We start from the raw sequence: 144,179 nt of genomic DNA, 5'->3' as shown, positions 1-144,179 counted from the left end.
GGACTGTTGCTGAAGCTGAAGCTCCAATACTTTGGCCACCTGACGTGAAGAGCTGACTCATTGGAAAAGACCCTGATGCTGGGAAAGATTGGGTACAAGAGGAGAAGGGGTCAACAGAGGATAAGATGGTTAGATAGTATCACTGACTCAATGGACATGAGTTTGAGCAAACTCTGGGAGATGGTGAAGGACAGGGAAGCCTGGCACATGCAGTTCATCGGGTTACAGAGAGTCAGACTTGACTTAGCGACTGAACAGCAACAACAAAGACAGAGGCAAATAGCTTGTGTCATTTCAAAAGGGACAGCAGCCTCAACTCAGCTTCAAGGAGCCCAGTGAGAAAACAGGTCTATAATTTCCAGATCTTCTGGTCTGGTTAAAAGAAGAAATAAATCTTAATGTTTATATGGAATTTCTCAATTTTTAAAAGTCCTCAGTTTAATAAAATGGCAAAACATGGGTCTGCAGCTTTCTTGGGGATCTTTGCAAACACGTGGTGATGAGTGGAAAGCCAGGGAAGCTCAGAGAAGAAAGAAGAGGGTTGGGGGGAGCCTGCCTCCTGGGCCTGTCGGATGGACCCTCTTACTAGCAGGAGGGTGGGTCCATACCTCCCTCTGGGTGGAGGGCAGGATGCAGAGGCATATCTTCTGAGCACACTCCTATAGCCCAGGGACTGGCTCTGACTTCGTCTGCTTGTCCTCTTAGCAGCTATTCCCTAGAGGAATTGTGGGGACAATGAGAGAAGAGTCTCTTTTATTCATTTTTTTTTTTTTAACAAAACAGTATGGAATTGTCTAAGTGATTGGAGGCAAAATTTTCTAACATTTGGAGAGTATAAAATAAAAAGTAAGAACTCTCTTCCCATTTCTCCCCTCTCCTCTATTTCCGTTTCTAAGAGGTAATCACTGTTAAATTTTTTGACTGTTATTCCAGAAATTTTCTGAGCATATAAAAACCACATATGTGATTTATTTCTTTTTTTTCCCCAGGAGATAGAGGAAGGATGATTGGCCTTTGGATAGAAGGCACAGTCCCAACTCTGTGCCTTTTTGTCTGTAGTGTTTCCTGTGTGGAAGGCCTTTCTCTTCCTCTTCCTCTCCTGGCATAGATGCCTTGAACGGCAGCACAGTACAGAAAAACACAGAATCTCAGTCAGACTTTCTGGTTCCACAGTCTGGCTCTCTTGTTTACTAGTTCTGACTCTAGCTGGGCTTTCTGACTCTAGCTGACTCTTACTCGGGCTTTCCATGCCATGATTTTCCAATCTATTACAAGGGCCTTAGGGACTTCCCTGGTGGTCCAGTGGTTGAGACTTTGCCTTCCAGTGCAGTCAATCCCTGATTGGGTCGCTAGGATCCCACATACCTTGTGGTCAAAAAACCCAAACGTAAAACAGAAGCAGTATTGTAACAAATTCAATAAAGACTTTAAAAATGGGCCACATTTAAAAAAAAACCTTTAAGAAAAGGCATTAAAACCAGAATCTGTCTCAAAAGTTTGTTATGAGAAATAAATATGTTGAAGGCCACGCGGCAGGATTTGGCAACAAACAAGTAGTGGCACTGTGGTAGAGAATCTGCCTGCCAATGCTGGAGACACAAGAGACTCAGGTTCGATCCCTGGGTTGGAAAGATCCCCTGAAGGAGGAAATGGTTACCCACTCCAGTATTCTTGCCTGGAGAATTCCATGGACAGAGGAGCCTGGTGGGCTACAATTCATGGTGTCACAAAGGGTCAGACATGACTGAGCGCACACACACACACACACACACACACACAAGTAATATATAGGTGTTTACTATTACCATTGTTCTCAAAGGCCTAACATTTTTTTTTTCCTTTCTATTAGGAAATCTTCCTCAATCATCCTTAATTCCTGCTCCTGTCTCCTCCTCCAACTTACCTCTTTTAGTGATGATGATGCTGCCGAATTTGCCACCTTATTATATTGCCTCACATTGTCTCAGCATGGGTCACATGTGCCTGTGCATTGCTGACCTGCCTGGTGCAGTCACCATGCCTCTCACTTCTCTGTGTCTCTGCAGAGGCACCCCCATGAACAGAGGTAGGCAAGGATACAGGTGCGAGGGTCTCCAGGTCTGTGTCCTGCTCTGCCAGATGTTGCAGAGGTCAGCGAGAAGTCAGGGAGCTTGGGACCCAGCTGCCGATGCCTTGAGCTGCTCTTTATATTCACCAGAAGGTGCCTTGCCAAAATTTAGAGCAAACGGTTTTAGAAACTCTCTGCTATCATCAGGGCCCTAAGGGCGGTGATGCTCCGGCACTTCTCCTCTCCCCAGGGAGCCTCTGAGATCATCTCTGTAAAACTTTAATGCCTGGAAGTCAATTAGAGTGGAGAATTCTCCTGTAATCAAAAGAGGCAGTGCTTTTATTGGAAAGGTGCAAACAAGAGGGGAAGGATGGCAGCTGTGTGAGGCTCTGTAGAGCTAATAGCTTGGGCTGAGAAAGTTATTTCAGCAGAGTCAGACAGTATCTACCAGACATGAAGGCAAAAGGAGGGGCTCTGGTTGGGCCGAGAGGGAAACAGGCTAGGCCTTCAGAGGTGGCCTCCATGATTATCCTTAGAGTACGCCGAAGCATTCCTAGAGCAGATTCCCAGCTTCGCTTTCCTGGGTCGTCCAGCAGATCCATGAATTACTCTCCATCTCTCACTTGAGAGAGGAGGAATGGAACTAAAGAGAGGTTAACATGACACTGGCGTTAATACCCCCGCCTCTCTACTTTTAGAAAGCAGACCTCACTGGAGTGAGGAGTATGGATGAGGAGGCAGGGGAGCTCTGTTCTCTCTAAGCACATTCCCTGAAAGTGGCACCTTCTCAGTGCCTGCTAAGAGAATTCTGAAAAGCTGTTAGAGGAAATCATGTGAAATTAATGACTTAAATATCACTGGACAGATGCACGAGTTGTATGTGTCTATTCCATTTACTGCTACATAGCAGATCACCCCAAAACTGTCTTCCAAATACCATTTTATTATGTTCACAGGGCCTGTGGGTCAGGAATTCAGGCAGGGCAACACTGAGGATGCCTTGTCTGTTCCATGATGTCTGGGGCCTCAGCTGGGAAGACATGTAGTAGGGAGTCACTTTACAGCTGGAGGCTAGAGTCTTCTGAGGGTTCAAGTGGCTGGACATCCAGGATTGCTCATCACATATCCTTTAGCTGATGCTGGCTGTCAGGTGGGAACTCAGCTGGGGCTGTAGACCAGTGCACCACATGTGTCTTCTCTGGCATGACAGTCTTAGGGTATTTGATACTCCTCTATGGAGGCTGGCTTTCCCCAGAATGAACCTCCCAGGAGAACCAGGCAGATCTTTTATTTTTTATATTTGTTTTTCTGGGGGGGAAATCCAAATTTTATTTATTTGACTGTGGTGGGTCTTAGTTGTGGCCTGTGAAATCTTTAGTTGCAGCATTCAAACTCTTGGTTGGAGCAAGTGGGATCTAGTTCCCTGACTAGGGATCAAACCCAGGCCCCCTGCATTGGGAGCACAGAGTCTTAGCCACTGGACCGACAGCGAAGTCCCCAGGCAGACCTCTGAAGACCTAATATCTCTTCCACTCCAGTCTGTTGGTCAAAGCAGTCACAAGGGAAGGAACACAGGCCCTACCTCCTACTAGTGGTGAAGAATATGTAGCTGTTGTTTTTGAAAACCATAATATTGTCTTATTCCTTTATGTCCTCGTTACTTTATGACTCCATGAATCCCTAATGACATAGGAGTTGTTCGTGAAGTCAGCAGGTGCTAGCATCCTGCCTTGGCTTTGCCACTAACTAGCTGCGTGACCTTGGAAAAGTTATCTCACCCATCCAAATTTGTTTTCTCATTGATAAAGATATTTATTATAAAATAAATGTTTAGATATCTTTTGTCACTTGTAAAATATCTTTTTAAAATTTTTGATTGAAGTATAGTTGATTTCTGAGGTTGTGTTAACTTCTGCTGTACAGCAAAGTGATTCAGTTATACACAGATATACATTCTGTATATTCTTTTCCATTACGGTTTATCTCAGGACATTAAATATAGATCCCTGTGCTATATAATAGGACCTTGTTGTTTATCCATTCTATATGCAATAATCGGCATCTTTTTATTCACTAAGTCGCATTGGTTCCAACTCTTTGTGACCCCCTGTGCTGCAGCACACCAGGCTTCCCTGTCCTTCACTATCTCCCAGACTTTGCTCGAACTCATGTCCATTGAGTCAATGATCTACTAACTCCCCAAACTCCCAGTTCATCCCTCCCTCAACCCTTCCCTTGGCAACCACAAGTCTGTTCTCTATGTTTGTGAGTCTGTTTCTGTTTAGGAGATAGATTTGTTTGTGCTGTATTTTAGATTTCACATGTAAGTGATATCATATGGTATTTTTTTTTTAATCTTTCTGACTTCCTTCACTTAGTATAGTAATCTGTAGGTCCATTCGTCATGCTGCAAATGGCATTATTTCATTATCTTTTGTGACTGAATAATATCCATTGTGTATATATATACACCACATCTTCTTTATCCATTCATCTGTCAATGGACAGTTAGATTGTTTCCATGTCTTGGCTATTGTGAATAGTGCTGCTATGAACAAAGGGGTGTGTGTATCTTTTTGTATAAAATATCTTTAAAATGTGGCTGTCCTATACAGCTCTGTACAGGATTATGATAAGGGATTGAAGTATTGCCAAGATGCATGCAGAACTCTTGTGTGTGGCGGAAACTTGGTGACCACAGAGAGAAAAATGGGGAAAGGCTTTGAGAACGATGGTGAGAGATGGAGTAGGGGTAAGCTAAGGTGAGAGGAGTATGTGAGGATAACCCAAGACAGGAAAAGACTGGAAGGTGATTTAAAAGGTCAGGCATGAGCTGTAAGGATACCACTGCTGCCCAAAACAGGAAGAGAACTGTACAGAGGAGGCATAGGATAGGCCAGAAACATTGAGGATGGAGACCAGGACATATGCCTGGATGGGGGTGAGTGGTTATGGTGGGAAGATCAAGTTTCCTGGGCTCAGAGAGTAAGAGATAGAGACAGTAGGATGAGGAAGGAAGAATATTGTTCCTTTGGGGTCCTATGTGGCTCTGCTCAGGGCTGGAGGGGACATGTAGGGAGACTGGCTGCATAAATGTCAATGGCAGGCATTGGGGCTGTACACTCAGGGGAAGTAACAGGCAGGCAGGGCTGGCTTCACGTGTGTGCGATCTGTTCAGTCACACTGGAACCTTCATCTAGAAGGGATCATGCTTGGTTTAATGCTCTGCTGTCACCGTTTTGAAATTCAGATATAAACGCTTCCCTTTTAACATTTATTCCCTTGTTCTCACCATTGAGGTACCATATTGGAGCTAGGGTTCTTAGGTTGCAAGCAGCAGGAACCAACTTTTCCCTATTAAAAATAGCAGTTATGGGGACTTCCCTGGTGGTGCAGTGGATAAGAATCCATCTGCCAATGCATGGAATGTGGGTTTGATCTCCGGTCCAGGAAAATTCCACATGCCATGGAGCAACTAAGCCCATGCACCAGAACTACTAAAGCTGGTGCTCTAGAGCCCACAAGCCGCAACCACTAACTCATGTGCCATAACTACTGAAGCTCACATGCCTGCAGCCTGTGCTCCACAATAAGAGAAGCCTCTGCAATGAGAAGCCTGTGCACCACATTGAAGAATAGCCCCTGCTCACTGCAACTAGAGAAAGTTCATAAATAGCAAGGAAGACCTAGCATAGCCTCCAAATAAATATATAAATTTTAAAAATAGCAGTTATGGGAAGATGGAAGTTGAGGGGAGGTTCGTTTGATTGAAGACGATGTTGAAGAGCCAGGAAGACGCAGATAACAGCGGCTCTGAATATACTGGTCTCCAGCTGGATGTAGCACCTGTCCCAGTGGAGGGACCTCAGTTGAAGAAAGAGTAGACCCGACTTGGAGAGTGTGGTCTGAGAGAAATCTTATTGAAAAGGACCTCATAGAGCAATACCACTCTGTGATTCCTCCTATGGCCTGAGAGTTGAGAAAGGATCACAGGCAAAGGTAAAGAGGGAGAGCTTGGAGAAGGATAACTGGTATATAAGCCTTTCCAAAGTAATTAGACAAAAAATAATAAAAAATTTGATGAACAGGACTTCATTTTACCCAATTCTCTTGGGAACAAATCAATGAACCAATCATTATCTTCACCAGAGGCCCATTTAGAAAGAGAATATTTGAAAAAGCACATAGAACTGAAAGACTTGTAATGTGGAATTTTATCTCTAAATAATTTCTGTCTAACTTTCTGGTGGGTAAAATACAATACAAGCTTAGCTTAAGCGGAAAGAGTTTTGTTTAGTTTTTTTAGTTCTACCAGTTTATTGCTACCAACTCATCTCCCTCCACCCTCATGCGTACATGCATGCTCAGTTATGTAACCTTATGGACTGCAGACCTCCAGGCTCCTCTGTCCATGGACTTTTCCAGGCAAGAATACTGGAATGGGTTGCCATTTCCTTCTCCAGGTTTTGTTTTTTAAATAGAGATAGATTGTTCTTTCCTGAAAACAGTGGTGAGTCATGATGGCCAAAGGGCTAGATCACAGAGTCCTTAGTAACCCAAAGGGCTTCTTACTCTGCTTCTCACAATCCCCCAGAGAGGTAGGCACTATTTTTAACTTACAGGTGAGGAAACTGAGGCACAGAGAGGTTAAGTAATTACCTTGTCTTGCTCCTGGGATGGGTGGGTCCTCGTTTATCCTGGCACCATCCCTCGTGGTTTCAGAATCTCCTTGTTCATGTTTCCATTACTTCCTTTCTCCATTCAAGTGAGACGCAAGCCCCTGGCCCAGGGAGGGCAGGCTGCAGGGGCCCAGTGTCCACTGAAACTCTATGTCACAGGGCACAATGACCTTCCTGAACACAGTGACCATTCATGAACAATGGCCATCCCCAATGTTCCTGCTTCTCAGAAGTCCTGAACTGAGGGAGCCCAGCATCCTGGACCCTTTGCTTAAGACCTAAATATTGATGAATGCCCTGACCACTCTGGGCCGGATGACATGGATCAAAGAACAGCAGCTCTCAAGGTTGAGGAGAAATCACTGACACCATCTAATCCAGGGGCCACAGATCCACATGCTACAAGAGCCACTCGGGTACCACAAACAAAAGAAGTGGGACAAAAGGAGCTACAGCAATCAGAGAAGAAAAAGAAAGAAAAGGAATCCAGATTGATAAGGAAGAAGTAAAACTCTCGCTATTTGCAGATGTCATGATACTGTATGTAGAAAATCCTAAAGATGCTACCAGAAAATTGCTATAACTCATCAGTGAATTTAGTAAAGTTGCAGGATACAAAATCAGTACACAGAAATCACTTGCATTCCTATATACTAACAATGAAAAATCAGAAATTAAGGTGTCAATCCCATTTACCATTGCAACAGAAAGAATAAAATACCTAGGAATAAACCTATCTAAGAAGACAAGGCAATGCCAAAGAATGTTCAAACTACCACACAATTACACTCATCTCACACGCTAGCAAAGTAATGCTAAAAATTCTTCAAGCCAGGCTTCAACAGTACGTGAACTGTGAACTTCCAGATGTTCAAGCTGGATTTAGAAAAGGCAGAGGACCAGAGATCAAATTGCCAACATACCCTGGATCATCGAAAAAGCAAGAGAGTTCCAGAAAAACATCTATTTCTGCTTTATTGACTGTGCCAAAGCCTTTGACTGTGTGGATCACAACAAACTGGAATATTCTGAAGGAGATGGGAATACCAGACCACCTGACCTGCCTCTTGAGAAACCTGTATGCAGGTCAGGAAGCAACAGTTAGAACTGGACATGGAACAACAGACTGATTCCAAATAGGAAAAGGAGTACGTCAAGGCTGTATATTGTCACCCTGCTTATTTAACTTATATGCAGAGTACATCATGAGAAATGCTGGGCTGGATGAAACACAAGCTGGAATCAAGATTGCTGGGAGAAATATCAATTAATCTCAGATACAAAGATGACACCACCCTTGTGGCAGAAAGTGAAGAACTAAAGGGCCTCCTCTTGATGACAGTGAAAGAGGACAGTGAAGTTGGCTTAAAACTCAACATTCAGAAAACTAAAATCATGGCATCTGGTCCCATCACTTCACGGCAGATAGAAGGGGAAACAATGGAAACAGTGACAGACTTTATTTTTTGGGGCTTCAAAATCACTGCAAATGGTGACTGCAGCCATGAAATTAAAAGACACTTGTTCCTTGGAAGAAAAGCTATGACCAACCTAGACAGCATATTAAAAAGCAGAGACATTACTTTACTGACAAAGGTCCATCTAGTCAAAGCTATGTTTTTTCCATTAGTAATGTATGGATGTGACAGCTGGGCTGTAAAGAAAGCTGAACGCCTAAGAATTTATGCTTTTGATCTGTGGTGTTGGAGAAGATTCTTGAGAGTCCCTTGGACTGCAAGGCAATCCAAGCTGTCCATCCTAAAGGAAATCAGTCCTGAATATTCATTGGAAGGACTGATGCTGAAGCTGAAACTCCAACACTCTGGCCACCTGATGTGAAGAAGTGACTCATTTGAAAAGACCCTGATGCTGGGAAAGACTGAAGAGAGGAGGAGAAGGGGATGACAGAGGATGAGATGGTTGGATGGCATCACTGATATGATGGACATGAGTTTGAGTAAGCTCCAGGAGCTGGTGATGGACAGGGAAGCCTGGTGTGCTGCAGTCCATGGGGTTGCAAAGAGTCGGACATGACTGAGTGACCGAACTGAACTGAATTGAAGAAGACAGAAGACCTATATACAGAAAACTATAAGACACTGATGAAAGAAATCAAAGATGACTTAAACAGTTGGAGGGATATTCCATGCTCCTGGGTCAGAAGAATCAATGTTGTGAAAATGACTATTCTACCAAAAGCAATCTACAAATTCAGTGCAATCCCTATCAAATTACCAATGGCATTTTCCACAGAACTAGAACAAAAAAGCCCACAATTTGTATGGAAACAAAAAGCCTTCAAATAGTCAAAGCAACCTTGAGAAAGAAGAATGGAGCTGGAGGACTCGACTTACCTAATTTCAGACTATGCCACAAAGCTACAGTCATTAAGGTAGTATGGTACTGGCACAAAAACAGAAGGATAGACCAATGGAACAAGATAGAAAACCCAGAGATAAATCCATGCACCTATGGGCACCTTATCTTTGACAAAGGAGGCAAGAATATACAATGGGAAAAAGATGGTCTCTTCAATAAGAGGTGCTGGAAGAACTGGACAACTATATGTAAAAGAATGAAATTAGAACACTTCCTAACACCATACACAAAGATAAGCTTGAAATGGATTAAAGACCTAAATGTAAGACCAGAAACTATAAAACTTTTAGAAGAAAACAGAGGCAGAACACTGTATGACATAAATCATAGCAAGATCCTTTATGACCCACCTCCTAGAATAATGGAAATAAAAACAAAAATAAGTGGGCCGTAATTAAACTTAAAAGCTTTTGCACAGCAAAGGAAACAAGGTGAAAACACAACCTTCAGAATGGGAGAAAATAATATCAAATGAAACAACTGACAAAAGGATTAATTTTCAAAATATACAGGCAGCTCAATACCAGAAAACAAACAACCCAATCAAAAAGTGGGCAGAATACCTAAACACACTTTTCTCTAAAGAAGACGTATGGATGGCTAATAAACACATGAAGAGGTGCTCAATGCTTGTTACCTAAAATATGTCATTGTGTAGCATGACACATTTTAGATAACCACATAATACCACAGTATTTCTGCTGATTCCCTTGATAAATGAAACCTTTCTTTAAGTTTGTTCCAGTAGAACAATCCACAAGTTTCTTTCATCTGCCTTTAGGTTCACATAGGAGTAGCAGCTTTGAATCAGCTCCCCACCCCTTTTGTTAACTCCCTTGGAGTATTACACATACTCAGACTTTTCCCTTTAAGTCAGGGGCTCACCTACTGTTTACCCGGGACCATTAAACCATTAAGAAAAATGATGCTTCGTGGGCCAGGACACTTTATGCACTTTGTTGAGAGTGAAGCTAATTTCCTTTTGCTCTGTGGAAAATGTTGTTTACACTTATTAAAAGTTCCAGGAATTCTGCACCCTGAACTGATCCAGGTGTGATCCCAACAGAACAGGCGACAGGACTACCATTTCCCCATGAGCCCTTGACTTTGGGGCCCTAATAACTCTAAACAGGGCCTGGTGTTGGCCTCAGTCTCTATTTTTTTTATTATGCTTCTTCTCGTGACTCTGAGTTAATGCCACCTCACTTTTCCTGTCAGATTCATCCCCCTCACTTGAACGTCTGAGGTTGAATGGGGCCACTTCTCCGTCCCTCCTGGGTTTTGAACTGGAATTCTCCCTGCAGATTGCCCTGTTCCCTCCTTCTTTTTCTTGGCACTGCCACTGTGGCACTTGACCTCAAAAAGTCCAAGTCAGGTGACCTGCTGCCTTTTCCAGAGGCCACAGATGAAGAGGGCAGAAGCCAAACTGAAGACCAACCTCTAAGGACACAGCCACAGGGCTAAGCGCAGGAGGCACTGGCTCCCCCTGGTTTCCAACGTTACTGCTTTTTCAGTCCTTCTCAGCTGACAGAGCTCTACTTCCTGTTGGAGCCAACTTCAAGCCATTTTCCAGGTCTATTTTTCTGAACTGCTTCTTGGAAATGTAATTAAAGTGCAAGGGGAGATGATTGCACTGTTCACATTTGCCATCAGGTCAGGAAGTGACATTCCTGGATAATAAGAATTTCCATAATAGATGGAAAGTCCAATCTCAGAGAAACCTTGAGGTTGATGAAATTAGGGTTTTTCCAAATGAGGAAGATAAGAAGCCACATAAAATGAACTGTAACCTTGGAAACTGTGACGTACGAAAACAGATGTAGGCAGAAGGATGGAAGTCCACAGAGAGGGTAAACAAAGACTTGGCAACAAACCATTTCAAGGTTGTTCAGCTGCAGCCAAGAGTAAGGCACTGTGTCTGACATTCTGGCGTATCTCACCCTGGGTTCTAGGCAAACCAGCTGTTCACTGCATCAGAAATGTCAGGCTTTATATAGGTTTTGGTTATAAAGAAAATGTTTGCAATTACCTGATCCCCTTTGGTTCACTTCCACCCCCTAGTGAGTAAAGTTCTGGTTATTAGTTTGGCTTCCCTGAAATCCTGATGTTGGGAAGAGACTGCCTGGGATAGTGTTCTTGACTATTTTGTTAAATAGATGAGCTATTTCTGATCCACTGAAGCTGAGGACAAGGTTCTGGGTTTGACTTGACTCATCCATGAGCGCCTTCCTGCTAGACACAGCCACCTACTGGAAACTTGAAAAATCTCCCAAGTCCCTTTTTCCTTCAGAGACACTTGAAGCCTCTCACATGTTTCTCCTGGTTCTTTTGCCTTTCTTATGGTATTCAATTTGTGGTCTCCATACTGCGTACTTTGAGAGGGAAGTGACCTACCTGGGCTCCTGTGTAGTAGCTGTCACTCCTGACCTGCTAATGACTGAGATCACTGTACACAGTTGCTTGCACTGATTCTGGGTATTTTGTGGTACTACTCACCCATTAACTTCCTTTCCTGGAAAGATGTTTTAAAAACCACTTTGCTTCTGGAAGTAGGCTACTGACATGCTGCAGGCCTGGTTCAAATCTCAGAGTGACCACAGTATAGCTTTCTTGTTAAGGGAAGAGGCTGAATGATGAGGTTAGGGCCAGGCTGAGGAGGATCTGAAATGTTTGCTGGGGACTTCTTGAAGAATTTTGTAGGGAATTGGGAGATTTTGGCTTTCTCAGCTAAAAAGCAACCTGCCCATATATGAATTTTTGATGGTGTAGAGACTGACTAGAGAAGACAAGGGCTGGAGGGATCTATTGTGATGGTCCAAATGCCAGAGGATGAGAGCAGGGCTAGCAATGGAGATGGAGAAACAAAGTTAGAAGAGATTTTGGAGGAACACTATGCAGAATTGGCAAAGAGGTGTCTTATGAAGGGTGAAGATTAAAGGATTCATGGAAGTCCATTTAAAACTTTATTAGGTATATAGTTATTTTTGTGTGTTGAAGTCCATGCCTGCCATGGTCTCTTGTGAATGACATGGCAGAGGTTTGCAGAAAATGGACATGGAAATAGCAGTGCCTGGAGGACTATAAGGTTCCGAAAGCTCTGATTCTCAAAAGTTGTGAGCCATATGCCCTGCTGCGCCTCTGTGGTCCCAGGAAGCAGTTCTGACCTCACTGGAGAAAGCTTGCAGTGTCTCCCATGCCTCATTATCAAACTGGAAACAGAAGTTAAATGAGGAAAAGTTACACCACAAGAAATTGCAGGACTTTACTACTTTATATCTCAGAAATCCCAGAATCATTCATTCACTCATTCATTCATCCACTCATTTACTCAACAAATACCATTGAGTGCCTACAGTGTAACAAACACCATTCTGAAAATTCACTGGTGAGCAAAACCAGGAATGGTCATAGCTGTGGTGGGATTTATGGAATCCAGAGGAAAAGACAGATGTTAATCTATCCTTTAAATGAATGGAAAACTGCCCTTGGAATAAGTGCTAAGGGGAGACTCATGGTACTCTAAGGCCTGAGAGTGGGAGAATCTGGCCCAATCAGGGAAGTCTATGAAGTAAGGAAATTTCTTGAACTGATATTTGAAAGGCTGGAAGGAGCTTAGGTGAGCTGAGAGGCTGAGGAAGAGGGTCTGGGGGGATCAGAGAGGACAGCATGTGCAAATACCTTGTGGCCACAGGAGGCATTGAGAGCACTAAGGACAGAAAGAAAGCTGTTGTGGCCAGAGTGGAAGGGCAAGGGGAAGAAAGAAGGAGCAGGCTGCTGAAATGCGGAGGGCCAGACCGTTCTGGGTCTGTGAGCTACAGTAAGAGGCTTGTTTTTATAACGTTGCTTATCATGTTTAAAGTCTAATCACATCACGTTGTCTTTGCTGTATTGCTTTAAAGATTACTTTCTATTTATGGTAAGTATTATCAATTTTTAATGTGTAAAGATTTTTAAAATATATATATTTAAAATTAAAAATTGACTTGATTTAAATAAAAATAGTAATAGTCATACAGGTGGTAGGCAAAAATGGCAAGAATTGCAAACATGGAGTGGAATCAACTCTCATGGAAGGAGTGTGGATGCTGATCACAAGTCTAGTTATCATCCATCACCATACAGTTCACCCCATTTATTCATTATACTTCTTCCTCTCAGTTTAGTTCAGTAGCTCAGGTATGTCTGACTCTTGGTACGCCATGGACTGCAGCACACCAGGCTTTCTTGCCCATCACCAACTCCCAGAGCTTACTCAAACTCATATCCATCACATCGGTGATGCCATCCAACTATCTCATCCTCTGTTGTCCCCTTCTTCTCCCGCCTTCAATCTTTTCCAGCATCAGGGTCTTTTCAAATGAGTCAGTTCTTTGCATCAGGCGGCCAAAGTATTGGAGTTTCAGCTTCAGCATCAGTCCTTCCAATGAATATTCAGGACCGATTTCCTTTAGGATGGACTGGTTGGATCTCCTTGCAGTCCAAGGAACGCTCAAGAGTCTTCTCCAACACCACAGTTCAAAAGCATCAATTCTTTGGCACTCAGCTTTCTTTATAGTCCAACTGTCACATCCATACATGACTACTGGAAAAACCATAGCCTTGGCTAGATGGACCTTTGTTGGCAAAGTAATGTCTCTGCTTTTTAATATGCTGTCTAGGTTGGTCATAACTTTCCTTCCAAGGAGCAGGCGTCTTTTAATTTCATGGCTGTAATCACCATCTGCAGTGATTTGGAGCCCCCCAAAATAAAGTCAGCCACTATTTCCCCATCTATTTGCCATGAAGTGATGGGACCAGATGCCATGATCTTAGTTTTCTGAATGTTGAGCTTTAAGCCAACTTCACTTGTCCTCTTTCACTTTCATCAAGAGGCCCTTTAGTTCTTTACTTTCTGCCACAAGGGTGGTGTCATCTTTGTATCTGAGATTAACTGATATTTCTCCCAGCAATCTTGATTCCAGCTTGTGCTTCATCCAGCCCAGCGTTTCTCATGATGTACTCTGCATATAAGTTAAATAAGCAGGGTGACAATATACAGCCTTGACATACTCCTTTTCCTATTTGGAATCAGTCTGTTGTTCCATGTCCAGTTCTAACTGTTGCTTCTTGACCTGCATACAGGTTTCTCAGGAGGCAGGTCAGGTGGTCTAGTATTCCCATCTCCTTCAGAATTTACCACAGTTTATTGTGATCCACACAGTCAAAGGCTTTGGCATAGTCAATAAAGCAGAAATAGATGTTTTTCTGGCACTCTCTTGCTTTTTTGATGATCCAGCGGATGTTGGCAATTTGATCTCTGGTTCCTCTGCCTTTTCTAAAACCAGCTTGAACATCTGGAAGTTCACGGTTCACCTATTGCTGGCTGAAGCCTGGCTTGGAGAATTTTGAGCATCACTTTACTAGCGTGTGAGGTGAGTGCAATTGTGCGGTAGTTTGACCATTCTTTGGCGTTGCCTTTCTTTGGGATTGGAATGAAAAGTGACCTTTTCCAGTCCCATGGCCACTGCTGAGTTTTCCAAATTTGCTGGCATATAGAGTGCAGCACTTTTGCAGCATCATCTTTTAGGATTTGAAATAGCTCAGCTGGAATTCCATCAGCTGCACTAGCTTTGTTTGTAGTGATGCTTCCTAAGGCCCACTTGACTTCATCTTCCAGGATGTCTGGCTCTAGGTGAGTGATCACACCATCGTGATTATCTGGGTCATGAAGATCTTTTTTGTACAGTTCTGTGTGTGTTCTTAGATACCCATTTAATTGGACTTACATTAGGCTTTCTTAATCTGTCCTCCATGTTTCCTAACCTCTCTTACTTATTTTGCATCATTTTGTGTTCTTTTGCTGCATTTTGGTTTAAGTTCTTTATATTTATCTTCCAGCTTTAAAATTTTCTCTGCCTATGTGTCTAATCTGCTGTTTAACTTGCATACTGCATTTCTACTTGCAGTTGCTAAATATTTTAATTTGTAGACATTCTATTTTGTTCATTTAAAAGTTTGCCAAGGTCATTCTTTACAGTCTCTTGTTTCCTGACATTTTTTTCCCTATTGGTTCTTAAATTTCCTGTCTGATAATTCTGCTACCTAAAATCTTTGTGTTGTCCATTGCTTTGTCTGGGTCTCACTGATAGTGACTTACTTCTTTTGATGTTTGTGATTTTGATTGTGAACTGCTAATTTCTGTTAAGACTTTATTTGTGGGAATTGCTTAAGACCTGGATCAGAGTGAAACTTCTCCAGAAAGGATTTGTGTTGTTTTTGCTAGCCTCTTTCAAGAGGCAGTTTTATTTCTTGTTCACCTTACTTTGTGGGTGTAGCTCTTTGGTGCTTCAGTTTAACACAGTGGACTCCTCTTTTTAAATATCCCACTTTAGAGACCTCTAGACTGTGTGTCCTGCTCCACACTCTGTGCAGCCATGTAAAAGGCAGCATAATTATGGCCTTGAGGGTGTGGCAAAGGTCCTTTAAATAAAGGTCATTCCAACATTCTCTTTCATCCAGGGGTTTCTGTTTTCTCTTTATTTCTAGCATCCTCAGAGCTTTTAAATATTTTAATTTTTCATCTTTTAATATTTTATCTAGTATTTTAATTGTTTCAGTTGCAAAATTATATAGGATATTTACCTCTCCATGTCATTCCAGAGTCCTCTTCAAGCTTCACATTTTCTTTATATAAAAACCATTATATATATACACACACACATATATATACACATATATATATATATACACACATATATATATTTTTAGAACTTACTCCTGACTTCAAATAGAACCTGTGAGCCTCTAATTAACAGGCTTGTGAAAAAGTTTTTTCTCTTGAGATTATATTTATTTACATAAAAGTTTCATGGAAAGGAGTATAACAACTAACTTTTTCTTGTGATAAAACTGAAGGATGAGAATAGTGTTTAAACGTAAACTTAAATATAAATTTAAATTAGGAGAAAGAACATGGTCTTCAAGCTTACACCTGTGCTATGTCTTACAATTCCTTTTATTTCTGTAACATAGAACTATCTTTTGTTCACCCTGATAGCTCAGCTGGTAAAGAATCCGCCTGCAATGCAGGAGACCTGGGTTCTATTCCTGGGTTGGGAAGATCCCCTGGAGAAAGGCATGGCACTCCAGTATTCTTGCCTAGGGAGTCCCTGTGGGCAGAGGAGCCTGGGGGGCTGCAGTCCATGGGGTCGCAAAAAATCGGACATGACTGAGTGACTAAGCACAGCGTAGTGTTTGTTAAATTGTCTTATAGACGTAAATTTCCACATTTGAGCATTGTCTGCCATATCATGTAACTATAACTCTCTAGGCCTTGCTAGTCATTGTCATATAGCATTACTTGTGAAATTCTGTTCTATGGCAGATCTGTATGTTTCTAAATTTCTTTCTTTGATTTTGGTGTTATCAGATTTACATTGTCTGCCTCTTCTCCCTTTCTCTATGCAATTATTAATTTATTCCCAGACTCTAACACATTCTTTGTCTTAAGTGTTAGAAACTTTTTTTTTTTTTTTGGTCTATGCAGCCCACAATGAGTTCAGTATGCTTGTATCTGCACTCTCAACTGAGTGAAGGTAGAAGCTATGTCTTACTCATTTCTGGGTCTAAGTGCTTTATAATTTCATGGGAACTCAGGAAGGTAATGAATAGAACTCAGGAATATAATGAATAGAAACATAAGAAAAAAAGATTCAAACTCCAGGTTCTTGAATAGGAATTAAATCTGCTATTGAGGCCACCGGGCTTTCTTCAGGGTGTGAGATGTCTGAGTGGGACCCAGCAGGGGCAGGGTTAGTGTTCAGAGCCCAGGGCATCATCCGGTGATTTCCTGTCACTCAGCCCAGCCCTCTGGCTCTCTTTCTTAGCCACCTGGCTGCCAACGGCCTGAGCCAAAGGAGCCTCAGAGTGTGGGTAATGGGACCCGGCCACCGAGGGATGCTGGGGAGGGAGGTTGGCCCAGTCATCTCTGCATGTCATCTCTGCATGATGGCTCTATGGTCCTGGGGAAGCTACAAGCTGGAGACTACTCCCACCTCCCCTCCCCATCCCAAGGCCCAGCATTTTGTTTCCTCCAATTAACTGTGCATAACAACAAGGAGTGAAACCAAGTGATTTAAGTAATAATTTATCATATTCAGTTCACCATTAACAGCCATCTAGTGTTTCCTTTGCCCTTTTAAGTGAGTCTTTGTTCTGATGCTCAGCTCTTTAGTGTATTCCATAAGCTTTTAGTGCATGCTTTCCCTCCCTCCCTCCCGCTCTCCCTCCCTCCTCCTGCCTTCCATGAGCTCTGAAGCACCAGTGTCTTTCTGGAAGCAGCTGAGCCACCTGCCTTCTAGCATCCTTGTCCCATTTAATAGGGAACTTGAGTGTTAATATGTGAGCACGAACTCCAGGCTGGGTGCTGAGAGATGCAAGGGAAAAGGAAACAGTCATTGCCCTGGACTGGCTTTCAGCCTAACTGGGGTGGGCTGAGGCTCATCCAACATGAAGTGGTCAGAGGAGGGGACAGAATTTGTCAGTGTCAGCCAAGTAAGGCCTTGCTATAAGGACAGCTCCCTGGAGGAAAGGACTGAAACCAGTTCTGAATGTTGGTGTGGATTTGGGGAGAAAGTAGAGGAGAGGGCAGTTCACACAGGGGCTAAAGGTGTGCACAGGTGTGGATTTGGGCAAAAACTGGTGTGAGGGCAGGTGAGGTGAGGTCAGGGGGGTGAACCTTAACCAGCCTATTGCTTGGTCTTTTGTCTGTCTGCTTGCTAGTTGGTCTCATCTATGAAATCACCTGGTCTGTGAGCCTCTTTTTCTTAATGCTGTGGTTTCTGGGGTGTAGAGAGTCCCTTACAGAAGAAATCAGACAGTGGCCTCAGTGAAATCTTAGGTTTTCTTGGTCTATTTATTTTCATGGCTGTACTCTGTTGTGCTGTGTTTGTGTATATGAATGAGCGAGTATGTTGAAGAATGAACACTTTGGCTCTCAGGGACTCTGATGAGACACTTGTGTTTCTGGACTTGGGGCTGGGGTGGTAATAACAGACTTGGGGCAGCGGGGGCCATAGCTTTGAGTCACTGAGGCTGTGAGACCCTAGGTCCCTGACAGAGGCCCTGAGAGCAGATCTGTCCCTACCTGAGGTCTGTTGGGCTCCCTGATGGTGGAAGATGGGACTAAGGATGGGATGCCTGGACCTTTGGAGGGTCTGAGGGAGCACCCTCCTCTCGAGCAAGGCCCCAGGGCTCTGGGGGCATGTTGTGGGTCCCATGGTCCGGGAGTGCCCAGCCCAGTGCTCTAACCCCTTCTCAGAAGGAATCAGTATATTGGGCGACGAATCTTACTGGCCTCCCAAGGAGCCAAAGTGCTAACAGGTTTGACTGCCCAGGGCACTGATCATCCTGGAGGGAGAAGATGTAGGCACCCCATGGTCTAACTGTCTAGGCATCTAGGAACCTCTCCTCACATGCTCACTTCAAAGTGTCTCCAGACTAAAATGTCTTAAAAATGAGACCTCAGGGGGAAAAGAAAATTCCCTAAGATTTCATTTTAATTTATGAAATTGAGAGCAAGAAAAATAAGACAATTTTGTCTTTAATTCCAAATGATGGCAACCTAATGAGGTGGAGACATACTTCTTTACTAAAATGTCTTCTGGGGATAGCATATTATTTGTTTAAAAAAATAATCAGAGAAATTGCTTGAGATGGAGGGTGACACCCCAAGGGCATGCACATAAAAAAAGAGGGGGGCATCTTTGAAACTGTTATGCTCAAGGCATCAAAAAGAAATTTGCCTCATTCCTGAGAGGTAAGATGGTAGGAAGTTTAGTTGAATAGAAAGAATTGAGGGTCCAGTGGAGTTGGGGAAAGCCAACAGAGATCCTTCAGGGCCAGAAGTGAGGGGCAGTAGGATTGGATACAAATCACAGAGAGGTACATGTAGGCAGCTAACATCTGTGGTACAATAAAAGAACATGTTCTTTTAATGGTAACAGATGGCCACAGGGTCAAGCATGCCTGGGGATTTTGGTTGGGCCACTTTATACAGAGGTAGCCAGTGAGCTTCTGTGCTTGGGATTTTAGAAAGAGAATGGAGTCTCATCGAGGTTAGATTTTGACATGAAAACAGTTAACCCAAGGCTACGTGGTAAACTGAGGAGGAAGGTCTTCCTACCTCTCCTGTGACAGTCATTTCTGTTTCTGAATTTAAACCTCAGTGGATATATATATTGTGAATTCATTTCCAGATGCCTTTAAATTTGCTCTAGAAATACCAACATCCACTTTATGCCTAGTCAGGAAAAAGCAGAAGAAAAAAAAAACTGAAATGTCATCTCAGGGATACTGAACTACACAGCCCCTGGACCACCTTCAGCCTTCCACAGACTTGGGGAGGGGTTGCGGGGTGGGGGAGGGAAGGGTGGATGGTGAGGGAGAGGGTTGGGAAGGCAGCTTCATAGTTAGGTCAGCTGTGTTTCTTCCTGTCACTACAGCTCAGTTCCTTTCCTTTGCATTCCCCAAGGAGTGACTGTGCAGATATCTGATGCCATGCAGGCCATTGAGCTTTTGTTCAAAGCCTAGACCTGTTCTTCCCTTTTATAAGCTTGGTGGCACTGTCACTTTAAGACTTTTCCTAGCCGTTTTTCTTCCCTTCCTCCCTAACCAGACCATACTGAGAAGAGTGAAGCCAGGGTAAATTGAGAAAATATTTGAAACCTATTAAGTGTGGCTACAAGTTCATTGCAATTCTTAAGTTAATTATATCCTTTTTGACTTCCAGCCAGTCCCTTCACTGGGCTTCTATATAGACTTGGCCACCTATCCCAGCCTCAGCCTGGCAGCATGCCTATCTGCCTGCCTTGTTCCTTTCTTCCTTCCTTCCCACCACCTCTTCCCCCTCCCTCCTGCACAATTAAGTCAGCAGTCCTCAGTAGCTACTACCTCCTGGGGCTTAAATGTAATTGGGAGTGTGGTGAGTATAAAGAATTTGAAGTGCGTGTGTATTTGTGTCCATGTGAGGGGCAGAAACGTGGTATACAGTAGAAGATCACGTATGTAAACACTGCCTCTTACCTCAGCCACAAACATTTATTTTAGCTTGTACCCTGCAACGTGTTATCCCCAATCATTTAAATTTCATGGGTTCCTGTACAGTAGGTGTTATCACTGTATATCCAGGTGTTTATGGATGAAGCAGCTGAGGCTCAGAGAAATTTTACCAAGAAATTGATCACATAATTATTATAAGGATTTGATTTAGATCGTACATGAATGATCTAGTGGTTTTCCCTAGTTTCTTCAGTTTAAGCCTGGATTTTTCAATAAGGAGCTCATGATCTGAGCCACAGTCAGCCCAGTTCTTTTTTTGTTGTTGTTGTTGACTGTGTAGACCTTCTCCATCTTTGGCTGCAAATAACATAATCAATCACATGCAAAGAGATAGAGGAAAACAGCAAAATGGGAAAGACCACAGATCTCTTCAAGATAATTGGAGATATCAAGGGAACATTTCATGCAAGGATGGACACAATAAAGGACAATAATGGTAAGGACCTAAAAGAAGCAGAAGAGTTTAAGAAGAGGTGGCAAGAATACATAGAAGAACTATACAAAAAAGGTTTTAATGACCCGGATAACCACGATGGTGTGGTCACTCACCTAGAGCTGGACATCCTGGAGTGTGAAGTCAAGTGGGCCTTTGGGAGCATTGCTATGAACAAAGGTAGTGGAAGTAATGGAATTCCAGCTGAGCTTTTTAAAATCCTAAAAGATGATGCTGTTAAAGTGCTGCACTCAATATGTCAGCAAATTTGGAAAACTCAGCAGTGGCCACAGGACTGGAAAAAGTTAGTTCTCATTCTAATCCCAAAGAAGGGCAATGCCAAGGAATGTTCCACCTACCATATGGTTGCACTCATTTCACACGCTAGCAAGGTTATGCTCAGAATCCTTCAAGCTGGGCTTCAGAACCGTGGGTACCGAGAACTTCCAGATGTACAGGCTGGGTTTAGAAGAGGCAGAGGAACCAGAGATCAAATTGCCAGCATTCGTTGGATCGTGGAGAAAGCAAGGGAATTCCAGAAAAAACTTCTTCTGCTTCACTGACTGGACAAAAGCTTTTGTGTGGCTGAAAGCAAACTGTGGAAATTTCTTAAAGAAAAGGGAGCACCAAACCTCCTTACTTGTCTCTTGAGAAGTCTGTGTGAGGGTCAAGAAAGAAGCAGCAGGTAGAAACCAGACATGGAACAACTGACTGGTTCCAAATTGGGAAAGGAGTATGACAAGGCTGTATATTGTCACTCTGCTTATGTAACTTCAATGCTGAGTACATCATGTGAAATGCTGGGCTGGATGAAGCACAACCTGGAATCAGGATTGCCAGGAGAAATATCAACAACTTCAGATATGCAGATGATACCACTTTTAATGGCAGAAAGTGAAGAGGAACTAAAGAGCCTCTTGATGAGGGTGAAAGAGGAGAGTGAAAAGCTGGCTTAAAACTCAGCATTAAAAAAACTAAGATCATGGTATCCAGTCCCATCACTTCATGGAAATAGAAGGGGAATAAGTGGAAGGAGTGACAGTTTTTTATTTTCTTGGGCTCCAAAATCACTGTGGACAGTTACTACAGCCTTGAAATTAAAAGATGTGTGCTCTTTGGAAGGAAAACTGTGACAAACCTAGACAGCATTTTAAAAAGCAGAGATATCACTTTGCTGACAAAGGTCCATGTGTTCAAAGGTACGGTTTTTCCTGTAGTCATGTACAGATGTGAAAGCTGGACTCAGAAGGCTGAGTGCAGAAGAACTGATGCTTTTAAATCATGGTGCTGGAGAAGACTCTTGAGAGTCCCTTAGACAGCAAGAGGATCAAATCAGCCAGTCCTAAAGGAAATCAACTCAATATTCATTGGAAGGACTGATGCTGAAGCTGAAGCTGCAATACTCTGGCCACCTGATGTGAAGAGCTGACTCATTGGAAAAGACCCCAATGCTTGGAAAAATTGAAGGCCAAAAGATAAGGGGACAGCAGAGGATGAGATGGTTAGATAGCATCACTGAATCAATGGACATGAATTTGAGCAAACTGCAAGAGATAGTGGAGGACAGAGGAGCCTGGTGTGCTGCAGTTCATGGGGTTGCAAAAGGATAGATTTGATTTAGTTATTGAACAACAACATTTTCTGTCAAGTCAGCTAGGACCAGAGAAAGCCAGTGTTCAGTAAGATTGGAGAGCAAAGAGCCTGGGGAACAGCAACAGAACCAAGAGATGAGGAGAAGCAGAACCTCCTAAATATCCTGCAGGTCTTCGGTCTTTGGTTCTATTCCATGAGAATCAGTACTTCTCTTCCCTTGGATTCTGTATGACATTCCCATTCCTTACCAATAAAATCTCTTTCTTTTTTGCTTATACAATATACTAGGGTTAGGATTTCCTTACTTTCAGCCAAAATAATCTTCAATAATGCATATCAGAAAATGGAAGCAGTGAGCTAAGTGCTAAATATAGGTACAAGAAGTGAATAATAGGAGTTAGAGGATGGAGCAGTTTTTGCTGTTGTGTTGCAGCAGATCTCATGAGCTGGACATTGAAGCCTTGCTCACAGCCTACATGTGTGTAACCATTTGGCAAACCATGTGGAGGTGACAGAATACACAGGAACCATCTCTTGGCAAGTTTTCAAGCCTCGCATATGCTCTCGGTACCCCTGCTACAGTCCCTCGGACTACCTCCAGTTTCAGCTGATGCGTGTGGACAGCTCCTGTGCTCTGAGAGCATCCCACCTCCGTGGTCTGTCCTGCTTCTTTTGGCTCTTCTGTCTCGGGGGTTTGCCACAGGAGCCCTGTCAGCCCATGAGCAAGCATAACCCAGAGACGAGGTCAGAGAGAAATTAACCTCAACGGAGACTGGAGGATCTACTTCCAAGATGGCTTACTCTCATGGCCGATAAGTTGGTGCTGGTTATTGGCAAGACATCTCAGTTCCTTCCCACGTGGAGTCTCCACAGGGCTGATTGAGTGTCTTCACAGCATGGTGGCTGTTGGCTCCCTCCAGAGGGGCAATCCAAGAGAACAGGGGGAAGCCACATTGCCTTTTGTGATTGAGACTCAGAAATTACACACTGTCACTTCTGCAATATCATGTTGGTTATACCTGTTCAATTTGGGATAGGACCACGTAAGAACATGAATATCAGAGGTAAGGGTCACTGAGGCCATTTTGGAGGCTGATTATCATAATGTCCCTGTGATCAACCCTCAGCCACTAAGGGATATAAGCCAGAGGACAAATGCGCAGCTTCATAATTCTCAAACAAATTCTGCATTTCCTCAGAAACTCCGGAGAGAGGCTGAGCCTCCAATCTGCCTTATCAGCTGAAGTGTACACCCTTTATTGGCTTTTCCTCCTTCTTAGCCTTCCATTTCTTTTTCCCTCATGCCTCTTTCCTGTGATCCACCTCCCAAACAAACTCTTTCACTGAAGGCCTTGTCTAATGCTTTTGGAGGAACTAAAAGAAACTAAAACACAAAGGTACTATCTAAAGTAATCTTGAAATGGTGTGGAGCCAATCACAAAGGTGATGTACTGTGCTATTGGAATGTTGATGACTAATCATGTAGAGGCAGCTCACAGAGGGATGGCATGGTCATGAAAACTTCATGAAAGCAGCAGGAATTGAGAAATGAAGGGACTGGGGAAAGGGGCAAGAAGAGAGGCAAGAGGAGGGCGGCTTTAGCAATACTCTGGGTGAGGCCGGGAGCACAGAAGAGGGGTGTGGCTGGAGCAGGAGTTGCCAGTGCACGAGGTGGTCTCCCAGGAAGGGGCAGGGGCAGACTGTTCATGGGGAGGCCACTGTGACAGGCCAGTGAGAGGTTAGAAGGGCTTTACCCCTGGAAATGAAGGCTAGAAGGGAAGAGCAAGATCGTACAGGGCCAGACACATCAGAGCCAGATAGATAGGACCAAGGAGCCTGTATTGGGTTTCGGAAAGGACTGTGAGGTTAGTAGTTCTTTTATTCATTTGCAAATAATTATTAAGCACCTATTAAATATATACAGTTATAAGAATCTGGCCATAACAGTGAATAAGATCATGAAACTATGTCCTCAACAAGCATGTTTTCTGTAGGGATGTATCTGGGAATCACCCTTAGGACCTTCAAGGCAAGTACATCCTTGGAAATGGATTCTGGACTTCCTCAGACGTGTGTCCCCAGAATTAGTCACAAGCAATTCTCCTTGGTTTGCTCATTTTAAGTTTCCCCACAAAATATTCTGTTCCCTTTGACTGCTCTCACCTTCTGCTGTGGTGGATATCACACTTTCAGCATCACTCATGTACATGGATATCTTATTGTCAGTTAGATAGCAGTGGTGCATGTTAGGGAAACAAAGGACTTGGTGGTTATACATAAAATAATCAGAAGCATAAGACAGTGCCAAAGCTGTGCCTTTGGCTAGTACAAGTTCCTGTTCAAGTTTGGCAATATTGAAGTAGTGTTCAAGGCCATGCAAAGCATCCCTTCATCTCAGCCTCCCCCTCAGCTATCCCCATGGAACCACTTGAGATTCTCTACACAGTCTTGTCCTTCCAGGATGGTGTGACCTGGCTTATGCTTTTCCCAAAAAGCCCATCCTTACTTTCGCTACATATTGAGTTCTTACTCATTTTCTGAGCTTCTGTTCAAATCCCACCTCTTCTTGGAAGCCTTCCCAGAATGAGTTGCTCTCTGTTCTATGCTTTGAAGGCCTTTGTTTGCATCTTGCTTGTTGACCCTTGTTGTTCCCTTTCTTGTTTTGTAGTTCTTTGGACACATTTCTTTCTCATAAAGAGACTGCAGACTGCTCAAGGGCCCACATCTCATTATAGTATTAACAAGTACTCTGAAATAGTGGAGGTTCAATGTCATCTTTGCAAAATCAGCAGATGGGAGGCATGGTTGCTGCTAAAGCAGATGTACCATACTTGACCACTGATGCTGAAGCAGATCACCTTATCAGATGGTGGGACTGAAACTGGCAAGGTCTTGCTGCCTACTAGCACTTGAGGGAGGTGACGGTGCTATATGGTTCAAGGTATGCAAATGTGAGCTCCTGCATTGGCATTTCATGTTACAAGGAAGTGTGGGGTCTCAACCACTGGACCATCAGGGAAGTCCCTCTGCTCAATTTTTCAAATGCATGTTTGTCTTCCCTAAGTTCCCCACAGGGAAGGTGAGTCTGGGGGAAGTCCTGAATGCAAGCCCCATGCTGCTTGGGCAGCCTGTGTTTGTGTAGTACTCTTAGTCAATTAAGTCCTTACCCCTGGAATAATTTTCACTTCCTTGAAGATAGAGCTAGAAAGATTCTTTGAAACTTCAGAGTGGGAAGTCTGAATCTGACTTAATAGCTTAGGAAAATAATATTTGCAAAGAGTTTATATTAAAAAGGCCAGGGCCTCTTAAGATAATGGATTTAAAGGCCTGCTTTACCTCTTCAAACGCACACATTTCTATCCATGTAAAAAATGCTCATTAACTCTGAGTGCTTCTCTTATTCTTTGATCTTCTCTTACTCTGAGAGTCACCCTAAAATCGGAGAAGGGTTTAAAATGGTCATATACACTGTGCCAGGCCTGGTGCTAATCTCATCCCACATGTGCAATTTCATCCTCTCCATGGGGCCTAGGTGTTGAGGCAGTAGGGGGAGAAAAACAACCAGGCCTGTTCTCTCTTAAATTAAGATACTTATATCTAATGTTTGCAAAGTGTTTTCACAGATACAATCACATTTGCTTCCTAAGGCTAAGAAGATTCGGAAGATTATCCCATTTTATAGGGAGAAAATAAGGACTCAGAGCAACTGAGTGATCTGTCCAATATCACACAGCTTTGAATAGTAGAGTCTAGTTCTTCTGACTAGAATTCAGTGTCCCTTCTGGCAGGACGAAAAATCTGCCTGTGATTCCAATCCAACATTCCTTTAAACAACTGCTTCCTACCTCCTGCTTCCTTATAAACACTCATATTGTGTCCTTAACCTCATTGGCTGTCAGCTGGCCTCTGTAAGGTAACAATGGCTGAAAATAGCTTAATGTATGACACTGCCCAGCAGGATTTCGTTTTCCCCCAAGAATTAACAAAACAGAAGCCAACATGGGAGAGTTTGAGTTTGGTGCCAGGTCCATTGTGGAGTTGCTTTGTTGGCCAAGGGGTCTTCTTGGTGTCTCTTATGATAAATACATAAGCAAGCATGTATTTTCACAGTTCTGAACCCCAGTGTTGATGGCACAAGAGAAGATAAAGTTGGAGGAGCTGAATGGGTGCCCTGTGAACAGTTTCACATTGTGAACCTTGGTAGGTTCTGGGGGATGAGACCTTATGGCCCCAAGTTAGTTGACCTGCAAGCTAAGCTGCATGCAAAAACAGCATGGCTTTTCAGATAGAGTTTTCTGTATTTGCTCACCCACTTGGATGAGGCCAAAGAAAAAAAAACAACCTGTTTCTTTATTGATGATGCTTTCTGCAGAGTTAGATTAAGCACTGATTAAAGGCAGATGCTTCCAAAGTATAAATGTAAGTATCATTTCAGTCACTTCTCCGGTTACAGGGTTTCCTACACGATTCTTTAAAATCACTTTGGCTCACTTCCCATTTGCCTTCTTTTATGCTCTCCACCCAGCTTTGGAGCCGCCCCTCCCAGAAGGGCTTCAACTGCCAGGAGCAGGAGCTTGGACTCTGTGAGAGACTTGTTCTGTGGAGAGCTTCAAGAGGTACCACGGGAGCTGCTGCCTGGAACTACCTTACCAGGAGGAAGGTAAGTCTTCTGGGCTGGAAGCAGCCCTGTTCTTCTGTCCTTTCAAGGCTGGACCTACCACTATGGAACTTGCTGTTTTTTTCATCAGGGTCTTTTGTAACATTTTCCTGCTCAAATCAGAGGCAGAGACCAGGTGCCAGGATACATGGCTTAGGCAATAGGGCCCATCAGGTGATTCTCCTCCTTTCAAATGCTCAGAGAGGGCATGGGGATAGGAGATGGTCAGCTGGCTGGCCTGATAGGTGCTTGCAACCCTGGACTTTGGGTCAGAAACGGGCTTTTCTAGAAACGATGTGTTCAAGTCTTGGTCTCCCTCTGAGGCTATGGTGCAAATCCTCCAAACACTTTCTGAATTCCCTGTGGCCAGTTAACTTAATCAGAAATTGATATACATGAGGGTGTTTTTGTTTTTTTTAGAAAAGCTAGCACCTAGCTTGGGATTGGCTTTGGACGGAGATCAAATTGTGTTAAAGTCTGTACATATTCGCTTTCTTCCTGATTTTCTTATGGGATCTATGAAGGAGGAAGAGTATGTATATATTCTTATAACCCACCTTAATGAATATGACTTATGCATCACCAAAGTTGGAACTTGTTATGGGGACCACCACCCAAAATGGATGAAAGGGCATCCTGTAGAGTATAGTCACCATTGGACTCTCTGGCTTGGGTGAGTGGGAGGGTGTCATGGTGGGACCCGTGGGATGCCTGTGGGAGTGACATGTGAATGGTTGCAGTGAGGCTGATGTTCAGGAAAGAACGTCACACACAGTGAGGGTGCCATCCACCCAGCCCAGCCCAGCTGGAAGCTGTGTGGCTTTTTCCTCCTGACTTCCTTCTGTCACCTTCTTGGAATGTCTTAGCTTAAGTATGACAAAGTGGGCGGGTAGGTGGAATTGCATGAATTGAGATTCTCTAGCACTTACGGGATCATAGGCAAGTATTTCCATTTCTCTAAGCCCTGTTTTCTTTTGTAAAATGTGGATAATGTAATAATATCTACCCTGTAGCTTTCTTGGGAAATTATGAGGGATAATCCATTTAAAGTGTTGACAGTGCTTAGCCCATGGCTCAGACTCTTATTAACCTCAGGGTGGACCTTTGGCATTTTAGATTGTGTGGACCAGATCCATGCCAAAAGGTTCTGGTTGTACAGCTGCAATCCTTTCGTGACTTCCTGTCACTGGTTGCGGAAGAGTGTGAGGGTCGAGCTCCTAGAGAAAACTAGCGAGAAACACTAGTCAAAGGAAGATGTAAGGTTAAAATCTCTGTCTCTTAAAGAGAGGGATTCAGCTTAATTCCAGATGAATATTTCCTTTCAGAAATCCCCCAAGGATAATATTTATCTCATTAGATCGCTCTGAGGATTAAATGAGATAATAATTTTGCCTGGAACAAGATAGACATCATTAAATGACATCTATCCTTGGGAAAATGTTTGAAATGTCATGTTAATTGAAAAATTCACAGGGTGAAACGGCATGTGTATCGCAATGAGTGCTATGTAAATATATCTACAAGAAGACTACAGAAGAAAAATCCCCCAAAATATTAAAACTTGCATGTGGTCAGTAGCTTTGGTTTGTGAGTGATCATTTCCTTGTTTTCTAAATTTTATTTAATGGATGACTCTAGCAGCCCAAGCCCTGGCAGGAAACAGATGGCACATTCAAACTAGGCATTTTGAGGATGTTTTATTGAAGAGACGTTTTATAAAAGTTCAGGCAGAGTTACAGTAACAGAAACAAGTTAGAGTGCTCTTCTCAGGTGTGTTGAGAGTGGGGTGACGTTATATTCCACATCTGAAGGGGAAGGGGAATGTGCTATAGAACCAGAAGTGAAGCTGTGGATAGAACCAGAAGGGAAGCTGACAGGAACTGTGCCACATGCCGCCATCAGGGAGAGAGTTGGGAAAGAAATCCCTGACCCCATTCTCCACTGTTCTCTGGATCTCTTGCCGGTGCCTCCCATTGGCCAAGCTCAACCAGAAGTCAGAGCTCAAGGGACCCCAGTGAGGGGGTCCATATAGATCAGCTCATGGGCATTGAGTAGGGTGGGAAAGGATGGGGAGAGACCTGTAGAGCAAACTAAGATGGCCAGCACAGTAAGATTATGTAGCTGTTGTAATTATAGGTGATATCATAAACAAGAAAGAAAAGCCTTTGCTAGTACCTGTGGTGCTATCACACCATACTCTTCTGACTTCTAGCCTTCGTAACCGCGCCCTCCTCTGGGCTCCCGAGGCCCCTGCTGCTTCCTCTGGTACAGCAGCACTCGTTGGTGGCTTCATCCTTCGCGCTTGACTCACTTGATTCCCCACACCATTGTGAGGCCCTGGAGGCTTGTAAGACCCAGCACATGAGTGAACGAACGATTGGAATTCAGACCTAAATAACTCTATAAAGCTACAGATTTGAATTGAGGTCTGGAGCTACTTAACAGAGAGTGGATTCCTGATGAATTTAGTGTCTCTGCTTAAGGAAGTGAGGCCTTAGCCTGCCTTCCTAGGTGAGTGTTTGTTTTCTATTTGGTGGGAGTGGGCCCGTGAGCCTGTTGAGCCCAGAACAGGCCCTCAGAGGCCCTGACAAACGGCTCCCCTCACTGGCCAGTCTAGCCTGTCACCTGATGGGAGTCTAGCAGAGCATTCTCACGGGCCTCCCAGTCTCCAGGATTGCCCTGTGTCAAACCGTAATTCACATGGTCTCCTGGTTTAGGACTGTAAATTGAGATTAAGCTTGCTTCCTTTCTGACTCTAGGAGATTTAGAGCCTGTCTTTATACCTGATACTTTGACTCTCTATTTTGAATTAGAGAATGTTTTGAGCCCTTGAAGGATTTTTACAATCATTTTTCAATCCTATGAAAGTCACATACATGTATATAGCTCAAATAGCTCCGGAGGAGGAAATGTTGGGAAGGATAGAACATGAAAATTAAAATGTTTTCACCTTAACCTATATATCTAGTCTACTTTTAACCATTTCAGTTTTTCAGTCTTCTGGTCATTGTCTCACTTAACTCTAAATAATTCTCTTATATTTCTATTTCTTGATTTATCAAGTTTAAGTAAAAATTATTGAATTGTGCCTATGTGTGATGAAGGATCTAACTCCTTACAGTAATCCTTCTGCCTTTCTCATGATTTCTTCCAGTTTTTGTCCCCTATATTTCTAATTTGGTTTTGCACTTAATTACCTGTGTAATTTTGAGGGATAGACTTGTACTGCTTGATGTGTTGACCTTCCATAGAATGTCTTCGTCCTCTTAAGTGTTTAGGATGAGGAAATTGGTGCCTCTGAGCTTCCCTTCATCTTTTCTCTCCAACTTCAGCTTGCAACAGTATTTTATAACATTTATAAAATTTTGAAGTCTATCCTGTAATTATAATTAATTTTATTTATGTATCAGTTGATTGTTAAAAATAAAAAACTAATATATAACCTTCATGATATAATGATTTTTGTAGCAACTAGTCTCTAAAACCAAGTACTGTATTTGGACCCTTAAAGAAGAGGGTGGACTGTGATATCACTGACCTGCTGCTGCATGACGGAGAATGTTCTAAGTGTCAGGTCACATGGACTCTCTTTTTTTCCCTATCCTTATCATCTGTTGGCTGCTCAGATCATTTAGTTGGCCTCATGTGTAAAACATGACTTCTTGAAGAACATTTTATTTTCATGAAATTTCTAATTATCTTTCTTTTCTTACTTATTAATAAGCCAGTTTCTTAATCATATATTTTTGTTAGAATTTACTTTATTCCTGAAGACTTTTTCTTATGGTGCTCTGATTTCTAATTCTCGCTGGATAAAGACCATTGAGGTGCAGATATCCTGGAATAGTTTTATTGCACTCCTGGTTTGGGTACAGTATATCTTGGAGCCCATGCATCCTCCATTTCTTGATTCTCTTTTTGTTGTTTGGGAGCATATACTCAATTTTTTTGGTAACGAATTATTTAATGTTAGAAAAATTTGCCTCCACACTTGAGTATTAATGAGGCTTATGAAAGAATTGCACTTAGCTAATTTAATTCTTTGTGGGCTTCCCTGGTGGCTCAGATGGTAAAGAATCTGCCTGTAATTCAGGAGAACTGGGTTTGATCCCTGGGTCAGGAAGATCCTCTGGAGAAGGAAATGACAACCCACTCCAGTATTATTGCCTGGAAAATCCCGTGGACAGAGGAGCCTGGAGGGCTGCAGTCCACAGGTTCACAAAGAATTGAACACTACTAAGCAACTAACACACACACAAATTAATTCTTTAACAAATTTTCCATGCAATGAAATTATTTTCTGTACAGAAATTTTCAGAATTAAATATTTTTGTATTTGAATATTTCCAAATTTTATCATTTATGATTTGTGCCATATTGATTTTATTAATTCATTACCTTAATTATTTTGCATGTGCAACTTCTGTTTCCACAGTCCAGTTTTCCTGAGTCTACTTCTGTTGAAGAGTATTTGATTCTTCCATTAATTTTTTTCAGTTAATAAGAAAATTTTACTGCATGTGGTTTTATTTTATCAGATTTGAGTTGATAATTTTTATATTCTTTTTTCCTGGATCAATTTTTGTGATTTTCAGTGTTACGTTTTTTTTTTCTTCTTTAGACAGTTTATTTTAATTGATGTTATTTAAAAGAAGATGCATGAGACAAGTGCTCCGGCCTGGTGCACTGGGAAGACCCAGAGGAATCAGGTGGAGAGGGAGGTGGGAGGGGGGATCGGGATGGGGAATACGTGTAAATCTATGGCTGATTCATATCAATGTATGACAAAACCCACTGAAAAAAAAAATAAAAAAAAAATAAAAACAGCTTTATTGAAGCATAAAAAAAAAAAAGAAGAAGAATGCCAAAATAATTGTGGCTTAAGATTTGAATCTAAAACTTGTTTTGAACAGCTCTTGAATACATGTCATTATATCCAGGTTATTACCCAAAGCTCATGAGAAATTCTTGGAGAAGGAAATGGCAACCCACTCCAGTATTCTTGCCTAGAGAATCCCGTGGACAGAGGAGCCTGGTGGTCTGCTGTCCATAGGGTCGCACAGAGTCAGACACGACTGAAGCGACTTAGCAGCAGCAGCGGCATGAGAAATTTTCCTCTATAGATGCAAATGCTAATTTATACCTATTTATTATTGTTGGTCAGAAAATTCTTCTGATTACGTTTTCCCTAATGGTTTCATACTCCCCCCAACCCACCACTGTGTTACCTTTAAGATGTAGTTTTTTAGTTATTACATCATCTGTAATAAATTTTGATGCGTGCGGTTTCAGGGGGTTGTCAGTTTCGTTTGTGTTACTTATTTTTATTAAGTCTCTTTTCCTCAAGAACCCAGGCAAGATACCTCAGGGTCAGAACAGCAGGGGCAGAGTGTCCATTTTCTTTTTTAATAGTCTCATTTTTACGTCAAGAGCCCTCCACTGTATTTCTTGCTGCAACTTAGCATAAAGTCTAGTTTTTGCCATCAAGTGTCTTACCTGGCTCATCCATTTTATAGGGTCAGCTAACATTCATATGCTATTTATGGCAAAGGACTTTATGCTTGTCTTAAATGTCTTTTATGAGCTCTAGAGCCAAATTCAGTAGAGTATCATTATATGCTTACTTCATTTATATAAATTCAACTATACACGTTTATGAGAGAGAAGTGAGGGGAGAAATAGAAGGGGAGAGGAATGGAGGGAAGGAGAGAGGAGAGAGAGTAATTTAAATAGTGTAGCCAGTTCCATCATCTGGGCACATCTATTAGGAGCTTGACCCTGAATGAGTGGAGGACAGAATCCACTGAATCTATGGTCCCAGGTTTGGTTTCTGTTGACATACAGCTCACACCTTGTGAATATTACATTACCCTTAGTGTGTTTAAAGACACATCTATGTTGCCTTTTTTATGACTCTTAAACACAATCCAGCTACTTTCTTCACTGAAGAAAGAGTGACTGGTTCTGGCACTGGAAGAAAACTGGCAGTACTGAATTTGTTGACAAATGAATTGAGATGTCTCTTCAATATGGTACCTCCCTAAGGGATTTTCAAGGGAAATTTTGACCATGTTTTTAGGTTCTTTTTTTTTTTTTTTTTGTGCTGTTTTCAGAACCTAACGTGTATAAGCTATGATTTCTTTGTATTGAAGTGCTTCTTGATTCTCTCTGCTTGCAGGTCGCATCGGTAGCTTCAACTCCATGTGTTTTATTTTTTTATTTTTTTAGTTCTACCAGTTTATTGCTACCAACCCATCTCCCTCCACCCTCGTGCACACACGATCAGTCATGTAACCCCATGGACTGCAGCCCACCAGGCTCCTCTGTCCATGGACTTTTCCAGACAAGAATACTGGAGTGGGTTGCCATTTCCTTCTCCAACTCCATGTGTTTTAAACTGAATCTGTTCACCCATAGCTTTCTTCTTCCCTAGTGCCCTCTATGTGAATGAGTGGCACTGTTGACCCACTTGCTCAAGCCAGGAGCCTTGGCTCCTTCCTGTCCCTCAATCCAGCTGTTTCTTAAATGACTCTCAAATCCATCTACTCCATTAGGTCATCCTCAGTGGTTTTGACCCATCACAGCAGTTTCTAAGCTCACTTCTCTCTTCTAGCCTTCTCAACTCCTTCATCCCCTTATTCCAAATCTATCCATTCTCACCAGTAGGAGGGATATTAAAAAATGATAGTGTTACTCCTCTGTAATAATAATAACTCAAATGTTAGCACTTCCCCACTACCCTCAGGGTGAAGTTCATGATCTTTACTAAGTATTATAGGCCCCCACATGCTCTCTGATGCTGACTGACCATCATGCTCCACAAAAATCTCCATTCTGGGCAGACAAGACCTGTTGATGGATAATGTTCTTTTTCAATCAAGTGTCTTTGTTCATGGTCTTTCCTCTCCCTGCAACACTCTGATGTCCCTTATTTTCTCCTCTGATACTTGCATCTCCTTCAGGTCTCAACTAAGACATTAAAGCTTTGGTAACCCATCCCTGATTCTGCAAAGCTGCTTAGTTACTCATCCTCTATTTCTTTCCTAGAGTAGCATTTGTCTTACTCTGGTATAATTTCATGTCTTTTATCTGTCTTCTCCACTATAGCAGGGCAGCATAACTGTAGTGCCTGGAGGAGCAACGGGGTTTTTTTTCACTATTAGTACCTAGCACTGTGCCTGTTCCAGGCACTGAACACATGGTTGTTGAATGAAGACACCAGTGCTATGTTGATTCCCCATTGTAATTCCCTGGAGGGGTGTGAGAATTAGTCCTAGATTGTCATTCAGTAAAGTAGAAAGGAAGAGAATGCTTGATATGGAGAATAAATGCTTTCAACTGGAACACTATTTTTTTTTTTTTTTCCCTGAGTCTAGTTTTAAGCCCAAAGCTGTGGAGAAAGTCCTTGTAGAAAGTGCTATCAGGGATAAGGGCTGGGAGAGCTATTATCCCATGATAGAGTGACCCTATTGGCTTTGGCAAGCCCTTTTTGCTTTCTTGAAGTCTTGCTTCTGCCTGGTCTGGATCTCAGAAGTAAAGGAGCTGGCATAGGGTCATAGATGATAGTATAAATGTTCATGCCCGTGTTTATGGCTCTTTTGTTTCCATCCCATCACATTTTAAGAACTTTGCTGACCAAAGGTGAAGAAAGACTCATGAACTTATAGTTTTGATTTTACAACCCCCAGTTATGGCCCATTTGATTCCCTATTCCTTCCTCTCCTGTTCACATTGTGACCACTTGTCTACCATTAGTAGGTCCTATTTCAGTAGTTCAGCTGGTTTAGTCTTCTTGTCTTGCTTGGTGCTCAGTTTTACAGACTGAGTTTCTTCTGCTCATTGGTCTTTAACTCAGGTTCCCACCTGTTCCCAGGTCCTTCAGGAATGATGTTCTGCTTTGGTCTCACCTATGCCCCAAATTCTTGCTATATCTACAATTATGGTCAACTTTTCTGAATTTACCCACAGCTAATGGGCTCCCAGGTCCCCCCATCTCAGTCTCAACTCTGTAGACTCCATGGTTCTATCCATGGAAAGTGGAATCTCAGGGCAGAAATTAGAGTATAATTTCTACCTCCCAGATCTCTCTGAGAATCTGTTTACTGTTTGTCTCTGTCCCGAGGGTGAAGATGGATGACAGGTGCTACCCAGTGATCTTTCCAGATGGGAGGAATTTCCGCCCCTTCACTCCTGATACTTTGGCTGCAATCAAGAAGCGGATCGCCATCCAAAAGGAGAAAAAGAAGTCCAAGGACCAGAAAGCAGCAGAACCCAAGCCTCGACCTCAACTCGACCTAAAGGTTTCCAGAAAGTTGCCCATGCTTTATGGTGACATTCCCCGTGACCTGATAGCAAAGCCCCTAGAAGACTTGGACCCATTCTACAGCAATCATGAGGTATCTCTGTGGGGAGATGGGAGTGTTCTAACCACAAAGTATAACTGGCATTGCAAGGATCTCCAAATACTGATCTTGGGCTATAAAGGAGCAAGACCCCACTTCTCCTTTGCTATCACCCTGTCTTTGATTTCATAGTCCTAAGAATGGCTTTCAGTACTAATTTTCTCTCTATAATAATGCATATCTTGGAGAAGATAAGGACTAGAAGCAGTAGAAGGGTAAAATGGTGTCAGGAAAGAGAACTGGACTAGCAGTCAGAAAGGTTGAGTACAGACCATTTCAAGTGCTTGAATTTATAAGTTTGGGTAAATCATTTCACTAATTATCATTTTTCTAATCAGTAAAATGAGAACAATGCCTGCTTTCCCTTTATTATAGTGTAGACATGTGATGGAGGCACTTTATAAACTGTAAAGCATTATGCTGATATGAAGGATTAATACCACTGTCCATGAATGTCTGTTTCAGCAACTAGAGTTTACCCTGAGAAACTTTATCCAGTAGGCTTTTTAGGTTATTAAATGCGATTTATGAAGGTCAAAGCCCCAAACCAACACTTGACACATAAGAGGAGTTCAATAAATAAAGTTTAAGAATATTGTAATCAAGTGGGCACATGCAGATTATATGTAAACTCCTCGCCAATACATGATAGTCTTGCTGTTTTGTCAAGCTAGATGTAGGGAAATTTTAATAAAAGTTTCTCAAAGAGGTTCCTGAATGCGGAAGTGTGAGCTTAGGCTCTTCTGATGGCTGGTTGAAAACCCAGGGCAGTGAGGAAAGTCCTCTATAAGCCATCCCCTTTCAGGAAAGACTCAGAAGACTTTGCCATCATCATTTCACTACGTGATTCAGCAGAGAATGGAAAACCTACTTTACCAGACTCAAGACAGGGAGGAAGGAAGCTGAGGAGTTTGGGGGCAAGTCCTGGAAAATATGGCATGCTGAGGGCATCCTTTGTGCGCACCTGTGAGAAACTGACTTCTCCAAAGGAAGATTGCCTTGTTTGTATGTCCTTGAACTGAACAGACTTGGGATTACCAGGCCGAATGATGACTGTGTGATGGAGGAAAGTGGGGTATGAGTGGGAAGAACAAGAAACGAGAAAGGAGATGAAGGGACAAAAACACTTCAATATCTCTCCTTCTCCTAGTGCCCCAGGATTCCAGGGGCTTCTTAGAAGCAGAGTCATTGGAGATAAGTTAACTCCAGGAGGCCTCCTTCTGCCTCAAGGCTGGGTAGGGGACCCAGGAGGTAGGCAGCAGCTTGGTGTGTTATGGAGTGCCCTGGGAGGACAGACGCTGTTCTAGCTGGGGTGGATGTTCTAGGACTATCTCTTCTAAATCTGGGTCCTCCCTTTAAATCAGGAGACTTAGTATTGTTCAGAGCTCTTACACTCACAACCTCACATGCCAGTGCTTTCAGCACTCCTGTGAGCTATGGGTGGTGTCATTAGCACTTCATCTTACAGATGAGGAAACAAAGCCTTGATGGGGAAGTGGTTTACACCGGGTCAAGCAGCCAGTTAGTGGTGGAGCTGGGACTCCAACCCAAGGGTTCTTTCTGTAGTCACAGGTCACTTCTTATCTTTCAAAGCTTCCATTTTTGAAAGAGAAAAGGGTGGAGATGTGTCAGCAAGCAGACAGGAAATACCTATATTTTAAATCATTAAAACCTTGGCAAGTGTAGTTAAATACACCATTAGTTGAAATATTTAAAGCAGTCAGAGGAGGCATTAATAAAATATCAAGATCAAAGGGCACAGAAATAGAGCCACATCATGCCACCTATTAATCTGGGTGACCCACCTCAGGGAAAGGTTTACTCTCTGCCCTAAAATCATCTTTCTGTCCAAAGGAAGTACACGGAATCCCCAAAGTGAGTCTTAGACTCCTGGGCTCATAGCTTTCAAGGAATCCTGTAGCCCATTTCATTTTGTTATGGAGGAAACAGAAAACGTACTACTAGTCCACATTTTCCCTGCTGCCAGATGACCAGCAGACCAATAAGTTCCACAACTCAGTGAAGGAAGTTGATGCTTGGCAGTGGCTGAAGTTCTGGTACCTCAACCAAGGTGGCAGCTAACCCACTGTCTCTGTGCCTGGATGACAAGACCTGTCTTCCCTGTCTGAGAACATGCTGAATTACATGTGAAGGAGTACTTTCCGCAAGTCTGAAAAGAGCAGTGACATGGGAGACAGGAATAACCCTAGTTCTATGAAGACTTTTATAACTAGCAGCTTTGGGAACCCATAAGGGGACAGCAGATGACTGTTATATGGAAAGGGGATGGTTTGAAGGTTGATGTTAGAAGCCTGTGAGTCATTGGTTTTGTCCAGAGGCAGCTGCATGCCCAGAGCCCAGGAAGAGATGCAAGGAGGAAGCAGGTGTTTTTCAGCAGGGCCCAACTGGACACTTTGGGTGAGAAGTGCACCATTTGGTGGGTCTTTCCTGGATTTGGCATCCCTGGTTATACCCACGACAAGGCAGCAGAGACTCCAGTGAATGTTCAGTTCTACTTCCATCTCTTCAAGTTCTCTTCTAATTCTCATCTCCATCAATAGTACAATACAAAGGGTTTTATTTGACCCAGTTATTACTCTTTATCTCTTTTTTCTTTGTTTTCAGGGTCCATGCACTTCATTTCTGTGGCCTCCAGAGTATGTCACTGTGTGAAAGGTCCATAACTTAACAGTTATTTTAGGCATGAGGACTGACTTTCAACAGATCAGAGTCTTGGGGCTCTGAGAGAGACCCAAGCCACATGGGTGGGGGTTATCTATTGGCTTCCAAAGTGACAGTGTAAGCTGCTGAGAAAGTACCTCTGGCTTCAGAAGGTAACTCTCCAATCAGAAGCTGCTGTCTTAATATGATAAGCCATACCTCAACCTATGGTTCCACCGAATTTTCTCTAAGATGAACTCATGATAAATATTGTTTTGTCACTGCATGTAATTGCTGTTATGTGGTTTTTTGCTTTTTTTTTTTTTGGCAGACATTTATGGTATTGAACAAAAAGAGAACAATCTACCGCTTCAGTGCCAAACGTGCCTTGTTCATTTTGGGGCCTTTCAATTCAGTCAGAAGTTTGGCCATTAGAATCTCAGTCCATTCATATCCTTTTGTTGCTTCTTTTACTAAGTCCAGGTCATGGGAAGCGTGTACAGACTGTAGGGGTTCATGTGTCTGTTGACTGGAAACAACCCACTCTTTCAACAAATACTGGCTGAGTGGCCCCACTGCATGGCAGGCAGGGCTGTGCTGGGGCTGGCCCCTGTCTGGGACCCCGAGGCCTCGGAGGAGACAGGAGGCTCAACTGGGTTTTGGAGGCCTCAAGAGTGGCCTCCTGAAGAAAGGAACATCTAAGCTGAGATCCAAGTAAAGGTTGTAAACTGGCAACCTCTGCACCGCGTTTAGCTGATAAATGAGTTGTGGCAGAACTACGGTGTTTAAAGCTTTTTTGGAAACACTTTCTAGTGTTAAAAGTCCAGATTTACAGGGGATGAGAAGAAACCTGGCAGTTTCAGATGGGAGGTGGGGGAGATGTGAAAAAGACAGGTGTGGGTTGGTAGACATAATGAAGTACTCAGGAAAACGGGAAAGAATATCTATTTAAGTTGGGTTCCCTAGAAGCAGAGTCTGAGATGGGATTCTTAATTAAGTGATTTAGTGGAGAAGTGCTGTCTGGAAAAGGAAAAAGGGAAACATCATGAAGCAAAAGAAGGAGCCAAACAAGGACAGGGCCTTAGTTGAGCCCACATCAGGCATCAGCCTGAGCCCACAGGGATCGTCAGAGCATGGATTGTATCACAGAGCTGCTCCACCTGAAAGCCAGAGGGTGAGGTTTTGCAAGTCTGTGGGTCAGATGTGTGGCAAGGGCATGTAGCCTTGCAGGGTGAGAGGCTGCCATTCGAGGACAGTTCTTTAAGAAAGGGGGCGGCTGTGGGTTGTTCCAGTCAACATTCACAAAAGACAGATGCTTCTGCAGAAAAGGGGCCCTGCAGGGACCCCTGCAGCCTCTACTACAGTAACTAAATGACACGGGCCATCCTGCAGTGTACCTGCCTTAACAGCCCCGCTCACGTTGTTCAGCATGTTCATCATCTGTACTGTCATCACCAACTGCGTGTTCATGGCCTTAGCTCATCAGAAGAGCAGCATTAACAAGAAGGTTGACAATGCTGAGTAAGTATTTTTCCTGCACACATTTATCCTATGTTTTTAAGCAAATAGACCTTAAAGAATCATGATTACATCAGAGTTTGGCTATGGAGAGAAGAAAAAGTCACCCACAGTCCCAAACCCCCAACACCAATGCTGGCAGAATCAGTTTCATTTGGAAACTTTCTCAGAATAGAGTCTTTACAAGCTGGACATCCATGACCCTGACTGGATACCCTAACTATGGTTGAATTGACAGTGACACACCCAAGTGGGCCTGATTTGCCTGGAGGGTTGAAGTGTCCCTATCATGGAGAACTTGAGCGCTGCCTGCTGGTGGGCATGGTTCTACTTCAACGCAGATGTCATTTTGGTCTGTGTGTCCCACCATTGGCCAGGCTTCTGCTAGAAAAGAGAGAATGGTAGGGTGAGAGGTGGAAGGCCAGATGGCTAGACAGAGATTGCAGTGAGAGGTGGCTGTCTCATTTGTTTGAGATCTGGATGAAGACTTGCAGAATCCCACACATCTGCAATTACAGCCTTTTTTAAAAAAAGACCCATAATTTTTATAAATTATGCCTGAGTTTAAAAGATGGCATCTCAGGGCACACAGTAATTACTCTTCTGTGTTTATTGGTCACCTGAAAGGTGAGCAGTTTAGGAAAAAGCTGAAGCGGGAAGTAGCTCTTTCCCAAGGCAGCCTCATGAACATTTCTGCTCTTGTAATTAGCTGCTTTAGGATTTTTCAAGTTCCCAAGACCTTAGTTCTTTAGCTTTGAAGGCTAACAGTGACTGGATATTCTACCAGAAAAAGTCCACTTCTTTTAATCTGAACCAGCAGATTGTTCAAATGAATTGTTTCTGTCCCAGATGTGGGGCCAGTATGTGTGTGTGTACACAGCAACCAAGCACTTTTTATTGGAATTATAAGAGAAATAGGGTATTATCTTTTGGAGGAGGAGGAAGGGGAAGAAGGGAAATAAATTAGGAGACAGAACATGGTGAAGGACTAAAGGAATAAAATGGATATAGTTTTTTTTTTAAATTGTGATAAAATACACATTACCACAAATTTGCTATTTTAATCACTTTTAGGTGTACAGATCTGTGGTATTAAGTACATTTGCACAGTTGTGCAACTATTACCACTCTCTGTCTCCACAGCTATTTTTCATCTTGCAAAACTGAAACTGTACTCGTTAAATAATAACTCCTCATTCTGCCTTCCCCTCCAGTCCCCTGTTAATCACCATTATACTTCATGTCTCTATGTATTTGATACTCTAGGTATTTCATATAAAGGAATCATTTAACCTTTGTCTTCTTAAACTAGTTCATCTCCCTTAGTATATGACTTCAGGGTTCATCCATATTATTGCATGTGACAGGATTTCTTTCCTTTTCAAGACTCAGTGATATTTTATAATATGTATGTACCACATTTTATTAATTTGTTCATCTGTCAGTGAACATTTGGGTTGCTTCTACCTCTTGGCTATTGTGAATACTGCTGCTATTAACACGGGTATGCAAGTATCTCTTCAAGACTCTGCTTTCAGTTATTTTGTATATTTACCTAGAAGTGGGATTGCCAAATCATTATGGTAATTCTATTTTTAATCTTTTGAAGGTTCTTCATGCTAAATATTTTCCATGGTGGTTTCACTGTTTTATAATCCCACCACTAGTGCACAAGAATTTTAATCTTGCCACATCCTCACCCACTTTCTATTTTTTTTTAAAAAGTAGCTATTCTAATGAGTATGAGTGATATCTCATTGTGGTTTTGATTTGCATTGCTCTGATGATTAGTGATATTGAACATCTTTTCATAGGCTGGTAGGCAATTGGTATATAATCTTGGAAGAAATGTTCATTCAAGTCATTTGGCCATTTTAAAGTTGGATTATTTAATTTTTTTGTTGTTGAATTTGTAGGAGTTCTTTATATATTCCAAATATTAACCTCTCATCAGATATATGATTTGCAAATATTACCTTCTAGGACTCTTATAGTTTCAGGTCTTACATTTAGTTTTAATCCACTTTGAGTTAATTTTTGTACGTATTGTAAAGGTCCAACTTCATACTTTTAAATGTGGATATCTAGCTTTCCCAATACCATTTGTTGAAAAGACTGTCCATGTTGGCTGAAACTTTTCTCAAGAAAATGGCTATGAAGCTAGTGATTTAAAAGCTGCTTTGCAACTTTATCCATGGGCCTGTTTATCAGAAATCCCAAATATCAGAACTTGCTTGAGGACCTTACCTTTCTGAACCCTGATTTGCTAAAACCGTAATGTTAAATGTCACATTAAAATGGGATCAAACCTCATGAAGGTCAGATCAGATAGAAGGATTCTCTGTGTTTCACATCGCTTATCATATTTCTTCTTCTGGATGATTTGCTTTGTAGGTATGTCTTCACTGGGATTTATTTATTTGAAGCATTAGTTAAAATATTGGCAAGAGGTTTTATTCTGGATGAGTTTTCTTTCCTGCGAGATCCATGGAACTGGCTGGACTCCATTGTCATTGCAACAGCGTAAGAATGTTAAGATTTTTGCTGAAGAGACTAGGGGTGGGAGAGAAGCCCTTTGGCTTCCATCCGGGTTCTGTGTGGATCCACATGAGTGGCTGAGTACAGCCAAGTAAAGCCTAGGGCTCTTAAGTGAGGTGTTGGTTGGCACTGAACTGCACATGTAGCCAGCTGGCCAGAGGACTTCACACACACAAATCCACTTCATCCTTTCTGTCTCTTTCTTTTCCCCAACCAGGGACTGAATCCAGGCTATGGCAGTGAGAGTGCTGAGTCCTAACCACTGGTCTGCCAGGGAATTCCCCACAAATCCATTTCTGGTCAAACACTCGTGGTCTTACTTTTTCAGCCATTTACTCACCAAACACTGACCTGTTATGGGGCCAGGCTCTGTGGGCCCAGGGTTGTGATAATGAAAAAAATATCATGCATGGTTCTCACTCTGTTGAAGTTCACAGTTCAGAGGGGAAGAGAAGCATTTGTGAATGTGCTTAGTCGCTTAGTCGTGTCCGACTCTTTGCAACCCCATCGACTATAGTAGCCCGCCAGGCTCCTTTGTCCATGGGATTCTCCAGGCAAGAATACTGGAGTGGGTAGCCTTTCCCTTCTTTGGGGGATCTTCCTGACCCAGGGATCAAACCCAGGTCTCCTGCTTTGCAGGCAGATTCTTTATCATCTGAGCCACCAGGGAAGCCCAGTGAAGCATTTAATGACCATTAAAACCTGCTACAGTTAGTGCTGGCATAGGATGCTATGCATGATTATGGTCTTCAGAAGATGGAGGAGGAACAAAGGGGTCTAGAACATCTTTGTCTCCTGAAAGGTCAAGGAGTTTCTGTCATGTTTCCTTCTAGAAGTGTTATTATTTTGGCTCTTGTGTCTAAGTTTATGGTCCATTTTGAGTTAGTTGTTGTATATAGCATGAGTGAGGACTGAAGTTGTTTCTGAAGGAGAGGACATCAATTTGGCATCTGAATGATGAGCAAAATAAAAAGCAAGAAAAACAATGGCCCGTTGCCAGCACAGTAATAATAAACCCAAACCTTATTTAATTGGTGCCAGCCATTGTCTTAAACACTTTGCATATATTTTTGTTTAATATTCACAAAAGCCATTTGAGGTAAGTACTAGTAATTTCAGAGTTTTACATTTCAAGGTCAATAGTCAGATGTTATTGAGAGGTGGTGTAGTGCAATGGTGAGGAATATGGGCTCTGGAGCCAGACCGCCTAGGTTCCTTCTGGACTTGGCCACATGGTTGAGACCTTAGGAAAGTGTACTGGGGCCTGGAACTTGGTAGCAAGTCAATAAATGTTTAAGTTTATTTCTGTTATCCATGAATGTGGCCACAACTGCAATGACTATTTCAAGGAATCCCGAACTATGTCCAAATATAAAGATCAGCTGAGAATAGTCTCCTGCGCAATCTATGGTCCCTGGGTCCACAGCAATAGAGAGTGACATTGCCAGGTCCTGAGATGATCGTGGGGCTGGAAGGGGAGGCAGCAGATTTCATGCTGGTGGACAGAACCCAGGCTGTAATTACTTGTGACTTTTGTAGAGATGTGTAGGACAGATACATGACTGAGCAAGCCTGGACTTCCCTGTGCTTTGTCTTATAGATTTGTATCATTTTCTCCATATATCAATGACAGCAGCCTCAGTCTGTCATCCCTGCGTACCTTCCGAGTATTCAGAGCTTTGAAAGCAATTTCAGTAATTTCAGGTAAGTCACTCTAACTTTCAACATTGACTCTTAGCAGAAGAGAATAGTTAAAATTTCTTAATATGTCATGTAAGCCACAAACTAACAGACAATGCTTTTTATTCATTTATTTGATCATTCAGCAAACACGTATTGAGCCCCTGATATGCACTGTGCTACCTGCCTGGGATATATCAGTGAGCAGACAGACAAAGGTCCCTGCCTTCATGGAGTTTACATTCTAGGTGGGGGATTGGGAGATGGACTTGAGCGACAACTATAATAAATAAGTAAATTATATGGCATGCTTTTTCATGGACAAATGAGATGGAAAAGTAGGTAACATGATGGCTCTTGGAAGTCATGGGGTTCAAGGAAGCAGGTTGCAGTTTTCAGTGGGGTGGTCAGTATAGGTGTCAATTGGAAAGGTGAGATGTGAGCAGATGTGAAGTTGGTGAGGAAGTTTCACAAGCAGACATATGGGAAAGAGTATCCAGAGCCTAGGGAGCAGCCATTCCACAGACCAAGGAATATGAAAGATGTGGATGGGGCTGGAGCAGACAGAGTGAGGGATTAGGTGGGGGAGGAAGGACCACAGAGGTGAAGGGGAAGCACCTAAGTCCCAGGAAGTCTTGGGCTTTCCTCTGAGAGAAATGGGAGCCATGCAAGGGCTTTGAGCAGAGGAGTCCCATGACCTGAGTCAGGCTGTAGAAGGATTACTCTGGCTGTTGTGTGGGAACAGAACTCTGGGGAGCAAAGGTAGAAGCAGGAAGACCAAGCAGGTGGCATGTTGGTTACCATGAATGCATGCTGCTCAGATCCCTTGCTGCAGGGAGTGCAGTTGATGAATGGTCCCAGCTTCCCCCTCTCTGGATTCACCACTGCATTCATGTTCATGCCAAGATCATGCTTTCCCTGCATCTGGGGAGCATTAGTGCAGGCCCACCCCTAAAAGGTATGGGACTTCTTTAAGGGAGACTTTGGCTCAGGGGCTTCTCAGCAACCAGGGTGAGACTATCTCCCATATGTACTGCAGTCTGAAGCCCTTCCTATCTATCCTGCTTTCTTCCTGCTCTCCTTTTCCAGATGTCAGCCCTGGGTCACAGTCTGAGGCTCTCTCCGCCCTCCACTCTTTCCCTTCAGACTATTCCTCATAGGCATTTACCCCGCAAATCTCCTGTAATCTGGTCTCAGAGTGTCTACTTCTCGGAGGGCCCAAACTGACACATGGGGCCACTGCCCAAATCCAAGCAAGAAACAGTGGTGCCCTCAGATCAGGCAGCAGAAGAGGAGTAGGTGAATGGTGGTCAGATTCTGTATAAATTTAAAGATAGAAACAACAGGACTTTCTTACAGGTTGATTGTGTACATGATGTGGGCAAAAGAGGGGTCAGGGATGAGTCAAGTTTTTTGTCTGAGTGACTGGAAAGATGGAGTCATCTCTGAATGAGAAAAGGAAGACTGTGAGAGAAGCAGGCCTTGGGGGTCAGATTGGGGTTAGCTTCAGACAGATTCTGTTTGAGCTGGCTATGAGACATCCAAGTCAGAGTTATCAAGTAGGCAATTAGAAATACAAGCTGAAGTTCAGGGCTGCAGATATCATTTCGGAGATTATAAGACTATAGATGACACTTAGAACCATGGAATCTGATGAGGTTACAAAGAAAATGAGCATAGATGGAAAGTAGAAGAGGACACAGGACTGAGACCCACGAGGCACTGAGACCCTAAAGGGGAGGGGTGAGAGGAAAAACCGGCTGAGGAGATGAGTAGGAGCCACCAGTGAAGTAGGAAGGAGAGAAAAGGGGGTCTCCTGGAAGCCAGATAAGCTCTGTGGTCAGGATGAAGCCCAGCGTGGGTTGTAACTATGCATTCCAGTTTATCAAAAACGAGGTGATTGTGGCACAGTCTTTTCTTCTCCTTCCCCTGTCCTCTACAAAAAAAAGTATTAAAAGTTATTCCCTCTCTGGACTCCTTCCCTCCTTCTCTTCTTCTAGTCTCTTTTATCAGAACTCCGGGCGATTGCATCTTTTTCATACAGAGGTAGTGGACTGTTTTTGGAAACTCCAGAAAAACAACTGCGGAGTGATAAAGAAACGGACAGAGGGTGCTTTACGTAGAACTTGTCTCTCTTCCTTTTTTCTCTTCCTCTCTTGCAAGGTGGACCTTGGTTTCCCAGGTGGATTTGGGGGTTCCTGCTTGAGCTGAGCCCCTCATATTTCATGTGGATAAAATATAAATATACGTTCAGGCAGTCACTTAGCAACTTTTGTGTTTCCTTCTTCATCTCTGAGCAGGTAAACACACTCTCCATTTTGCCTCATGAACCACGTGAGATCCCTGGATACTTTTTGTTTTTTAATTTAAATTGTTTAAATTGGAAGATAATTACTTTACAATATTGTGATGGTTTTTGCCATAGGTGAACAAGAATTGGCCAAAGGTATACATGTCTCCCTCCATTCTGAACCCCTCTCCCACACCCCTCCCCACCCCATCTCTCCAGTTTGTCCCAGAGCACTGGCTTTGTGTGCCCCACTTCATGCACTGAACTCGCGCTGGTCATCTATTTTACATATGGTGCGTGCATGCTCAGTCATTTCTGACTCTTTGCGACCCCCTGGGCCATAGCCCGCTGTGCTTCTCTGTCCATGGGATTTTCCAGGCAAGAATACTGGAGTGGATTGCCATTCCCTTCTCCGGGAATCTTCCTGATCCAGGGATTGAACCCGTGTTCTCTGGTGTCTCCTGCACTGGCAGGCAGATTCTTTACCACTGAGCCATGATGGTAACTTTACATATGGTAATGTATATGTTTCAATACTGTTCTCTCAAATCATCCCACCCTACCTTCTTCCACTGAGTCCAGTGCTTTTTTTGGAATGAAGAGTATAAGATACAATCTTTTGTGGGGCTATGTAAAAATAATTCTGGAATCACAACTACCTTTCATCCGAATCATCTTGCTATGGGGAAGACACAAGCCTCTTGTTATAGATAAAAAATCAAGCATAGATGAGGTTAGAGTATTTTCATGTTTGGTGCCCCGGACCATGCAGGGAAAGCATGATCTTGGCATGAACATGAGTGCAGTGGTGAAGCCAGTGAATGTCCCAGCTTGGCCTAAAGTCTCCTCCTCATGTGGCATCACCCTTGGTGGGAAGGTCATCGCGGTGGGCTTGGCCTCCCATCAGTTGCTGCTTTGTGCTCTCAAGTCTCCCATTCATGGTTTACGCTGATCAGCTGTAGCTTGGTCACTCAGTGTCATCCCAGACACTATAGATGTCATCTGCCAATTTCTTTCTCCAGAGAGCAGAACCTATTGAGAGCAGAGCCTGTGACTCCGTGTTGTACTGGGACTGACTTGTTCTCATTTCCCAGCAGACTGTGCACATCTGTTTCCAGCTGTGTGTCCAGGGATGTCATGTTGGTAGCTTGAAAGCAGCTGCAGGAGAGGGGTGTATGGAGGGAGAAGAGGGGTCTATACTCCGGAATTTAGCAAACCGGGACCTTTGTAAATGCTGTAGAGGAGGACTTTCCCTGTGTCCTCCCCTCTCTGCAGAAAGCTGATTTTTAAACAGTTGTTGGCATACTACACGACTATATTGTTTTTATTTTGTAACTTTGGCAGTCAAACACTGTATCATAGACCTTGAGGGTGCTTGGTAAATATTTCTTGAATGAATTAAAAAAAAGCCCTGATTATAAGTAGTAATCTGAGTTTTTTCTCCTAAGACATCTTCACTATTGGGGTCCAGACAGAGCTTCCTCTTCCAGCTTTCTGTGCAACGCCACCCCCCCACCCTGCAATTTAGCCGTATCTCAGGGCACCTTCTTTATGTTACCGTAGGTAGTAGCTACCACATGTTAAATACAGCGTCAGTTCCTCACTTTGGCCTTAATGTTGCCTGTGACCCCCAGTCAGGGAGTGACTGCACAGCCGTCATCAAGTTATGTCTTATGTCTCTGCGGCAAGTTTCTGCTCAGAGTTTTCTCAGTTGCCCTGCAGAGCAACCCTGTGGCATCTATAGGGCGGGATAAAGAGGCCAAGTCCTAGACCAGTGGATGGCTCTGATGGCAAATAGCTTCTAAGGCGCAGAGTGGGAACTAGAACTTTCACCTTCAGAATCCCAGGTCAGGCCAGTTTCCAATGCCAGCCCACAATCAGACAACTTTCGAAGCCTTACTGTTCCTTGCCTGTGTCTTAAGTGTGTGTGTGAGTGGGGGTCTTCTCCCTACACCTGTTTTCTTCCTCAGGTTTGAAGGTCATTGTTGGGGCCTTGCTGCACTCTGTGAAGAAGCTTGTCGATGTGATGATCTTGACTCTCTTTTGCCTCAGCATCTTCGCCTTGGTAGGTCAGCAGCTCTTCAGGGGAAATCTGAGATTCAAATGTGTCAGTAATTCCTGTGAAAAGGATAACTATCAAGGTAAACACCCCACCGTTCACGTCTTAGTTTGTGCATGGTTACTTTTTATTTATCCTCACTCATACTATCTATCTGTCTGTGTTATGAGTGTCTTAGGAGCATTGGATAACTTGTTCCTTTAGGATTCTCATGTAGGCAGGTGAATTTCTTAGAGAACTGCCTCCTTCTCTGGGTTTTCATGGAGAAGGAAAAGCCTGAAGTTGCACATCTATAAGAGTGGTGTCAGTTTTCATATCTGCCCGCTTCCTTGTCACATTTTACAGATGTCTTCAGAGTGCCTGGCTTTGGTCAAAGGGGACCAGCAACTTCCCACTACTTGCCTCCCTCTACCCAAGTATTTTCTTCAGTGATATTGCTCCTTTTATGTTGCACCCTCTCCACTCTGAGGCCAACCCTATATCAATTTCACGTGTCCTGAATTTCATGTGGCCATACTTTCTCCATGTCTCTCTTGGTTTTTGAGCTTCTCATGGCTGACCCTGTGTCCAGCTTCTCCCAAGCGTGGTCTCTGGTTCAGTTCTATGTACTGAGAAGCAAAGTGGCTATCATGTCACTGCTTCCTCCTCTTATTTCTCCTTCCTCCTCCTTCTCCCTCTTCTTTTCTTGCATCATCCTGAGGGCTTAGGCTCTAGTTTCTCTCTGGATCATTTCACTGAGATCACTTTGATCACCTTGATCACTTTGGAAGATTCTGGACCATCTTTTTCTAGCATAATTTGGCATATTTGCTATTCTGTTTCCTTTCAGTGTTATTTTTTTCAGCCTGAATTTATAATTCTTTCCCCCTCAGACTATTGCTTTAAAAAGGAAGAGTCCAATGAATTCAAAATGTGTGGCACATGGATGGGCAACAGGTAAGATGTTTATATTCTTCATTCTATCTATTTGAAGTGATGTGGCAAACAGTCTTCATCTAATGACTTATGTAAACAGTGGTGATAGTTCTCAAACACTACTGATTATTTCAAGTGTCTAAACAAATTTTGACATGCATTATTAAATTAAAAATTAATTCCCAATGTTTAGAACTGTACTCTCCCCCAAATTATGTTGAATTTGTATCTGATAAGAAACCTATTGAAAACATAGTGATATTTCAACTTTATGGAGTAGATATTCAAGACTATCAAAGGTCAGAAAGGGTGTTGTGACTGGAAGCTCCATTTAGACCTATTTCCTGATCAATGACATGGCCCTGACACAAGACATCTCAGCATACATCTTCTGTTTGTTGATCTGTGACCACCACTGCCTCTGACTGCCCACCCTGTTGTACGTTTGTTCATACACATTCACCTCAACAGCTGGTAGCCCTCTGGGGATATCCTTCCTCATTCTAGGTAGTCCTCTCTGAGTTAAGAGATTCAGTGAAGATTTACTGAGTGTCTTTCTTTTTGATGTTGTTATTTTCCTTTGGTTGCCTTGGATCTTTGTTGCTGTGCATGGGCTTTCTGTAGTTGTGGTTTGCAAGGGCTGTTGCCTGTCTGTGGTGTGCGGGCTCCTCAGTGCAGTGACTTCTCTTGCTGCAGAGCCCAGGCCCCAGCAGTTGCACACTCGGGCTCCGTGGGTGCGCTGTGCGCTCTGGGATGCACAGCCTCCAGCAGCTGTAGCGCGGGGATCTCATCGGCTGTGCTCCTGGGCTGTGGAGTGTGGGCTCAGTAGTTGTGGCGCATGGGCTTTAGTTGCCCCTCAGCATGTGGGATCTTTCCAGACCAGAGATTGAACCCATGTTCCCTGCATTGGCAGGCTATTCTTATCTCCTCACCACCAGGGAGGTCTGAGTGTATTTCAAATTAAGATAATATGCTAGGCACTCTGATGAAATAGACTACATTCGTTTCTCAATAATAAATATGTATCAAGGGCCAACAGCATGCCAAACTCTGTCTTAGGTCCTAGGAATCCAAGTACATATAAACGAGTGCTGCCCTCTTGAAACTGACATCTTTCAGGGAAGAGAGATGTACAGCAAATTCTTGAAAGTGTGATGTGTGTAAATACAGAGAGAAATAACAGAGATGTAACCCTGTCTGTAAAATTAGGGAAGTCTTGTAGTGCTCACAGGTTCTGATTGGGTCAGACTTACTAGGCATGTTAGACTTTAATCTGATACAAGGTTTATTGAGCTCTCTAGAATGATCCTCAAGAGGACATACATGCCCATAGTTCATTTTTAGTATATAAAATGCAACAGATTTCTGAATCTTGATTCCTAACATTTTACTGAGTTCATTTATTAGTTCTAAACAGTTTTCTTGATGGAGGCTTTAATTTTCTATCTGTAGTATCATATTATTTGCAAATAGTGACAGTTTTACTTCTTCCCTTCCAATTTGAATATCTGTTTATGTGGCTGTGCTGGATCTTAGTTGTGTCACACAGGATCTTCCATCTTTTTAAAAAAATTATTACTTATTTTTAATTGGAGTATAATTACTTTCTAGTGTTGTATTGGTTTCTGCCATACATCAGCATGAATCAGTCACAGATATACATACGTTTCCTTTCTCTTGAACCTCCCTCCCACTTCCCACCCCATCCCACCCCTCTAGGTTATCACAGAGCACCAGGCTGAGCTCCATGTGTCATACAGAGAATTCCCACTAGCTATCTGTTTTCCATGTGGTGATGTATATGTTTCAGCGTTACTCTCATTTAGTCCTACCCACTCCTTCCCCCACTGTGTCCACTATGTTCTCTATGTCTGTGTCTCTATTCCTGCCCTACAAATAGGTTCATCAGTACCATTTTTCTAGATTCCATATAGATGCATTATATATGATATTTGCATTTCTCTTTCTGACTTACTTTACTCCCTATAACAAGCTCTAGTTTCATCCATCTCATTAGAACTGATTCAAATCCACTCCTTTTTATGGCTGAGTAATATTCCATTGTATATGTGTACCACAGCTTCTTTATCTGTTCATATGTCAGTAGACATCTAGGTTGCTTTCATGTCCTGGCTATGTAAATAGTGAACACTGGGGTACATGTGTTTTTTAGAATGGTTTCCAGTAGGATAGCTGGGTCATATGATACTTTTATTCCTAGTTTTTTAAGAAATCTCTGTACTGTTCTCCATAGTGGCTGTTACCAATTTACATTCCTACCAACAGTGCAAGAGGGTTCTCTTTTCTTTACATCCTCTGCAGCACTGTTTATAGATTTTTTGATGATGGCCATTTTGACTGGTGTGAGGTAATACTGCACTGCAGTTTTGATTTGCATTTCTCTCATAATAAGTGATGTTGAGCATTTTTCATGTGTTTATTAGCCATCTGTATGTCTTCTTTGGAGAAATGTCTGTTTAGATCTTCTGCCCATTTTTGATTGGGTTGTTTGTTTTTCTGATACTGAGCTTCCTGAGCTGCTTGTTTATTTTGGAGATTGATCCTTTGTCAGTTGCTTCACTTGCAATTATTTTCTCCCATTCTGAGTGTTGTCTTCTCATCTTGGGCTTCCCTGGTAGCTCAGATGGTAAAGGCTGCACGAGACCTGGGTTTGATCCTTGGTTTGGAAGATCCCCTGGAGAAGGAAATGGCTACCCACTCCAATATTCTTGCCTAGAGAATTCCATGGACAAAGGAGCCTGGTGGGCTACAGTCCATGGGTTTGCAGAGTCAGACACAATTGAGCAACTAATGCTATGGTCTTTGCTGTGCAAAAGCTTTCATGTTTAATTAGGGGTCTTCCGTCTTTGTTGTGGCATGTGAATTCTTGATTGTGGCACATGGGATCTACTTCCCTGACCAGGGACTAAACCTGGGTCCCCTGCATTGGGAATGTAGAGTCTTAGCCACTGGACCACCAGGAAAGTCCCTTTTCTTCCAATTTGGATGGCTTTCATTTCTTTTTTTTTGGCTGATTGCTATGGCTAGGACTTCCAATATCAAGTTAATAGAAGTGGTGAGAGTGGGCATCCACCTTATTCCTGAGATTAAGCAAACATGTGTATGTCCTTGTGAGCAGAGTCTCAGTTTGTTATAGCCCTCCTGTAAATCCCACTAGTTTTCAAATCAGCTAAGGGAACTTTTTATCCTAGTGTTAGACCCTAGGGCTGGCCTGCCCAGGATGTAATTCGAACCCTTTACCCCCCAGGAAGGATCTCTGAGCCTCTGATATCCCTTTCTTCTGTGCCCCTTCCTATGGGTGTGAGTCCCAACCTAATTGCTTCCACTCCTTTCCTACCTGACTCTGTATGGATCTTTCTTTACACTCTTATATCCAGTTTACTGCTAGTGTCCAGTTTGTTTTCATTGAGAATTGCTCCACATGTAGACCTATTTTTGATGTATTCACTGGGGGAGGTGAGCTCAGCATCCTTCTCCTCTGCCATCTTGATCTCCTCCCAGTAAAAGCACCATATTTAGAGATATGGACCTGAAAGAGCTAAAAGTTGTTGAATTTGGGGTGTATAAATGAAAGTTGAAGAATGCTGGAGTGGTTTTCATTACAAGCCTTGTGGTGCCATGTGAGTGTTTAAAACCACAGCATGTGTTACTCTGGTAAGAATACTATATTTCAGACTAAAAAAATACATACTCTTAGTGTATTTGATAAATGCACTCAATGTTGTGTGTTTTGGTGATGTGGGCAAGACCCATATGCAAAATATCTACTGTTTTTAAAGTAAAACCCAAATGTTTGTAATAATAGGGGACTGATAGCAATTGTAATCTAAATATTCAGCATTAGCAAAGCATTTATAAAAATCCCAGAAATGTAAGACACACAAAAAATGAGACATTTCCTTGTATGCTGATATGGAAAGAACTCCAGTCAGTATCATTCCATGAAAAAAGCAAAGTGCAAGAAAGTGTTCAAAGAATGCTCATGTTCATGTATTATAGAAGATGTATATTGATAGACATGTGCTTTTATAGTCATAGAAGACTTCTGGAAAATTAATAAAGTAACTGTTTAATTGTGCCTTTATAAAGTGGGACTGGGTGTCTGGGGAGAGAGGGAGACATCAATTCATTGTATGTCCTTTTTTTTTTTTAACTGTAAATTGTTCACTAAGTCATTACACTTCATTTTTTTAATGAAAAACTGCCAATATGAACTTTCTAATCAATGTGTTTGAGAAGAGCCTATGAATACCCATGTTTAGACATAGACTGGGAGGTTTGGAAGATGAGGGGTGAGACTCTACAAATGTTCTCTTCACCTAGGAGTTTTGAGTGTGAGCTCATTGTTCTTGGAAGAACCAGTGCCCTGGGCAGGGTGTGTGTGTGTGCGGGGGCAGGGTGGGGGCGGGGGGGGGGGGGATTCGGCTACAGAGTATGTAATTCTTTCTCTGTTCCTTTGTTTCCAATATCTAGCGCTTGTCCTGAACAATATAACTGCACAGAAACCAAAAAAAATCCTGACTATAATTACACAAATTTTGACAACTTTGGCTGGTCTTTTCTTGCCATGTTTCGGCTTATGACCCAAGATTCCTGGGAGAAGCTTTATCGACAGGTTATTTATTTATTCATTCTATTTCCCCCTCTCTCTCTCCACCTCCCCCTGCCGCCCCCTGCTTCCCTGCCTCCCTCTTTCCCTCTCTCCCTTTCCACCACTTATCTATCGTTTATTTATAACCAACCATCTTTCCTTCACCTTTGTCATGGATTTTTTTATCCTTAACAATTGTGCTGTTAAATTCTCTTTTAGAATTCCATGAGAAACATTAAAAAGACTATAAATGTGATATCTGGAAGAAGAGTACAAGAAACTCTCCCTAGAAATATCACCCCTCACCAGACTCCCCATTGACTGCAGTTCCACCACTAGTACTTCAGCCTTCATGCTGCATTGTTCTCTCTTGCCATTTTTATGTAAAAAACACAAATACCCATGAGAAAGTCATAGTCAAGTCACTAGGACTTCTGTGTGAATGTACAGATGGTACTTCCTCACTGAGGGACAGAGCATCAGGAGCTCCAGTTGATGGGGGAGGCAATAGACGAGGTTGTGGGCAGCTGAGCCAATCAAGGCTGGGGAGAGACCAATCACTACTGTATAATCTCTGCTCCAGGTGAAGTCACCCCATGTGTTCTGTCCCTTGCAGACCGTGCGTACCTCAGGGCTCATCTCGGTCCTCTTCTTTGTGGTGGTCATCTTCCTGGGCTCTTTCTACTTGGTTAACTTAACCCTGGCTGTTGTCACCATGACTTATGAGGAACAGAACAAGAATGTAGCTGCTGAAACAGAAGCCAAGGAGAAGATGTTTCAGGAAGCCCAGCAGCTGTTAAAGGAGGAGAAGGAGGTAGGGGCACATGATATCTGTTAGTGGGATCTGCTTGGAGGCATCCCAGAGGCTGTGAGGTCTGACACTTAAGCACAAGGCCTGGCCTCAGTGCTTTCCCAATTGGTGATTTTCTGAGAATTTTTAGGCCCCTTGAAGCTGGTTCTGCTACAGTCTTTCATGAAGATGCCCAGACACAGGGCTCTTGAGAAAGGGATTTTGATGATCTTTGGCTTTCTGAATGTGAGCCTTCAAAGACAGATCCAAAATTGCTGGCTAGATATATGTGTGAAAAGGAAGGCTCTGCTCTAGGCTTTCTTGTGGGAAGCTGGAGATATTTGTGTCCAGGGACTTTGCTTGAGAGCATTTGGAAAGCAATCATGCTGGCTGTAGAGATGATAGTCGTGATCATCTCTCCCTTCTTGTAATTCCTGTTATATTTACAGGCCCTTCTTATTGTTTCACTGGCATCTTGATATTTTTTCAGTTCTTAGATTCTAAGATTCAGTTTTAAGATTTCAAGGCAGTTTTAAGATTCAAGAAAAGCATCCTCTGCAGAGATTTGTCAGGAGGAAACCCCTCTTAAGTGCTTGATATCTGCATCATTAAACACAGACATTTAGTGAGTACCTAGCACATACAGGACACTGTACTAAGGGTTAGTGGCACAGAGATATTGGAGAGTCAACCCTGCCTTCAAGGGCTGGAATATCATGAACAAACAGGACACATTCCCCACAGAAACAGTGATGAAACTAGCATACTCCAGTTGGGCAATTTGCAGTTGAAATGGTCCAGTGCTACCAGAAGAGAGGGGAGAATGCTCACCAAGGTGGAAGTCGTTTGCAGTGTTCTATGAGGAGTGTGATCTGTTCATTAATTGCTTTTGTTCACTTTTTAAGGCTCTGGTTGCCATGGGAATTGACAGAAGTTCACTTAATTCCCTTGAAGCATCATCTTTTTCCCCAAAGAAGAGAAAGCTATTTGGTAGTAAGAAAAGAAAATCCTTCTTTTTAAGAAAGTCTGGGCAAGACCAGATTCCAGGATCAGATTCTGAGGAAGATTCTTCAAAAAAGGCAAGTTTTGGCCAAGGAACTACGATATTTGAGCACTGCTCAGGGGGACAGGTTAAGTTGTCAACCTAATTGAAAGGATTCATTCGTTCAGTTAGTCATTTATCCATTCGTCTATTTGCACATACTTCCCTGCATCCATGGGTCTATTCAGTTATCCATTTATTTACAAATGTCTGTTTAAAGTGTTGACAGTGTTTATTTGGCACTGGAGTAGGTACTGGGGATACATGGGTTATATAACACAGACATCTCATAAGGCAGGTACAGTGACAAGAAGGCAGTTACTGTTCAGTGTGATAACCAACATGAGGTCACAGGGAGAGCAGAGCAGGAGCAATGTTTCAGGGGCAGTGTTTATTTTCTCCAAGGCAAATGTTAGAGACCTTAGACAAGTAGATTATTTGGGAAGTGATCGCAGGAAGTACTGAGAAAGGAGGGGAGAAGCAATACATGGAAGAGAAGGTGGTCAATTGATGTGCGTTATTAAGTCAGTTTAATCTCCTTGGACTGAGGCCACTATTTATACACTACCTTTGGCCTATCATTGGTTCAAGACTTCTGGAGTCAGGAAACAATAATTTATGACTTGCTATGTGTTAGGGTGAAAGTTATTTGGGTTGCCAAAGAAAGCCTGAGGATGTATGGATGGGACCAACAATAACATCTGTTTCAGACCGCCAGCCCCAGACTTGATGGGGACAGGGAAAAGAGCAGTGGATCAGAAAAAAGTTCCTAGAGGAAGTAGTGTGTAAGCTGAAGGGATGAATTAACCAGGTTAAAGGAAGAATGAAGCTCCACATGCAGAGAGAACAACACATGCATAGGCCTGGAAGCAAAGGAGAGTAGAACATGACCCAATAGAAAATGTGCATGTGTACACACACCTGTGTGTATGTGTGTGTGTGTGTGTGTGTGTGTGTGTGAGGTTGGTGGGGATGGTGGCAAGAGGCTCTAGTGGTAAGATGCAGACTATTTACAATAGTCCTTGAAGCCAAGCCAGGGAGTTAATTCTTTACCCTATATGCAAGGGTGCTGCAGTCCACGGGGTTGCAAAGAGTGGGACGTGACTAGGGACTGAGCAGCAGCAGCATGGGGCATTCAAGCCAGGCTCTTGTTTAGGCAGTGGGATATGCAGAAAAGAAGCTATGAGAGGGTGTGATGTAGAAAAAGAAATCTTATTTAAGGTGGGGGATGTTTGAACATGATTTAGTTCTGAGGAAGAGAAATCAGAAGAGAGGAGGATATTGGAGATACAGGCCAGGGAATAATGGCTAGAGCCTCCTTCCTGAGGTAGTGGAAAGATGAAGGAGGCAGAAAGTGGGTGTGCATATCTGATCCTGGGATGGGGAAAGAGAGTTCAGGGGCCTTTGAAGAAGTAGATGGATAGACCGCCCCTACTGCTGTGAGCAGTTCCCTGGTGGAGTGACAGGGTAAGATCCCATGGTTTAGACTAGGCTTCTTTGCTGTCAAATCACAGCATAGTCAAGAAATTGCATGCATTTTTTTAGTATTGTGGATGTTTTAACTCATTCTTAACATAAATGTCTTTTCCCTTTAACTGTTAATAGAATAATAAGAAATGGCTATTGTAAGACTATAGGCTGCCTTTAGAACAAAGGGATAGTTCCTTATAAGGCCATGGTTGGTCAGAACTTTTGGGGGAATAGGTAATTACAGTTACCTGAGTTTTCTGGATAGCTGAAGGTTTATGAGTTTTATGTCTTTTAATTTCTAGATACTTTAGAATTTTAGATAAGATGAGAATCAATAAACTCTTAGACACAGCCTGAAAGAGTACCTGAAGTTTACTAGTATAAGGATTTTGTGATCTTTATATGACTGTCCTTCTTAGTTACAAAATTTTTTCGTTTTGGGTTTTTTTTTTATTGTTTGTTTTTGGTATTTTTGCCACATGGCATGTGGGATCTTGGTTCCCCAACAGGGATCAAACCCATGCCCCTTTCATTAGATGTGCAGTGTCTTAACCTCTGAAACACTAGGAAGGTCTGAGTTACTGTCTGTTTAAAATCTATTTAGACAGCCACTCAAGGCACTTCACTGGCTGGCCTCAATTCACCTTTCTGAATTTATCCTCCACTTCTGCCCCTTTCAAACATTGTTTCTAAATTACACTTTTTATTGCTTTCATACCCCAAACCATTGTGCATTAGTTTTTGTAAATTTTTTTTTTGCTTTTTGTTGACAATGAATACAACACAGAGAAATAAATGTTTCTGTAGGTATAACTCTAGACTCTAGAAATGTGGATGCATAAAAATATGAATGTTCAACCCATATTCCTCTTATGTATTAAATGTGAATTAAGAAAATTGAACCTTTGGCATGCAGTGAAGTTGATGTGAGTTGAGCATCTTCACTGCATGTGTCATTGAAACAAAGTTTGTCAACTTTTGAGGAGAGGCCACCCCTTCCCTCAGAAGGTCCACCATGCCTTCTCTTACAGCCACACCTCCTTGAGCAAACCAAACGACTGTCCCAGAATCTGTCAGTGGACCACTGTGATGAGCACGGAGACTCCTTCCAAAGGCAGAGAGCGCTGAGTGCCGTCAGCATCCTTACCATTACCATGCAGGGTAAGTTCTGCCTCCCAGACCAAGGGGGAGCCTAAGTTCAACAGTGTCCTTCCCTTCTCCCTCTCTCCAGCTCCCTAGAAGCCCTCTGCAACCCACCATGGGTACTTCTGCAAAGTGACTCCCAGTGCTTCTTTGGAGCATGTGAGCAACATGGCTTTTAAGAAACGGGCCTTCCCTATGGGCCTACCCTGAGCTGCCGCTTGGGTAATGGTGGGACCAACAGCACCAAGAAGACTTCCTGTTCAGGCCACACAGTCACAGGAGGTTTTGGTGACAATGATAGTCAGCCAAAGGAGAGAAGACTTAGAAGTTTCCAGGAGGTGACAGTTGTCAATGAAATTAGAATAGGAATCTGTCATGAGCAACAGAAGACCTGTGCATGCAGGCTGGTACCATCTGAGGGACCTGATTAACAACAGGTAACAGGGACCAAACTGAGGGGTTGGTGTTCAAGGGCAGGACTCAGGTTCTAGTGAGAATGGGGTTAAATGGATTCTTAGCACTTCTGAGTCCCCTCATGAAGTCCTAACACTGTGTGGAAATTAGGGTGCCTTTTTTTTTTTTTTTCAGGGTGCCTTTTCTGTCCTGAAATCAACTGATTGCATGCCTTTTGTTTCAGTGCTTGTAGATGGCCCTGATGAATATCTCCCTTTCCCCTGGGCCCTGGTAGCTTCCTGTGCTCTGGTATAGCCACCACCTTGGTCTGCCTTGGGTGAACGTAACTTGGGCTCATGTCTGTCTCTCTCATGGGTTCACAGCCAGTCAGTGTTGACTTTCCCATCCATATCTCTGACAGTGCAGCCCCGCTCCCAGGTGCTCATAACACATATAAAGGCTTTTACTCGACCGTGCCACATGAAAGCTGAGTGTGGGAAACCTTTTTAGCTACACATCAACACTCTTCTTGACTGATCGTGCTGTAGCGCAGAAGGTGCCGGGGAAGAGGGAAGAAGGACACACAGGCAAAGAGCAGCCAGACTGGCACAGCGCTAACTCCTCAAGTGCTTTTCCATTCTTCTTCTCCAGAACAGGAAAAATCACAGGAGCCGTGCCTCCCGTGCGGGGAAAATCTGGCGTCCAAATACCTCGTGTGGGACTGTAGCCCCTGGTGGCTAGGCATTAAGAAGGTCCTGAGAACCGTGATGACTGATCCCTTCACTGAGCTGGCCATCACCATCTGCATCATAATCAACACTGTCTTCTTAGCCATGGAGCATTACAAAATGGACCAGAATTTTGAGAATATATTGTACACAGGGAACTTGGTAATTCTAGGTTTTTAAAAATATGGAACATATTTCACACTTTGAATTATGGCTCTCTCAAGTCTAGATATTTTGTACATGGTCTAACCTAACATGGGTCCTCTTAGGTGGAGTCGAGGGAAAAAATGACTGTTAGAATTTTATTTTTACCCATTTCAGTAACTTTCAATGGGCCCCTGCTCACTCTCTAGTATGCTAAGGGATGTCTTTAGTCGTCTAATGGATGACTAAAGAGTCATTCATTGGTAAAACAGAAGCAAGTAGACATCTTGTTTTTTGGCTGTGCTGACTCTTTGTTGCTTTGCTCTATAGCTTCCTCTAGTTGTAGTGAGTGGGGGTTACTTTTCGTTGCGGTGCCGAGGCTTCTCAATGTGGTGAGAAGCGGGGGCTCCTCCTGTTGCTGAGTGCAGGCTCAGGGCATGCGGCCTCAGCAGTCATGGCTCCTGAGCTTCATTGCTCCATGGCATGTGGAATCTTCCTGGACCAGGAACCGAACCTGTGTCCCCCACAGTGGCAGGCAAATTCTTCTCCACTGTACACCCCAGGAAGTCTGTAAGTAGACATCTTAAAAGGTCAACTATCTTGGATAATCAAGAAAATATTAACCATATCCAAGGACTCATGGTAATGAGTACCATGGTACCTAGTGATGTTGATGACATCATGTGTCACAAAATAATGTGACTGCCATTGCTAAGTGTTATTTTCCCTGTAAAGGTGAGTCAGAGCCTGGAAGCTGAAGGAGGTTTACTTTCCCAGGAGTGGGTTGCGAGGTGGAGAGTGAACTGGGGTGGGGTTCCAGATGAACCTGCTTCAGTAGTCTCAGTTAAATTGGGAAAACTAAGATAGGGGAACAGACTTTTCAAGAACTGTTCACGTTAATTCATAATTCCTGCAGAAGGCCCAAGGGCAAATTAGTTTCCCAAGTATCAGAAATAGTAAGTACCCAGTGAATGTTCCACCCTAATTTGCTAATGAGTTAATTAGCTAAAAATCTTATCAGAATGTCAAGTTTTTTCTTCTTAAAGTTTTATGTTATTTTTCTAATTTAAAAAGCAATACTTGTTTTTTTAATTTTAAAAACAAGGGAAATACAAAGAAGAAACTAATTTCTTATGGTCTTACTAGAAAAGATGATCATTTTTAGCCCCACAGAATATTTCCAAGTATGTATGTGTGTGGATGTTTAAAATTTTTTTTACATTGACAAGAACCCAAAGTACCTATTGAATCAGGAGTTGGTCCACAGAGCTACCTCTATGCATCAAGTTTAGGATGGTGTAGAACTGTAGACAGTTGCCTGTCACCTTTGGTTCCATATCCCGTGAAGAAGAGCAGGGAACTACAGTATGAGACCAGAGTGGGTCTCCTTATAGATAGTCTGTATTTACGTTCTTTTTCACATACTGCCTTTAGGAAGAAGTGCCCTTTGGGTATGCGTATGTTGGATTAGGTTCCATGCTGCACGATGAACCTTCTAACAGGCTGGGTCTTCTGGGATCCAGGCCAGGGTGTTTAGTTCTCTCCTGTTGAGGTGTCCCAGAATGGCCTGATGAGGTTGTTTCATTTGGAGGGAGAATGTTATGTGACCTCAGGGTCACAGTACCTACCTCAGCAGAGTCAGCAGGGCGCATCTTTCAGTACCTCCTGGTAGATAGAGTTATTGGGTAAGTTCCAGAGAATACTCAAAAAATCTCTGACAGGGTTGTCTCCATAGACAGGGCTTCCCAATTTCAAAGGCGGTCTGTCTATCACGTCACCTCTTGATCCAACTATTGGAAGTAACCAAAGCCCACCTCTCATATTTCCCACTGACCAGGCATCCCAGGTACTGAGGTGAAGTTGCATTTTGCAGTTGGAAGGTGGCTAATTAAGTGACATTCTTCTCCAGAGGCCAAAGGAGGCACAGAGACATTGTTGGTGTCTGAAAACACAGGCGGCAGCTGGACCCTGGGTCCTGGAAATTGAAGAGAAACACGCAAAGCTGATTATGTAGCCTGTGCATCCCTTCCATTCACCCCATTCGCTACACATGCAGAAAGGAAGCAGCCACCTTATCTGTTGTGCCCCCATGATGGTGATGATGGGAGGCCTTGGAGCACTGGGCTTGAAGGAACACATTCAGACTTCCATCCTCTGATGGGTGGAGCAGGAATAAGCTGGTCTGTGGAGTTCTGTGGACTACGCTCAGAAATAGGCTCTCTAGGCTTCAGAATTGCTTGAATCAAGGGGAGTCCATTGAGCTCCCGAGAAGTCAAAAGTAGCAATTGAATTGCATTGCAAAACTGATGGTTCCCCAGGCATCTAGTGATGCTGTAAGGCTAAGACACCTAAAACCTGAAGGAGACAGGAGGAGGAAGAGTGGGTCAAAAAGGGATGGAGATGAATCCTGCACAGTTAAGTGGTACACACAACCCTGCATGCTTTTAGGCACTGGTTGTGGCATTTTAGAGATAGACAGCAGTATTGGGGGCTTCCCTGATGGCTCAGCAGTAAGGAATTCGCCTGCAGTGCAGTAGCCACAGGAGATGCGGGTTTGATCCCTGGGTCAGGAAGATCCCCTGGAGGAGGGCATGGCAACCAACTCCAGTTACCTGGAGAATCCCGTGGACAGAGAAGTCTGGTGGGCTAAAGTCCATAGGGTCGCAAAGAGTCAGACAAGACTGGAAAGTGTCGGATAAGATTGAAGAGACTTAGTACACCCACACACAGGCAGCAATATTTAAAGGGAAATGATAAATATGAGCTTTGATTTTTCTCTGCCACTCTTGATTTCTTTTTATTTGCCTATCTGGGGTTTAGCTTTGCCCATCCTTTTAACTTGTGTCATTTTATTTTAGGGTTGTATTTTACAAATAGTCATTTCATTATAAAAATAGACCACCTGTTACTTTTATTTATTTATTTTTTCATTTAATTTTATTAGTTGGAGGCTAATTACTTTACAATATTGTAGTGGGTTTTGTCATACATTGACATGAATCAGCCATGGATTTACGTGTATTCCCCATCCTGATCCCCCCTCCCACCTCCCTCTCTATCCGATCCCTCTGAGTCTTCCCAGTGCACCAGCCCCGAGCACTTGTCTCATGCATCCAACCTGGGCTGGTGATCTGTTTCACTATAGATAATATACATGTTTCGATGCTGTTCTCTCGAAACATCCCACCCTCGCCTTCTCCCACAGAGTCCAAAAGTCTGTTCTGTACATCTGTGTCTCTTTCTGTTTTGCATATAGGGTTATCATTACCATCTTTCTAAATTCCATATATATGCATTAGTATACTGTATTGGTGTTTATCTTTCTGGCTTACTTCACTCTGTATAATGGGCTCCAGTTTCATCCATCTCATTAGAACTGATTCGAATGAATTCCTTTTAACAGCTGAGTAATATTCCATTGTGTATATGTACCACAACTTCCTTATCCATTCTTTTGCTGATGAGCATCTAGGTTGCTTCCATGTCCTGGCTATTATAAACAGTGCTGCAATGAACACTGGGGTGCACGTGTCTCTTTCAGATCTGGTTTCCTCGGTGTGTATGCCCAGGAGTGGGATTGCTGGGTCATGTGGCAGTTCTATTTCCAGTTTTTTAAGAAATCTCCACACTGTTCTCCATAGCGGCTGTACTAGTTTGCACTCCCACCAACAGTGTAAGAGGGTTCCCTTTTCTCCACACCCTCTCCAGCATTTATTGCTTGTAGACTTTTGGATAGCAGCCATCCTGACTGGCGTGTAATGGTACCTCATTGTGGTTTTGATTTGCATTTCTCTGATAATGAGTGATGTTGAGCATCTTTTCATGTGTTTGTTAGCCATCTGTATGTCTTCTTTGGAGAAATGTCTGTTTCACCTGTTACTTTTAATAAAGAGATTTAATAATTTATAGGTTGTTGCTGTTGTTTCCAGAATTAAAGAGGAGAGTCTTATAATGAACAACATTTTAAAAGATTTTTAACCCTTTTTATGTGAAAGTCACTCAGTTGTGTCTAGCTCTTTGCAACTGTATAGTCCATGGAATTCTCTAGGCCAGAGTACTAGAGTAGGTAGCCTTTCCCTTCTCCAGGGGATCTTCCCAACCCAGGGATCGAACCCAGGCTTCCCACATTGCAGGTGGATTTTTTACCACCTGAGACACAAGGGAAGTCCAACCATCTTTTATAAAAAAAAAACAAAAAACAAAAACCCTTTTTATACTACTGTATTATTTTCACACTATGGTTTTTCTCATTTCTGCTTAATTTCTGTGTTTGTTTATGATAGAGAATGTGCTATTTGCTATGAAGAAATGCTTTGCCTTATTTTCTGCAAAGATATAGGAGATAGATTTAACTTTGAATTTGGCTACTGTGCAACATTTTGCAAATTTCTTAAGCCTGTATTTATCTAATTGTTAAAGACAAAGAATTATTTTTCCTGTGGAAAAGACATAGTTCAGTGCTTTTTAAACTCTTGCTCCCTTCTTTTAATGCTTTAATATTTTGTTCTGGAATGATGTGCCCTGCATTCTGAGGGAGTTTTTAAGATTATATTCTGAATCACTAATCTTTCTTTCAACCATAACCAACTCAGGGTTTATCCTCTATATCAGGTTGCTGCTGTCTGGTAGTGTCTTTGTTTCAATTCTCTGTTCTGGGCCCTTAAAATTAAAAAAAAAAATTTTTTTCTGACCAAAGTGTTGAGACTGAGTGTTTAGATAAACTGCTCTTGTTTTTTGGTTTATGAATGATAATTATCTTTACTTTTCAGAGCTGTTGTGTACTCCCCTCACTTTGGAGTTATTAGTATCTTAAAGAGAATTCAGAGGAGGAATTTCTTGACTCTTCCTATTACTCTGCCATCTACCAAGAAGCCAGTTTTGCTTTATTTTTTTTAACAGAATGGAAAATAATATTTATTCTCCATCCTGATGCCTGTTAGCTTGGTGATACTGGAGTGGAGGCCATGGTGGGACGGGGTGGTGGGGAGAGGGGGAAAGGTAAAGTGAAGTCCATGCTACAGTGGTAGATGTTTTTTTTTCATGGACTGCAGGGTATCAATTGTATCAAGTATGAGAATACAGTTTATTTTTTTGTAACTTCTGTAATTCCCTTGGATATACCTTCTTTTTCTCATTTTTTTCTTCTGTCTCACTGTAGGTTTTCACTGGCATTTTCATGGCTGAAATGTGCCTAAAAATCATTGCGCTGGATCCCTACCACTACTTTCGTCGAGGATGGAACATTTTTGACAGCGTTGTTGCTCTTCTGAGTTTGGCAGATGTGATATTAAACCATATAGTTTCAGGGAGTTGGATATCATTTCGTTCCTTAAGAGTGGTAAGGCACTTACTTTCTTATTTTACTGAATAACTTATCTGCCAGGATTGAAGAGTCTTCAGTGAGTTCAATAACTAGTTTCAGAATAAAGCTTACTGTCTTACCTTAATCTGAGAAGCAGAATCACACTCCTCCTGCCACCCAGGTCTATAATACACTTGTGAGTCCCAGACGGTCTTCTCAGTCGAACCCCTCCTCTCCTCCCTCCCCTGCCACAAGATGACCCTTCAGGCAACCAGACGTAAACTTACGTCTTCTGGTGTCAGGATGTGCTTCTTGCTTTGTGTGCAACCCCCTCCGACCATTTTTTCCCCCACAGAACTCGAAGCCAGGCACCCTCACAGCTGAGCTTACCAAGGGGGTATGTACTACAGAGCCCAGGGTGGGGGCAGGTGCTGCCAGCGGGTGTTGTCCCACAGCGTCCCTCCTCATTGCTGCCAGTAGCACGGTCCTTTTCTGTAGTCTTTGCCCTTCATCCACAAACCACTGGAGGCACCCCAGTAACCTTTGCCGAGTACCTGATATGTATGGAGGAAGGCTCAAAGGTGAGGGAAGCACTGCCTTCAAGGGCTTTGTGGTTTAAGGAAAATATAAGACATGGCCCAGAAATGACCATAAGGCAGACCCCATGGGAGGTATGGGCAGAAATCACAGAGAAATCACATCTGGGAAGGGAATCAGGAAACCACAGAAGGTTACCTCTTGTCCTCTTTCAAAGATTTACTTTTTTGGAGGGAGCATGGATAAGATTTCTTTTTTTCTTTTTAAAAACTTTTTATTTCATATTGAAATATAGCTGATTAACAATGCTGTGATATTTTCAGGTGAACTGTGAAGGGACTCAACCATACATATACATGTATCCATTCTCCCCCAAACTCACCTTCCATCCTGGCTGCCATATAACATTGAAAAAAGTACCATGTGCTATACAGTGGGTCCTTCTTGGTTATCCACTTTAAATATACCAGTGTGTACATGTCCATCCCAAACTCCCTAACTATCTCTACCCCCCATCCTTCTCCCCGGCAACCATAAATTCATTCTCTAAGTCTGTGAGTCTCTTTCTGTTTTTCAAGTAAGTTCATTTATATAATTTCTTTTTGGACTTCACATATTAAGGGTGTCATACAATATTTCTCCTTCTCTGTGGATAGGATTTCTCAACCTGTGGAATAAGACATTTGATTCAGTTACTTAAGCATACATTTTATAGTTGGCATATATTAGAAAATCACACTGCTTAAAATCAGGCATTATCAGGCTGCTCCCTAAAGTTTTATTGGTGCTTGAGTGAACAAAATTACATTTGCTTTACTAATGGTTAGGCTTATTACAGCCATGCTCTGAGGCAAGGAGTTCTATGGCTTTGTCTGTGGACAAGAACAGAACCACGTTTTCTCCCTGAGATGCCCCCAGTTCCCCTCTGTGTAGACAGCAGTGGTCCCTCTCCTGTGATAGAAGTCTGACTGACCTGCAGTATCTCCCTGCCTCTCCGCAAATATTGGGTTGGCCGAAAAGTTTGTTCAGGTTTTTCTTTAACATCTTATGAAAAACCCAGATGAACTTTTGGGCCAGCCCAAAAGTTGACACTTAACAAGATTGTACTTTGGAGTGAAACTATCGGTTTACATTAAAAGTTAATATAAGAAATAATCTGTGAAACTAGTTACTGTGCTTTTTTCTGTTATTGTCTCCTGTAAGGTCTATATGTTTCCATGGAGAGAATTTCTCTCTGGAAAAAGAGAACATGGCTTGAGTAGTTGATTTACTTTTTCCTCCTAGGCGCAATACATCAACTTGTGAGCTCAATTATATAATGCAGGAGTTAACAAACTTTGTCTGTAAACACCAGATGGTAAATTTTTTCAGTCTGATAGGCCATATGGTCACTGTAGAAACCTCTCAATTTGCCATCATAGCACAAAAGTAGCTGTAGACATTATAGTACGCATGTGCATGGCAGTGTTCCAATAAAACTTTATTTACAGACATGAAAATTTGAACTTTATACAATTTTAATGTGTAATGAAATGTTTAAAAAATTATTTCCAACCATTTAAAGGTATAAAATCTTTCTCACCTCTCAGGCCATATGAAAGCAGGTAATGGAATGGATCTAGCCCTGGGCCCAGAGTTTTTGACCCTTAGTATAGACAGTGAAGGACAGGGAAGCCTGGCATTCTGCAGTCCATGGGGTCACAAAATGTTGGACATGACTTAGCGACTGAACAACATCACATTGGGGGCTTCCCCAGTGGTGCAGCAGTAAATAACCTGCCTGCAATGCAGGAGATGCAGATTTGATCCCTGGAGAAGATCCCCTGGAGAAGGAAATGGCAACCCACTCCAGTATTCTTGTCTGGGAAATCCCATGGATAGAGGAGCCTGGTGGGCTAAAGTCCATGGGGTCACAAAATGTTGGACATGACTTAGCGACTGAACAACATCACATTGGGGGCTTCCCCAGTGGTGCAGCAGTAAATAACCTGCCTGCAATGCAGGAGATGCAGATTTGATCCCTGGAGAAGATCCCCTGGAGAAGGAAATGGCAACCCACTCCAGTATTCTTGTCTGGGAAATCCCATGGATAGAGGAGCCTGGTGGGCTACAGTCCATGAGGATCACAAAATAGTCAGACATGACTTAGTGACTAAACAACAGCAACAACCAATATTATACAGGGTTCCAATATATTCATTTTGTTTAATTAATGTGTATACTCAGTTCCACCATCATGATCCCAAAGTCTTTATCATTTAAAAAAATTAGACCAAATGTTTCATTTTTAAAACAAAAAATAGATACAGGTGAATATCAGATTGGGGCATGGAGTTGCTGACCATGTTTAGGATGGATTTGGCTTTGAAAAGACTTTTGAAAGTTATAAATGCTATGGTTTGGGAACAAGTCATTTGAATTATAGCTGAGCAGGTGGAATTTGTCCTAACTGGCTTTTCTTCCATTTTTGTTTATTGTCTTTTTTATTATTATTATTTTTTTACAGCTGAGGGTCTTCAAGTTAGCCAAATCCTGGCCAACTTTAAACACACTGATTAAGATCATTGGCCATTCCGTTGGAGCCCTTGGAAACCTGACTGTGGTCTTGGCCATTGTGGTCTTTATTTTCTCAGTAGTTGGCATGCAGCTTTTCGGCTCTAAATTCAGTTCCAAAAAGAATCATTTAAAGTCCTGTGATCCTGAAGTCCTATGTTTACGACGCTGGCACATGGGGGATTTCTACCACTCCTTTTTGGTGGTATTCCGCATCCTCTGTGGTGAATGGATTGAAAACATGTGGGAATGTATGCAAGCAGCTAACCCAACACTGTGCATTATTGTGTTTCTGTCAATCATGGTGATTGGAAAACTTGTGGTGAGTGTCTCCGTTTTGTTGTTGTTGTTTTAAATGCATGGGCTAAACAAATGCATTAGCTTCTTTTCCAACACTTTACTAGTGAAAATTGTTATTTAAATATAGTATTATAAATGTAATGTTATATAATATTCAAAAATCTGCGTTTGAATTTGATTTGAAGACAGTATGGTAAGCATGAAAGAAAACCTGTCATCTAGTACTTTAAAGATGCCCCAATGTCTATCCTACTCCAGGTGATTATTCAAATTGCCACTGATTGACTGAGGTAGGAATTTTTTACTTAATTTGGTCCATAGATGTAAAGAGTACATCATGCAAAATCCCAGAGTGGATAAAGCACAAGCTGGAATCAAGATTGTGGAGAGAAATATCAATAACCTCAGATAAGCTGATGATACCACCCTTATGGCAGAAAGTGAAGAGGAATTAAAAAGCCTCTTGATGAAGGTGAAAGAGGAGAGTAAAAAAGCTGGTTTAAAGCTCAACGTTCAGAAAATTAAGATCATGGCATCCAGTCCCATCACTTCATGGCAAATAGATGGGGAAACAATGGAAACAGTGATTGCTATTATTTTCTTGGGCTCCATAATCACTATGGACAGTGACTGCAGCCATGAAATTAGAAGACGCTTGCTCCTTGGAAGAAAAGCAATGACAAACCTAGACAGTATATTAAAAAGCAGAGACATTACTTTGCCTACAAAGCTCTGTATAGTCAAAGCTATGGTTTTTCCAGTAGTCATGTATGGATGTGACAGTTGGACCATAAAGAAGCCTGAGCGCCGAAGAGTTGATGCTTTCGAACTGTGGTGTTGGAGAAGACTCTTGAGGGTCCCTTGGACTGCAAGAAGATCCAACCAGTCAATCCTAAAGGTAATCAACCCTGAATATTCATTGGAAGGACTGATATTGAAGCTCCAATACTTTGGCCACCCGATGGGAAGAGCCAACTCATTGGAAAAGACCTGATGCTGGGAAAGATTGAAGGCAGAAGGATAAGGGGACAGCAGAGGACAAGATGGTTGGATGGCAAGACCAGCTCCATGGACATGAGTTTGAGCAAGCTCTGGGAGATGGTGAAGGACAGGGAAGCCTGGCATGCTGCAGTCCATGGGGTTGCCAAAAGTCAGACACGACTGAGCAACTGAACAATAACAACAAAGATGTAAAGAAATGTCCACAGAGTCAGGTTTCTTGCTGTTTAAAAGAAGGAGGATGAGAGGAAAGGAGGACAAGGAGACGAGGAAGGAGGAATGATGAAAAAAGTGGTCCTTTTTCTTCCTCCAGCCCTTTTATGACTGTGACTCTTGGTGGAATCGCAAACATCATGCAACCATGAGAAGTACCAAAGCAAGACGAAGTCAGCACTAAGGAAGGTAGACTGAAGGTGGAACAAACCTATTGTCAAGGCATAATTGGTCCCGTCTTTTAGTTTCAATCATCTTGTCATGTGGCGTTTTCTTATTATGTAAGCGTGCCCTGTATTTGTTATTTACAGCTGGAAACATGGTCTGTGGAGAAACTAATTAAGTGTACACCATTGAGGGTGTGATGAGATAGGAGACAGACGAGGATACCTGAGCATAAGATCTTCAGAACTGAGTTGGGACTATCGTGCAAATATAATTAATGATCCTCATACAAATATAATTAACTGTCCTCAGTATCTAATAAATGGTGTTAGTAGACAGCAGGAAATATGCAAGATCAAGGGAGTGGGAAGGGAGTGCTAAGAAAGACATTGTGGGAGACACAGTACTTGAAAAAGGCACTTCAGAGGCAACAGAGGACTTAGCAAATAGAGGGTAACTTGAGCAAAGATTCAGACTTGGGAATTCTCATGGTGAAACTGAGGAAGAGTGACTGGACCCATTAACACCCACAAAACACTTCCCCCAGAAAGCTGTATATTTTTGAACTCTTGAGAGCCACAAACAAAAGAGGTAAAAAACCTGCACAAGCGTACCATCTCTCAAATTGTGCCGATAGGAGAGGCCCTCATAGCACAGCGGTCTTAGACATTAGACTCATATCCATGTGGGCAATGCCAGCGAAAGTCCTACCTCATGATTCTGGCTGATCCCCAAGGAATATCCACTTCTGATTTTGCCACATGATTATGCCTTTCACCTTACCCTGGCCAGGCTCTACAATACCCACTGCTTATACACAGACAGACTGCATCTGGCTGTTTGCACCCTTTAACTTCAATTTTCTTTGGTCTTATCTTGATGTCTCTATTATTTCCTCAATCTTCTCTCCTTTTCTTTATTTTATAGATGAACTTTCTTGGGAGACAGAAGGACATAAAACGTTCATTTGATTTTGTTTCCAGTCTTGGGGAAAAGTTGTTGTGGAACCCTACTGTATTCTTTCCTTTGCTAAATTTTCCCTATGTCCCTCTCTCTTTGCCCCTTCCTAGGTTCTCAACCTCTTCATTGCCTTGCTACTCAATTCCTTCAGCAATGAGGAGAGAAATGGACACTTGGAAGGAAAGGTCAAGAAAACCAAAGTCCAGGTAGCCCTGGATCGTTTCCGCCGGGCTTTTTGTTTTGTAATGCACACTCTTGAGCATTTTTTCAGGAAGCGGTGCAGGAGGCAACATTTATCAAAGCAAAAAGAGGTGACCGAAGGCCCTGGTGGAGAGAGCAAAGATATCATTCCCCTGGTCACAGGGATAAGAAAGGGCCCAGAGATCTGGGAGGAGTTTGGTGTACTAACTTCTGTACCAATGACCTTGCATGAGCGGACTTGGTTGGCCCCACTTGCAGAGGAAGAAGATGATGCTGAATCCCCTGGTGAAGACAAGGCACAGGCTGTCACACAACCTGAGGCTGGAAAACAGGTATGCAGGCTCATACACAGACTCCGAGATCGTTTAAAGCTGGAGTTGCCATGGGGTACTGGTCGCCTGCCCTGTCCTGAGCACGATGCAGAGATGATAAAGGTACAAAATGTGTTGGCTGCACATCTGGGGCTGGTTCGAATCATGGTCCCACATGTGGCACAGGTGGGAGATATCAGAGGAGTTCAGAGTGGGCTGGGGCAACGAGGGAGTCAAATGCCTTTGGTTGAGCACCGACAGAAATACAGAGTGGGTGCTGACTGAAAGGTGGGAAAAGGAGTGTGGAAGGTGAAGTGGATATAGCGTAAAAAGAGACTTTGTTTCTTATGAACTGCCTGCCACCCTGGGGAGGATGTCTCAGCCACTACCCGGGGTGCTCCGAGGGACAGTGGTCTCTCATCTCTCAGCCTCCCTCTTCCTGCATGGAATCTCTGCCCTGCAAACTAGCTGGAGTAAGGGAGATCAGGGCCCCAGTATTGCCAAGGTTTTGAACTTGGAATAGAGTCTCTGTCCTATGAGTAGTAACTGAAATGAAAAAAGAAATCCAACTTCTTGACCACATTCACCAGAAATTTAGCCTCTTCAACTCAGATTTGGAGGAGATGAGAAAAGCTGGTGACCTGCACATTCTAAAGAAATACATATCTCTTCATTGGGAGCCGAGGGCAGAGGGAGCCCCATCTTCTTGGTCACATCTGCCTAAAGTGGGGCTTCCATCAAACTGAGCTGGGGGTGGGAAGCGAGAGAGCAGGTCATGGCAAAAGTGCCATAGACTCCTACTGTTATTACTGAATAGCATAGACTTTTTTTTTTTTAAGTAAATATTTCTTCATTTGCTGTATGCCCTTAGGACAATTTACAGAAACCTTAAATATTTTTTTACAAATATTTTCCACCATTTATGTTAATTTTACTGTGGAACATTCTGCAGAGCTCCTTACTCTACCAACTAAGAAGCAACACTCTGAATATCTTTTTTATAAATGTATTGATTTTAGTGACATTTTTAGATTACTATACTAATTTTGTTCTTTTTCCTCAAGTAAATTAACCTCCCTGTAGTTAATTTTTGAGGACTACTGATTTTATGTTTGTCTCATCATACACTTTGGAATATAAATTTGAAAGTTCATCTTTGTGGGAGGGTCTATCACTCTCACCTCAGGCTAAGTTCTGTGGTATCTTTAACAGACCCTTCTAAGAGATCCATTTCAGAACTAAGTCTTGTATTGGCAGCTGATTCTTCTCTAATAGTGATACTACGCATTTTGCAGATCCAGTCACTAAGCCAGTGGCTCCCTTTGCCCAGATCTTATTTCTGAGGCTGTACTTCCTCCTGCCTCCTTAGGTATGCAGCTTTGTGTAATTGTAACACCAAGCATTGGCCACAACTTCTTTTAACTTTCTCTTTTAAGTACAAGAACTTCAATCTAGCCCAGAGTTTCAAGCTTTGGATATAACTATGGTTTCCTTTTTCACATGGGACACTTTTATTCACCATTACCTGCTGCATGCTTTAAACTGTTATTACTTTATTTTGTTCTGTGTCTGGTCCATAGATAATATGTACCTGTTTTTTGTGTATATGTGTTCAGCGGGGAGCAGCATTCTTAAATTATGCCCATACAATGTCAGATTCACAAGAACCTTCACATATGTTTTAGGATGAAACCTTTCTTAAGATGTGACTTTGCATATCCTTCTTGGATTTAGCTGCAGGTCATCAGACAAAATTCATTTTTAATTTTTATGTTATAATATGTTTTCATTATTTTCTTTATGCCTTTTGGTTACCTATTTTGCTAAGCCAATCCTCTGTACCTAAAAGAAATACTTTGCAAATTATTCTTTTAATAGTTTTATTCATGTATTTTTACATTAGAATATCAAGTGATTATCGATTTTCATTTTTACTGTATTATGGCATTGTAGTATTTTTTCAGAGATAACTAATTATACCAGTACCATTTATTAAATGATTTATTATTTAGCCATTGAATTGAAAGGATACAGTAAGTTTCACTTCTTAATTATTTGCTGAATTTTGTATCAAATCATGTTGTTTTGATTATATTACTTATGAGTAAGTTTCATTATTGGTCTCCTATAATAGTTTTTCCAGAATTATTTTATGTTGAGTTTTTTCAGGAGCAGTTTTTAAAATTAAAGAGAAAAAGTTAAATAATGTCACAATTTTCATGACAAACAGAAAACCGAATAGAATTCAAATGTGTTTCATCCCAAGTGAGATGTCCAGGAGGAGTATTAATTCTACTCTTGGTTTCTCAGTGTCAGGCCAGTGAAGTCCATCAGAAGGGCAAGGATCCCACTAGTCCAGGAATTCAGAGTGTGGAAATTGATGTATTCTCTGAAGATGATCCTCCTATGTCAATACAGAATCTCCGGAAGGTAATTTTCCCAGGGTGTTCCCAGAAGAAACATAGCTCATCCACTTAGCTTGCTCAAAATAGCCACTATGGAAAAATATCAAGATTAGTACAGAGCAAACTGTCAAAATTAGATCATTAATCAAAGATCTAGGCCAAGGTTTCTCAGCCTCTCCAGGATGACATTTGGACCCAGATAATAATTCTTTATTATGGTGGACTATTCTGTGTATTGTAGGGTGTTTAGCAGTACTCTGGCCTCTACCCACTAGATGCACATAGAATCCTCCCCACCATTGCAAAAATAAAAAATGTCTTTAGACATTGCCAAAGTGTCGCCTGGAAAGTAAAATCAATACAACCCCTGTTCTAGGCCTATTATTCTGGGACTTGAGGTAGCTGACAGTTTCATTGTCAGTAAAGTGGCCTCCTCCTCCTCACCTGGCTTCTGTGTGTATGGTTTGTCAGCAAATCAGAGGTAAGATTTGGAGGGAGGAAAAGATTGAGATACTGGGTCATGTGCTTTTACCTTTCATCATCCAAGGGGAAGGAGTTAGAGAATTCTGTCTTGGAGTCAGGGCTGGTCAGAGCATTTAGGAAAGAACCTAACAAGAGGTATACTTTCTAGACACCCCTCATACCTATCTAGTTTCATACATTAAAAGTCCTAAAATAAGATATTAGGTATTAACCATGATGACAGAGAGTGTTGGGAAATGATTCCCCCTTTCCTTTGTTCTGATGTATAGAAGTCTGATGCTACGAGTATGCTCTCAGAATGTAGCACCATTGATCCACAGGATCCCTTTATGCGGGTACTTGAAATGGTTCCCAAAAAGAAACCAGAGAGGTGTTTGCCCAAAGGTAAGTGGCAATATTCCTACATTCAGTTCATGAAATATTTGGATGGGATTCTCTTATTCTTTGAAGCTCTATAGTTTGACAGATCCTTTCTTTCTAATTCTACTGAAGACAAAAGTGAAGAGAGTCTCCCCTGGATTCTTGAGACCATTTCAGGAAATTCTTGATTCAGGTGAGGTCAGTTTAAACAGCCTAACTTCTAGGGTAGAAACTTGGGGAAAACTTTTCTAGAAAGCCTACTGAGCCAGTATTCCTACCACTTGGTAGAGTTCCCAATACATCAATTGTCAGGATATCCTTGAGGTCATAGATCAAGAGAACTTGACCATAAATTTGGGGTTGGCTAGAGCTTTTGCCAGGTGCTCAACTCATCTCTCAAGATTTTTCTCTGGGAGAAGCCATCCAAGATGGTGGTGTAGGAAGACCCTGAGCTCACCTCCACCCATGGAAACACCAAATATACACTTAACTTGTAGAGCAGTTCCCCCTGAAAAAGACTCGAGGACTGATAGAACAGCTACTGCACATAGAACATATAGATCAGGTAGGAAAGATGGAGACATGGTATCCATGGGAACTGCACCCTCAACTTAGTGACCTAGAGTAGGAAGGGATATTGTTGCGGGGCCAGAGCACAGACTCACCCACCTTGGGATCAACAAGGAAATAGCAGTTTAAAGGGCATCTAAACTATACTAGAAAGAGATCCATGTACCAACCCTACTGTGTTAGTCAGGTCTTCGCTGGTAGCTCAGACAGTAAAGAATCTGCCTGCAAAGCAGGAGACCCAGGTTTGATCCCTGGGTCAGGAAGATCCCCTAGAGAAGGAAATGGCAACCTACTCCCATTTTCTTGCCTGGGAAATCTCATGAACAGAGGAAGGAAATCCATGTTCTAATCCTAGAGCTTCTGCCAAATGCACAGAGAAGTACTAGATCCCTGTGTGGGGTCAGAGGCAGCAGAGAGCACCTTTGTTTGCCTCATGCCCAGAACTCTCCCCAGCCCTCATTCACTCCAGCTCTAGCTACCCCACCAAGGTAGCCTTGGACTTAGCACTCCCCAAGGCCTGACTGCAGCCCAAGCCCACTCTAACGTCAGCTGCTTCGCATAGGTGGCCTCAGATACCTAAGTGCTCCCGAGGAGTTGCTCCTGGCAAGCTTCAGCCCCAGTAACCCTGCTGAAGATGCCAGGTGCAAGCTGTCTACACAGGGGACACTTCCACACAAGTCCATTCCTTGAATACCAAGATAGGTAGCCATTTAACCTAGTTCATAGAAACAAAAACTAGAATTCAAACAAAATAAGCATATGGAGGAATATATTCCAAATGAAAGAACAAAACCCTAAAGAAAAACAAAACCCAGGAAAAATCCTAAAGAAACAGAGTTAAGTAATTTACCTGGTAAAGAATTCAAAGAGATGATCATAAGAGTTTTCACCAAACTAGGGAGGAAAATGGAGAACTTCATTTTAGTAAGAATTTCAACAAAGACCTAGAAAATGTGGGAAAGAATTGAATAACATGATAATAATGCAGTCCACATTATAATTAAAATGTCAAAAATTTAAATATATTGTGCCAGTCCTTCTGCTTTGTGAAGTTTCTGCCGAAAAATCATCTAATAGACTTATGAAGTTCCTCTTGTATGTAACTAGTTCTTCCCTTACTGCTTTTAAGATTGTCTATCTTTAGTTTTTTTATGATTTTTTTTTTTTTTTTTGGCCATGTCTTGCAGCATATGGGATCTTATTTCCCTGACCAGGGATCAAACTCATGCCCCCTTCATTGATTACATGGAGTCTTAACCACTGGACCACTGGGGAAGTCCCTATCTTTCATTTTTGACATTTTAATTATAATGTGTCTTGGCATGGATCTCTTTGGGTTCATCTTGTTTGAAAATCTCTGTGCTCCCATCTCTGGACTTGGGTGTCTTTGTCCTTCCCCAGGTTAGGGAAGTTTTCAGTCATTACTTCTTCAAATAAGTTTTCTGTCCTTTTTCTCTCTTTTCTCCTTCTGAGGCCCCTATATTGCTAATGTTAGTATACTTGATGTTGTCTCAGGGATCCCTTAAGCTCTTCACATTTAAAAAAATTCTTTTTGCTATCCTGATGGGGTAATTTCCACTACTTGTCTTCCAGATCACTAATTTCATTCTTCTGCATCCTCTCAACGGTTTCATCTCAGTTATTGTATTCTTCATCTCAGTGTTGTATTCTTTTTCATCTCAGTTATTATTTTCTTCAGTCCTCACTGGTTCTTTTTAATACTTTCTATAGTTCTGTATCTTTGTTGAAGTTCTCACTGAGTCTGAATTGGCATATGATGACCCCTATTCTGCTGTGTTGACCAAATGTTGTCACATGGCTGAACCCAGATTCAAAGTGTTGGAAAAAGACTCCAACTCTTTAGTTGGAGGATTTGCAAAGTTACACGGTGTGTACAAGGAGGGTGAAGAGTTGGGCTAGTAATGCACATGTATTATAGGCACTAATGATAGTGATTCTCTAATTGCTTCTAGGCCTGAATTGCTGCTCTCTATGCTGTACTGTGGACAAGAGAAAGTCCTCCTGGATCATGTGGTGGAGCCTGCGAAAAACCTGCTACCAGATAGTGAAACACAGCTGGTTTGAGAGCTTTATTATCTTTGTGATTCTGCTGAGCAGTGGGGCACTGGTAAATTGTGTCATGGTCTTGTGGGGACACTGGGGGGCAAGGCGGCTGGGTGGTTTCATTCTGACTTGGCCCTTCAAGGAGCTGTGAATGTGGGGAAACTAGGAAGAAGTGGGATTTCTGTTGGTGTACCCCCTTAGGGGACAGGATTTTGCCAGTATGTTCTGAAGAAATGCTACAGCTGGGAAATCCCCAAGCTGAAGATGCTTTACCTGTGGGACGCATGACCCACGTCAGCCCTTTTTTATGTGTTTATTTATTTGTTTGTTTTTTCGCCATGCCACACAGCATGTGAGAACTTAGTTCTCTGAACAGGAATGAAACTTGTGCCCCCTGCCACTGAAGCACAGAATCTTAACCACTGAACCACCAGGGAAGTCCCCAGATTGGCACTTTAAAGTGGCTATTGGAATCTTGACCTTAACTCCAAGTCTGTCCATCATTCCTGGAGGATTTCTAGACATTTTCAATGTATCCTACATGTTTCCTCCTCTAGATGGCAATGCTCCTATTCTCTTTTTTCCTGATGGTCCTCGTGTTGCTTTCTAAAAGATAAAATGTTTAGGAGGAGAAGTCTACAGGGGCTAGAATAGGATATAAGTTGCCTTGGTATTTTTTTACCACTCATGATCCTTTGAGAGGAGGGGAAAAGATACTGTTTTAGGTGTATCCTAAATTGAGGTATGTTGTGATTTCTGATGGGCTTTGGAAATAACTGAATCGATCAACCTCCCTAGCCATATGGTCATGAACTCCTTTCTGCTCTCTCTCCTCACCTTGTTGTCCTTCTTTCCTCCTCTGCACACATACCCTCACCTTGAGCAACAGTATTTTCTGTTTTATCACCTACATGTTTCTCTCTCTCCCTCCCATTATATATTGTGTTTCCTCTTAAAATGGCCATAATGTAAAACTAAATTCTCTTAGTATTTATCATCCCAAGTGAATGGAGTCCTTAGTTCCCCTTATTGATTTAGAGTCACAGATCATTTCACAGTAAACTGCTAGGAGGGACAAGGACCCATCTTGTTCCTACACCCCTACCTTCCTGGTTAGTGCTTTACACCTGTGTGATTTCCAGATGAAAAGAGATGAGCATGCACTGGGGTCCATCAGAGCCTGTGATCAACAGACAGCCCATTTACCTGCTTTGTTGTTCTTCAAACTCTTTGCAACCCTGTGGACTATGGCCTGCCAGGCTCCTCTCTCCATGGGATTTCCCAGGCAAGAATGCTGGAGTGGGTTGCCATTTCCTTCTTCAGGGAATCTTCCCAACCCAGGGTTCAAACCCATGTCTCCTGCATTGGCAGGTGTATTCTTTACCACTGAGCCACCAGGGAAGCCCATTTACCTCCTTACTGCCATGTAAATTATTTATGAAACAAAAAAGCAAATTTCTCTAAGACAATCCCAGAGAATTGCCTTGATTAATTTTTATCCCTCATCCTGTAGGCTTCCCTGTAATCTTCTGGTGATTAGATTTCATTAGCTACCTACACTTCCAAGTGACAAGGTTCTTGCACTTATTCCACAAATAGTCATTGTTATCCGCCCTGCCCTGTGTTATTTAGTGGAAAAGCAATGTTATTGTCACAAGGTCACACAGACACCTGTGTGAGAAAACTATGCACCTGTCTGAGAAGACTTACAATCAGAGAAGCAGCAGAGGGCACGCAGATCTCCTGGTTCTCATCTGCCTTCAGATGAGGAAAGTGTAGGTTGGGCAGAGTGAGCACACACAATGCAGAGGCTTCCAGGAGGCAGACACAGGCCCTGTTACCCTGCACGTATTTATAGAGAAATGAGACAAGAAACATCCAGTCCCTCACCACCATATGTGATATATGGACCAGCAGCCTCGTATCACCTGGCAGCTTATTAAGAATTCAGAGTCTTGGGCTCACCCCAGACCTGCTGAATCAGACTCTAGGTGGTTTAAGGCTCATTAGAGTTTGTGAAGCTCTGATATGGGCAGCTACATAGAAATGGGAGCATCCTGGATTAGGCCTAGTTATATTATGGGAACTTCCAATGCTCAGTTCTGATATCAGCCTGCTCTTCCTTTGAGCAAACTCAGACCTGCTGAGACAGCTTGTTGCTAAGCTTCCAAAATGAAATGGGAAATGAGCTTTCAACACCATTCAGATTTGTCTCTCCTAAAGAGGCAGTCAGCAAAAACAAGACCAGGAGCTGACTGTGGCTCAGATCATGAACTCCTGATTGCCAAATTCAGACTTAAATTGAAGAAAATAGGGAAAACCACTAGACCATTATGACCTAAATCAAATCCCTTAGAATTATACAATGGAAGTGACAAATAGATTCAAGGGATTAGATCTGATAGACAGAGTGCCTGAAGAACTGTGGGTGGAGGTTCATGACATTGTACGGGAGGCAGTGATCAAAACCATCCCCAAGAAAAAGAAATGCCAAAAGGCAAAATGGTTGTCTGAGGAGGCCTTACAAATAGCTAAGAAAAGAAGAGAAGGCAAAGGAGAAGAGGAGATATGCCCATTTGATGCAGAGTTCCAGAGAATAGCTAGGAGAGATAAGAAAGCCTTCCTCAGTGATCAGTGTAAAGAAATAGAGGAAAAAACAGAATGGGAAAGACTAGAGATCTCTTCAAGAAAATTAGAGATACCAAGGGAACATTTTATGCAAAGATGTGCTCAATAAAGGACAGAAATGGTATGGGCCTAACAGAAGCAGAAGATATTAAGAGGTGGCAAGAATACACAGAAGAACTATACAAAAAAGATCTTCATGACCCAGATAACCACGATGGTGTGATCACTCACCTAGAGCCAGACATCCTGGAATGTGAAGTCAAGTGGGCCTTAGGAAGCATCACTATGAATAGAGCTAGTGGAGGTGATGGAATTCCAGTTGAGTTATTTCAGATCCTGAAAGATGATGCTGTTCAAGTTCTCTGCCCAAGATGCCAGCAAATTTGGAAAACTCAGCAGTGGCCACAGGACTGGAAAAGGTCAGTTTTCATTCCAATCCCAAAGAAAGACAATGCCAAAGAATGTTCAAGCTACTGCACAATTGCACTTATCTCACATGCTAGCAAAGTAATGCTCAAAATTCTCCAAGCCCGTCTTCAACTGTCCATGAACTGTGAACTTCCAGATGTTCAAGCTGGATTTTAGAAAAGGGAGAGGAACCAGAGATTAAATTGCCAACATCCACTGGATCATAGAAAAAGCAAGAGAATACTAGAAAAACATCTACTTCTGCTTTATTGACTACTCCAAAGCCTTTGACTGTGTAGATCACAACAAACTGTGGACACTTCTTCCAGAGATGGGAATACCAGACTACCTGACCTGCCTCCTGAGAAATCTGTATGCAGATCAAGAAGCAACAGTTAGAACTGGACATGAAACAACAGACTGGTTCCAAATCGGGAAAGGAGTATGTCAAGGCTGTATATTGTCACCCTGCTTATTTAACTTATATGCATAGTACATCATAAGAAATGCCGGGCTGGATGAAGTAAAAGCTGGAATTAAGATTGCTGGGAGAAACATCAATAACCCCAAATATGCAGATAATACCACCCTTATGGCAGAAAGCGAAGAAGAACTAAAGAGCCCCTTGATGAAAGTGAAAGAGGAGAGTGAAAAAGCTGGCTTAAACTCAGCATTCAAAAAATTAAGATCATGACATCTGGTCCCATCATGGCAAATAGATGGGGAAACAGTGGAAACAGTGAGAGACTTATTTTTCTGGGCTCCAAAATCACTGCAGATGGTGACTGCAGCCATGAAATTAAAAGACACTTGCTCCTTGGAAGAAAAGCTATGACCAACCTAGAGAGCATATTAAAAAGCAGGGACATTACTTTGTCAACAGAAGTCCATCTAGTCAAAGCTATGGTTTTTCCAGTGGTCATGGATGGATGTGAGAGTTGGACTATGAAGAAAGCTGAGCAATGAAGAATTGATGCTTTTAAACTGTGGTGTTAGAGAAGACTCTTGAGAGTTCCTTGGACTGTAAGGAGATCAAAGCAGTCCATCCTAAAGGAAATCAGTCCTGAATATTCATTGCAAGGACTGATGCTGAAGCTGAAATTTCAATACTTTGGCCGCCTGATGCGAAGAACAGACTCATTGGAAAAGACCCTGATATGGGAAAGATTGAAGGTGGGAGGAGAAGGGGACGACGACAGAGGATGAGATGGTTGGACGGTTATCACCGACTCGATGAACATGAGTTTGGGCAAGCTCCAGGAGTTAGCGATGGACAGGGAAGCCTGGCATGCTGCAGTCCATGGTGTCGCAGAGTCGGACATGACTGAATGACTGAACTGAAAGAGGCAAACAGACAACCCCTGATCTTCAAGAGCTTGGAGGCTTGTAGGCAAGACAGATGGAGTCCAGACATCTATAACTAGGGCCATAGTGGTACACTCAGAGAAGCAATGGGCCATGAAGGGTAGCACCTAACCCGTTCCTGTGGAAGAAGGACAGTTTCCTACAGAAGATATCAGCTAAGCTAATATCTTAAAGGCTGACCAGGAGCCAGTGGGGGAGAGGAGGAGATGAAGGGCCTTCTTCAGTGAAAAGCCCACTTGGGGGTTGAAAGTGAGACTGTTTTATTTTTTATTCATTTTCGCTAGGGTTGTGGAACTGTGAGATTACCTTAGTTCCTATCCACGTTGCTGACTTCTTTCTTGCCTTCCCAAATGACTTGACAGATTTAGTGCCTCTTCTCTCCTTTCTTTCATCCTCAGTAACACTGTAAAGGCCAAAAGGACAGCTTATAGCCTAGCAATATAAACCCTGAAGAATCACACACGCACATACTTTGGGTTAAGGAAATGTTTGGATGTGGTGTGAAAAGGGGTCCCTCCAAAAGCTTAGATGTCTAATTTTTGTAGTCACACTTAATGAATGGGGCTTCCCACGTGGTGCCTGTAGTAAATAACTTGCCTGCCAATGCAGGTAGACAGAAGAGACTCAGGTTCAGTCCCTGGGTTGGCAAGATCCTCTGGAGAAGGAAATGACAACCTACTCCAGTAGTATTGCCTGGGGAATCCCATGGACAGAGGAGCCTGGTGGGATACGGTCCATAGAACCTAACGTTAGGGTTAGGGTTAGGCACAGAGTCAGACATGACTGAAGCGACTTAGCAACATTCAAAGTAATTTACATTAGGAGCTCTAGCCCAGTGCTTCCCAAACTTTTGCACATCATGGTTCCCATGTAAAAATGATCACATCTGTAGGGGACACTGGGATAAGTGGACAGTGCTGTTTGTGGTGGGGGATGGCGAGCCTCAGGGTTAGCGGATCCAGAATGTGAACTAAGGTTTTCAGACTTGATGTTATAAGCAGTGAACAGCCACTGAATAGAGCCACCCAGGTAACTAGGAGGATGAAAGAAATGGTGAATGCCTCTGGGAGGTTCTGGGAAAGTTGGCAAGATATTGTTGGCAAGAGTTGAAAGAATTAGGAAAACCAGGAGATAGTGTGATGATCCATTAGGAAGTTTTTTTTTTTAATATTCCAGGGGCCATTGATGAGACTCTGGGAAACTACAGTGGCAACAGAAATCTAGAAATAGGATTTTCCTTCTTTTGTCTTACTTACTCAAGGAATTCTTTCTACTGGAAAAGTTCAGCCTTAATACCTTTTGAGCAAAATCTCATCACCAAGAAAGATCCTAGTTTATTCAAATAAGGAAGAACAATAAAAAGTAAAGTCAGCAGACAGTTCAACCTGACCTATGGCTGTGCTTTATCATTTCAGGTATTTGAAGATATTAACCTTGATAAACAACCCAAAATCCAAGAATTACTTAATTGTACTGACACTGTTTTCACATACATTTTTATCTTGGAGATGGGTCTGAAATGGGTGGCCTTTGGATTTGGGAAGTATTTCACAAGTGCCTGGTGCTGGCTCGATTTCGTCATTGTGATTGTAAGTTCACCATCTCTGTGTCATGTGCCGGTGGGATTGAGGGGGGCTGGGTAGGGGTGGAGGAGGGGATCACATGGGAGCTGCTTCTCCCGTGTGTCTCATATGAGTGCCTCTGCAGAATATTTTTCTTCACATTTATCTATCAGCAGTCCAGCCTTTCCTTGGTCCCATTCCTCATATGCTGCATTTCATATGCTCACCATCTCAACCCTTTCCATGATGGTACTCATTCACTTCTCGCCATAAGCAGTGCTTATGTCTGATGTACATCTAGAATAACTTTGCACATTCTCTACTTTTCCTTCTCCTTCCAACTTTTCATTTCTTTTCAAGACTTCTCAAAGCAGGTTAGCGGCCAGCCTATTAGGCTGGTCTCCATCTTGATTGTCAAGCAACAAAGAGGATTATTCACATACATTTTTTTCCCCCATTTAATCTGAACAACAGTGTTCCAAGTTAGGCAGACCTATGTATTGCCTACCACGTTACAGACAAGGAAATCTGAAGCTCAGAGGCTTAGCAGTTTGTTTCAGATGAAATTGGAATTCACACCGTGGTCTGTAGGATGCCAAGGCCAATAGCAGTAATAGTAGATAACATTTTTTGACTGCTTTCTCAGTACCAGGTACTCTGCCATATGCCTCTTATTCATTCTCTCTTTTAGTTATCACAGCGTTTCCATCTTGCAGTTATTATTTTTCCCAGATACATAGGAGTAAATTAAGTCATAGAAACATGTTCGAGGTGGCCCAGCTAGAAGATGGAGGTGAGACTCAAATCTAGTAAGCCTCCCTGCAAAGTATTTGATTTTAACATCTATATCCTTCCTACAATGACCTAATTAGTTGGACTTTGTCCCTGCTATTTAAGAAAGTAGATATGACAAACGCATAGCACATCACACTGGAGAGCCATAGTTTTGTTGGTTGGTACAAATGGGTCGTGTGGTTCAAGCATTTTAGAAAGTTGTCAGTGCCGTCAGAGCTCCAACACAAGCATTCTCATGAGCATCATGTGGGTCCCTGTCAGTTTCCAGAGTGCTAGACACTGTGCATCCGTTATCTTATTGACTATAGTGAAGGATGCATAAGACAATGGACAGATTTTTGGTATCTCTGATCTTGGACCTGTGGTTTACTGGCCTAAACTTAGGTGACTGATTCTTTTTTTATTTTTGATTGGAGGATAATTACTTTAAAATTTTGTGTTGGTTTCTGCCATACAACACTGCAAATCTGTCATAACTATATAACTATATATATGTGTATCCCCTTCCTCTTGAGCCTCCTCCCTCCCCTTTCCCTGCCATCCTGTCCCCGTAGGTCTTCAGAGAGTACCAGGCTGGGATACCTGTATTATATAGCGGCTTCCCGCTAGCTCTGTGTTTTACACGTGGTAGTGTGTATATGTCAGTGCTACTCTCTCAATTTATCCCATCCTCTCCTTCCCCTGCTGTGTCCACAAGTCTGTGTAGGAGACTGATTTTTTTTTTTTTAATTTTTTTATTAGTTGGAGGCTAATTACTTCACAACATTTCAGTGGGTTTTGTCATACATTGATATGAATCAGCCATGGATTTACACGTCTTCCCCATCCCAATCCCCGCTCCCACCTCCCTCTCCACCCGATTCCTCTCGAAACATCCCACCCTCGCCTTCTCCCAGAGAGTTCAAAAGTCTGTTCTGTATTTCTGTGTCTCTTTTTCTGTTTTGCATATAGGGTTATCGTTACCATCTTTCTAAATTCCATATATATGTGTTAGTATACTGTAATGTTCTTTATCTTTCTGGCTTACTTCACTCTGTATAAGGGGCTCCAGCTTCATCCATCTCATTAGGACTGGTTCAAATGAATTCTTTTTAATGGCTGAGTAATATTCCATGGTGTATATGTACCACAGCTTCCTTATCCATTCATCTGCTGATGGGCATCTAGGTTGCTTCCATGTCCTGGCTATTATAAACAGTGCTGCGATGAACATTAGGGTGCACGTGTCTCTTTCGGATCTGGTTTCCTCAGTGTGTATGCCCAGAAGGAGACTGATTTTAAAGCTGTTTCTTTACTCCCTTTGTGTGTAACCTCAAGCAAAGTGCTTGAAGTTTTGACATCAATTTCCAAATGGATATAAAAGAAAGTGTAGACTCTAAATTGCCCAAATTTGCCCAGATACAAAATGGAAAACATACAGCTAACAATAACTATTTAAAATATCAAAGCAGTAGTCGAGTGCCACACTTTCAAAAAGGACACCAGGTCTAGGTGGGTTCTGAAAACAGGTTTTACCAAACTTCCAAGGGGCAGTGCTATAGACCAAACGTTTGTGTCCCCCTACCCCGCCCCGGAAATTTGCGTTGAAACCTAATCTCCAGTGTGTTGGAGATGGGGCCTTTGGGAGGCAGCTAGGACATAAGAGCATTGACTCCAGAGCCCTCATGGATAGGATTAGTGATCTTATAAGAGACCCCACAGTTTCCTCACTCCTTCTGTGAAGACAGGGAGAAGATGACTGCCTATGAATCAGGAAATAGGTCCTCAACCAGACACTGGCTCTGCCAGCATCTTAATCTTAGAATTTCCAGCCTTCAGACTGTAAGAAATTTCTATTGTTTATATATCCAGGCTATGGTATGGTGTTCTTATATAGCAGCCTGAACTAAGACAAGCAGTGCGTCCCAACCTTACTCAAATTAAGACAAGGAACAGAAAAGGAGGGGAGGCTTGTAAATTTATTTAATGAGACAAACATAACCTTGATAACAAAATGAATGGAACAAAAATGAGTAGAGCAAGAGAAGATATAATCCTTTAACTATATAGCTTTATAAATCCCAGAGAAAGCACTAAGTGTGGTCCACTATTACTGTTACCAGCCTTAGCATTATACAGACCCAGCTCCATCTGAAACAAGATGCTGATCCACTGAGCTTCAGAGTTCATTGTCTGTAATGTGGTAGTGATGTTATGCGGTAGTGATGTTATGTGTGTGTGTGCTAAGTCAGTTTAGTCGTGTCTGACTCTTTGCAACCCTATGGACTGTAGCCTACCAGGCTCCTCTGTCCAGGAGTTTCTCCAGGCAAGAATACTGCAGTGGATTGCCATGTCATCCTCCAGGGGATCTTCCCAACAGTGATTGAACCTATGTCTCTTAAGTCTCCTGCATTGTCAGACAGGTTCTTTACCGCTGGGACCATGTGGGACACCCAGCAGTGATGTACACCACTGCATAATTCAGAACATTATCATGTGGATTAAATGAGTTACGTGAGTAATCTTTTTATGTTGCTTATTACTCAAGATTAAATAAAATGATCTTTATAATTTTGGAATTGGAAAGTGCAAACATAACCACAAATATATATCAAAATATAAGACTTTATTTTTTTTTTGTTCAACAACACCATGATTATAAAAGACAGGCTAGACCCTCGAGACAGTATATACCACATACATAACAGATAGTTGAGCTTACCGGGTGACTCAGTAGTAAAGAATCTACCTGCAATGCAGGAGACATAGGTTTGGTCCCTGGGTCAGACACAGGTTTGGTGCCTGGAGGTAGGGCATGACAACCCACTCCGGTATTCTTGCCTGGAGAATACCATGGACAGAGGAACCTGGTGGGCTACGGTCCGCAGGGTCTCAAAGAGTCAGACGTGACTAAAGTGACTGAGCACACATGCATGCATAACAGATAGTTATTATCCACTGTAAATAAATACCCCTACAGATCAACAAGAGAAAGACAACCCAGTGTAAGAAGGGAAGATGGATGTAAGCAGGCAATTCACAGAAGGATCTTGAGTTGCTAATAAATGTATGAAGAAATACACGCTAGTTATACCACCAGTTAGCACAGAAGTGCATATTAAAATGAGACTTCTTTTTACTTATCAGACAGACAAAAATTTTTAAGTTGGATAATATCTAACATGAGAAGGATTTAGGAAAATGAAATTTCTAATCACTGCTAACTGCTATACAAGACATTTGGGGAAAGTTTTGCACCATTAAGTTAAAATTACAAATGAACCCAATTTACAAATCCAGAAATACCACTTCTAGTTATACGTTTAAGGAAAACTCTTGTGTATGTACCCAGGAAAAATGCACATCTATCCAATTTGCTATTGTTCATAGTAGCAAAGAAATGGAAATAACTTAGGTATTCACCAAGGGGGGATGAGTTCATAAAATATAAATATATGCTGTAATACTCCATAACAGTTAAAAGGAGAAACCCATAAGAATGTATATGAACATCATAGGAATCTCAAAAGCATAGTACAGGGAGATTAATGCAAATTAGGTAAGAATAAAATAAAACTAGTGAAAACTTCCCACCTGGAAGAATGCCGTAGGGTGGAAAAGAACAGGGATGTGTTCTTGTCAGCGTTTCTCATGGATGTTTCAGTCGGGGGTGAGGTTCCAGGTGAAAAGGTGTACAATATCCCTCCAGGAACATCTTCTCCATTTACAGTAACAGTCATTTAGTAAAGCCAGAACTGCTAAGCTTTACAACCCTTTTCCCTCTGGTTGGGAACAAGGTCAACAGTCCATGGGGTCGCTAGGGTCAGACACAACTTAACGACTAAACCACCACCATAGGAACAAGGTAGGTGTATTTGTGCAAAAGCTGATTAAATAACTCTCCCAACAGGCAATGCTGTCACAAGCAGAAGGACAGAACAGCTTATTTGAAAAAACCATGATAAATAAGCACATTTTGAATTGATGGTGATTTTTTAAAGTTGATTATGAATTTAAAAATCTGGTTATTCTGCCATATTCATCCAATTTCTCTTAATCTGCAAATGTGTTATATTGCAATGAGATTGGCTGCTGCTGCTAAGTCGCTTCAGTCGTGTCCGACTCTGTGCGACCCCATAGACGGCAGCCCAGCAGGCTCCCCCGTCCCTGGGATTCTCCAGGCAAGAACACTGGAGTGGGGTGCCATTTCCTTCTCCATGAGATTGGCTAGTGGGAGGTGTTTTTAGACACCAGTGAACTTTGCCAGCAGCTAAGTCGGGAGTATCAATAATTCACTTCCTGTCCTGCTGAGCACTCTCCATCTAAGTTGAGCCTCTGAAGGCTCTGCATAATCAATAAGAATGGCTGAAAATCTGCAAATAGTACTCTTCAACTTAAGTTCAGCATGTTTATTGAGCTTTTTTTAAAAAAAATATTATTTATTTGGCTATGCCAGGTCTTAGTTGTGGCAGTGGGATCTAGTTCCCTGGGCAAGGATTGAACCCACACCCACTGTGTTGGGAGCACAGAGTCTTAACCACTGGACCACTAGGGAGGTCCCTGTTTGTTGAGTTTTAGTGTTTACAGAGTTTTCCAATCCCTCTGTCCTATCCCGCTGTAAAGAAGCATGTTAGGAGAGAAAATTGGATTTAATTCCCCAAAAAGGAGCTGTTTGAATGAGGGACCATATTAGCCAAAAGGAATTTATTCATTCTTTCTTTTTAGAATTATTTCTTTGTAACTTTTTATTTTGATATTTCAAGCTTATGGAAAAGTTGCAAGGGTTGCAAAAGAATCCCTTATACTCTTTCCCCAGATTCATCCATTATTAATATTTAAACCCATCTGCCATATCAATTTTTCCTGTATTTTTTCCCCTAGACTGCTTGAGATTAAGTTGTAGGGATCACACTACGTTAGCCCTCAATATTTCAGGGTGTACTTCCAAAGAACAAATGTATTATATCACACAGTCACAAAACAATTATCAAGGTTAGGAAGTTTAACATGATCCAACACTAAAACCCACGTCCATTTTCAAATGTTCTCAGTTGTCATAAGGTCCTTTATGGCTAATTTACCCGACCTACCTACCACCACCTTTCCCCCTACTGCAATCTAGGATCACACTCAGGATCCCACATGACACATCATTGTCATGTCTCTCTGGTTTCCTTGAATTCACAACAGTTTCTCAGCTTTTCTTTGTCTTTCATTAAACAAATCATATAAATGCACTGTTCTCACCCATATGGGCTGGAGCTTTGCCAGGCAAGGAGAAAAATAGCCTGTAACCTGCCCTCCCCTTCCAGCTGGGTCTGGTTGGTTTCTATGTCTGGATAATCCGCCGTGGGCATGCATTTGCCTCTCAGAAAGATGGCTCTTAACACCCACTGGGTTCTCTGGGCACCAAGTTGGATACACTACCCGTAGCTTCTTTCCCATCAGGTCTCTGTGACCAGTCTCATCGACTCAAAGGGCTTGAAGTCCTTCCGGATTCTTCGAGCACTGAGGCCCCTGCGAGCCCTGTCCCAGTTTGAAGGGATGAAGGTATGTTCTTTAGGTGGAATGGAGGAAAGTCAGCTAGCAGGGAAAGGTAGAGAAGCCAACTGCTCTTCTTGGGCTGGACATCCCTTAAATTGTCAAACTTTTCCTGGACTCCTTGACCCATCTAACCCACTGCTTAGAATTTCAGAGGTAGAGAAAAGTCTAAGATATAGTCTTCACCTAAAAGCACTTCCTTGACAGTCGAGCTGGGCTCTGGCTTCCCTTCAGTCCTAGGGCAGGTGTCTCAAACACCATCATCAGAAGACACTTCTCAACTGATCCTGTAGCAACCGAAAGGACCCATAGTGTATGGAGCTGAGAGCAGGGCTTGCCATAGGTTTGGGGTTCAGAGTTGGAATGTAAAGATGAGGTTTCAAGAAATGCAGCCCCACACATCAGACCCATCGCGGGAAGATTAAGAGCTTGGTGAGTCTCACACACCTATTATGTTTTCCTTCTGCTTTGTTTCCTTAAGGTGGTAGTTTATGCTCTCGTAGGTGCCATACCTGCTATTCTGAATGTTTTGCTTGTCTGCCTCATTTTCTGGCTCATATTTTGTATCCTGGGAGTAAGTCTGTTTTCTGGAAGATTTGGAAGATGTGTTAATGCAACAGATGTAAAATCAGTTATAGATTATAACATTGTTGCAAACCGGAATCAATGTGAAAGTGGAGATTTCCTCTGGCACACCCCGCACGTCAACTTTGACAATGTGTTAATGGCCTACCTTGCGCTACTGCAAGTGGTGAGTGCTGTTGGTTTGTTTTTCACTCTGGGGAAAGAACCCTCAAAAGAATCATAAGCCACTTCTCAGCTAATAAAAATATAATGACTCCGCTGAAATAATAGAATCAGACCCCGATTTCCTCACGGAGCTAAAGCCCTCTGGAATTGTTCCCCACTGAGCATCGCCAACTTTATTGTCTACTGAGCTTCAACCTCCAAGACCCTGTAAGGGTTTGGACCTCACACTCTGTCCTCTGGTGCCTTGTTCTCCTTAGCTCCAGCCAGAGAGACATGGAGCCTCAGATGCCAAGCCACACCTGTAGTAACAGTTCCCTGTGGGAGCAGTCTCATGTCAAACTGTGGTTGCAAGGTCTTGGACAGATAGAGCAAATAGATGTGGCATCAGGAAAGAGCCTTAATCAGGTTCTTTGCATCAGCTGGTCCATAACTTCTCTAGGAATTTTTAAGGCAGAAATTTCTCTTGTTTTTTAAACTTTTTATCTTGTGAAAATGAAGAAAAAATAATACAAAACACATGTCCATGAGCTTTTTTTCAGCTGTTCCTTTATGTAGACATTCTGTCCAGGAAGGGTGGACCATCATCTTATATACATCTGCCCTCTGGACTTTCTGGCTTTTGTATGTTGATGACAAGTCTATAATGGTGTTCATGTTTCTCTTCTTTCATTGCAGGCAACATTTAAGGGCTGGATGGATATTATGTATGCAGCTGTTGATTCCACAGAGGTGAGCTTGTGTTCTACCATGTTGTAGAGTGCTAGGATCAAATCAGGAGAATCATGACTACATGGCCAGCCCAGAACTTCCCTCATCATTGTTCCAGTGGCCAGGGTTCTCTGCCTTTTTTACATTAAGACAAACCCTATGAAACAGGGATTACAAGGGTTCTTATTCATCTTCCTGTGAGTATTACATCCTAGCGTGCTCACAGCTCTGATGTTCTCTGTCTATTTCTCTTTCTGACAATTCCCTGGGTACAAGTGAGGTGAGCTTTTCTCTGTTCCTCTATCTGAACCTCTCTTTCCAAGATTATCAGCTTGCTGCATAGTCTTATGTTAAATTGTCAGTTAAATTGACTGAATATTAATTCTTTCTTTCCATTATATTGTTTCCAGACTAATGCCTACCCTTAATTCAAACAAGTAGATGCCTGAAGCCAAGTGGGACTAAGGTTAGGTACTCTTCAAGGCAAAAGAGAAAAATAATTGTTTCAAATATTTATGTCCAATACCGTGGTTTCTATGGCAGGTGTTCAATAACAAATACCATAAGTACTTTGAGCAGATGACAGAGCTATCAACACTCATCTCTATCTTTGAATATGACTAGAGAAAAGAAAAGAGAGATGCTCCTACCCCTATCCCCAAAATGAATAAAACCAGAGCCTTGTGACGAACTTGGACAGAAGGGATCTTGGATGCTTTTGGTCATGCCTCAAGCTAGGCCAGCTTGGTTGTAGTCCATTTTTGTCCATTCCAGAGCTTGAGCATTCATTCATACACTCATTCAATGTGTGTGGAGAACCTCGTGTCACAAGCTATGCCAGGCACTAGGAATTCAGGAGTGACAGAACACAAGCACAGACTAAATACAATAGTGTAGTGGGCTCCGTAGGAACGATGGAGCTATTCAACAGGGATTGGTAGTTAGGCTCCTTCTCGTGAAATGAACATGTCCCTTCTCTGGTGGCCATCTTCAATTTGGCCCCCTCTAGTTATGTGTCTATACGGACATCCTAGAGACGTTTTCAAAGGACACACACAATCGCGCTACTCCCCTGTCTCACAGCCCTTCAGTGATTCTCCATTGCTGCAAAGAGAAGTCCTAATGTCCCACCACACCCCCTCCCCACTGTGTGGGGGAGCTGCGCTGGGGGAAACTGAAGGAGGGGAAAGGGGCTCCCTGCAGGGCCACGGCTCACTGGAGGAGGCTGAGTGGTTAATGGCTCTGCCACCAAGCAGTGAAGATGGCTCATATTTTTCTCCAGTAACTGTTTTCTTCTCTCATTAAAACAATCCCTAACAGGAAGGACAACAGCCACGGTTTGAGGCACGTTCTTGCATGTACCTTTACTTCGTAGTTTTTATCATCTTTGGCTCATTCTTCACTCTGAATCTCTTTACTGGTGTTATTATTGACAACTTCAACCAACAGCAGAAAAAGATAAGTATGGGGATTGTCCTGATTTGGTGTTTTTACCCCCTCATTTCTCCAAAGAGCTTGAATGGAGCATAAATCAGTTCTAGATTGTTGTGCAAAGTAGCCTTTATCATCTGCATGAGAATGAAGAGGGAGCCTCTTAGAGAAGAGTCTTGAGGATATGGCTGAAAAGAGACTGCATCAGCTGGGTTTTATTAGTCATTGTTTTTATTCTTCAGTCTACCCTCTTAAACAAAGGACATTGTTGAACTCTAATAGAAAACCAAATATCAGGATCAGTATTTATGTCAAATTTTAGTAACCTTGCAAGTGTATTCGGGATAAAAAGAGTACAGTCCCTGACTTAGGATAGTTCAGTTTACATGATTTTTCAGCTTTCCGATGATGTGGAAGTGATACACATTGAGTAGAGACGTTGCTACAGGTTTTGAACTGTGATCTTTTCCTGCGCTAGAGGTATGCAGTGCAATACTTTCCTGACACTGAGCAGCAGAGCCACAGCTCCCGACCCTCCGCGCGCTCACTGAGGATAAACAGTGGACATGTACTCACAGCAATCTGTACCCATACAACCGTTCTGCTTTTCACTTTCAATCCAGTATTTGATAAACTAAATGAGATATTCGACACTTTATTTTCAAATAGGGTTTGTGTTACGTGATTTTGCCCAACCGTAATCTAATTTCTGGGCTTCCCTGATAGCTTGCAATGCGGGAGACCCTGATTCGATTCCTGGGTTGGTAAGCTCTCCTGGAGAAGGGATGGGCTACCCCCTCCAGGATTCTTGGGCTTCCCTTGTGGCTCAGCTGGTAAAGAATCCACCTGCAATGTGGGAGACCTGGGTTCAATCCCTGGATTGGGAAGATTCCCTGGAGAAGGGAAAGGCTACCCACCTCAGTATTCTGGCCTGGAGAATTCCAAGGACTAGTATAAGTCCATGGGGTCACAAAGAGTCAGACATGACTGAGCAACTTTCACACACACATGAAAGCTAATTTCTAAGTGTTCTGAGCATGTTTAAGGTAGGCAAGGCTAAGCTGTGATGTTCAGCAGGTTAAGTGTATTAAATTCATTTCAAGTTACATACAGTATTTTCAACTTACCATGGGTTTATCGGATGTAAAACGATTGTAAGTGCAGGAAAAATCTGTAAACTCTCCTCTTTCTGTAAACTTGCATCCCCCCTCTCAACACTCAAGTCTCAGCAGATTTACTGAACTTATTTGGAAAGAAGATGGTGCAGAAGAGACAGGTTTTTTCCCCCACCGTGTGTTGTGACAAACATATATTTGTTTTTCTGATTCAATAATCTATTGGAGCATTGTTGTAAATGTGGAAAAAAGAGTAAGATAAAAAGAAAATTTAAATCACCCATACGGTGATCACCAAATGATAACTATTTTAGATTAAGGCTCATCATTTTGGTACCAGCTTTTCCAGTTACTACTAAATAATACTAAATGTTTCTTTTACACTGTTGAGATTATATAATATTTTTAACTGTCCTCTTCATTAGTTATGAGTTCATGTCATGAGATCATCTTTACTATAAGAATTTTCATGGATGAATTACATCCCATATTATGGATAGATCATAATTTGTTCCAACCATTCCCCCACTCTCCCTTTTAAGGACATTTAGGTCATTTCCAAATTTCTTGCTCTTCTAAAATAATCATGAACATTCTTGAAAGTCTGTCTGTATATCTCTGATTATTTCCTCAGGATAAGTTCCTAGAATTTAAGGCATTGAAGATAGATTGTCAAATTACCTTTCAGAAATGCTACGCTGGGTGCCCTCCTTTTGCAAGACATGAAGATGCCTGTTTATTCTGTTCTCATCATTCTGACTTTTGTAATTTTAAATCATTTTTTCCAGCTTGATGGGTAGAAGTGTTATCTCACAGTTTTACATTCATTCATTTGACCATTTCTGAAGTTATACACTTTTTCACAGGTTGATGGCCATAACTGTTTCTTCCTTGAGTTTTCTGTCTATATAGTCTTTGTCACTTCTTAAAATTGATATTATCATTTTTTCTTATGGTTTTATATAGTATGTCCAGTTTGGCTTACCTCTTACAATTTTGTAATGACATCTTTAATTTTTAGACATTTAGCATATGTATGAAGTCAAGCTTTCAATCTTGTCCTTTTACCCTCTTTTCTTGAATTTATACACTGAAGGCATTTCTCAATCCTAAAATCAGGTGGCTAAATATTCACCTTTCGTTTCTTCCTTGTTGTTTTGCGACCCTTCTTTGTTTTTCTGTTGAGCTTTTCTTAATCCATCTAAAATGCATCCTGATACTGCTGAGCTTCCTTAGTGTCTGCTGGGAGAGTCATTCACAGTCCCAGGCAACTACATAGCTGCTGTTACTCAGGAGTGTACTATGTGGAGTCACCTCTGTGACACGCAGCTTGATTGCAGTCAACACCTACAATCTGAATGTCAGGCCTTGCGATTTTAGATTTAAGCTTGCATTTGAAATCACTGTTTTGATCAGTCCATAGCATTTTTGTTCTATTTTGTTTTACTTTTTATTACAGAAAACTTCAAACACTCACAAGAATATGGTAAAATGAAGCTAAAATACCCATCACCCAGCACAACATTTATTGATTTAAGAACATCCTTATACCTTCAATGTCTTTCCCCACTGGATCCTTCCACTGAATTTTTTTTTATAGAGCATCACATACATCATATTATTTCATCCACCAATTTTTCAGAACGTACCTCTTTTTAAACATAACTACAATTCCATGATCACATCTAAAAAGTTTAATATGAGTTCTTTAAATTCATCAAAAATCCAGTCAATGTTCAAATTTCCTCCAGTCTTTTATATTCTCAAAATATTTATTCATTCTTTAACTGATTAGTTGATTGATTGTATTTAAAGTTTGCTTCTTTTCAAATTAGGATTCAAATCAGGTCTTTGCACTGGATGACTTCCTTGCTCCCGGGATTGACAGTATGTTCTAGGCGTTGTTTTTACACTTTTTGTTCCAGATCTGGAATCAGCCATTTTTTTAGGGAGTTCTGGGAGGTAGGGTTCTAAGATCACAATCTAGAATGCTCATTGTGATTATTTTGGGACTTTGTCAGTGGACAGAGCTACTTCAAATTTAGGACTACAAGGTTTTCATTTAACCAGTACATCTGTATCTCCTCTTTTCCACACTGAGAAAACTGGTTCTTGTGGGTACAGAATGTGATAGCCTTTAAAATTTCCATAGCTGTTCATTTTATTTATCTCACAACACACAAAGGGCAGTCTCGTAATAATAGTATTAACACTATCATGATGTATATGATTACTGAAGATAGTTAATGTCTGCCAGGCATCCGGAAAAAACCTGGTTAACTTCTAGGGCTGGGTGGTTGGTTTATTTATTTATTTATTTATTTTTGCTGTGGCAAAATGCTCATAACATCAGATTTATCATCTTATGCATTTTTAATGTACAGCTCAGTAGTGTTAAATACATTCATAATGTTGTACAACCATCATCATCATCCATCTCTATAACTCTTCATCTTGTAAAACTGAAACTCTACACCCATTAAGCCATAACTCCCCGTACTTCCCACCAGCCCCTGACAGCTCCCATTCTACTTTCTGTCTTCATGATTTTAACTGTTCTAAGCATCTCTTGTAAGTGGAATCATGCAGTACTTGTCTTTCTGTGAGTAGCTTACTTCATTTAGCATAACGTCCTTAAGGTTCATGCATGTTGTTGCATATTGCAGAATTTCCTTCTTGTTTAAGGCTATGTATATATCATGTTTTGCTCTTTCATCCATGTATTGATGGACAGTTGGGTTTCTTCCATGTTTTAGTTAATGTGAATAAAAGTCCTATGAACATGGGTGTCCAAACATCTCTTTGAGACCCTGCTTTGATTCTTTTAGGTCTATATAGACGTGGAATTGCTGTATCATATGGTGATATGTACAATATACAAAGTTTCTAATTTCTCTACATTCTCAGGGACACTTGTTTGCTGTTTTGTTGATAGTAGCTATTCTAATGGATGTGAGGTGATATATCATTTCGGTTTTGATTTGCATTTCCCTAATGATTAGTGACACTGAACATTTTTTCAGCCATACAATATGGCTTATTGGCCATTTGTATATCTTCTTTAGAGAAATATCTATTCAAACCTTTTGCCCTTTTAAAAATCAGGTTGTCTGTCTTTTTGTTTTTATATTTTCAGAGTCCTCTATATAATATTAATCTCTTATTGGATATATGATTTTCAAATATTTCCCCACTCTGTGTGTTGCCTTTTTACTCCATTGAGAGTGTCTCTGATGCCCCAAAATTTAAAACTATGAAGTCCAATTGGTTTGTTTTTTCTTTTGCCTTTTGTGTCATATCCAAGAAATCATTACCAAATCTAATGCTTTGAAGCTTTTGTTCTGTGTTTTATTCTGAGAATTTTATTGTTCTAGATATTACATTTATGTCTTTGATCCATTTTGAGTTAATTTTTGTATATGGTGTTAGGTAATGATTCAGCTTCATTCTTTTGTATGTTGATATCCAGTTTTCCTGGTGCCATTTGTTGGAAAGACTGTTCTGGGACTGTATTTTTTGGTCCATACTGGTGGTGTAAATTTAAACCCCACACCCTCATCAAGGCAGGCTTGGATTCACAAGTTCTCAGTGAAGGGTATAGACTAAGACGATGTCCTGGTTGTCTTCTCTCCCCAGCAGATATGTTTGGTTTTCTTCTTCACTCTGTAATGGCAGCACTTGGAGAATTCCATTACCAACACACAGGGTTCTTGGGCTAACCCCACTGTCTTTTCCCTGTGACCCCCTTGTACTTATTAAATCCTAAGATTCTCATTTTTGCAGAAGTTAGCAAGTGTTCTTAGGCCAGCCATGACTTCAGGACTAATTTACTACTCTTTTTTTCCTCTCTCTTGATTTTCAGATGATGGAAATTTTCCTTACTTTTTGGGCAAGTTCAGCTATGTCTTTTAAAAGTAATTCTGTTCTATTTTATCCAGCATTTCTAGATGTTTTACCACTTCTCCCACCCTAATTTCATGAAAATCCTCCTTCACTTTTCTGTTCTTTATTACTCAGTGGTGAAGACACTTAAATCTCTCTAATTATTTTGGCAAGAATGGCTCTAGACAGATGTTTTTGAAAATTTTATTAGTGATATATGCATTCATATATTTAAGAGAATTTTAGTTGTCACTTTTTAGGACTTTTCATTTAGATTTTTATTACTAATATCTATGTTTGTTTCACTGTAGTTTGATTTACACAACTTGAAGTATGTTCAGCTTTTGTAAAGTTTCTGTGGATGTTTGCAAAGAATTTGTAGTCTTATTTATATTATAAAAAGAGAAATATAACTGATAAAAGTAACATTTCTCCCTTATTCCTTAATTTAAATCCTGTTTCCTTTAGGCCCTTCCTTAGAGTCTCATTCTGCTTCAGATTGGAATTTTAGGATTTGTTGATAGAAATGCAATATAACTTTAAAACTATTTCTGAAAATTCAGAATTCATTTGCAAAAATCTGTTAATGATAATTAGCTCTCATCTTCTCCACATACTTAGGTGGCCAAGATGTCTTTCTGACAGAAGAACAGAAGAAATACTATAATGCAATGAAAAAATTAGGATCCAAAAAACCTCAAAGGCCCATTCCAAGGCCTCGGGTGAGAGCGCTTGATTGATTCTAAATACATGGATGTATTAAGTCGCTATGAGGAACTCAGACATCTGTAGTGCCATTCTCTTTAATTTTTAAATTTATAGACTTGACCTAAGAACTCTATATGAACCAAGGTACACTGGCGTATGACTCGAGTTCTTAGGAAAATCAGACATTCGGATTCAATAATAAATGCCTGGGCAACAACTTAAATTTACTTTTTCGTGAGCATCTGAGAGCTGCTTGGGCTTCCCAGGTGGCATTATTGGTAAAGAACCCGCCTGCCAATGCAGAAAACGTAAGAGATGCGGGTTTGATCCTGGGGTCGGGAAGATACCCTGGAGAAGGGCACAGCAACTCACTCCAGTATTCTTGCCTGGAGAATGCCATGGCCAGAGGAGCTTGGCAGGCTACAGTCCATAGGGTTGCAAAGAATCAGACATTACTGAAGCAACTTGGTGTGCATGCATGCACGAGAGCTGCTCAGTATATCCTCATTACAGTGATGTGAATTTAGCAGCTTGTTTGAATGTAATCTTGGCCAATTTAAGATGTATTTATAATATATTTTACCACCTTTCTCTGGTGTGAAATTGAGGTCACGCATACTCACTTCCACTTCACAAGTATTTATGATAAACTTTCTATCTTAGGCGCGGACACACTTTTTCTGTAAAAGGCCAGGCAGTAAATATTTTAAGCTTTACAGGCCATGTGGTTTCTGCTATTACTACTCAACTTTGATGTTGTAACACAAAAGCAATCATTATAGATAGAGAACAAAAGTTCTTGGCTGTGCTCCAGTATAACTTTATTTATAAACACCAAAATTTGGATTTCATGTAATTTTCATGTGTCAAAACTTTATTCTTTTTGAGTTTTTTCCCCCAAAACTCATTCTGAGTAAAACCTGTTCAGAGCTCATGGGCTGTACTAAAACAGCTGAGGGACCAGATGTGGCCCTTTGGGCCACAGTTTGCTGAGCCCTGACTCACGAGGCACTTGCAGGGCTGCTCTGTGCTTACAGCCCACTGAGGGGCTGGGATTTGAGAGCATTAGGTTATAAAGTCATACGACAGGCACAGCTGGTAGTTCTGAGAAGGGAGTTTGGAGGCTTTCAAGACAAGGAGGGTCAGGGGTACCAAAAAGTCTGAGAAAGCAGTATGGAAGAGGGGCTTGATATCTGGTGCATGTAGAGGACTTGGAGATTTTCATTCAACCATGAGGTCCCAAATTATCAAAGTGAAAGTGAAAGTTGCTTAGTCATGTCCGACTCTTTGTCATCCCATGGACTATACAGTCCATGGAATTCTCCAGGCCAGAATACTGGAGTGGGTAGCCTTTCCCTTCTCCAGGGTATCTTCCCAATCCAGGGATCGAATCCAGGTCTCCCACATTGCAGGCAGATTCTTTACCAGTTGAGCCATAAGGGAAGCCCAAGAATACTGGAGTGGGTAGCCTAAAGGCTCCAGCCGGGCCTTCCTGACCTAGGAATCGAACTGGGGTCTCCTGCATTGCATGTGGATTCTTTCCCAATTGAGCTATGAGGGAAGCCCTAAATTATCAAAGGTATGTTTAATTTTCTGCTATTCCCAGCAATCAGAATAGAGCCTAGCATTAAGTATGTTTTCAATGATTTGTTGAATAAAGAAGTATGTTTTAGGGCACAAAATCCATCCCACTAGGCTTAAACATTTGTGTTGCACTAAAAATGTCTATAAATGTCAGGACAAGTGTTTAGAATTTATACAGTGAAAAATTTTTATAAAAAGTTAAATGATAAAATTATATTTGTAGAGTTTTCATCTGACAACAGTATGTGGAACTTAAATTTACCTAAGTCAAATCTAGCTCTTAAGTACCATTCTCATTTTCTAGTACTAATTTCACTTTGAAGTGACTTCACAAGGACAGAAATGGTAAGGACCTAACAGAAGCAGAAGAGATTAAGAAAACGTGGCAAGAATACATAGAAGAACTATACAAAAAAGGTCTTAATGACCCAGATAACCATGATGATGTGGTCTCTCACCAAGAGCCAGACTTCCTAGAATGTGAGGTCATGTGGACCTTAGGAAGCATTACTACAAACAAAGCTAGTGGAGGTGATAGAATTTCAGCTGAGCTATTTTAAATCCTAAAAGATGATGCTGTTGCATTGTTACACTCAATATGCCGGCAAATTTTGAAAACTCATCCATGGCCACAAGACTGGAAAAGTCAGTTTTCATTCCAATCCCAAAGAATGTTCCAGTTGTGCTTATTTCACATGCTAGAAAGGTTATGCTCAGAATCCTTCAAGCTAGGCTTCAGCAGTTTGTGAAATAAGAACTTCCAGATGTTCAAGCTGGATTTAGAAAAGGCAGAGGAACCAGGAATCAAATTGCCAACATTCGCTGGACCAGGGAGAAAGCAAACGAATTCCAGAAAAACATCTACGTCTGCTTCAGTGACTATGCTAAAGCCTTTGACAGAGATGGGAGTACCAGACCACCTTACCTGTCTCCTGAGAAACCAGGTCAAGAAAGAAGCAACAGTTAGAACTGGACATGGAATGACTGACTGGTTCCAAATGGGGGAAGAAGTATGACAAGGCTGTATATGGTCACCCTGCTCATTTAACTTTGATGTGGAAGCTACAGTCCATGGACCCACAGAGTTGGACATGACTGAGCGACTAAGCACAGCACAGAGTGAAAGTGAAAGTTGCTCAGCCGTGTCCAACTCTCTGCTACCCCATGGACTACACCGTCCATGGAATTCTCCAGGCCAGAATACTGGAGTGGGTAGCCTTTCCCTTCTCCAGGGGATCTTCCCAACCCAGGGATCGAACCCCGGTCTCCTGCATTACAGGTGGATTCTTTACCAGTTGACCCACAAGGGAAGCCCAGGAATACTGGAGGGGGTAGCCTATCCCCTCTCCAGCAGATCTTCCCATCCCAGGAATTGAACTGGGATGTCCTGCATTGTCGGTGGATTCTTTACCAACTACGCTATCAGGGAAGCCCACAGCACAGAGTACATCATGCAAAATGCCAGGCTGGATGAATCACAAAGTGGAATCAGGATTGCTGGGAGAAATATCAGCAACCTCAGATATGCAGATGATACCACTCTAATGGCAGAAAGTGAAGAGGAACTAAAAAGCCTCTTGATGAGGGTGCAAGAGGAGAGTGAAAAAGCTGACTTGAAATTCAACATTGAAAAAGTCATGACATCCAGTCCCATCATTTCATGGAAAATAGAAGGGGAATAAGTGGAAGCAGTGACAAATTTTATTTTCTTGGGCAGAGACTGCAGTCATAAAATTTTAAAAGATGCTTGTTCCTTGGAAGGAAAGCTATGACGAACCTAGACAGGGTATTAAAAAGCAGAGACATCACTTTGCCAACAAGGTTTCTATAGTCAAAGCTATGGTTTTCCCAGTAGTCATACATGGATGTGAGAGTTGAACCATAAAGAAGACTGAGCGCTGAAGAATTGATGCTTTGAAATTGTGTTGCTAGAGAAAACTCTTGAGAGTCCCTCTGACTGCAAAGAGATCAAACCAGTCAATCTTAAGGGAAATCAACCCTGAATACTCATTGGAAGGACTGATGCTGAAATTGAAACTCCAATACTTTGACCACCTGATGCAAAGAGCTGACTCATTGGAAATGACCCTGATCCGGGGAAAGATTGAAAGCAAAAGGAGAAAGGGATGGCAGAGAACAAGATGGTTGGATGGCATCAATGAGTCAATGGACATGAATTTGAGCAAACTCCAGGAGATAGTGAAGGACAGAAGGAACCTGGCATGCTACAGTTCATGGGGTCACAAAGAGTCAGACATGAATTAGTGACTGAACAACAGCAAACACTTTGAAGTTCTTATTTAAACTTGAGCCAACAAGAAAGGCAAAGAGAATTTTTGTTTATATGTGCATGATATGCAACCATTGATTCAGTACCAGTTGGTCCCAGATTTGAAGTTTATTAAAAGACGCATGAGACACCCATTTACTGGTTTGTTTCGTGACGGATGTGGAGCTGGCAGTGCAGCACACAGCTGAACAGAAGCTGCAGTGACCCATGTGCAGCTCCTAGGCCTCTGCACTGCCCTGGGCTTCCCAGGCGGCTCAGTGGTGAGAGGACCCACCTGCCGATGCAGGCAGAGACACAGGAGACACAGTTTCTATCCCTGGATTGGAAAGATCCCCTGGAGGGGGAAATGACAACCCACTGCAGTATTCTTGCCTGGCTGGGAAAATCCCATGGACAGAGGAGCCTGGCAGGCTGCAGTCCCTGGGGTTGCAAAGAGTTGGACGTGACTGAGCACACAAGACACATACTGCACTGGACATGTCAGAATGCAAGAGATGAACTTGAAGTGGGCATGGACTGCTTTCCCACAGGGATGCCGCCACCTCCATTCCTAACTATCTGTTATAGCTTGTTTGTTGCCTGTCTCATCGGGGAGTAGGTGTTACCCCAGAGACATTCCTGCATGGCTCACCAATCATGGCTTCACAATGAGTGATTCCGACAACCAAGTACAGCTCACCAGTTAATGCCAAGCATTTATCTTAAACTCTATATTCCAGAGAGCAGTGTTGCATGAGGTAAACCCCAAAACCCTATCCCCTGGTGTCCAAATTTGAGCTTAGACTTTGAATCAGCTGTTAGCCCTTAACTGGGCTTCCAAGGTCGTGCAAATGGTAAAGAATTCGCCTGCCAATGAAGGAGACATAAGAGACATGAGTCCAGTCCCTGGGTCAAGAAGATCCCCTGGAGAAGGAAGTGGTACTCCACTCCAGTATTCTTGCCTGGGAAATCCTATGGCCAGAGGAACCTGGTGGGCCCCAGTCCACAGGATCACAAAGAGTCAGACACGACTGAGCATGTATAGGCTAGCCACGCTAGCCCTTAACTCCCCAGAGATTTTTTTTTTAATTTCTAAAGTCTACATATTATCTTTTGACCTTTGGAGTAGCAACTCCGTAGAGAGGGAAGTACAGCTGTTTTAACCTGAAAAGTGATGGATATTCTTTCCAGCAGTAAGACCAAGGGCTCTGGAATCATTTCTAGCTAAACCATTCCCACAAGGTAGCTTCATTACAGGCTTTAAAAATTATCCTGAGGTATAGAAGTCACTATAAAATGACATAGAATGTATGTATAATACATTAAAATACATAGAATGTATCTTAAAATAACATAGATTTTTTTTTGATCCTCTACCACATTTGGTAGCTTATATTTTTAATTTCCTCCACTTTCTAAATATTAGAGTTGAACTGTAAGGCCAGTGCTTACCATACCCTTACATTTATTCTCAGCCCTTATTCTGCTTTCTTGGAGAGTATCCTTAAAAGTAATGTTTCTCAAGGTCCTTTCTGACTTCCCAGTTGCATTCTTACATAGGAAAGGCATTTGACTTTCACGTTTCTTCTCCAGACTCCTTGAGAAAAGTTTTAGAGCTCCTGGAGCAAAGTTTGAAAGACATCAACTTACATGTAATATCCTTCTACTGCTGTTCCAATCCTTCTTCTCATTGCCCTTGCTCTCCCATAGTGACAGCATTCATTCTCTTGATGTTAGTTCATATCAGTACTGATGCCATAGAACCATTTGCTTTCCAGCTCTCTGCCTGAACTCCAGAACCATACCGCTACCTGCCCATGTCCCTTGGATGTCCCACTGGGCACTTCAAACTCCAGGGTGCCCAGGACACATCCATCATCTCCCCACCAAACTCCTCATCTGCTGTTCTCCAGTTGATTGAATGCACCAACAAGCAGAAATGATAACCTCAGCCTTAACTTTCCCACAGCCTACTCCATTAGAACACTCTTAGACTCCTGCTTCTACTTCCATATTAGTTCTTAAACCTAAAAACTCATGTCTTTCTCTACTGTTATGACCACAAAATATCATCTTTTGCCTGGATTACCCTAACAGATGCCTGGGGCTGTAGACATGAATTCTTAGGGGTCTGTGCATTTTCCAAATAGAACACTATGTGCATACTTTGATTAGATGATATATAATATGAAATAATCTAATATATACATATGAGATATATATATATATATATTAGGTTATACATAAACAACCAATGTATAGTCAAGCATGCCATGCAATATCAGTGTCTGAGTTTGTGCTAAAGAACAGTTTCCACTTAAGCAAACAACCAAGTAGTGCCTTATAGAGATAATTAAAGAAAATAGTGGAGCAGTTGAGTCATTGCGCTGCACGTGGTAGATAAGGCACGGAAACTTGAGTTAGAACCTGTACTAGTGCAATCAGCACACCTTTACTTTGGAGCAGGCCATCCATGTACGAAACAATATGCAAGTTCACCATCAGTACTAATGTGAAATAATCAGTTTTTCTGTTTTCAGTTTTAGTAATCACTGGATTAGAATCCCATTTGTCTAGCCTTATTGTCAAGTGAACAAGAATTAGAAAATTGACTTTCAAGAATTGCTTGAATACAGTGTTTTGGTTGAGTATAGGTTCTGATTATTCTAAACTAACAAATGGAGCCTTGGAGATGTTAATTCTGTCTTGTCCAACAAAAGTATGTGAGCAAATATCCTCTGCATTAATATTATTAAAGTCAAAATACAGAAGTAGGTGAAATATACAGACCAAAGTTCATTTTTTTATGATTAAACCCAACATGAGTTATTTTATTTCAGCAAAAACAAATCATCCACCACATCAAAGTTATGTTGTTACTAAAAATTTACATATTTATTTAGTTTCAAAATGGGATTAAAGCTATATGCCTACATTTTAAAACCAGTTTCTAATTAAATTTAATGAAATTAAATGAAAAATATCTTTTAGAAGAATTTCTTGCCCCTTTAAAAAGTGTGCATTTTCCAAGAAACTACTTTAATTGTAAGAGAGGGCAAATGCTATTGTATGTGCCTTTTAATGTATGTGATTTCATTCCTACAACTCCAAATGATCTATGACTCCTTTTTATTTTTCCTCAGAACAAGTGCCAAGGTTTTGTGTTTGACTTCGTCACACACCAGGTCTTTGACGTCATTATCATCATCCTCATTCTCCTCAACATGCTTAGCATGATGGCTGAATCACATGACCAGTCAGAAGCCACGAAGCATTTACTTGATCGTCTCAACCTGGCCTTTGTGGTCATCTTTGGATTTGAGTGTCTCATCAAAATCTTTGCTTTGAGGCAATACTACTTCACCAATGGCTGGAATTTATTTGACTGTGTGATCTTGGGCCTTTCTATTGTTAGTAAGTAAAATTGGCAACCCAGAGGGGCTTTCATCTGAGAGCCAGAAGTAAACTTGTAAATCTTATCATTTGAAATTTTGTCCAGAGTATCCACAGAGCAGAAAATTAAATTTAATGTGGTTTTTGAAAAAAAAAAAAAAAAATAGATGAATGAATGCCATTATCTTTGGGGAGTTGCTAGAAGATACAGAGTAATTTTCACTCCCTTGACTATCTACACAATTGAAATAGAGTTAAGTAATTATGTGGATCATTTATTCAGTGGGGATAGATGAAATTAAGATGACTTAGAAGTTTTTGTGAGGCTACCTGCTTTATCCAGGGAATTGAGTCAAAGTTCCATTTTCTTCTACAACTATAAGGCCTAAAGAGCATTTCTTGTTTTAAGGATTTGGCATTTAGTTTCCATGTTTTTCCTTAGTTCAAAATCCTTGTGGATGTCAGATCACAATTACTGTGTCCCAGTGACATTGCTGGGCCTTCCTTTACCTCCTCCTTATAGAGGGCCTCCATGGCTCAACCTGTATGGGGCTTGTAAGAGTGTCTCATAAGGACAAATAGTGCTTTTTTGTGTGCTGAATCTCATGTTAAATTATAGTGGAAACTACATAGTGTGTCAGCTGCTTCGGTTTCACTCACCAACTAGCTTCACTCTATAATCACTATATTTTTCTTAACTGCAGACAGAAATTAACCTTAAGGTTTATAGAAGAATAGGGAGAAAAAGAGGGTTATTGCCATACACCTTTCCATGAAACATATACACACACATGCACGTACATTAACTTCGAAGTTAAATTCTTCATGACTAAGCTGTAAGATTTTACTCTGGGTTTTTGAAGTCTGCTTTAATTAAACTGATAATTTAACTATAATTGCGTATAACTACCTATGGGTTCTTCTCATTGTTCAAAGAGCATGAAGGCAGTGAAAATGAATTTCACAAGTGGAAGCTTTTGTTTTATCTCAGAAAGGATGCAATAAACAGACTTGCTGGATCAAAATATTTTGGTTCTTAACACGATAGCAGCAGTGCAGATGTGTCAGGGACCAAGAAAATGGTACAGTTCATAGTCTGTTCTACTTTTTAGCCATGGAAACTTATGTAGATAAGGCTTAGTAATAGATCTTTTGATAGACTTACGGTTTAATAGACTGTTAATCTTTATTAGTTTCAAGCACAAGTCCTGGTGAAATTGACAGCAGCAATAAAGTTAGAAAATCATGATGAGTCTGGGGCAACCGCCTGAGCACTTAAAGAGCTCCTCCTCCAATATGCAGAGAGCAGCTCATTCATTCCACTGTTTGGTGAACTTTTCCCAGGCAGTGCCAGGCATTGTAGAGTTCACGGTAACTGAAGGAGGTCGCCATTACCCCTACCATACAGCCAATAGCCTACCATAGAGACTGAAGACTCTAGGACTGGGCCGCCTCAGGCCAAAGTACAGGTAGAAAGCACAGCCCCTCCCATCAGCAGAAAATTGGATTAAAGATTAACTGAGCAAGGTACCGGAGAAGGCAATGGCACCCCATTCCAGTACTCTCGCCTGGAAAATCCCGTGGACAAAGGAGCCCGGTGCAGGCTACAGTCCATGGGGTCGCGAAGAGTCGGACACGACTGAATGACTTCACTTTCACTTTTCACTTTCCTGCATTGGAGAAGGAAATGGCAGCCCACTCCAGTGTTCTTGCCTGGAGAATCCCAGGGACGGCGGAGCCTGGTGGGCTGCCGTCTATGGGGTCACACAGAGTCAGACACGACTGAAGCGATTTAGCAGCAGCAGAGCAAGGTACAGCCCTCCAGAGCAAGACCCAGTCTTCCCTGCAGCCAGTCCCTCCTATCAGGAAGCTTGCACAAAACTCTTACCCTCATCCCTCAAAGGGCAGACAGAATGAAAACCATAATCACAGAAAACTAACCAAAATGATCACATGGATCACAGCCTTGTATAACTCAGTGAAACTATGAGCTATGCTGTGTAGGGCCACCCAAGACAAATGAGTAATGGTGAGTTCTAACAAAACGTGGTCCACTGGAGAAGGGAATGGCAAATCACTTCAACATTCTTACCTTGAGAACCCCACAAACAGTATGAAAAGGCAAAAAGATATGACACTGAAAGATAAACACCCACCCCACCCCCAGGCCAGTAGATGTCCAATATGCTACTGGAGAGGAGTGGAGAAATAGCTCCAAAAGGAATAAAGAGGCTTAGCCAAAACGGAAATGATGCCCAGTTGTGGATGTGTCTGGTGGTGAAAGTAAAGTCTGGTGCTATAAAGAACAGTATTGCATGGGAACCTAGAACGTTAGGTCCATGAATCAAGGTAAATTGGAAGTGGTCAAACAGGAGATGGCAAGGGTCAACATTGACATTTTAGGAATCAATGAATTAAAATGGACCAGAGTGGGCGAATTTAATTCAGATGACCCTTATATCTGCTACTGTGGGCAAGAATCCCTTAGACGAAATGGGATAGCCCTCAAAGTCAACTAAAGTATCTGAAATGCACTACTCGTGTGCATTCTCAAAAATGACAGAATAATCTCTGTTCATTTCCAAGGCAAACTGTTCAACATGACAGTAATCCAAGTCTGTGCCCTAACCACTGTGCTGAAGAGTATAAAGTTGAATGCTTCCATGAAGACCTACAAGACCTTCTAGAACTAACACCAAAAAAAAATGTCCTTTTCATCATAGGGGACTAGAATGCAAAAGTAGGAAGTCAAGTTATACCTGGAGTAACAGGCAAGTTTGACCTCAGAGTACAAAATGAATCAGGGAAAAGACTAACAGTTTTTCCAAGAGAATGCTCTGGTCATAGCAAACACCCTTTTCCAACAACACAAGAGACGACTGTACACATGGATGTCACCAGATGGTCAATACTGAAATTAGGTTGATTATATTATTTGTAGCTGAAGATGGAGAAACTCTATATCATTAGCAAAAACAACACAGGGAGCTAACTGTGGCTCAGATCATGAGCTCTGTAAAATTCAGACTTAAATTGAAGTAAGTAGGGAAAACTACTAGACCATTCAGGTATGACCTAAATCAAATCCCTTATGATTAAACAGTGAAAGTGACAAGTAGATTCAAGGGATTAGATCTGACAGACAGACTGCCTGAAGAACTATGGACAGAGATTTGTAACATTGTACAGGAGGCAGTGATCAAAACCATCCCCAAGAAAAAGAAAGGCAACAAGGCAAAATGGTTGTCTGAGGAGGCCTTACACATAGTTGAGAAGAGAAGCGAAAGACAAAGGAGAAATGGAAAGATATATCCATCTGAATTCAGAGTTCCAGAGAATAGCAAGGAGAGATAAGAAAGCCTTCCTAAGTGATCATTGCAAAGAAATAGAGGAAAACAACAGAATGGGAAAGACTAAAGATCTCTTTAAGAAAGTTAGAGATACCAAGGGAACATTTCATGAAAAGATAGGCACAATAAAAGAAAGAAACAGTGTGGACCTAATAGAAGCAGAAGAGATTAAGAAGAGGTGGCAAGAATACACAGAAGAACTATACAAAAATGATCTTCGTGACACAGATAACCACGATGGTGTGATCATCATCTAGAGCCAGACATCCTGAAGTCCGAAGTCAAATAGGCCTTAGGAAGCATTACTACAAACAAAGCTAATAGGGGTGATGGAATTCTGTCTGAGCTATTTAAAATCCTAAAAGATGATGCTGTGAAAGTGCTGCACTCAGTATGTCAGCAAATTTGGAAAACTCAACTGTGGCCCCAGGACTGGAAAAGGTCAGTTTTTATTCCAGTCCCAAAGAAGGGCAATGTCAAAGAACGTTCAAACTACCATACAATTACACTCATTTTACATGTTAGCAAGGTTATGCTTAAAATCCTTCAAGCTAGGCTCCAGCAGCACGTGAACCGAGAACTTCTCGGTGTACAAACTGGGTTTAGGAAAGTCAGAGGAATCAGAGATCAAATTGCCAACATCTGTTGAATCATAGAAAAAGCAGGGGAATTCTGGAAAAATATCTACTTCTGCTTCACTGACTACGCTAAAACCTTTGAGGATCACAACAAATTGTGGACAATTCTACAAGAGATATAGGAGTACCAGACCACCTCACTTGCCTCCTGGGAAACCTGTATGCAGGTCAAGAAGCAATAGTTATAACCGGACATGGAACAACTGACTGCTTCAAAAGGAATATGTCGAGGCTATACATTGTCACCCCCTGCTTACTTAACTTATGTGCAGAGTACATCATGTGAAATGCTGGGCTGGATGAAGCACAGCTGGAATCAAAATTGCTGGGAGAAATATCTATAACTTCAGATATGCAAATAATACCACCCTAATGGCAGAAAGTGAACAGAAACTAAAGAGCCTCTTGAAGGTGAAAGAAGAGAGTGAAAAAGTTGACTTGAGAATTCAACATTCAAAAAATGAAGATCATGGCATCCAGTCCCATAACTTCATGCCAAATAGATGGGGGGAAAATGAAAACAATGACAGAGTTTATTTTCTCGAGCTCACAAATCGCTGCAGATAGTGACTGCTACCATGAAATTAAAAGATGCTTGCTCCTTGGAAGAAAAACTATGACAAAACTAGACAGTGTATTAAAAAGCAGAGACATCACTTTGCTGACAAAGGTCCTTATAATCAAAACTATGGTTTTTCCAGTAGTCAATGCATGCATATGAGAGTTGGACCATAAAGAAGGCCGAGTGTTGAAGAATTGATGCTTTCAAACTATAGTGCTAGAGAAGACGCTAGAGAGTCTCTTGGACAGTCAAGAGATCAAACCAGTCAATCCTAAAGGAAATCAACCCTGAACATTCATTGGAAGAACTGATGCTGAAGCTGAAGCTCCAGTACTTTGAAGCTCCAGTACTTTGGCCACCTGATTCAAAGAGCGACTCATTGGAAAAGACCCTAATGCTGGGAAAGATTGAAGGCAGGAGGAGAAGTGGGTGAGACAGGATGAGATGGTTGGATGATATCACCAACTCAATGGTCATGAGTTTGAGCAAAGTCTGGGAGATAGTGAAGAACAGGGAAACCTGGCATGCTGCAGTCTATGGAGTCACAAAGAATTGGACACGACTGAGTGACTGAACAACAACAAAATTAAGACTTACCACATTAAGGAATCAGAAAAAGACTGAGAAATTAATTGAACCCCAAATCACTTGCTGCACGAAAGAACTGAGCTCACAGGAAAGACAAATTACTGTGAGCTTGATTACTCAAAGAAATATTCACAGAGGAAGTGGACCTTAAAGGAGGGACCTCCTCCAGTTGTTGCTGAAATGGTAGAAGTTCCACATCTCAAAAAAATTGATTTTCCATCATCTCTAATGACCTTAGAGGATCCTAGAGGAAGAACAAGGTCCTGTGTATACGAGGCAAGCATGTTCAAGCCATTCTGTAATATTTGGTTCAAAATGTGTTTTGTTTTAAATCCTTGTATCACTTGCTTTCAGAGCAAGCAATGAGAAAACAGGGTGACGTTTTAGGCCAAATATTCAGCAGTCTGCAGAAACTTCTGCTTGAGATTCCACTTCTGGGATATTTACAATAACAGAGAAACTGTCTCCAATTTATTCCCGTAGCTTTTTGAGTTTGGACTTCCAGAAGTCCTTGGAATGAGCGTATTGACAAAGATGAGAAATCTGTGGCAGGTTTAGCCCAAAGACAAGCATTGGAACATCACCTTCTTTCTCTAGCTCTGTCCTTGCCTATAGCAGGCTGTGTTCAAATTCCTCTACAGTAAGAACCTGTTTGTTTAAGAAACCTTGGGGTTAGGGGTGTACAGCTTCCACTGATAGCTCACACTCAGGCTTCAGTAGCAGAAATTTCTCTTTGCATTATAATCTAAATGACTCCATCAATAGTTTATCTGTTTTCCATTCTATGTATATAATAAATATAGAAAACTGTTATATTTTCTACCTCATGAGTGATTTTAAATGCCCAACATAGATGATAATGTATTTCAAGTCCATTAGGTAACTTACAAAATAGCCTTTAATAAACTGCATTTTATTTCTTTTTTTTGGAGGGTCTTCTTAGATGTCCTGTCCCACCTAAATTCCTATCTAAATTGTATAAACCTTGAAAATTGCTCTCCAGTTTAAGGCACATATATTTTTTTCCCCTCAGATGGGTAAAAAAATTCTTAATTTTGTACATAAGCTGAAAAGTAATGGTAAAAAGTTGGTCTCACTCAGATTGAAAGCAGGAGAAACAGGCTATGTCAAAAATCAATCTGCCTCCTGGAAATTCATTGACCCTCCTCCTTGTCTTCAGGTACAGTGGTTTCTGCCTTGGAAAGCCAGAAGCATATTCCTTTCCCTCCAACACTGTTCAGAGTGGTTCGCTTGGCTCGGATTGGCCGAATCCTGAGACTTGTTCGAGCAGCACGAAGAATCAGAACTCTGCTTTTTGCTCTGATGATGTCCCTGCCCTCTCTATTCAATATTGGTCTTCTCCTCTTTCTGGTTATGTTTATTTATGCCATTTTTGGTATGAACTCTTTTCGCAAAGTGGAGGAAGATTCTGGAATTGATGACATCTTCAACTTCCGAACTTTTATAAGCAGCATGCTCTGCCTCTTCCAGATAACCACGACAGCAGGCTGGGATGCCCTCCTCAGCCCCATGTTGAAATCAAAAGAGTCCTGTGACCCCAAGTCAGAGAGCTGTCACCTCTCTACCATAGCCATAATCTACTTCGTCACCTATATCATCATCTCCTCTCTCATTGTGGTCAACATGTATATTGCTGTGATTTTAGAAAACTTCAATGTAGCCACTGAAGAAAGTGAGGAACCTTTGGGTGAAGATGACTTTGAAATGTTCTACGAAGTCTGGGAAAAGTTTGACCCAGAAGCAACACAGTTTATCAAATATTCTGCCCTTTCTGACTTTGCTGATGCCCTTCCTGAGCCTCTGCGTGTGGCAAAGCCAAATAAATACCAATTTTTAGTCATGGACTTGCCAATGGTGAGTGGAGATCGTCTCCATTGCTTGGATATTCTCTTTGCTTTCACCAAGAGGGTACTTGGTGAGTCCAGTGGCCTGGATAGCATGAAAGCAGCGATAGAGGAGAAGTTCATGGAGGCCAACCCTTTCAAGAAGTTATATGAACCCATAGTCACCACCACCAAAAGGAAGGAAGAGGAAAGATGTGCTGCTGTTATTCAAAAGGCCTTTCGAAAGTACATGATGAAGACCAGGTGTACCTTGAAAGACAGGCCTCATTCAACCCTCCAGACACTCTCCAATGGAAACTTACCCAGCTCTGGGGTGGCCGAGGGCAAGGTCCATTATGACTGAGCCCCACACCTACACCCATACCTCACAGCCTCCAAGCCTTGCCTCCGGCCTCTGAGCTCCAAGCCATCCACAGCTCTGTGTACAAACAAGTGAACTCTTCGAACTAGCCGTTCCTTTTTTTTTTTTTTTTTCCCTAGCTGAAAGAAAATATTTTAGAGTTCACATCAAAGGATTCTTATAGAGATAAGGGTGCCTGACTATTACTACCAGTACTGTTTTAACAAAGAAAAAGACACTAGAAAGGTCTATAGAAGACATACTAATGTGAGGATTGAAGCACAGTTCTAGTTATGTCAAAAGAATAAGAAACAAAAAACACATTAAAGTTTTAAATTATGTTTCCCATGTGTTCCTGAGTACTGTGTCCAATACCTTTGTTGGATGTTTTCCCCAGTATGTGGTTTATCACGTATAGCTCTTTTGCATGCTAAGTGAGAATTCAAAACCTGCCAATAAACACTTATTGCAGATTTTTTAAGCCAACGTTGAATATTTTGAGTTTATTTCAAACCTAAAAGCATGATCATGATTTGTATCAGTTACTACCCTATCTTTCACTAGCTGCAATATCTGTTATATATATGTGGGGAAAAATAAATAAATGAAGCTTTCAGTTGCATTTCATTTGGATAATACACTAAAAATCCTTTTGTTTGGTGCTTGTGTGAGTAGTGGTTTAAATGTGGTGCCTAAGTTGGAATTAAAGACAATAGCCAGTGGTGTGCTGATAAGTGCCTAATAATTGATCTTCAGGAAAAAAGAAACAAGCCATGATTTGTAGTGTTTACTGATTTCTGTGGTGAATACTCCCGTCATGACCGATTTCACACTACCAACATGATGTTTCTGAATGTAGAGTTGGGAAAGATGTCCACAGTCAGTTCTCGTGAGCTGCCCAGAGCTGGCTGAGCACACCACTGACTGGAACCAGTAAGACAGTCTCACTTCCGGTTAAATATCTGCAGTGGGCACCTTGGATGGAGAGTGCACCCCACTTAGCACAACACCTGGACCCCAGGGCAGGGGGGGCCATAAGACGTAATGATTAGCCAGAGACCTCATTCATTTGATGAGCCCTACATTGAGTTCTGGCTGAACATATGCATGAAACACAGCCCAGAGAACAACCAAGTCGATCAGAAGGGCCTGGCCCCAGGAATATCCCAGGACCTCCCTAAAACTTGGAGTTGCCCAGAGGCCAAGCAAGACATTAGCTGGACTGGGGGCAAAGAACTACAGTATAACAATCTAGGCTCAGCGGAAAATCCCGCAGAAATAGCCCTGGAATCCTGTATCTCTGACAGGCCAGAGGAGGTGATGTGTTTGTCAGCAGCCTGGAGTCTGAGCCCTGAGCCTCTGCCCTGCCCTTCACTGTCCAGTGGAGGTAAGGCCAATGCTGTATGCTGTGGCATATTAAAAGGGAACTTATTTTCAGTGTACACAAAATCTAACTGTGACTCAATGTATCCATATCCGGGGCCTAAATTTTGTGAGTTTTGTAGGCAGCCTTGTGCTCTGGAGCACTGGCAAAAGTAGTAACATCATTATCTAATCATTATCAATATCTAATAGACTTAGCATTTGCTGTAGGTTAGACACTGGCTAAGTATTTGCATAATCTCATCTGTTCCTTGCAATAACCCAGGGTGTGTGCAGTCACTCACCAGGTAGAGCCCGGGCATCTCTGCCATACAGGGACAGAGGAGTGCTTGTTCCTAGAACTAGGGCACTTTTGAGACAGCGCTGGAGGGACTCCCAGGCAGGACTGCAAGAGCTGTGTGGAAATCACTGGTTCTAAAGCCACAACCGTCCTGCTTGAGGCCCTGGGGATTACCTACGGCTTCCTTCAAAGAGGCCTCCGATTATGAACTCTCAGTGATTTCAGATTCCTACCAAGTTTTCTGGAAAAGATGGTTGGTCGTGATTCTAATAGGGATACCGCCTGGCTGGAGGTAAGGGAGAGTCTGGTGGGATATGGTCTTGCCTATTCCACATTACAATTTAGGGGCTTGAATACTATCTGTTCTGTGCAATGACTTGTGCCCTTGGCACACACCTGTCATCCCCACATGGCCCCATGTCGCTAGTGCTGGATTCCTGGAGCCAGCTCCTGGGGAGAGCAGAGGACCCCTCTGGCTTCTGCAAGAGGCTGAGCCTCACCTCCTTCACTAGATGGCAGCAAATGCCCGATACGTTCTTTTCTGAAAGTAGCACAGCATCTCTCTGTATGAGCCTGCTGCTCAAAAGAGCCAGAAGGTTAAAGAGGGGTGAAGGAAGTGGTGGATTAACCCTGGATGGGTGCCAGAAAACTCACAGAGATGGCTCTCACTGTGCAAGGATCCTGGATACCCACAGGAGGCAGAGATGTTGGTCTGAGCTCAGCTCTCCTGGGACTACCCATGGTAGACAGTCCTGCAGGCACATGAAGCCAGCCCACTGTCTTCTGAGACTTCTTTTCCCCGGGCAAATCAGTCCCTGCTCAGTTCAGTCAGCAGACAAGTGCTGGAGGGCCAGTGCAATACTGCCTCGTGCAGACTGCTTCTAACCAGTGGCTCTGCACCTCAAGGGCATATGTGCTAACTGGGAGGAGCTTTAGAAAGGTGTTTGTGTGACGATAAATAGAATGCAAAATAACAAGAGCGTGGACACAGCTCTCTTCTCAAAGCTGAGTGGAGACAGGCTCACAGGAAGACTTCTTAAGATAGAAGGGAGCATCTGAGATGAGCTGGGTAATGCGTGGGACTGTGATGGGTAGAGGTGGTTTGGGAGGGTGTTTTAAAGGGGAGGAGACAATAGCGGCAGCATCCTGGAGGGTAAGGAGTGTCAGAAGTGGAAGGGAGCATGAGCTCCCCCATTGACTGGGCTCAGAGTATAGATAGTGGAGCAGCAGCAACTGAATATAGAAATGGACAGTTTTGTAGAGAGCTGCCAATGCCACAGTGAAGAGTTCTAACATATTTCAGAAATAAGGAAGCACTGATGGTGTTAGAGCTGGGGAGAAAATTAGCTGGACTGAGTGTTCAGGTGGAATGGAGGAGAAAGAGACCAGAATGCTGTTCCTGATGTGGAAGAGGTGCTGAGTGAGGACGGAGGGGTGGGGTGTACAGTGAGATTCAGATTCTTGTGCTGAGTGCCTGTCCATGGGGTGAAGTGTCTAGGGAGGAACCTTAAGATTTGGGGCCCAGGTGACAGGATATGTAGCAGTACAAGTTACCAAATTACTGTCTAGGAGGGACAAGGCTTTCTTTCATTTATTTTTGTTTGTTTTCATGAAGGAAGAAAAAATCTAAAAGCCAGTTCAGTTTTGAACATTTTGAAGGTTTTAAGATGCCAGGTCCAAGTGACAGTGTTCAGCCAGGCCTGGAATTTGAGGAGATGGCCTGTATAGGAGCCCTCAGAACAAGGGTGATATTTGAAAACCTGGGAGCAGATGAAATCACAGAGGAGTGAGAATATCCAGCCCTAGAAGGAGGCAGAGGACTCGTCCTGGGGGTCATGCTTTCAGAGAATAAAGGTGAGGAGTGAGATGGTTCAAAGAAGGGTGTGGGGAGGTAGTTGAAGGCCACACCATGACACACAGTGTGGGCACAGAGCAGGCTTCAGAAGAAAGTTACAGATGACAAGATGAGCTCGCTGGTCCTCCCTTTACATCTCTCCCACCAGGAAGCGTGCAAGAAGCCATGGCGCAGAGCCATGGTGTTCCAGGAAGGGATCCCTACCCTTTCATGGAACAAGTGTGAGAGCTTGCCTTATAAATAATCCAGACTCAGGAGTCAGCTCTTCCAGGGAGCTGTTTTGGAATGTCAGCTTCTAGCGCCCAATGCCCTTAGGGAAACTGAAATCCTATACTGCTCCTCCTGCTCGAGGAGAAGGAGCCGCTGGTCCCAGAAGGTTGTTGCCTGGCAACTCAGATAGAACCTCCAGTTCATTCAGTGGGCAATCCTGTCCTTCCCTGTCCAGGAGTCATCAAAGAGGCAGTGAGAAAACAAATGCTGACATTTACTGAACATTTATTCTGGACTCAGTAGCTACTTTCCCAGTATTACCTTGTTTAATCTTCACAACAGCTCTATTAAAGAGAAACTATTTTTGGTCTTTGTTATTCTGATGAGAAAACTGAGGCATGTAGGGGAAATAACAGGCTTGTTCAAGGCCACATAGCCAATAACTGGCCCTGACAGAATTTAAGCCCAGGCAATCTGGCTCCAGTGCTTAAGTTATCACTACCGTACCACACAGAGATGGTGTGGTTGACAGTGAAGGGAGAGTGCAGAATTTTCTTGGTTATGTCTGTGCTTATGTCCATTTAGTCAAAGCTTTGGTTTTTCCAGTAGTCATGTACAGATATGAGAGTTGGACTATAAAGAAGACTGAGCACCAAAGAATTGATGCTTTTGAACTGGAGAAGACTCTTTAGAGTCCCTTGGACAGCAAGGAGATGGAACCAGTCAGTCCTAAAGGAAATCAACCCTGAGTATTCTTTGGAAGGACTGATGCTGAAGCTCCAATACTTTGACAACCTGATGTGAAGAGCCAACTCATTGGAAAAGACCCTGATTCTGGGAAAGACTGAAGGCAAAAGGAGAAGGAGGTGGCAGAGGATGAGATGGTTAGATAGCATCATGGACATGAATTTGAGAGAACTCTGGGAGATAGTGAAGGACAGGGAAGCCTGGCATGCTGTAGTTCATGGGGTCTCAAAGAGTCAGACAGAACTTAGCGACTGAAAAACAATGTCTGTGGATCTTTTACCATCCATTTCTTGGCCTCTGGAGACAATGCATGTATTCAAAGTTCTTACATTGTGGAAATATGCTCTGCATGGGAGATGCTACGCTCCGTCTCCAAAGTCAGCATCCTCAGTTCTGTCGATGTACTCCATTTCCTAATACTTGGATTTCACTTCAATCCTTTTATCATTTTCTCCCTCTTTTTCCAGACAATCTGGTTAATCTATCTCCTCTAGCCCCTGGCACCCAGAGGGCCAGAAGGAACCTATCCCCTCCTTTTGAACAACATACTTCTATTAATGTAAACTTCAGGTGTGCTAGTCAGACAATGGTGGTATCAAGAGGTATGACGATGCTGATTTAGTTTTCCTTAATCTCCATCAGTCCCCCAACCCAAGCCACCCTGAACAAGCATGCAGTCTGACTAAAAGCACTGTATCTTCTGCATTTTTATCCACAGTTACAGCTTCAAGTCCCCTTACCTCCTTCCCATGCTCTAAGCTCTTTCTGTATTTTAAAATCATTTTTGGAGCCAAATCACAATGATAGTTTAAACTCTATTTTTTTCTAGCTTTATTGAGGTATAATTGACAAATGAAAGTTGTATATATTTACGGTGTATAGCATGATGGTTTGCACTATATATACACTGTGAAATGATTCCCACAGTCAAGTTAATTCTCATGTCGATCACCTCACATAGTTACCCTTTTTTTTTCCTTCTGCTGTGCTGAGAAAACTTAAGATCTACTCTCTTAGCTCATTTCTTGTGTACAAGACAGTATTAACTGCACTTGCTATACTGTATGTTAGACTTACCAGAACTTATTCATCTTATAATGAAAGTTTGTACCCCTTGACCAACATCTCCCTAATTTTCCCACCCCATCCCCACCGCCAGCTGCTGGTAACCACTCTTATCCTCTCTGGTTCTGTGAGTTTGACTTTTTTAGATTCCACATATAAGTGCGATCATGCAGCATTTGGCTCTCTGTGTCTGGCTTCTTTCACTTAGCAAAATGTCCTCCAGTTTCAGTCATGTTGTTGCAAATGACAGGATTTCCTTCTTTTCCATGGCTGAATGGCATTCCACTGCACATATATACATGGCAGTTTCTTTATCTCTTCATCCATTTATGGTCATTGAAGCAGTTTCCTTGCTTTGGCAATTGTGAATAACGCTGCAGTGAACTCTGGAGTACAGATATGTCTTTGAGATTGTGATTTCATTTCCTTTGGATATATAATCTATAGAGGGTTTGCTGGATCACATGGGAATCTGTTCTGAAATTGAAGAATCTCCATATAGTTTTCCATCTTAGCTATACCATTTTGTTCCCACGAACAGCATACAAGCATTCCCTTTGCTCCTTACCCTCACCAACACTTGCTATGTCCTATCTTTTTTATAATAGTCATTCGAATAGATGCGAAGTGATATCTCACTGTGGCTTGATTTGCATTTCCCTGATGGTTAGTGATGATGAGCACTTTTTCATGTACCTGCTGGGCATATGTATGTCTTCTTTGGAAAATGTCTACTCACCTTTTTTTGTCCATTTTTCAACAGCTTGTTTGGGTTTTTGGCTACTGAGTTGTGTGAGTTCTTTATCTATTTTGGACATTAGCACCTTATCTGATACATGGTTTGCAAATATTTTCTACCATTCTGGAGGTTGCCTTTTCCTTTTGAAAGAAGAAAATGTAACCTAATGAACTGTTACGACAGAAAGTTAAGTCACTGGTAACCTGAGGGTGGGGAAGAGTTGGTAAAAAGGGAGGATAAAGGGGCATGAAGAAATTTGGGGGGGATGATGGATTTGTTTACCATTTTGATAGTGGTGGTTTTCACTTGGGAAACTTGATGGTTTTACAAATGAATAGTATGTGTCAAAATTTATCAAATTGTACTCTTCAAATATGTGCAGTTTGTGGTATGTCAATTATACTTTAATAAGCCTGTTAAAATAAAGCCCTTGAGTTTTTGAATTCTAATAGAAATCTCAATAAGCCTCTGGAACTATTATTTTAGTCCTGAAACTGAAGGAGGAGGCTGCTGGGGAGACACATCAAACAAAGGTGATATTTTGCCTGGGGGTGCAGAGTGGCTGCCTCAATGTATTTGGAAAGAAACCTTGGGATAAGAATTGGGATGTGCTAGGTCATTTCAGTTGTTTCCGACTCTTTTCCTATGGACTGTAGCCTGCTAGGCTCCTCTGTCCCTGGGATTCTCCAGGCAAGAATACTGGAGTAGGTAGCCCTTCCCTTCTCTAGGGGATTTTCCCAACCCAGGGACTGAATCTACATCTCTTATCTCCTGCATTGGTAGGTGGGTTCTGTACCGCTAGCGTCACCACTGGGGCTTCCCTGGTGGCTCAGGGTAAAGAATCCACCTGCAATCCAGGAGAGGCAGGTTTGATCCCTGGGTAGGGAAGATCCCCTGGAGAAGGAAATGCCACCCACTCCAGTATTCTTGACTGGGAAATCCCATGGACAGAGGAGCCCGGAGGGCCATGTCCATGGGGTTGCAAACGAATTGGGCATGACTTAGTGACTAAACAACAACTCCTTCATTAGGGAAAAACATTTCAAGACATCATGCTTTCCAACTTCTCATTATACAGATGAGAAAAGTGATGCCCAGAGATTGGTCGTGATTTAAACCAGGTCCATCATGGGGCAGATTTAGGGACAAAAATGTGAGTGGACATGGTCAGGGGTTGGGGGCATTCCCTATGAAAAGGGACTGAGTCTTCTGTCCCTTCTCCCCACCCCTACAGTAGACACATTGCAAAGGAAGTCTATTGAGTGGGTGATCTTATCCTCAGCCCCCTATCCCCCTTAGTTAGAACCTGCTGGCCACTGAACACTCAGTATCCTGGCCTGCAGTCTCTTCAGGGGCTTCAAGCTTCTTCTGTCTCCCAGGGGAGGGCTCCATCCTGCAGCCTGGAGGATGGACTTTTCTGCACCCCAGACGCTGCCCCAGGAGGCAGGAAATGCCAGGCACTCTCCTTCTCCCTACAGACCTTGTGAGCTCATCCTGGTAAAAGTTTAATGCCTAAAAGTCAATTACACTTAAGAATGCTCTATGGAGCCCCACAACAGCCTTTGCTCAGAGCCTTTGGGGCCTGCAGCTGCCTTCCCGCTCCCTTGACGAGATGCTGAGAAAACTTCACTGCCCTTCCTCACAGTGCAGCCGGTGTCTGAGCTCTGCTTTGCCACCGAATTGCTGTGAACTTGAGCAACACCCATGCCCTCTATGAGCCTAACTTTGACACTAACAGAAAGGAAGCGCTGTCTTGGATGCTCTGAGATGTATGTTCATTGTGTTTAGTCTCGCAGCCCCTCATCTCTGGGTGAGGGAGACACATTCAAGATTGGAGGTCTATAGATGGTCTGCAGGAGGTCTGCAAAATGCCCCAAATCCCCTGAATGGGCTCTGAAATGGACTGTGCAGCCCTAGCCAAGTCTTGAGATGACTGTGGCCCCTATGAACAGTTGGGTGGCTCATCAGAGTCAGAATTAGTGAGAAGCACCCATTTAAGGAGCTTGCAGATTTTCATCCCTGAAAAACTACATGAAAACACAAATGTACATTGGTTTATGTAAAACGTTAGGGTAATTTTAGTGGTAAAGAATCTGCCTGCCAATGCAGGAGTTGTGGGTTCAGTCCCTGGGTCAGGAAGATCCCCTGGAGAAGGAAATGGCAATCCACTCCAGTAGTCTTGCCTGGGAAATCCCATGGACGAGGAGCCTGGCAGCTACAGTCAATGGGGGTTGCAAAGAGCCAGGTATGGTTCAGCGACTAAACAACAACAACAATTTGTGACACAGCAATGGATAAGTAAAGCAATTGCATCCACACCTCTATAGACAGTCCTTCATTCATGTTTCCTGAACCATCTGAGGTAGATTCTGCTTTCTGACTGGTACAGGGGCTCAAAGCAGCAGCCAGTCATCAACTGGCATAGAAAATATTCAAAACTGATGGCTTCTTTTTTTCAAGAACAAAAAAAAATAACACAGGCCTTCTATTTGCTCCAGGCCCCGGTTGCTGTGGCTGTACTGATGTGTTCCATCTGAATATCTTCTGATTCGTGCATCACTGGAAGAGCTGGGCCTCTGGAGCAGAGCAGCTGTCCTTAGTAAGGGCCTTGGACAAGGCAAGCCTCTGGATTGAGAAGGGAATAGGGCCCAGGGAACAGGGGAGAAGGGGAAGGAGGAGAAAGGAAGTGAAAAAGAAACAAGATAGGGAGTTAGATGACAGAACGGAAGATTAAGGCCTGAGTCAATCCACAAGAAACCAGGAAGACGTCTTTTGGGTTTCCACCAGCTCATCAAATGAGATCAAGATGAGAGCCAGAGTGAGTCCAGCAAAGGTAAGAGCCCCTGGACTGGCAGTTTTGTGTGGTTAATTTAGCATTATTTCTCGGTGAGTTTTCCTCAAGGTGCCGAATCTTATAGAAGACTCTCAGCCTCACCTCCAGCACTCCAGCATCCCTGGGCCCTTCAGAGAGCCCCAGCCTAAAGAAGACAGCAACCCCCGACCTCTTCCGTGGGCGGGGCACTCTCCTCCCGGCAGTCGGTTGGTCAGCAGCCTCGCATTACTGCGCAGGGGGCCCCTTTGTACAGCCTAGTGGCCTCGGGGCACCCTCTGTGAGTCATTTCCTGTTATTCTCCTCGGAGAAGTCCTGCCATTCTTTAAAGCAAGATTTGACATTTTTACAGGACTAACTTCTGGGGCCTTTTGGTCAAGAAAAAAAGCAGGGATCCTTTCTTTTGTATTTACAAAACCATTAATTGGTTTCTTTATAAAATTAGACTCCATTATAAGCTCAATCCAAGTAGGAGCACAGCTTTATTTAGTCCAAAACATCAAGCAGTTTTAAAGGATTCTTTTTAAAAACGCAGCGCCCAGGGGCAAGAAGACTGGTGAGGCAGGCCCCGCCTCCTCCTCTTGCTGAAAGCTGGCAGCAGACTCACGGTACACTCTCTGCTCACCTGTGTACCTCAGGTGTGCCCACCTCTGCCCGGGAGAGGGAGAAGGATAGGGAGGATGTGTGGTCCAGAGCCATCCCCAGAGCACTCCCTGCAGCTGCACCTCTGGATCCAGGTACCCATCCATCTCCAGAGGAGAAATCCCTGATGAGGAAGCCCCAGCCTGATCCCAGCTCTAGACCTAGCCCAGGCACCCTCAGTACCAGCAGCATGGCTTGCCACCCTGTTCTCTGCCAGCCACTGTACTTTCAAAGGGAGTTTGTCTCCACTTAGCCCAACCCAAGAAGCTCCAGGAATCAGTGGTCTCCATCATTCACATTATAGGCTGGGACCCTGGGACCAGTTGCCTAAAATGACTTTGAATTCTCATTTTTAGAGCACAGAGGGCATCTAGGGCAGGGTTTCTCCAACTGTAATGTACAGATGCCTCAGCTGGGGAGGCTGTCAAAATGCAGACTCTTCTGTCGTCACTCTGGCTTGGGCTGAATTTCTGCATGTCTACCAGGGCGATGCTGATGCAGTTGATCCAAGACTACACTTTGTGGAGCAAGGGTGTGGTGCAAACCCCTTCTCTAACAGATGGGAAGACTGAGTTCAGAGAGGGAGAGTGACTTTCCCAAGATACTTCATCATGCTGGAGGAAGTGGCTTAGGTGAGCTCACCTGTCTCCTTGACTCCCTTATGATTCAGGTCTACTGCTTTAGAGCAGGGGTCCCCAACCTCCAGGATCTATTGCCTGATGATCTGAGGTGGAGCTGATGTAATAAAAATAGAAATAAAATGCACAATAAATATAATGTGCTTGAATCATCCTGAAACAAAGGTAAAATTGTCTTCCACGAAACCGGTCTGTGGTGCCCAAAAGGTTGGGGACAGCTGCTAGAGGGAAATGCTTCTGAAACTTTAATGTACCTGAATCACCTGCAGCCTGATGAAAATACAGATGCAGTAGGGCTGTGGTGGGGACTGGGAATTTTCATTTCTAGCAAGCTCTCAGATGATGCCAGTGCTGCTGGTTCTTAGTGGTGAGATCTTGGCCATCATAGTCTCTGAGGTACTATTACATTTATCGGCTCCCCTGAGCTCACAGCAGCCACAGGACATAGTCAAGCCAAAGGTATTTATTCTCCTCCCAACACAGGTGCTTTCCTACCTGAGGCCAGTCCAGAGACAGCCTGCGCTACTGAGGCTGCTGCTGGGAAGAGTTTAGAGCAGGGCCAGGTGCACCTCAGGTTTCTCGTGGTCAAGTCACTTACAGCTTAGTCGCTATGAAGGTGTGTCCTTAACTACAGCCCTGAGGCTGTCCTTAACTACTGAGACCAAAGTAATTAAGGCAAAGTTGTAGCAGAGTTGGTGAGGGGCTCACCCACAATCCACTCTCCTCTTTTGTTAGTAAAAGAAATCTGATTATATTGGAAATGTCAAAGTGCTCACCTTAAAAATATACAGTTTTAATTCTCCCTTGAAGCTAGGAATAGACTTGCTGTAAGTTCTGGCCAATAAGTTATAGTGGACATTGCTGAAAGAGGCTTCTAGACAAACTCCTTAAAAGAGGGGGCTAAATCAGTTGGTATATGCCCTTTTTTTCCTTTACCACCTCCTCTTCCTTCCTGCCTGGAATACAGATGTGATGGTGGGGCTTTAATAGCCATATTGTGACCACGAGGCACACTAAAGAATAGAAGCTACATTCTCAGGATGGCAGAGGAGAAAGATAAGAGTGTGAGACCTGACAGGATCATGGCTGTGCTGCACTAGCTCTGAACCACCCACTGCTACATTTCGAATTACATTAGAGAAAGAGAGATGCAGATTCTTTAAGCCAATCTTTAAGCCTCTGTTTCAAGCAATTGTGGGGAATTTCTAACTGATGCAATGGTTCTGTCAACAACCTTGAAGGGTGACACAACACTTCCTATGTATTCCATTCCCAGAATGAAATAATGGAATTCAAATTGGATTTAAAGTGACCAGAAATAGATAAATTTGAGCAGGATGAGCCAGAGAGGGTGCCACTGGTTCTGTGATTACAATCTGCTCCCAACTCTGTACATCCTCATTGCAAGGACTCTGTTGTTCGCTGTTGCTGCTGCTGCTAAGTCGCCTCAGTCGTGCCCGACTTTGTGCGACCCCAGAGATGGCAGCCCACCAGGCTCCCCCGCCCCTGGGATTCTCCAGGCAAGAACACTGGAGTGCGTTGCCATTTCCTTCTCCAATGCATGAAAGTGAAAAGTGAAAGTGAAGTCGCTCAGTCGTGTCTGACTCTTAGCAACCCCATGGACTGCAGCCTACCAGGCTCCTCCGTCCATGGGATTTTCCAGACAAGATTACTTGAGTGGGTTGCCATTGCCTTCTCCGGCTATTGCTCTCTCTGGGCCAAAAACATGTCACACAACGGCAGCTGCGTGGATCTCAAATCCATGTTACCCAATAGCAGTGGGGTGACCTTGGATCCAGCCCTCAGTCTCTCTGAGCTTTAATCATTTTGAAAATGAGGACAGTAATGACCATGCCTATTTCATGAGGCAATTATGAAACTTAAGTGAGATATAGTTCAAATAGTATTGACATTACTATGTATTAAGTATTTATTGAATGTGTATTATTAGATTTTGAAGGGTCAGAATAGGGGTACAAAGATGACAAAAGAGTAGTCCTGTTCCCTCAAGGAACCCCAATCTTATTCCTTTACTCTTCATTCTTTGACTCTTGTTGCTTGCCTTTCATTATTAGGAAATCATTTGGATGCTGCCAAAGAAACAACTCTATGTGCGGGCCTGTATCCTGGGACTCAGCCCCCCAAGCCTCTGGATGGACATTCTCCTAGGAGTCCATTTCCCAGGGTCCCTGGGGACTCTCCAAGGTGAGTTCTGAATGGGTATCTCTAGTGTCCTGAACGATGCAGAGGTCTTTAAGGAACTGGTCACCTCAGTGTTTCACCTGGTCTTTCCATTTTGACTTAGAAAATTTTGTCCCTAAGTCAGTTTGCTTGGTGTTCGAATGAGAACGATAAAACCACTAGTGTCTCAGGCCTGCTGCAACAGCTTCCAGAGCTTTGTAGGTGAGAGGTTGAGTGTGCTGCCCATCATTCGGGGACAGCCAGTGTCCGTCCTACTTTTGGTGAGTCTGCTTGTGGGTCCCGCTGCCACGTGGCCCCTCTTCTCTGGCTGGGAGTCCACCTACCTGGCCCCTTGCTGCTGCTCAGAAGGTTGGTCATGCAGAAATTCAGTACCCCCCCCCGCCCAGTGCCGGGCCTAGAGGAACAGGAAGAAGGAGGGTCACATGAATAATTATGGCAAACTGATGCCCAAGTAAATGAGTCACTCCCCAACAAGGCAGTGAAGGCAGCGCCTCAGCGCTTCTTCCCACAGAGACACCTGCACAAGGGAAGCTTTGTTGTTGCTGTTCAGTCACTAGGTCATGTCCCCTTCTTTGCAACCCCAGGAACTGTATCCCGCCAGTCTCCTCCGTCCATGGGGTTTTCCAAACAAGAACACTGGAGTGTGTTGCCGTTTCCTTCTCCAAGGCATCTTCCCAACCCAGGGATCAAACCTGGGTCTCCCACGCCCCCTGCATTAGCAGGCAGAGTCTTAGCACTGTGCCACCTAGAAAGGCATGTAAGGGAGGCCTTGTTGTGACCTGGCACCAGCCAGGCCAGGAAGAGCCCCCAGGTATGGGAAGGAGAGGAGAGCATGATTTGGGGGCCAGAATCAGCCTCCTTCCCTTGCTCTCTCTCCACCCTGGTTATAGAGCTGTGGCCAGAAGGACACATACACACACTTGCTTTCCCAACCAGTAGAGGCTCACAGCTGATGGCTGAAGGGTTTCGGGGGTGAGTTCAGGGGAAGACCCAGAACTTGCTTAGAACATTTCATCAGAGGAACACGGGGGCCGCTCATGCTCCTGCTGGCCCTCGCAGCCCCACTCCCACCAGCTATGTCTCTCGCAGCCCCCTTCTTACCTGCAGCTCCACCACCTTTGTCCTCAGTTCATTCTGGGAATTAAGTGAGATAACCATGTAGGGCTCTTGGCACATAATAAGCAGTGTTGGCTGGTACCGCTATTAATGCTGGTGCTGTTCTCTCTGTTCTCACTGACCGTCGTGGCCTCAGCCTTCCTTGCTGGGTCTGAACAGCTCACTGCAGAGGTCAGTGCTGACTGTGTTCATGCCAAGGGCAGGACACATGGCTTCTGGGTCTCAAAGAAATGCACAAATATGCTCCCCACTTTCCTAATGGCTCACAGATGAGGTCTCAGCTAAGCCCTGTGGGTTTAACACTGCTAAGGGAGGGCTCTATGGATCTTCTCCACTGTGTTCTGGTGGCCACCCATTCCCATTCTGAGCTTGATGGTGAGGACTGGCTACTGTGGTTCATACTTGTCATTAGGGGAGATGAAGTATGAAGCTGCTTCCACTGGCTGGGCACCAGGCCTCTGAACTGGGAATTTTCCCCCCTGTCCTGGGAGAATAGGTTTCCCAGTGCTGACAGGGGTTACCTTAGAGTTTGGAAGTATGTGCACATATGTGTGTGTATATGGATGTATGTAGTTTCCCTAGGGCTTTAGGATCTATTGCACATTTTCTGATGAAGTACGTAGTAATTGTATGGTTAGTAGAATCAGGTAAATAATAAGATACGGGTGGAGCAGAGGAACCAGGCCTACATCCATTGAGAATGAGAAGAGCAGAGCCAATGTGGGACTCATGGATCTGGGGGATCTTATTCCTGTCCTGGAACCAACCTGCTGTGAGACCTTGGGCAAGTTCCTTCCCCTCTCTGGACTCTGTTTCCTCATCTGTGGAAGAAGGAAACTGATTCGATGAGCTCTCAGTTCTCTTTGGCATTGACTTTCTAGAATCCTCTCATTCTGATGGACACGCTGTCCATGTCTTTTGACCCCATTGCTTTTCAGACAAGAAATACACCCTCTGGCCCTTTACTGCTTTCCAAGGTTGGGTGAGCCTGCATATTATGCATCATGTTCCGGAGACCTGAATACTCCAAGGGAGCTGATAGGGATAGGCCATTACACCCTGCAAGGCAAGCTCTCAGCTTCCACCAGATCACCAGCTTTCACCTGTTCCTCCCAAGCCCCAACCAAGAACGAGGGACAGCATTGTTCCATCACAGATCTACTGGGCACAGATCATGGAAGTTCTTGTCTCCCAGAGCAGAAGGCATGGAGTGGTGTAGGATCAATGACCTAGGTCTAAGGATGCAGTGGACGTTCCCTGGAACCAGGAAGGGGATTTTAAGCGCTAGAGACCTCAGTGCTTTGTGCACGCTCTTCAGTTTGGCTGGGGAGAAATTTTGAGCTAGAGGAGTAATGAGGCTGTTCAGGGGTCAGAGCGGAATCAGAGGAAAATCACCTTGTCATGTTAAAGGGAAGTTGCATTCCAGGTCCTGGGTGTCCCAGCCCTGGCAAAAGATGTCTTACGAAGCAAGACACCAAGGAGTCACTTGCCACCTTCAAGAGACCATACAGGTTTAAACAGTGAGCACAGCCATGGTGACTGGTATGGTGCGAGGCCAGGGCACTTTCTCCAGGTGCTCCAGACCTTGTAAGGAAGCCTAGAGAGATTACTCACCCCAGGGATGACTGAAAGTTCTTATTCCTGCAGGGCTGGAGTCTCAGAGACATATGTCATTTAATATTAGAAAAATAAAGTCATATAACATCACTTGTGTCATAGTGTAGTAAAACCCCTGCTTGCTACGTGCTGATCATCAAATGGTCTGAAAGAGGAGACAGATCTGACATCAGTCACCTCCCTGCAAAGGATCCTTTGCCAGAATCTTGGCCCATCTCACTGAACATCCTCCACCATCCTCAACCAGGTAACCAGGCCCCACTCTTCTTCCATAGGAGTAGGTACCCTCTAAGGACTGGTTTGTGTCCCCTGAAATTCATAATTAGGGCTTTCCAGGTGGCTCAGTGGCAAAGAATCTGCCTGCCAATGTAGGAGATGCAGGTTCAATCCCTGGGTTGGGAAGATCCCTCGGAGGAAGAAATGGCTAACCTACTTCAGTATTTTTGCCTGGAAAATCCCATGGACAGAGGAATCTGGTGGGCTGGCAGGGACTGCAAAGAGCCAGACATGACGGCTACTGAGCATGCACACATGCAAATTCATGGTTTGAAACTCTCAATGTGACTAAATTCGGAGATGGAAGATAATTAAGAAGATGACCAAAGTTACATGAGGCCAGAGAATGAGGCCCTAACCTGATAGGACTGGGCTTCTTAGAAGAAGAGACACCAGAGATCACAAGTGCACAGAAGAAAGTCCGGGTGAGAAGACTGCAGGAAGGTGGCCGTCGACAGCCGGGAGGAGAGCTCTCACCAGACACTCAGTGCTGCTAGGTTCCGTCTGAAACTTCCCAGCCTTCAGAACTGTGAGAAAGTAAACTGCTGTTGTTTAAGCCACCCAGCTTGTGGTATGTTGTCATGACAGCCCACACTAATATAGTAGCCAAAGTCTAATGTTTGACATGCTGCACCGGAATCATCCAGAGTACTTGTGAAAAATGCAGATTCTTGAAATCAACTCCAAATCTACAAAAGGAGAAGAAGAAATCTCTAGGAATAGGGCTCTGGGATATGCATTTTAGGATCACTCCGGGGCTGTGGGACGGGATACTCCTGCCAATGACATTTGGCGGCCACTCCGGTGGTCCATTGCTGGGTCTCCATCCATCCCTGCTCTCCACCCTCCCCATCCAGAGGACCCTCAGATATAGCCCTGCCCCTTCCAGGAAAGCTCCAGCCTGCTGTGACCTCCACTCCAGTGAAGTCCTTCAATGAATTTTCTGCTATGAGTTCCAGGAAGATCTGAGGGACTTACCCTAGGGAGATTTGAGTTGGTTTGTCACGTTCCAGTCATTTCTAACCAGTGAGAGTGGTTGTGGGCCAGGACGCACCCTTCTCCTTTGCCAGGACGCACCCTTCTCCTTTGCACTAACAGCTGTTTTTCAACATAGTTCCCACCCATCTGCCAGCTATTTTCTTCAGCTTAGCTGCAGCTCTGCTGTTTTATTGGCCACAGATCCAGACAGATTGTTCTAGAATTACATGTGACAAGTGCATGAACCTTCACAGTCAAAACTGTGAGTGTGTTCAGGGAGAGGCCATCTGAGTGCCTCCCCTGGAACACCAGCTCCACACACAACCCCTGACACAGAGAAACTCAGTCCCAGATGGTTCACCACTCCAGCCTTGCTGACCAGCATCTGTCTTCATCTTTTCCCCGTGGTTGGGTCAAAGGTCAGAAGGGCACCATCTCTGACCTAGGAGAGTGAGTATCTCACTGGCCCCTCAGGAAGTTTTCCCCCAAGAGGACGGATTCCTAACCAGTCCCCAAGTCAATTCCAATCTTATTCTATCGAAGTGATTTCTTTTCACTGTAGAAAACCTGGAAAGCACAGGAAATTAACTGCATTATTAAAAGTATAGTTTCAGAAACCTCCTCTGCCAATTCTTCCCTGGCTCAGTTGGTAAAGAGTTGCCTGCAGTGCCAGAGAGTTAGGTTCAATCCCTGGGTCGGGAAGATCCCCTGGAGAAGGAAATGGCAACCCACTCCAGTATTCTTGCCTGGAGAATGCCATGGACAGATGAGCCTGGTGAGCTACAGTCCATGGGGTCACAAAGAGTCAGACACGACTGAGTGACTCACACTTCTGCCAGTGTAACTTCATTCATTCACTCATTCATTCAGCAAATACTTGAGCCAGCAGTTCTCTCCCCAAATAAGCATTGAAGAGGGAGAAAACGAAGGTCGCAGAGCAATTCTCATTCTGCATGGAATCACTAACATCATTTTTGATTTAAGATTTGTAGTTCATTTCAATTAAATATATATTATATTGAAATGCTCCTTGGAGTCATATTTCATCTTGGATTGAAATATCCATTAACATCCATTCTGTATTTCCTTTGTCCATTTAGATTAAGTCGTGTTCCGAGCTCCCAATTCTCCAGGGCATGGCATAGCTCTTAGAGCACACCCTGCTTCTTCCAACCCAGCTCTCAGTCTTCCCTCTAGCCCAGGGCTAAGAGGTTCGAGATCCGAAATGTTTTCTCTTCTTACACGAATTTCTCTGGCCAACCTCTACTGAATCCACATCAGGTGATGCATTTTCCTCTGAACAGTGTTTCATGAAGTGAAATGCTATTGTCTCAGGCTGGTGCCTTCTGATTTCACTGCCCTCGCTGTTCTAGGCATCTTTTCTTCTACCTATTTTTTTTTTTCTCTTACTTTGAAATTATGAAAGCAGGTATCAATTATGACTCTAAGACAATTGTCATTTTAATGAATGTGTCTCTATTTCAGAGATAATGTGAGCAAGAGCATACCTCTCCTGCCAGCACCGCCCCCATCCAATCCTATTGTAGCGAGGAACTTGGGTACAAAATAAAATCACACCTCCTTTAGTATTCAAATTCATATAACTCCAAGCTCCGTTCTGTTCCCCGGAAGGGTGTCTTTCTTCTCTAGTGCCACTGGCTCATGCAGAGTTCAAGAATCTCAATGGTGGGTTCACTGTACCTAGTCCATCCAATCACCTTGGAACCCCAGGGGGAAAGTCTTGGTATCAATCCATTTCTCCCCAGACAACTCCTAGACCCTAGGCAAAGTGTCCTTCTTTCATCCCATTGACCTTCCTGTCTCAGGAATTTGATTGGGAAGTGATTGAATGAATCTCAGGACTGCAGAGCTCCAGACCTCCCAAACAAATATCCTGTTATACCTTCCCACAGAGCAGTGGGCATTCCAGGTCCTGAAGGGCCTCCTTAGTGCCTTTGCCTTCTCCTCTTGGATCTCAGTTAAGCTCCAGGATTTCATCTGAGCTCTAACCCTTATTAGCTGTGTAAACTCTAGGACCATGTCTCTGATATCCAAGCTTATTCTCTATATTAAAGTTGGTGCAAAAAGCATATTGAAAATGGCAGCCACTCCCAGTCATGGCTCCTGGAGCAAGGGGGTCATTTCTCCCCTGCCTGAGTCAGCAGAGGCCAGCCCCAGGGAGGGGGCCCTGCTGGGGAAAAGGATCTCAGAGTCTCAGAAAGGCAAACCAGTGCTCCTCACGGTAGGATTGGGATCTGCAGCATCAGCATCTCCTGTGATTATTAGAAATGGAGATTATGACCCGCCCCCGATCTCACCTCCAGAGTCAGAACCTCTCGGGCGGAGCCCAGGAATCGAGTGGAACATGCTCTCCAGGTGATTCTAATGCACACTGAAGTTTGAGAACCATGTTCTAGACCATCTCATCTCATTTTTCCCCTACAACCACCTCCTTGGCCATTTTATACCAAATGAGATTCAGCCACAGGAGACCAGGTTCCTTGAGTCCCCAGTGGGGTGTCATTCAGCACCGCCTTCTAAATTTGCTCTAAGACCCTCTGTATGGGGGGTCTTAGATGGCCAGCTCGTCTAGATGGCCCTTTGCCCACTCCTCCAAATCCCCCTCTCAAGATCCTGCTTCTGAAGCTCCCCTTGCTGTGGTTTCTGAAACAACCAGTTCCAACATCCCAGTGGCTCTGCGTGACTTTCCTCTCCTTTCTACTGTGGCCCACAAGACTATAACCTTCTCATTAGAGAAGGCCCCTTTACCTGAACCCACTCTCAGTCCCCTCAATACCATGAGTGAGCGGACAGATTGGTTAGATTCAAGTCCTGTCTCACCATGACTGTGTGACTCAGGCGAGTGACTAAATGCATGTGGGGCTCGATTTACCCCTCTGTGAAGTGGGGAAGACAGCCTCCATCTCCCAAGGCTGTTGTGAAAGTGAGATGATGTCGGGGCATAAGCCTGGCCTGTCTTGGCTGCTCAGTGAATGGGGCCATCTTGCTAAGGAATCAGTTGTCGGGAGGTGGAGAGGGAGGAACAGAGTTTACCTCATGGACAGTGCTTACAAGGGAAGAGAAAGGAATGCAGGCACTGGAGGAAGATTACCAAGTGAATTACATCTCAGGTTCTTCGTACTTGGCTCCCGACTCCTCCCCAAATCTGACTGAATAGATCTCTACTTATACACCCAATGAGTGCATTTCTCAACAAGGGAGGTATCCTTTCTGTCACTGTCCCAGGCCCTTGCTATGAATGCTTGAGTTGGCAGTAGGTGGGTGAGGAAGCGGTGCTTTAAGCCTCACCCTGCCACCTGGAGCTCCTGGCAGGTAGCAACTTGCAGACTGGCATGCACTTGTATGATGGTCACATCCTCCTCCTCTAATCTTCACATGCAGCTGTGGGAGCTGCTGTGAGAAAGGAGGGCATTCCTCCTGGAGGTGAGACACTGCGCAAGGGCCAGACTCTGCCACTTAGGGGCTGGAGACCTGGTCAGTTACTTCTCTGACCCCTGTAACTTCCTCTTCAGAATGGGACAATAGGTTTGCCTGTCTCACAGGATGAAATGAGATGATGTAAGTAGAGTGTGAAGGCCTGGGGTCTGCACTAGTGCTATCGGCACTCAATAATGATGGTTATTTTTTACTGTTATTAACATCTCCCTGACTTGGGAGGTACCAAGAACGAGAGGACTTTCTAGACCTCCTAGTCCAGGCCTATCCATTTTCCAGCTGGGAGAGCTACCCAGGGAGAAGCCATGAATGTGGATGAAGTCTGAAGCGGGCACAAATCCCCTTCAGTGAGAACTCACTGCCCAGCTCCAGCAGCCCTGGAGGCGGATGCAGCTGCCAGCTCTTGGGACAGTCTTAGCAGCAGGCAGCTACTTCCAGGTCCTGCGTTCTGAGGATGACCCACCTCCAGCAACCCACTGAAGCGGGGGTATAAAGGCCCAGCCCTGTGCCCCACGCAGGATGACTCCAATGAGCATCTGAACTCCTGAGCTGCCCATGGGTCAGTCACAGCTGACCTCTGCTCCTGCCCACTCCTGCCACCGCCCGTTCCCTCACAGGTGCTGACCCAGGCGCTCTCCTCTGCAGGCTGACCTCCCTCCCCGAGAGTCTTCCTGACCTGTGGCAGGATGTGGGCAAGGCATCTGTCAGCTGACAGCCAGATCTGCAGGCTTCAGGTTCCTGCCGTCTCCACATCAAGGTATAGAACTGATGCCCGTGGCCACCCCAGTGGGGCAGGAGGTCCCTGACACTGAGAGATTAGTCACCAGCCTCTGTGATCTCACCAGGATTTCTGCAGCCACCTCGTTGTCCTCCCCACTGCTCATCTTCTCCTCCCTAAATCTGTCCTTTCATGGCATCCTTGGTGACCATCCTAAATCCAGCCACCCTGCTTTCCTGTGTAAAATAACTCCTCTTTCTCTGTTGGACAGGGTTTCCCAGGTGGCACAGTAGTAAAGAATCTGCCTGCTACTGCAGGAGACACAAGAGACCCGAGTCAGGAAGATTCGCTGGAGGAGGAAACGGCAATTCACTCTAGTATTCTTGCCTGGAAAATCCCATGGACAGAGGAGCCTGGCAGGTACCGTCCATGGGGTTGCAAAGAGTCGGACACAACAGAGCACACACACACCGTCCCTGTAGGACAAAGTCAAGTCCCTCTTTTCCCAGCACTTGGAGCTTTGGTATTTCACACAGCATGTTCTTTCCTCTTACATTTTTGCGGGAGCTCCTGCCTCTGTTTGGAATACCTCCCCTTCCCCTTCTTAAATTTTCCCCAGGGTTGAGCAATCCTTCCGGTTTCTTGCTCTTAGTCCCACTTTGCTGGGCCCCACTGCACTGTGATTACTAGCTTGATGGACTGTCTTCCTTGTTCGTCTTGAGGGTGGGGACAGTGCCTCAGTCATCTTGGTGTCCCCAGGCCTTGGCGCCGAGGGAGAGCCCTGTACCTGACACGGCCCCACAGTGCCAAGTTCTTAAATCTATCTTTGGATGAGGGGTGGGTTAAAGGGCCAAGGCATCTGAAACTCACTCTTTCTTTCAAAGTCTCTGAGCCCGAGAGGAACTGCCTGAATTGCAAGGCAGTTCTGACCCGATGATCTGACCGCAGGCAGCGTGTGCCCACAGCCGTCCCCATGGGAACCATGTCAGGCAAAACTCCAGTTCAGGATGAACAGCCTGCCTTGGGCCTGAACCCGGCGGGGGCCGACGTGGGCACAGGACTGGCTCAGGTCACCCGCAGCCCCACCTCAGGGGGCCGGAGAGGGGCTGCAGCTGCAGGGACTGGGTGGGCAGGTCGCCATGGAAACCAAGCTGTTCTTCTTTCCCTGGTGCTTGGAGTTCTGACAGGGAGGCCAGACTCCACAGAGCACCCTCGCCCCTGGGCTCCTCCTCGCCCTCTCAGCCTGTGTCCAGGGCACTTCACGGGCACAGAGATGGATGCTGGGGACTTGGAGGAGAAGGGAGAGCAGATGAACCAAGAAACTAGCAGTGATTCTTCCACTGTGTCTCACTGCTGCCATGATTCCCAGGGATGGTTACTGCCTGAAAGGAGCTGGTTTGTCTACGCAGCAGTAATGGAAGGAAGCAAGAGTCACGTCTGGAGAACCTGTGGTGTTGAGAGCCTTGGAGTGGGAGATCTTGTGTTCCCAACCTTGTCCTCATACTGCAGAGCTGGGAGCCAACCTCTCCACACCCAGTCTCCCCACATACAAAACAAGGACCATTTGATCCACCAGTGATCTATCAAGTATCATTAGTCAAAGTAAAGGGGAGCTACAAAGCCCTTGTACACATAAGGAATTGGTGCAATAGCGGGCTAAAAACATCATCTGTATTCAAAACAATTAGATAAATGAAAGCATGACAACTCACTGATGGATTAAAAGGAGCAGCAATTCCTTTATTCCTTCAATTAGTCTGAGCTTAGTACTTCTCCATCCACTGGCATAGTGCTGGAAGCTGGAGACCCAGGATAAGTGCTTGGACTTTGCCCCGGAGGGATTCCCAGCCTCACAAAAAGGGTCTTTGTTGACCTACTTGTGCAGTCAGTGCTGTGAAGCATGCCAGAAGAGATGGGTCCCACTTTTCTCAGGGAGCACAAGTAAAACTTCTTAGGGAGATGAGCACAAGATATATGAAACACAGAAGGAAGGTAGTAATGTATTTGGGAAGAAGACCTTTGTAGGTGTCTACTCAGTACAGAAAGTTTCCTGAGATGAAGAGGAAATTGCGTTAGAGGGGGTGAAAATTCTGTGTTTGTCAAGAGCAAAAGAAATCTTTGCAAAGTATGTTACCTTTTGGAAAATAATTCTTCTCCTTTAATATGCTCAAAGTGAGCACCCCGGTCCAGTGTGGGGGGGCAGGGCAGAAATTTTCCCTCACATTCAACAAGCAAGTCTGTGTTTGACACCCAATAAACTGGGTGTCTTACAATTCAACTCAATTCTGACACCATTTACTCAGAGATAGCATCAGATTCTGCAAGCTAAGGGCTCAGAACTGCAAGAGTGCCCTCTCCTTCAGAGGCCAATTGCAAGCCCAGGTTGTCACTTGCCCTTCTGACCAACTGGCTATAGAGCAGAGGTTCCTACCACCCTCATCCTTGGGTTCAATTAATTTTCTAGAATGACTCACAGAACTTACCCGTAACTTATCCCATTTGCTCACCAGATTGCCAGTTATTATGAAAGGATATAACTCAGAACAACCAGATGGAAGAGATACCCAGGGCAGGATATGAGGAAGGGGCACAGAGATTCCATGCCCTCCCCCAGCCCCACTCTCTTGAATCTCCATGTGTTCAACAGTAAAGAACTTCCCCAGTTCCCATCCTTGTGGGTTTATTTTTATTTTTATTGAGGCTTCATTACAGAGGCATGACTGATTAAATTGCTGGCCATTGGGGACTGACTCAATCTTTAGTCCTCTTTCCTCCCCAGAGGTTAGGAGTGAGACCAAAAGGTTCAATCCTCTAATCCATAGATGGTTCTCCCTGCAACCAGCCCCATCCCAACAGTCACCTCATTAAGGAGTCAGGAGACTCCTTTATGGCTCTCATCACTTAGGAAATGTCAAGGATTTTAGGAGCTCCGTGCCAGAAAGAGGGGGATGAAAATAAAATATTTATTTTTGTTATAAATCACTTGTTTACAAAACAGAAACAGATTCACAGACATAGAAAACAAACTAATGGTTACCAAAGCGGAAAGGTAGGAGGAGGGGATAAACTGGGAATTTGGGATTAACATATATACACTATTACATATACAATAGGTAAACAGCAAGGACCTACTGATCATCACAGGGAACTATACTCAGTAACTTGTAATAACCTAAAATGGAAAAGAATCTGAAAAAGAATATATATTTATAACTGAATCACTTTGCTGTACACTTGAAACTCACACAACATAGTAAATTAGCTATTGCTATTTAGTCACTAAATTATGCCCGACTCTCTGCGACTCCGTGGACTGTAGCCCATCAGGCTCCTCCATCCATGGGATTTTCCATACAAGAATACTGGAGTGGGTTGCCATTTCCTTCTCCGGGGGATCTTCTTGACCCAGGGTTCAAACCTGCATCTCCTGCCTTGCAGGTGGATTCTTTTCTGCTGAGCAACCAGGGAAGCCCAAATTAGCTATATTTCAATTTTTAAAAATTTAAAAAATCACATCACATAATGCATTCATTAATTTCTTAGTTTCTTACTTTCTGTGCTCCCCCCTTTTAGAATATAAGCTCCATGAGAGCAGAAATTCATCTTTTTGTTTCTACACTTTTTGCTTCTACACTTTTGTTTCTACTCAGCACTCAGCGAAGATGCATCGTAGGTTCCTTTGAAGCACTAGTTAAGTAAATACACAAGGAGAACAGACAGATATTGAACAAATGACTTGAAATGTTTTATGTTCTCAGTTGATATAAATGGGTCGCGTAGTAAGATCTTGTCATCATGAGTGAGGCTCCAAAAGTTCAGTCATGTAGACCATGTGTTGCATTATCATGTCTCACCAAATGAGCAGGGTGAGCCAGCCGCTGCCAAGGAGGAGAGCCAATAGCTGATTGCTGTCTGTCTGAATTTGTGTTACAGCAGGCTACGTCCCCACAAGGCATTTTATCGTAGCCATTTTCAGAATTGTTTATTCAGAGTCTGTCTCCTGATTAGACTGTAGGTTCTTGGCACCTAGGTACTCAATAAATATGTGTTGAGTAAATGAAAAAATTTGTATCAGGGTATAACATGAGTTTGGTTTGGAGAATCAAAGAGTGTATTTTCTCAAGGAAGTAATATTCTGTCTGAGGAAGAAGGATCACTAGTAATGAGTAAGTGAAGGGAAGAGGAGGAAATATATAAGAAAACAAGGAAGAACAACATCTTCAGAGTCTCCAAGTGGAAAAGAGTGTGGTGTGTTGAAGCATTTGTAAGTGGTCCAGTATCGCAGGGGCTTGGGCATGCGGGTAAGGTAGGGAATTGTCAGCCTGAGGCTAAGAGGTCATGAGAGCTCATGAGCGGCTTCTAGGATCTGGGACTTCCTGGTATCAGCGATGGGCAGACATTAAGGGGTTTTCAGCAGAGGTGTCTTCTGATCAGATTCTGTTATAATGAACATCCCAGCTGCTGTGTGGAGAGTATGTTGGGGAGCGGTAGAGTGGCAGTGGGGAAAAAGAGGTACAGAGAAATTAGGTGGCTGGTCCAAGGACACAAACATAGCAGCAGCAGAGCCCACCTTCCCTGATATCAGCCCAGAGCTATTTCCTCAGATGGTGCCACTTTTGAGAACTCTGAAGCCTGGGCTCTCTGCTCGGAGGAGGAGAGAAAGCAGGGGAAAGGGTGATTTCTAAAAGCAGAGAGCAGCCCTTTTCTCACTGTGCAGATTCTGTCACATAGTAGTGATGGTCTTAACATATGCCTGAGAGGCACTCAGGGAACACCACCTGAATGAATGAACTCCTTTCTCCTATCAGAACTCTTACTCACCCTGTTACTCACCAGACTAGGACATGCAGAATAAGGATCCTGGGAGGTGGAGCCCTAGCCATGATCCTCAAATATTGTTTTAAAGTACTATGTTTGTCCTATAAAAAAATTAATATGAAGAGAGGTTAAAAAAAGGGGGGAAAATTACTCATAGTTCTACAATATACATACAAACACATAAACTTTTGGTGTCTTATCTCCCGGACAATATTCTCTGTAGTTAGCTAGAATAGTTTTTCCTAAAACTAGATCAGTATAGTGTCATAATCCACAAAATATAACTATTGTTAATACCTTTGTATGAATATATTTTAAAAACTCCGTCCCTTGTAGCTCAGCTGGTAAAGAATTTGCTTGCAATAAGAAGATCTAGTTCAATTCCTGGGTCGGGAAGATCTGCTGGAGAAGGGATAGGCTACCCACTCCAGTATTCTTGGGCTTCCCTGGTGGTTCAGCTTGTAAAGAAACTGCCTGCAATGTGGGAGACCTGGCTTCAGCCCCTGGGTTAAGAAGATCCTCTGGGGAGGGAAACAGCTGCTATCCATTATTCTGGACTGGAAAATTCCATGGACTGTCTAGTCCATGGGGCCACAGAGTTGGACACAACTGAGCAACTTTCACTTAACTTTTTTATTGAAGTATAGATGATTACAATATTATGTATTACAGGTGTATAATATAGTGATTCACAATTTTCAAAGGTTATACTCCATTTATAGTTATCATAAAATGTTTGGCTATGTTCCCTGTATTGTACAATATATCGTATAATGCACAATGTAACTTATTTTCTATAAACAGTTTGTACCTTTTAACCCCTTACCTCTACATTGCCCCTCTCTCCTTCCCTCTTCCTACTGGTCGGTACCCTATATATTTAAAAAAATATATATATATTTATTTATTTAGTAATTCCCTATCCTATATCTCTGAATCTTCTTCTTTAAAACATTTTGTCATAGAGATTCAAGCATATACCAAACTGGAGAGAATACTTACCTCAATTCCACCATTATCTACTCATGGTCCATCTTGTTTCATCTTCACCCTCCTCCTCTTAGGTTATTTTGCAGCAAATCCCAAACCTCATGTCATTCCATCCATAAATACTTTAGAAGCTTCATCTGATAGACCACAGGAGAAGCATCCAGAAGAGGTTGCCAAGGGCAAAGAAGCACCACCCTCCCTCCCTACACCCACAGAGATGTAGTGCCCAAACCCACCAGCCTCCAATCTTTCTATGATGTATGCCTTAGAGCCAAGATGTTGGCCCTTCTTGGCCTGTTCCATTGAAAGTTTTGCTTCCTGCATGGAGAGACCAACACTTCATCAGAACTGGATCCTGACCTGAAAAAGCCGCTTTTTGTTTGATTGGGAAAATTTTGCATAAATGAAGTTATAATGCAATACAACATCCAGCCAGTTTCCTGCAATATAAACTAGCCTTGAGGGATGACTCCCACCCCAGCAGCCCAGGGTGAACCAGGCAGCCTCAGAGCAGTCGGGAGGGGCTGGGACCCCCTCAGCTTCACTCTTGGTCCCACAGACACGTGGACAGGTTATTTTCTCCTGCTCTTTTACAAAATCTGAGGTCTCAGACCTTTTTGGCAATTTCATTTCAAACTGTTCTTTCACAAGATCTGGCCTATTACTGAATATACTTGAAGAATAAGAAAACTACTTCAATACGCTTTTCAATTCAATGTTTTCAAAGTACGAAAAATAAGATGTTAAAGTTTTAGTGGGGGAGGGGAACAAAAACATTGAAATAAACGTGACTGTTTGTTCTGGAAGCAGAAGGTAGAGACCCCTGTGAATGGGAGCAGCTCTGCTCTTTGTGGTCAATGGTGGGGAGTTGCCTGTCTGACTCTTCAAGGCAGCCTTGCTCCAGACTGCGCGTCTATCGTGGATGCCGGAGGCACTGCGATCTAAAGTGCAGCTTCTTGGCTTCCTCAGGTTTCAGCATTTCCCATGAGATCATTTAAAATCACATTTGTTACTTTACCATCTAATCACACATAAGCTTCCCCGCCCCCTCCCCACGCCCTGCTTCCATCCAAGGAGAGCACTTTCTGGAGCACAGGCAGCCAGGGTGGATCTCGTGATGGGAAATGGGAATGCCACCCAAGAAAGGAGGATTCCTTACAGTTCCTGGTGAAGGACAGTGAGATTCCTAGCAGACGGACTGAACCACCTCCCTGAGGACATACAAGTGTAAGTCTTTGCAAAACTGGGGGTCCTGGACTTGCCTCCTTTCCCAGAGTTGCTTGTAGCCTCCCGGCAGAACAGACATCAGTCCGAGTGTCTTCTGGCCATGCTTGATGTTAAGCTGAGCGTATGTTTCAGGAACTCATGGTTTCCAGTGGAGGTGATCTGGGATAGAAGAGGTGACCTCTCCACCTAGAAGACAAACAAGATTGAGCAGCAAAGGTTTGGCTGTGGGACTCGGGGGCCTGTCTGTGTCTAATGGTGTAAAGATTTAGGTTTGGGGTGACTGGGAAGAATTACAGGTTTTGTCCATGATCCCAAAATGAAACATGTTTTATGGGCTGTTGAATACATGACTGTCCCCAAACACCGATAGTTCTTAGAAAATAGTTCTACAATTGATCTGTTTGTATAGAAGACTCCCCTGCTTCCCTTCCTCTGAAGGATCAGGGGAAAAATATAGCCAAATCCCAAACTATCAATTCTATATGCCACATTAATGTTGAGTTTACACTCTTCAAAGAGTCACATTGATATAAAGATGTTTTATTGGCAAGTGTAATTTCAGAAATTTTATCAAAGCTGTGGTAACAGAGGCCAAATGTCCTAGCAGTGTTGATGAAAATTTAAATAAGAATGGACGTAGAAAGCAGAGAGTGCATGGTCTGTGGGTAGGAGGTGATACACTCCTTCAGAGATAAGTTTTGCCTCAAACTTAAGCAACAAGTACTCTTGTTAGAGAAACACAAGTAAGGTGAAAAGCAGTGGGTTCCTATCTTGATCAAAAATTAGAATTATCTGGAGAGCTTTTTAGAAGCAGACTCCTGGGCCCTACTCAAGGCCTAGTTAACCTGGTGTAGGAGTGACTGCTAAGAATCTATATTTTTTTTCAGTGCTCTCGAGAACACTGTGATGGGCAACATGGTTGAGAAATTCTTGTTTTAGAATGGTGGTGAAAAAACACCAGCACAGGTGATCAAGGGTGTTGTGCAAGCTTCTGGGGAGCATTTATACATGCTCAGAAAGCTGACAACAGGTCGAACCAAAGTTGCCTCTGCTTTGTTTTTAGTCCCAAATCTGCAATCCAGAAGAATGACTCATTCGGAAGTTTCTATGGTTCTGGCTGTGTTTGGCTTTTTTTCCCCCCTCTTAGTTCAAGGGCACTTTGTGTACATTTGATTCTTGATCATGATTTGCTCTTTGAGAGTACCTGTCCGGTCAGTGCCAGAAAAAGAAAACTCTTCTGTGATTTTAAAATGCAGTTTGAGTTGGCTCTCCTGGCCTTGCAAAATGAAGCAGGTAGAAGCAACCCCACATATGTATTTTGAGTAACAGCAGCCTAAAGGTTGAGCTTTCCAGCCACACGGCGTGGGAGGAAGGAGAAAATAACAGCGTGAAATGAACTGCTTTTCGTCTGGTGGAAGAATTTGTTTTGAAATGGCAGAAAGTTGGTTTCAAATGTTAGGAGGATTTTAGAGTGGTCTTAAGAAATAATGTATGGGTTCCCTAGCCACTCACTTAGCAATCAAATCATGGTGATAAAAATAATAATAAATAAGCATTTAATGTGAAACATCAGCATTTTTTTTTTTTTTTGCAAGGATGGTTTTAAGAAAATCGTCATCAAAAGGAAATGGAAAAAGAGAACGGCCTGTAATGATACATGGTGGATAAAGAGTCTTTCACAAATAAATATTGCCAAGGAAATGCTTTTCTGGGAGGAGTAAAAACAGTGATCATTGACTCTGGGTGTGCATTCCTTTGTGTCAGAACCCAATCACATCACAAAGACTCCTGAGACCTCAGCTTTTTTATGAGCATCAGTCCACAGATTCCATTAGTCCCCTCTGTCTCAGAACAAACCCGTCCTGGGTCCCACATACAAACTAATATCATGAGCTCCGAGTCCATGCCTCCTGAGCCCATGAAAGAAATGCTATCCCTTCCCCCTCTGCAATTTCTGTGCCATTTCTGATACGTTCCTCATTACTGGGCTCGCCCTTTCTGCCTAATCACTTCTTGCCCAGATCTTACCTGCCCTTCCAAGTCCTGGATAGACCTCATTCACCCACAAGGCACAGTGCCCTCTCTTCCCTTCTCTGCTTCTGCCTCACCACTTCATTTCATGTTTCTTTGTATGATACCTGTCCCTACTACAGATCCCACCAGACTGTCAGTTTCTGAGTGGCAGGATCTCAGCATCCTTGATTTGTATACCCCCGTCACAACTTCGTATATACTGGCAGCTCAGCAAGTGCTTCCTGAGTTAAAATCATGGCTTGGCTTCTGGATCATATTGGGAAAACAATTCAAACACAAAAGCATCCTCTCTCACACTCCCACTTCAAGCAAATGTGTTGTCTCCCTTGCCTGCTGGCTTCAATCCTGGGAGCTTAGAACTGTTTGTCCTTGGGGAAGGTGTCACTGTGGTCCATCTTGCTCATTAGACTCCCATGGTCACTCCTCTTTCCTTGCTACTCCTTGCTATGCTTTCCCCTGGGGCTCCAGAGAGGACAAGAGTCGTGTTTCACAAACTGTATCAGAAGAGTGGGAAGAGGTCACAGTGACCACAGGTGGGTAGAGAGTACAGGGGCCAAGAGCACAGGCCTGCTGATGGAGCCAGACCTTGGGTGGTGTCCCAGCTTTGTTATTTATTAGCACATCAGGCTAACTCTCCCTGCCTCCTTTTGTTTCCTCAACTGTGAAATGGCCATAATAATACCTATTTCACAAGATGATGGTGAAGTTTAAACAGCAGAATGTATAAAGGACTTAGCCTAGCCTATTAGCTGCTATTCCTAGTATCATCTAGTCCAGTGCCCTCATTTTATAGATGAAATTCCGGGTCTCACTGGAGACCCGGAATTTCAGTTTTAGTGACTTCTTCTGAAAGCCCACCCATTAGTCAAGCTTGCATAGCTGGTTACTGGCACGAAGAGCAGGGACCCAGGTTCCCTGTATGTGAGGCATTTGCCCTGCCGCGTGTCACTGATTGGCTTTGAGATGACAAGAGGGGAGCCCTCGTAGAGATACTTTGTCCACGTTCTATAGGGAGGGGCCAAGGCACTCTAAGCCCAGCATGGATGCATCAGCAGGTGTAAGTTTGACCTTGCATTAGACACAGAGTGAGTCATGGCATTATTATTATTTGAAGGGCTCACAGAGCTGACAGGCAGGACAAATTACAGATGCTACATGAAGAGGAAGGCCTTGGATAGTGGGTGGGCTTTAGATAGATGGAGAAGGGGCCAGTTACTGAGCATGGGGGAAAGGGGAGAGCAGCAAAGACATAGGCAAAGAATCAGAGAAACCTGGAAAGTGCCAACACTGGTGACAGAAGTCAGAGTAGTGGTTACACGGGGAGTCTTCTAGGGTCCCAGAAATGTTATCCATATTGGTCTTGGTACTAGTTACACAGTTGTTTGCATACGTTAAAAAAAAAATCAAACTGTAAAGTTAAGATTAGTGCCTCTTATTTCCATTGTATACAGTTATCACTCTATTTTAAAGAAAAAAAAAATACCCTCCCCCCCCAAAAAAAAATCAGTGTTGGGACTTCCCTGACGGCCCAGTGGTTAAAACTCCATGCTTCTAAAGCAGGGGTCATGGGTTTGATCTCCAGTCAGGCAACTAAGATCCCACATGTCATGCAGTATGGACAAAAAAAGAAAACAGGAAGAAACAGTGTTAATACTTCTATTCTTCACCTTCTGAACAGAACAGATAAGAATAATGACTTAGGTCTCCAATAAGCTCTGATCTTGGCTATGCCAGCCTCAAGGCTTTAGTGCCTTATCTATCTAAATGGGTTAATAATAGGATCAGCTTGGAATGTCCTGGTTGGCCTGCTAGCTCAGTGCTCGTCCAGACACTGCACATCTCCTGTTCCCATCTATTCCAATCCTAGCTCTGTTGAGCATCAGTATGAGGTCAGGAGAGAGTCTCTTGGGGAGACTGACAGCATGATTGGTGGATATCTGGGTTGTTGTCCCAGCACTGCTTCTTTCTAGCTGGAGGACTTGGGCAAGATCTGTTATCCACCTGAGTCTCAGAGTCTTCACCTGTCAACTAGAGATAGTTGTCCTTCAGGGAGATTGTATAGTTTGATATGAAATCAGACGGGTTGTATAGCACTTCTGGGTCAACTACTCAATAATTATGTTCCCTTGGGGAATGCTGATATTAACAGCAAAATTAATATATGCTTCCTATGTTCTAGTCATTGCTCTAAGCAACTGTAGATA

At 43.0% G+C, this 144,179-nt stretch overlaps 1 protein-coding gene and 2 long non-coding RNA genes across 3 annotated transcripts; all 3 read left to right on the top strand.

Annotated features, from left to right (window-relative positions):
- Positions 1–26,782: 26,782 nt before the first annotated feature.
- On the top strand, positions 26,783–112,757 carry SCN11A (sodium voltage-gated channel alpha subunit 11). The gene is made up of 27 exons (XM_061127812.1): positions 26,783–26,888; positions 35,008–35,281; positions 38,280–38,398; positions 39,368–39,469; positions 41,861–41,989; positions 43,605–43,708; positions 47,945–48,115; positions 48,906–48,969; positions 53,443–53,584; positions 54,177–54,374; positions 55,256–55,429; positions 57,894–58,023; positions 59,050–59,288; positions 64,429–64,608; positions 67,616–67,984; positions 70,410–70,832; positions 73,122–73,241; positions 73,969–74,083; positions 76,603–76,757; positions 82,510–82,683; positions 88,879–88,980; positions 89,453–89,722; positions 90,397–90,450; positions 91,750–91,887; positions 97,475–97,579; positions 104,562–104,832; positions 111,130–112,757. Exons 2-27 carry the CDS (start codon positions 35,015–35,017, stop codon positions 112,155–112,157), a joined length of 5,343 nt encoding a protein of 1,780 aa, XP_060983795.1. The 5' UTR covers positions 26,783–26,888; positions 35,008–35,014; the 3' UTR covers positions 112,158–112,757.
- A 2,069-nt stretch (positions 112,758–114,826) lies between these two features.
- On the top strand, positions 114,827–117,215 carry LOC133046198 (uncharacterized). Its single transcript, XR_009690434.1, has 3 exons — positions 114,827–114,886; positions 115,433–115,671; positions 116,489–117,215. It is a non-coding gene; the product is annotated as an uncharacterized LOC133046198 (long non-coding RNA).
- A 3,942-nt stretch (positions 117,216–121,157) lies between these two features.
- LOC133046296 (uncharacterized) lies at positions 121,158–132,880 on the top strand. Its single transcript, XR_009690443.1, has 3 exons — positions 121,158–121,266; positions 124,619–124,748; positions 132,834–132,880. It is a non-coding gene; the product is annotated as an uncharacterized LOC133046296 (long non-coding RNA).
- Positions 132,881–144,179: the final 11,299 nt, after the last annotated feature.

The sequence above is a fragment of the Dama dama genome, chromosome 24, assembly GCF_033118175.1.
Source record: "Dama dama isolate Ldn47 chromosome 24, ASM3311817v1, whole genome shotgun sequence".
NCBI lineage: Eukaryota > Metazoa > Chordata > Mammalia > Artiodactyla > Cervidae > Dama > Dama dama.
The sequence above is the reverse complement of the archived record's forward strand: the minus strand, read 5'-3'. Positions and strand labels throughout refer to the sequence as shown.

Excerpts from the sequence above, each read along its gene's own strand:
- SCN11A (XM_061127812.1), top strand. The coding sequence starts at position 35,015 with ATGGATGACAGGTGCTACCCAGTGATCTTTCCAGATGGGAGGAATTTC. Across the intron at positions 55,430-57,893 it reads AGGAAGATTCTTCAAAAAAG|CCACACCTCCTTGAGCAAAC; the intron begins GCAAGTTTTGGC and ends CTTCTCTTACAG. Across the intron at positions 64,609-67,615 it reads CATTTCGTTCCTTAAGAGTG|CTGAGGGTCTTCAAGTTAGC; the intron begins GTAAGGCACTTA and ends ATTTTTTTACAG.